The sequence below is a fragment of the Anabrus simplex genome, chromosome 1 (genome assembly GCF_040414725.1).
Source record: "Anabrus simplex isolate iqAnaSimp1 chromosome 1, ASM4041472v1, whole genome shotgun sequence".
Classification (NCBI taxonomy): domain Eukaryota; kingdom Metazoa; phylum Arthropoda; class Insecta; order Orthoptera; family Tettigoniidae; genus Anabrus; species Anabrus simplex.
This window is the reverse complement of record NC_090265.1, coordinates 842,120,764-842,242,659: the sequence shown is the minus strand read 5'-3', so window position 1 is coordinate 842,242,659 and position 121,896 is coordinate 842,120,764. Positions and strand designations below refer to the sequence as shown.

Genomic DNA, 121,896 nt, shown 5'->3' with positions numbered 1-121,896 from the left:
TTAACCGGGCAAGCTGGCCGGGCGGTAAGGGGCGCGCAGCTATGAGCTCGCATCCGGGAGTAGCCCTGTTTTCTGTGATTTCCCATTTTCACATCAGGCAAATGCTGCTGGGGCTGTACCTTAATTAAGGCCACGGCTGTTTCCTTCCCACTCCTAGGCCTTTCCTATCCCATCGTCGACATAAAAATTATCTGTGTCAATACGACGTAAAGAAAATTCTAAAAAGAAGTATTTCTTTAAAATAATTTGGTCTCCAGCTGCATTTTTTTAAAGCAGTGAATATACATTTATGTAAGATGTGTGTGAAATTGTGCTTAATTGGGTGTTTTGGAACTGGAAAATGTTTATGATACAGACATGGTGCGAAATCGCGAGGGAGAAGGAAGGGCCCCTCCCCCACACGGACGATTTTATCTCAAAGGTTCCTCTCCACTAAAATTGTCTTAAGAAAGGGACAGTCGGAATAACTTTCCAATGTTTATCATTCTTGTTATCATCATCATCATCATCATCATCATCATCATCATCATCATCATCATCAGCATCTGTTTACCCTCCAGGTTCGGTTTTTCCCGCGGACTTAGCGAGGGATCCCACCTCTACCGCCGCTAGGGCAGTGTCCTGGAGCTTCAGACTCTTGGTCGGGGGATACAACTGGGGAGTATGACCAGGACCTCGCCCAGGCGGCCTCACCTCCAATGCTGAACAGGGGCCTTGTGGAGAGATGGGAAGATTGGAAGGGATAGGCAAGGAAGAGGGAAGGAAGCGGCCGTGGCCTTAAGTTAGGTACCATCCCGGCATTCGCCTGGAGGAGAAGTGGGAAACCACGGAAAACCACTTCGAGGATGGCTGAGGTGGGAATCGAACCCACCTCTACTCAGTTGACCTCCCGAGGCTGAGTGGACCCCGTTCCAGCCCTCGTACTACTTTTCAGATTTCGTGGCAGAGCCGGGAATCGAACCCGAACCTCCAGGGGTGGCAGCTAATCACGCTAACCACTACACCACAGAGGCGGACTCATTCTTGTTATAACAATAGAATTCAAACAAAAAGATTTAAAATTTACATTTTTCTGGGGGAAATGGGGGTGGGGGTGCGTGTAATTTACTTATAGGGGAATTATATATCCCTCCCCCGACGGATACTGCCCAAAATGAACACTAGTAGTTGAGCCCTATGATCTTTCTTCCCCCTTCCCCCATTTCTTTGTGATTTCGCTCCCTGGGTATAGACCAACTAGTGGTTGCTGCAGAAGATGTCTTGCGCTCTTCTTCCTACCCATGCTACCTTATCCAGCCCTGAGTCTAACCAAACCAACCGAAATAGAGTTGCGTAGTTGTGAGCTTTCAATCGGGAGATAGCGGTTTCGAACCCCACCGTCGGCAGTCCTGTAGATGGTTTTCCGCGATTTCCCATTTTCACACCAGTTTAAGGCCATGGTCGCTTCCTTCCCACTCCTAGCCTTTTCTTATCTGGTGGTCGCTATACGACCTATCTGTGTCGGTGCGACGTAGAAAACCTTATGTAATACTAATAGTGTGCGTTTTATTCCCTTTTTTTAATACCGGGCGAGTTGGCCGTGTGGTTAGGGGCGCGCGGCTGTGAGCTTGCATCCGCGAGATAGTGGGTTCGAATCCCACTGTCGACAACCCTGAAGGTGGTTTTCCGTGGTTTCCCATTTTCATACCAGGCAAATGCTGGGGCTGTACCTTAATTAAGGCCACGGCCACTTCCTTCCAACTCCTAGGCTTTTCCTATCCCATCGTTGCCATAAGATCTATTCGTGTGGTGCGACGTAAAGCCACTAGCAAAAAATTCCTTGTTTAATAATGTGCTTTGTACATGTATGTTATAGTGTAATATTTATATCGAAATTGTGTGTTTGGCAGCCTGAAAAGCTTTTAAGTTTACATTTAAGAATGGTTCCATTGACCATCGTTCTTTAGAACAACGACATGATGAATATTTGCATTAGGTGAGATGGTGTTGGATAATCATGTTAATGAATGGAGTTTCAGGTAATTGTGAATAATTTATCGTAATAGAGCGCGATATCGATAGAAATGAGTGGGAGGGTGAAATGTGTGCGCATGCGTTAGCGCGATCGACCCTTGGTAGCTGTGCCCGGCCGTCTCTTCACAACGCCTACAGGTGGAGCAGCCCAGGTAAGACCTTATGGAGCTCAGTTTGTGAGAAGTGTAACTGACTAGCGGTGAGTGCCTTGGGGTGGTTGGTGTCCCGCACATCCTCACATAGAGGTAACAATTATGCAAGCATTTCTTTAAAAACTTTGTCTGCAGCTGTATTTGATTTACAATGAATATACATTTATGTAAGGTGTGTAAAAATTGTGCTTAGTTGGGCGTTTTGGAACTGTAAAAGTTTATGGTATAGACCAACTAGTGGATGCTGTAGAAGATGTCTTGCACCCTTCTTCCTGCCCTTGCTACCTTATGCAGCCCTGAGTCTAACCAAACCAACCGAAATGGAGTTGCGTAGTTGTGAGCTTGCATTCGGGAGATAGTAGGTTCGAACCCCAGTGTCGGCAGCCGTGAAGATGGTTTTCCGTGATTTCCTATTTTCACATCAGTCTAAGGCCATGGTCGCTATACGACCTATCTGTGTCGGTGCGACGTAAAAAGAATCTTATGGCTCTTTAGACCTGATGTGCCTTGGCCTACCAAGCGATCGCTGCTCAGCCAGAAGGCGTGCAGATCTCGAGGTGACGCGTTGTCAGTGCGACGATTCCTTTCGATCGTTACTGTTCACTTTACCGAGCAAGTGGCTGTGCGGTTTGGGTCACGTAGCCATCAGCTTGCATTCGGGAGATAGTAGGTTCGAACCCCACTGTCGGCAGCCCTGAAGATGATTTTCCGTGGTTTCCCATGTTTACACCAGGCAAATGCTAGGGCTGTACCTTCATTAAGGCCATGGTCGTTTCCTTACCAATCCTAGACCTTTCCTATCCCATCGTCGCCGTAAGACCTATCTGTGGCGGTGCTCCGTAAAACAAATTGATATAACTATTGACTTTCCAGACCGGGGCCGCTATGTCACTATCAGACAGCTCCTCTGTTGTTCTCACCCAGGGTGAGTGGATCTCAAACGAGCTCTGAAATCTTGGTTTTTTAAAAACCTAAGCCTGGGTTTCAGGGCGGGGGACAGACTACGGGGCCCTCTGTTATCCAGTCCTGGACGTTTTCAAATTTCGTCTTCCCTCTCCCCCCATGAAAGCAATCCTGAGATAGAGTTTACTTGACATAGGGTGGTGATTCCTCTCTATTTCTCCACCGCCAAACAGAACGTGGTCACCTGCCCATGCACCGATCACACCAAATGTTGTTAAACTTACGATGTTGCATACATTCTTGTGTTTCAACACGGCTACGTCATAAGCCGCTGGCATCTTTCAAAGACAGCGTATTCTGCGACCTAACTGAGTTTAGTCTTCCTCTGTTTATTTGCTTCAAGTTTCTTCTTTCTTTCTTAATCATTTTACCCTTCAGGGTTGGTTCTTCCCTCGGATTCAGCGAGGGATCCCACCTCTACCGCCTCAAGGGCAATTTCCTTGAGGCAGACGTTGTTACTTTTTCTCCTACAAATAGAGATGCCTCCAACCCAATCATCAAGTGCCTTCCTTATGATACGCTCACCATAGACGTTGTAAAATTGAGTGGACAAGATGCAGCTTTTGTATTCTAATATAATAATGATAATAATAATAATAATAATAATAATAATAATAATAATAATAATAATAATAATAATAATAATAATAATAATAATAATAATAATAATAATAATAATAATAATAATAATAATTTTACGTGAAGATATCACTCCTTTAGTATGTGCAACCCGCAAAGTACAGACTTTTAGTGATTTGATTTGATGATTACTCGAATTCGATTGAACTTAGAAAGTTATCAATACCTGATGATTCACCTGCAAGTAATTCGGAAGTGTGTTAAAAATAATGAAGTCAATGGGTCGAGTAGAATGGCGGGACGTATATTATTATTATTATTATTATTATTATTATTATTATTATTATTATTATTATTATTATTATTATTATTATTATTATTATTATTATTATTATTATTATTATTTGAGGCCTACGTGGAGAAGGTCCTGGATTTGATTACCGGTCGGAGATTTTAATTGCGGCTGTTCAATTCCTCTGACTCGTGGACTGAGTGTTTGTGTTTGTCCCAACATTTTCCTCCTCATATTCATACAACACAACGCATCACACCACCAGCCACCACAGAAACACGCAATAGTGATTACACGCCTCTACGTAGGGTGGCGTCAGGAAGGGCATCCGACCGTAAAATAAGGTTAAATTCACATGTGCGACATAGTTCGCACCCACTATCCGATCCGTATTTGGGAAAAGCGAGTGGAAATTATTATTATTATTATTATTATCTATATATTAAAAAGATTACCAATACAGCTTTGTCCAATCCGTCCCGCCATTCTACTCGACCCACTGGCTTAATTATTTTTAATACTCTTCCGAATCACCTGCAGGTGAATCGTCAGGTATTGACAGCATTGTAAATTCAGTCGAATTTGAGTAATCATAAAATCAAATCACTAGAAGTCTGTACTTAGCGGGTTGCACACAGTTGAGGAGTAATATTTTCACGTAAAGATATCAGCGAAACTAAACGATTAACAAATGAGAGGCGTCTATACACAAACGTGCAATTTCAACCAAACTTAGTACACATATAACTTACTATCTGAAAAAGAAACTCTCGAGGTTAGATACCCCTAGCCCCCCAACGGTTGGGGTTTGGTCGGGAGTGACACGAAAAAAATCATCAAAAACGATCAATATTAGTGTCGAATCCATACTTGTCGGGGTTACTGAGATGAATAGTGACACTCCGGATGCCATTTAAGTCTCCATCGGTATGGGGTGGGTGCTAAAAGGAATGAAATAGAAATGTCCAACGTGACCGAGGTCATGGATGTACCGTATGTGTGTATGTTTCAGCATAGAGTAGCTCTCAAACCAAATTTTGTACACATGTGACTTACTATCTGGAGAAAAATACGTGGGGACACGGCACCGCTAGCACCCCTACGGTTGGGTGTTGGGTGGGAATAATATGAAAAATCATCAAAAACGTCCAATATTAATCTCGAATCCTTACTTTTTGGGGTCGCTCAGATGAATTGTGACACTCTGGATGCCGTTGAAGTCCAAGTTCAGCCTCCATCGGCATGGGGGTCAGAAGGGTTGAAAATGACAGAGATTAGTTTTGAATCTACAGTTCTCGGGTTCGCCAGGCTAATTGATGACAGTGCCAATGGGCGGTTGGAATCGTGTACATCATATCCATAGCGCGACGCGTAAATACATACAGTTATCATTTTTCATTATTTGTCTGAAAGGATCATATACTTTCCCGACAATATGGCCTGCAGCAAGGAAATACTTCCACGTGAAACAAAATTCTTCTTCTATCTCTCTTCGCACACCTGTGGGATCGCGGGTGCAAACTGTGTCACACATGTGGATTTGGCCCTGTTTACGGCCGGATACCCTTCCTGACGCCAACCTTATATGGCAGAATGTAATCTCTATTGCGTGTTTCTATGGTTGGTAGTGGAGTGTGTTGTCCGAATATGAAGAGAAAAGTGTAGGAACAAACACAAATATCCAGGCCCCGAGCCAGAAGAATTAATCAGACACGATTAAAAAATCCCAGACCTGGCCTGAAATCGAACCTGGGACCCTCTGAACCGAAGGTCTCAACGCTGACCATTCAGCCAATGAGGCGGACACGTGAATTTTTTTTTGTAAAACTAAGACTTTAAATTAAACACAAAATTAACTCTAAAAGTACAAAAGAGTTCGTGAAATGTTAATCAACGTCACAGTAAAGAAATATGCAGAAAATCACTTGACTCATAATTAAGAGATAACACAAATCCTAAAAATAAACATTCGAGAAAGTATTCGAGCAACACGTGGAGCAATTTCATATCGTGATATATTATTTGACCTATTTATAACGAACACTACGGAGCAGCACGGCTCTTTTAGTTATTAGAGCACTGCGCGGATATATACAAAATATTATCCGTATCCGCTCCGCACCTGCACTTCCTTTATCCGCACCCGCATCCGCGAATAGTTATCCGCGGGTACTGTAAATATTTAAATGCAGTATATTACACCCAAGGTATTGAAACGGATAGATGTGTTAACATAATACATTAGGCTGACACCTGGAACCAGACACCCCACAGTCACAGCTTTATGAGGGATTTTCTCTTGCGCCGATTTTCCGATCACTAGAAGTTTTAGTTTTTCGGTTCCCGTAATATTAGCTCCCAGCATCTCCGTAACCCTTTCTTTACTTGTTAGCTGTTCCTCACAAACCACAAACGTCGCATTGCAACAGTTAATGTTGCACAAAATTCGAGTTACAGAGTAATTTTTGCTTCATGGGAGGAAATGTTTCTTCGAGAAATCGAGAAATTCGTCTAACCGAATTTCGAGTAACAGAGAAATAAGTACACGTGAAGACCACGACAAACGGCGTGGGAAATTTCAATTACTTCGAGGTAAGGAAAATTCGAGTAATGGGAGTTCGAGATATCGAAGTTAGTCTGTATTTTCAAAGTCGCTGTATTTCTGAATACAGAATTGAATATGACGTGTAGGATTAAATTGTCCAATTTTCAAACATGTTGAGTACAAACATTTTGAGTTTTGTGTTAAATAGGCCCATAGTATTAATGTGTAAAAATTCAGTGCTGACAAAAATTAATTGTAAAGTGGTGTCATTGTGACTGAATTTGTTTATTTTGTGATAATAATATGTCAAGTTCAAATACGTGGGTGAATGGATCCCACTAATCGGAATGGATAAAGAGGCAGACAAGGCAAACGCCAGAAAATTAGATCTGGCCTACAAGCTAACATAGAACAGGTATAACAAACGGGCAATATCCTACAAGGCCAAAATCCGATATTGCAACTCAGTAATAAAACCGGAAGAATTATACGCTTCATAGTGCCTGATTTTAAATAAGAAAGGGGAGCTAAAAGAACTCGAGAAGAAGGAAAGGAAGATTTTGAGGAAATTTTTTCTGGGACTGCAGGAGATTACTGGAGAAACGAGGGAGCTCTACAAGTAGACTGAAAAGATCACGGACACAATATGGAAACGAAGGCTGACATTCTAGGGATACTAAATAAGAATGGATGACATATGGCTGATCAAGAAGATCTTCAAATACATATTGGGGAGTTTAGAAGAGGTCAAGAGGGATGCAAGATAATTTGCAAGTTCATTACAGGTGTTCTACAATAGAAGAGAGTTCAGAAGAAGAGTCGACAGTTAAAATCATTTGAAGAGAAACCACTAAAACGGAGGTCCGAACGGATCATTTCCAATGAGGACAGAAAGATGAGGAGCGAAAGAATGAAGAGGTTTATGGGAAGAGAAGAGAAGAGAAGAGAAGAGAAGAGAAGAGAAGAGAAGAGAAGAGAATCCAACAATCCTTAAGGGAATTCATGACTAAAATGTTGCGTTTTGACAAAAAAAAAATCGATTTTTCAATTTTAAACTTAAAAATCCCTAAATTACTCCTCTTTCAAATCCCGTTATCAGTTTTCCCTAACGGCATTTTTAAAGCTCTAATTGCCTGATTTAAAGGATAGCGGTTCGGCGTACAAAGAGAAAACCCTACACGCCCTTTTCTTTCACGTTGTCAGACAATATTGGCTTCAAGTTCTTTCGGACTACCATTTCAATAATTCCGCTGGAATACATTTACCTTGTAGTAGACCTGGGCTGTGCATAAGAGAAGACAAAAGTCTGGTTGGTGGTGGTGGAGGGCGGTAACTTGCAGTTCAGAGCAGTTTCTTAAAACTTTCAATTGAATTTTTCTAGTTTAAAACTTTTTCAGCTCTTTGATGTGTACAAAATGCAAGTTGCTTTTATGTCGCACCGACACAGATAGGTCTTATAGCGACGATGGGACAGGAAAGGGCTAGGAGTGGGAAGGAAGCGGCCGTGGCCTTAAGTAAGGTACAGCCCCATCATTTGCCTGGTGTGAAAGTGGGAAACCACGGAAAGCCACTTTCGGGGATGCCGACGGTGGGATTAGTACCCACTATCTCCCGAATGCAAGCTCATAGCTGCGCGACTCTAACCGCACGGCCAACTCGCTCAGTGATTTCATTACATTAATTTAATTTCACTTCCTATCTGATCTGTCCGATGCATACAATGCTATCTAGTGAATGCTTTGCTTAACGCTCTCTACCAGATTATATTTATGTACATGTCCCTGAAAACCAGGCATTTTCTGCGATATTTAAATTTATTTTAAGTTTCTTTTACAATTGGCTTTACGTCGCACCGACATAGCTAGGTATTATGGAGACGATGCGGTAGGAAAGGTATGGGAGTGGGAAGAAAGCAACCGTGGCCTTAATTAAGGTACAGCCCCAGCATTTGCCTAATGTGAAAATGGGAAACCACGTAAAACCATCTTCAGGGCTATCGACAGTGGGTTCGAACCCACTATCTCCCGGATGCAAGTTCACAGCTACGCGGCTCTAACCATACGGCCGACTCGCCCCGTATTTTATGTTTTAATTATGCTACAAACTTTATTGAAACTTATAACATATTGAAGGTCTATTCTTTTTCTATCATACGCAAACAGAACTATTTCCAATAAATCTCAAATCTTAGTAGGTATTTTTCAACCCCGTAAATGTCATAGAAAGTCAAATAAAGGATCACTGTTCATAATATTGTATTGTTTCACTTATTATCAATATGAATTTGATTCAAAGAATGTTTTACACTATTATTATTAGTTTTATGCGCATCATTACACGGAATGCCAACGGCCGTAGCCGTGTTGAAACACCAGATCACATGAAATCACCGAAGTTAAGCAACATTGGGCGTGGTCAAGATTTGGATGGGTTGCCACGCGCTGTTGGTCGGGGGTAAGGGAATGGAGGAGCGGAAAGAACTGGCCACCCTACCTCACGTAAACTCCGGCTCAGGCACACCTCTGCGGAGGTTTGGACCTGTCTTCGGGCAGAATACACCCTTACCTTACCTTACACGGAATCATATTGTTTCTTCGCGTGAAATAAGTTGAGGCATGGATCCATACACAGCACAACACCACACTGTTCACTCTGGTAGCCTGTCTCCTCACGGAAAGCTTTCCAACTTGATTTCTAAAATGCCGTCTTGTTAGTATTCCTATTCCAGTTGATACGATTGTCTTAGGAACAGCATCTTTAACAAGCTGTGCTGCAATCTGAGTGATGACATTGTTTTCGTGATAGTTATCTTCTTCCTGTGCCCTGAATTGTGCAGCCAAAATGCACTGGGCATAGCAAGAAGCATCGAGCATGTATCGGGGAACACGTAACAAGGATCGGCAAAAGAAGTCCTCAGACCACTAACTAGTTTGGACGACAATATGCGTAAGTCTAGAGTTGATTGGAGTGATCAGGCATTCAGTGTAACCCGTTTGAACACTGAATTGTGAAATAGTGGAGGAAATTGTGCCGTTTTGTAAATCTCAGTATTTTGTCATGCCGACCTTATAGTATAGCATTTTTCAAGTACATACCTTCAAATATAGCACAATCTAATTCCTCATATTCCAAATCATCCAGATCGTCATCTATATTAGCTATACAATCCTCAGCATCACACCGCGGTTAACTTTGGCGGGACTCGATTTCCAATGAAGTTCGCGCGCTGAAGTGGCGCGGTAACACTGCCATGAGAAATGTTTAGCCTTGAAAATATGTCAAGTAGAGTGTCATTTCTTGCTCAGTATTGTTACTAACAGTACGAGGCATAAACTCCCGATGTCCAGAACCGTACAAATACCGCTTAGCAAAGTAATATTCGTTTACATGAGCGACGCCGTAGAAACGATGGGGTTGGCGATTTCCGGGAAAATGCCGCCTGTAAAATCTACGGGCTTCGTAGCGAGAGTGTTAAAACGGTAAGGAAGGAATACTGTGGATGTATTTCCCGCACACTTAGACTGGCCGGGCGGTCAGTCAGTCTGCCAGCCACTGCTCGCGTGGAGCAGCGCGAAGTAACATCACTGATCAAGGGGCAAGCATCACAATGAAAAGGGAATGTAAAACAAGGGCATATAGTCCATGGGAGGAAATATGGCCTGCCTGTTATTGTTGTGTAATGTCGTTATCACACAGCAAAGAGAACAATGCATTTGCAATATGCTGGGCATCATATTGATTAAATTAGTGTATAGATAGTCCACTCGTTATTTATGACTAAAAATGAAAGCTGACATGATAGGGACAAAAAAAATATGTGTTTTCCGACTGACCATACATTTTCAGACTAATATTCGCAAAGATGAAATAAAATCAATTACAGAATCCTGATTTCTTTGTTATTTCCCAGATAATGACTAGAGGGACGCCCGTCAGCTTATTGCTGGCGCTCTTGGTGGCAGCTGTTTCCAGCCTGCCAACGACACTGCTAGAGGACGCTAAACAAGCGGAACAAGTACGCGCCAAAGGTAAGTCAATAGCCCCCCTTCTGACACCCCGATCATAACCGAACCTCACAGTCCAAGATAGTGGTTCTACTTCGACCAAGGTGAGTGGATAACAAGGAAATATATAATTCGCCCTGTCATTCATGTTGGCATTTGAGTTAATACGGGTGTGCGTGCTTAGTGTTCACTCCGCAAAATTATAATTATCAGCATTCTTAATGCATCCATCTGTAACGAGAACGTGCAGTGAGTAGCGAAGTTTAAATATCTTGGATCTACAATTGAGGCACTGAGGTAAAAAACGGGACATGTCACTGATTAGTAGTTTTGAGATATATCAGTTGTTGTATATAGTTCTGAATAATATTCTTACACTGTATAGTTACTCATACATGCTCATTGGGAAGATTAAAGTCATATGCCAGAATATGTAATCATATAATAAAGACACATACTAGGAAACTGATACAGAAAATGGCTGACATGGCCCGTTTTAAATTTAAACAACACTTATTTTACCAAAAGTAAAGTGTAACTCAAAAATTAGTTCAATTTTATAGCAACATATGTTTTCAATCATTTAAGGTTTTTTTTCTTGCTAGTTGCTTTACGTCGCACCGACACAGATAGGTCTTATGGCGACGATGGGACAGGAAAGGGCTAGGAGTAGGAAGGAAGCGGCCGTGGCCTTAATTAAGTTACAGCACCAGCATTTGCCTGGTGTGAAAATGGGAAACCACGGAAAACCATTTTTAGGGCTGCCGACAGTGGGGCTCGAACCTACTATCTCCCGAATACTGGATACTGGCCGCACTTAAGCGACTGCAGCTATCGAGCTCGGTATTTAAGGATGTTAATACACATTACAAATAAAGTGGATAAACATGCATCATATGACAAAATATTCATATCAAGAAAGGCTCTGGAAATATAAGTCAATAACATATTAGTATTTTGGCTTGTAAGATGCAAGGAATATTACAAAAGGATTTTCTTACTAAACAACCCAGATTGTTTAGTCAGACAACTATGTTCATATTTTATTTGAACGACAGATTTCAGTCCTGATCACTGTCCCAAAGTTCAATTTTGCACGACATAAAGGTGTCAACACTGATTTAGACAAGGAAAGAGTTACTGAACAAGTCCTATTTTAACATCAACAGATTCCAAAATGATTACTAGTCACTTTTTTTTATTTTAGTGTATCAAATGCTGATGCTGGTCATACTATCAAATAAGTGAACGCGAGCATTTATGTAGCTTTGGCGAAGTTGTGAACGACGCCGCTGCGATCTCCGAATGGAAGAGCACCTGAAATAGAAGATCTGTTGCACCATCACTCATCCTGTTAAACTCTGAGGTACCAAGGGCTGGCCATCTACGAAGGTGATATAACGTAGATTAAATGCCATCGAAAGAAAAATGCTGAGATGCCTCGCTGGAGTGGATCGTACTTCCAATGTGGGCATAAAACGATTTGGTGATGCGATGCAGAAGAAACTGCTCGAAAGCTGACTGCCATGGTTTGGAGATGCGTTGCGAGTGGAAAGATATAAAATTGCAAAAGTGGCCGACACCCTAGAAGTCGTCAGAAAGAGACCCAATGGATGATCTAACTAACTATGAACTGATACCTACATAACGATATCAAGTTAGTCTACTACGGACATGACCCCCTTGGCTGAATAAAGCGGATGCTGCGGAAGCACACAGCAATCCCTGACATTGGGCGAGACAAATACTGATTATTATTTATTTAACCTATGGCTTTAGTGCCAGGAATGTCCGAGTACATGTTCGGCTCACCTAGTACATGTATTTCTATTTGACACACATGGGTGACCTGCGCGTCTAGATCGATGGTGATGGAGCGGGTAAAATCCGTTGTTGGAACATAGCCTGATCCTGTCAAATAACACTGAGGTTTAACGTCTCCATTCGATGGACGAATCAATATCAACAACGTCATCTGGCGTCATTGCATATGAAGACTCCGGAGAGATTTGGAACTGAATCCTAGCTTTTGTCACGCAATCTAGAGATTAGAAATTGTTTACCACCATCTCTTCTGCCCTGTCGGCCAATATTCTGATGGTGGAATTTTTTACCAACAATGGGACTCGAACCGGCTAGCCACGATGTCAGACCATAAAGACTTGACGCCTTAACGATTATGGCCACCAGGTGGGTACAAATACTGATGAAGTAGATGACGATATCGAGACGTGTATTTTATCGCGTTGTTGTAATCCGTTGGAAGTACCAGTTTAATAAAATCAGAATAAATAAATAAATAAATAAATAAATAAATAAATAAATAAATAAATAAATAAATAAATAAATAAATAAATAAATAAATAAATAAATAAATAAATAAATACATCTTTCTTTCAGTGCTCAGTCTGCAGTCCTCTGTGAATTAACTAAGTATTCTGCAATCATGTATTTGCAACTAGTTCTGTGGCCTCGGTTTTCCTCACATCGTTCAAACCCGAGTTTAACTACTGTCGCGTTGGTTTTCCTTTGTTTCTCTTTCCCTTCATGACCGAGATCGTCTTCTCGCAGGTAACATAACTTCCTCCATTAGCTTCATATGACATTACCACCGAAGCCGGAAAATAAATAAATAAATAAATAAATAAATAAATAAATAAATAAATAAATAAATAAATAAATAAATAAATAAATAAATAAATAAATAATTTTCAAAAGGGATTTGTAAGGACTGGCCTCAAGGTATGTAAGAATCTTTTCGTCTTACGACGACGACGGGATGAGAACGGGTTAGAGCCTCAAGCATTTTCCGTGTGTGAACATGGGAAAGCACGGAAAACCATTTTCAGGGCTCCCGACAGTGGATTTCGAGCCCATCATCTCCCGAATCCAAGCTGACATCTACGTGACTCAAACCGCGTAGCCACTTACTCGGTGGAAGAGGTATGAGCGAGTATATTAAGCTCTGTTCATTTAGTAATTTCAAAGCAGGTGCATGTATCTAAGAATACCTCCTACCAAACATACACTTTAAGTATTATAATATATTCTTTCATAATTTCTTTTTTACCTGTGTAATGTTCCTAAGCCGGCCCAGCGGTGTAGCGGTAGCGTGCACTGCGTCTTACCCGGAGGCCCCCGGTTCGATTTCCGGCCACGTCACGGAAGTTTACCTGGATCTGAGGGCTGGATCCAGGTCCACTCCACCTACGCGATTACAATTGAGGGGCCTTCTGACGGTGAAATGACAGCCCCGGTCTAGAAAGCCAAGAATAAGGGCCGAGAGGATTCGTCGTGCCGACCACACGATAACTCGTGATCTGCAGACCTTCGGGCTGAGCAGCGGTCGCTTAGTAGGCCATGGCCCTTCAGGGCTGTTACGCCATAGAGTTTGGTTTGATCTGGTTGGTAATATTTTTAAGACTAAATACTTAATGGCGTGTGGCCTCCAGAGAGGCCTGACGCCTGGCGACCTACGGGTCTGTGAGGATGGGGCCCTTCCTAAGATGAACGTTAATGCTGAAGACGTCACAACGACCCAGGCCCCGAGCCATAGCAATTAACTAATGAAAATTAAAATCCTCGACCCGACCTGGAATTGAACCCGGGACTCCTTGGACCCCTGAAGACTGATATTTGGTTGCTAGCTATTCTATGAATTCAATATGAGAGCGTGGAACAGCAAGGGAACGCCTTCTTTAAACACTCAACAATTTGCTATGTATTATGAATTCGACGGTAGCCTAGAGTAGATTATTTTTATTAGTGGTTTAACGTCGCGCTAACACATCGAAGGATGGTAAAGGGCTGGGACTGGGAAGGTAGTGGCCGTAGCCTTAATCATGGTACAACTCCAGCAGTTGTTTGGTGTGAAAGTGGGAAACCACGGAAAACCATCTTCAGGGCTGCCGACGATGGGATTCGAACCCACCATCTCCCTAATGCAAGCTCACAGCAACGCGCGATCCTAACTGCTCGGTAGAGTACATTCAAGGAAGGATTTGGCCATCCAGAAAAGGAAAGTCATCTCCGTACAAGCCCTGCGAAGGGTGGAAGGTAAAGGCTTCCACTATTCGTAACCTCGGCACTTGATGGGATAGAGTGGTTAGCTCTACGCCGGGCAGCCACAACCCCCATGAATTAACTTGGCACTCATTTTTGGCGTAGGCTGAGTGAACCTGAAGGCCAAGTTCACTTCCGGAAGTGGAAATCTCGTTTCTTACATTTTCGACTTTCTTGCGGGGAATCGAACCCACGTCATTCCGTATGACCCGCGCACGCCTTTACCGCCTCGGCCAGGCGTTCCCTTTTGGTCACCCTTCTCTCATAAATCGTTGTCTGGGCAGCTTGTTTGACGGATGTACACTACTAGACGGCCGAGGCTCCACCTTATCATGTTCTTATTATCGACCACATCTGTCAGAGCTTACTGCAACAGGTGAGCCCACCCGCCATCGATCATGCCCACCATATGTTGTCATGACGACAGGGCGAGCCCACAGGTCTACAATATGATCCTAGGGGGTGCAGTAGGTCTGCAAAACTTTACTAACTGTGTGGCTAGGGGCGCGCAGCTATGAGCTTTCATTCGGGAGATAGTGGGTTCGAACCCCAGGGTCGGCAGCCCTGAATATGATTTTCCGTGGTTTACCATTTCCACACCAGGCAAATTTTGGGGCTGTACCTTAATTAAGGCCACGGTCGCTTCCTTCTGACTCCTACCCCTTTCCTGTCCCATCGTCACCGTAAGACCTATATGTTTCGTTGCGACGTAAAGCCAATTTAACAACAACAAAAATGTATTTACTTTAATGACGAACTGCCTGTTATTCAGAGTAAAAGAGCACCGATCACTTATATCTGTTTTTCGGCTTTGTTGTGAATTTAATGATGTTGGTAATGTCGGGCACGGTAATGTCCACCTCCGTAGTGGATAGTGCTACTAGCTATTGTCCTCAATGGCCCTGGTTGAATTAATGGAACTGACAGCTATTTAATACTGGTACAGGGCTGCTATTTAGTTAAAGAGGTGCATGAAACTTACTTCCATTTGGAGTGTACCTGAGAAGAACTGCCCTACCTCAAGGACTATGAGGACAAGTGTTCATTTGACGTTTAGAGTAAAGAGACCAATTTGGAAACCAATGGTGTAGGATTAGATAGATAGATCGTTTATTTTAACTGGAAAAGTTATGGATACTTATCCTTGTCTTAGACTGAAGCAGAGAATACATAAATAATGTAAAATAAGAATATTAAAATATTAATGAAATAGGCTAAAATAAGTTACTGTACTAGTCCTTTTTAATTTTGTGTGGCTATTTCTAGCCGAGTGCAGCCCTTGTAAGGCAGACCCTCCGATGAGGGTGGGCGGCTTCTGCCATGTGTAGGTAACTGCGTGTTATTGTGGTGAAGGATAGTGTTATGTGTGGTGTGTAAGTTGCAGGGATATTGGGGACAGCACAAACAAACACCCAGCCCACGGGCCGTTGGAATTAACCAATGAAGGTTAAAATCCCCGACCCGGCCGGGAATCGAACCCGGGACCATCTGAATCAAAGGCCAGTACGCTGACCATTCAGCCAACGAGTCGGACACTATACTAGTAACATACACAATACATCCTTCGCCGAGCGAATGGGTGAGTGGTTTGGGTCACGAAGTTGCCAGCTTGCATTTTGGAGATAGTGGATTCGAACCCAACTGTCGGGAGCCCTGAAGATGGTTTCCCATTTTCACACCAAGAAAGTGCTGGAGTCATTTCCTTCCCGCTCGTAGTCATTTCCTATCCCATCATCACCGTAAAACCTATCTGTGTTGGTGCGACGTAAAGCAAATTGTAGTAAATACATCTTTATAGATAGTAATGAACGTGGTATCCTCGGATTATTGCGCTGGTGTTTCATCGTATTTATTGCGCACAAATAAATTAAAATAGCACACTGCTTGTTTGTCATTACGTCATTGTGCTGTAGGTCGACCGTAAGCGAAGTTCTTTGACAATTACCGTGAGGCCGGAGCAAGTGACCAAGCATTAGTTCCCTTTAACTACACAAGTACATTAATAAGCTTTGTGTTGTGACCTCTATTCAGCAAGTTTGTGGGAATGTTCATTATCCTTGCTGGCGTGTAGGTAGCAAGTAAAGTAACAGACTAGCAGTGTTAGATGGGTTGCATATCTCCAAGAACTGTAAGGGGCTGTCCAGATTTTAAAAAAATCTCAAAGACCAGCAGGCCTAGCAAACTCCAAGTTTGTATTCAGACAGAGTACAATACAACTTGCTAATTGAAAATTCTGCAGGGGTCTCAAAGAGACCGGCCGAGTTGCCTGAGCGGTTCAATTCACGTAGCTGTAAGCTTGCATTCGTGAGATGGTGGGTTTGAACTCCATCGTCGGCAAGCTGAAGGGAGTTTTCCATGGTTTCCCGTTTTCAAACAAGGCTATACCGTAATTAATATAATCGATATTACCTTTCCATCCTTGCGTTACAGAAAACCTTCGATGTGTTAGTGCGACGTTGAACTAATAGCTAAAATGGATCTATTCGGAAAAAAATAAAAATAACAATAGAACGAAATTACAAATAAAAGGTTAGCTACATCTAAAAGTACTTTTTATTGAGCGTGTGGCCGCATGCGTATCCCTCATTACAACTGCCCTAACTACGGAGACATTGTAGCCAGAGCAGTCATCATTACCTCTCTCCACGGATGTCCAGTAGAGAGATGATCCACCTCCCTCCCCACCGCGGATATCCATCAGCGGGGCCGCGTATCGTATCAATCGCAACCTACTGCAATACTCTCTCGAGTAGGTCAGGTCCCATTACCTCGAGAGCACGTACGCTCACACCTCTCTCCTTCCCCTCCCACGGTTAGCCAGTAGTGGGAAAATACTCCTTTACCTGCACTTAGTTGAGTGAACACTCTTATATCATGCCATCATAAACTCATGTTCATTTAAAAGACAGAACGCCTTGAAAGACTTGAGATACGAAGTTCATATTCACAGGACATGTTCGTTAGTATGTTCTGCAGAAACGATTAGCATTTCAGTCACCTAGGTTCAGCATGTGTCCTGTTGCCTAATAGGCCCTGGGTCCTCCATGGGCACTGATAACTTGTTTTATGCGTGATGGCATCGACGCGTATAAGGCGCGAATAGCGTCCTGGATTATAGCCATCCATGTTGCATTCACCTGGTTCCACATTTCATCTTTGGTGGTTGGCACTAGGCCAGAGAGTCGTACCCGTACTTCCACCATATCCCATATCCCACACATTTTCGATTGGTGACAAGTCCGGTGATCGGGCGGACCAGGGCATCCTGTGACAACAAAAAGGCACGTGTTAGTGCAACAGATCCATTTTAGCTATTAGTTCAACGTCGCAACATGTGGTCGCGCATTGTCCTGCTGAAATATGGCGTCTGGGGTGTCGTGTAGAAAGGGTTTAGCTATGGGTCGCAGGATGTTATTCACATAGGTCAAACTCGTCACAGTGCCCTGGACACACACCAAATATGATTTGTGGTTGTACCCAATAGCACCCCACACCATAAAGCCTTGAGTTGTCGCTGTATGTCTTGTGCGAATGGAATCAATGTAATGCCTCTCCCCACTGTCTGCGGCGAACCAAAATGCGGCCATCATTTTCAAACAAACAGAACCTGGATTCGTCCAAAAACACTATGTGCTGCCATTCCTATCCCCAGTGACGTCGTTCCATACACCATTGCAGTCTAGCATGTTTACGCAGATTAGTCAAAGGTAGGCGGAGAAGTGGATGACGCGCTGGTAACCCAGACCGTAATAACGGCGACGGACTGTCACTCCTGATAGTGTACGATGTGTTACACTATTTCACTGTTGCACCAGAGCCAAGGAGGACGCAGATCCGTCCAGCAGTGCCATTCGGATGAGGTGTCGATCTTCTCGGGAGGTGGTCTGGGTGGTTCAACCAGACTCATCTCGTCGTATTCTATGGACTTCTGTGAACCATTCTGAACACTCCCGTTGCACTGCCGACATACTTCGTCCCACATGAGCAGCGATTTTCCGGATGGATGCATCACGTTCTCTCATGCCAACAATGCGCCCTCTCTCAAACTCACTCATTTGACAGTACGGTTCTCGCGTTCGTCTACGAGGCATCATGCACGTCTGCTCAAGTCATACTGATCCATTACCTTCAGTTTATAACGACAATGGGAGCTGCAGGCACATTTTACCAGTCGGTGCTGGTGCGCCGATATATCGATGTGGACCTTGAACTTGAGGGCCGACATGGTTCAACTGCTAATAATTTTTTCAGAACATAATGCACATATCCTGTGAATATGATCTACCTTTCTCTAGTCTATCAAGGTGTTCTGGTTTTTATGAACATGAGTGTATATGTCTTGCTTACATAACTGAGTCACACACTACCCAGTTCTAGATCTCTACTCAATTGTCAAGATAATTTTAACTTTACCTGTCTGGCAAATTTTGGTCAACCTTATTTCTCTTCGGTCTCCTAGAGTAGGATCACAGCTGCATTGCTTCTATTTAGACATTTGTGCCAGGTTTCTCTCTTTCTTCCCTCTTAACCGACCTCCCACGGTATACTCATGTTCTGCTCTTCTGCGTCTCTATATTATCTGAAGGTTTTCAACGACTCTTGTTCTTATGCAAGGGTTGGGGAGTTTTCCAACTTCCTGTTTCTTTCCAGTCTCCTACCTTTCTTTTTTCTGATACTCCTAATCGTCAAGCGAGTGTATATCTACCACTAGAACGAACGATTGATAATATCGTACCTTTACTCCTTAAAATAACAATGCCAACATCACTTACCACTCAGAGTCTCATATTCTGATTAATGTTTGCGAAGACGTGAAATCGAACTGGGTCTAGATTTGCGTCCACTTAGTACCAAGGCATTTCTGTCATCTCTTCCTCTAATTTTCCTTTGCCTGTTGGCAGTGGTTTCCTTGTGTGTTGATACGGACATGCGATTAATATTGTTTTCCAGAGTGTTTTGGGACATGAGTTGTGGGCCTTCCTCTCCGCCCATGCCCATTATGTCTAGTGCGTTATTTTCGTTGAAGGGATCTTGGGACATATTTTCCTAATTTCCAGCTTTCCACAAATCAACCTGAGAAGTTAAGAATGTTAAGAAGAATAACAATAGTAGCCTAAGGTATGTTAATTTCCGGAGTATTGTATGAATAATGTTTGACTTACGACATCTTGAATAAATTTGAAAATGTCAAATACAGTATAAAAATTCATGTATGTGGTTCACAACTTCGAAATTAATACCTATCTACAATATAGGAAAAAAATAAAAACTGTTTTTACTTCTCTATCATTTACTGAGTTTACACTGATTTCAACTTTTGTTGATAATTCAATGGTATTTTCACGATATTTCGAGTTATTTTTCTGTATAAAACAAGGGCACTATTGAAGAAAATAAAAGCTATACAATGGTTTGATCATAAAGTAACTTCACAGTAGTTTTTATGAGAACTGGGCAATATTTGCACCACAAGGAACGTTGTATCCTAACAACAAAATCAAAATATGAAGTGAGAAAATTAAATTAGTCTTGCCGGTCTGAGTGACTCAGACGGTTAAGGCACCGGCTTTCTGAGCCTAAACTGGCAGGTTCGTACCTAGCTCAGTCTGGTGGTATTTTACGGTACTCAAATACGTCAGCCCCGTGTCGGTAGATTTACTGGTACGTACAAGAACTTCTGCTGGACGAAACCGCACGTTATTTATTATTCTTGAGTCAGTAAAAATTTTCTCTTAGCCCTATAGTGCATTCATTTTGTCGTGGGATTTAAAAAAATATGAAGAGGGGAAAATATGAATAAAATCAAGGAAACTATAGAAAATTTCTTGACAGATTTTTTCTTGATATTATCATCCTTTACTAAAATGTGCCAAATCGCTGCACTGTGCATTGAGCTACATTAAAATGATTACATATGCTGTTTTAAATTAGAAATAATGATGTACGAATGACTTTGGTTAAATAATTGTAGCTTACAACCTGGTATTCTGTTTCTAGAACAAGTATGCATTATCCTGACAGATGCGACATAACGAGGATGGAGGGATAAAAGTTGACGAAATAAATCTGAAGGTATTGGTTTATAGGAACGTTTCTTGTCAATCGAATTACTATGTTGCCAATGGCAGTTAATATCTTTTTTCAATCTTTCTACATAGTGTGATGTGGAATATGGAGAAGTGACATATCTTGCATCTGTGTGCAATAAGGCCACCTCATCACATTCTCCACCATGTGATGCCATCTGTAGTATTTTCCAAGCAGTTATTTGAATTCAAATTGGGTGTGGCTAAAAGGCTACACTATGCAATGTAGGATTAAAATTCACATGTACTGTACGTCTTACCTTTCTTCTCCCTCCCACTTTCTTCCCTTTGTTCTTTGAAGATCTTCAGTTTTCTTCTGAGCAGAGCCAGACATCGACTGGCATATTTTCTCTTTTGGTTCCTTCGTGTAGCCAATTTGAAAGGTTTTGGTGAAATTTCATTTCTTAGAGACACATTCAGTTTCTGTGTTGCACTACATCGCATGATAAGTTCTTCAGTGTCCAAAAGAAACAGCTATACTCATTATTTTAAGTGATGCGAAGACCTCTTCTGGACATATTCTCCGTATTGACGCATTCAGAGTTTCAGTGGCATTTTGTGGAGATCTTCAGCAACACATAGAAAAAGTTCCGTTCAGGCAGTTCTTGTCCTCGTACCACTTTCCAGATTTCGTTGCAGAGCCAAGAATCGAACCCGGACATCCAGAGATGGTAGATAATCACACTAACCACTACAACATACATAAATTAAATACTTTATAATCAACTTCTTTTCGAACTTAACTGAATGCATTTCTTTGTAAGATGGCAGAGGTCTCGATCGTGGACAGAGGAAAGGCTACACTATGCATTGTAGGGTTAAAATTCACCTGTACTGTAGGTCTTACCTTTCTGCTCCTTCCCGCGTTCTTCCCTTTGTTTTTGGAGATCTTCAATTTTCTTTTGGGCAGAGGTAGACATCGACTGGCATATTTTCTCTTTTGGTAACTTCGTGTAGCCAACCGGATGTTTGCTATGAGTATACAATAAAATTATATAAGAAAGAGTTTGGTATTACATATAAGGGTAATTAAGAAACGAGCTGGAGGCTATAAAATGGAAACCTGTAGCGTTATTTCAAAAGTATTGCCCAGCACTATTCAAGCACTTGTCTCACTGCGACACAAGGCGGTGAATGGCGTCTCGTAAAATTCCTGGCGCTGCGTTGTGAACCAGTTCCAAACGTACTGCTTGACGTCGGTGTCCGAGGTAAATTGCCTACCTCTCAGAGTCTTCTTTAGTTCACAGTGGATATTTTGGGTGTTGGTGGCCCTGCATGCTTCCAATAGTTTCTTTGTCGTTTTGACTCGGGTTCGAAGTGATGACACCAAGCCTCGTCTCCATCAACCACTCGTGACAGGAACTCAATCCCTTCTTTCGCATAGTACAGCAGATGTTCAAGAGAGAGGTCCATTCGACGTGCCTCCTGTGCTGTTTGAATAGTATGAGGCACCCATTGGGCGCACGTTTAGCAAGTTTTCAAGGTGTCCTTAATGATGGCGTGAACACTTTCGACGCCCACTCCGACCACTGCGGCAATAGTTGCTACCGCAACTCGTCCGTATTACATAATGTGGGCATCTACTTGCTGGACAATGGCAACGGTAATGCGATGTGGCGTTCCGGACCGTGCAACATGTATCGCTTGTGCCATGTCTTGACCCTTGCAAAGGACATGCAGTGCTCTCCGTACATTTGTGTTCCTCTTCGATCAATTTTCGCTCCCCTCACTCCTTCTGCTGCCAGGAAACGCTCTACACCCCTTCGCTCTTCCTTCGAAGCTTCCATTTCACTGTTTTCAGCACGACTGGGTGCAGTGGCCGATCAACGCGTACGCGTGCTTACTCTGTCGTCACGTGGTGTGCACCCATGTACCTCCACCGATGAGTGTAGGACCTCAGCGCTCTTATAGGGACCGCACCTTCTTCCGCAGGCGATTGCATTACGATCCTTTCGGCGGTTTTCATTTTATAGCATCCAGCTCATTTAATTTCGAATGGTCCTCATATAAAGTCTTCGTGCGTAAGGCAAGGGGAGGGAACTTCAGCTTTTAATTCAAATATAGAACGGCTAGGATAAAGGGAGGATTATTGGAGAGAGTTCGACTTTGAGCTGAGAGCAGGCGTGCATGGCGCAGGGTGTATTATTGTGCTCCTCTAAACTTTGCCATGCGGTGAGATTTTGATATTCCTCGCCTTGCGCCGTGTCAATGACAGCTTCTGTGGACTAGGGGAGATATTCCTTGAGTCAAACCGCACCAGTGGAAACTCTGCAGTTACCAATGATAACGTAAGAATGCTGGATGGCAGTTTCTTGTCAAGTCCGCGTGGGGTGTCGCACTGGGTTGCCATATTTTGTCGTATCGTTATTACTAGGGAGCAGATTTGTAAGCAGTAATACGTTAGATTTCAACGAGTAGGAAGCTTCTTGAAGGTAGTACAACGTTCCTGTTTAAAGAGTTGCATAAACACTAGGGGAACCCTAATATTTATGCAACTATTCCTACTGAATTTACGTGCGGGCTAGAGAATGCCTTCGACTCGTTGAATTATAATCTATTAATGCATGGAAATACGCTCCCTACATATTTCACAGGTCCTACACAAGTAATTTGAGTACTAAGGAACTCACATTTTGCAAAGTGAAAACTCAATTGAGCAAACCATAAAATAAATATGATGTGAGCAGTGAACTTAAAAGAAATAAACACTGCGCTGTAGAAAGAAAAGTGGCAACTACGCTTCCTCATCTTCCCATCCCACTCACTTCTATGCAGCCGCTTGTGAGGCCGGTTGTTTACCTAAGGAGAAGCACAATAAGACTTCCTTCTATTTATCCTGATACATGAAGAAAGACCGATCCGAGATATAAGCTGGTATTATATTCCTCCCTGAATTTCATATCTAAAATTCGGGTGCGTGATATACGTGGTGGTGGGATGTACTCAAGTACGGTAATAATAATAATAATAATAATAATAATAATAATAATAATAATAATAATAATAATAATAATAATAATAATAATAATAATAATAATAATAACGAAAAATACACAGCCTATTTCCTGTCATTTGACCGGGTCAGGAATGGAATGAATGAAGCCCTCATCTAGCAGCGAGGATAGGAATTGTGCCGGCTGGCGAAGCCTGTCGCACTCCTCTGGGAAAATGATTAATGACTGACAGATGAAATGAAATGATACTGGAGAGTGGTGCTGAAATGAAAGATGACAGGGAAAACCAGAGTACGCGGAGAGAAACCTGTCCCGTCTCCGCTTTGTTCAGCACAAATTTTACATGGAGTGACCGAGATTTGAACCACGGAACCCAGCGGTAAGAGTCCAGCGCGCTGCCATCTGAGTCATGGAGGCTTCAGTAATAATAATAATAATAATAATAATAATAATAATAATAATAATAATAAGAAGAAGAAGAAGAAGAAGAAGAAGAAGAAGAAGCTCGAACTGAGAAAGATGCCCTCTTGTCACGCATGAATAATTTGGAAATGGCATACCATCTAACTAAGGGTATATACAACAAAAGATCAATAATCTTGAATGGTAAGTTCAGACAGTACTATACAGTCATTCGTCCGGAGGTCCTCTGTGCAGCGGAGTACCTTGCAATGAACAAAAAAGGCCTTATTGAGAAACTTGATATCAAAGAAATATTTTGTGGAAAATCTTGGGTCCCATCAAAGAAAAAGGTGAAAATAGAAGAGAACCACGAGCTTTATTTCCACGTGGAAAAGATAACCGATACGATGTGGAAGAGAAGGATTGCTTTCTCTGAGCCCTGCAGAGTCAACAAAGCGGATCTTCTCCTACTTCCAACATCAGAAGACAAAAGAGGGTTGGTTGACTGAGGTAGAAAAAGATCTACACGAGGTGACCATCACACATGATGATATGCATGAGCGCAACCCGCTTAGGAAGACACCACAAGAGTTTCCAAGAAAAGCCGAATCTGAAAGCAGGGAGGCATGGATCTAACAAAGAAAGGAACAACACCGGAAATGTTAAAGCCCGAGGAAGGAGACAGTTGAAATTACATGGTCCTTAGTTGGCCGAAACGGCATGAATGAATGAATGAATAATAAGCTCGAAATCCAGGAGAGGAATATAATGAGTTAGATATTAGGACCAGTGAAGAAAGGTAACGAATACAAACGGCGACCCAATCAAGAGCTCTACAAAAACTGCGAAAAAAATCACGGACGTGGCCAGGAAGAGACGCCTAGCATCTTATAGACACGTCTACAGGATGCATCATGTCAGTTGACCAACCAGTTTCTCGCTTACTTTTGAACGGGGAAGACCATGGTTGATGGAAGTAAGCAAAGATTTGCAGAAACTGGGAGGAACAGAAAGATACTAACAAGACCGGACTTCTTTTTTTTTTTTTTTTTTTTTTTTTGTAAGTCGCTTTACGTCGGACCGACGCAGATAGGTCTTATGGCGACGATCTGATAGGAAAGGGCCATGGCTTTATTTAAGGCACAGCTCCAGCATATGCCTGGTGTAAAAATGGGAAACCACGGAAACCCGTCTTCAGCGCTGTCGGACATCTCTCAGGAGGATGCTTAAACAAATCAATTTCCAGGACAAACAACCAAGAAAGAAGACAGGTACCCTCTGGACAAAGGAAAGGAAGGGACAACACAGACAGATGATGCGCAGTTACTGGGCAAACATCAAAATTAGCCCCAAATGCAACAGTTGAATATCGTGGTCCTTAATCGGGTTTCGGCTTGCTGAGCTGGTATTGAGGTCTAATTTCCTGGATATAGACCCTTTCTGACTGTACCATGTTCCGTCATCACATTACCTTGTGTGCTATATCGGTAGTCTGTCTGCATGCGCATTTCATGTAATCAGCGAGATGCATTGTTCTGTACTAAAATAGCTTTGCGGATCAATGCAGCAGGGAGAAAAATAAACTAGGTGGGTGGATGATATAAATACTCAGCTCCATTTGCGGATCAATGGTAGAGAACCGGGTTCAATGCTGGGTGAGGTAATCGGATTTTTGAATAACTGACGAAAGTCCATTCGAGAGCTCACGTTGTACGATGTTGGCATTTAAGAGATGCCCACCTCCGTAGAGTAACGGTTAGCGCTATTAGCTGCCATCCTCGGGGGGCCGGGATCGACTCCCGGTACTACCAGAGATTCAAAAATATCGGCAGGAGGACTGGTATGTGGCTGAAATAGTACATGAAGCTCACCTGCGTTGGGGGTGCTCCTGAAAAGAGCTGCACCACATTTGTATGAGGGCACGAGTTTTATTTAAGAGATCCCTTATGACATATCCGATAAAATTAATTAAAACTCAGTGATTGTCCGCCCAACAGAAATTTGGTTTACACTGCGATCTGGTAATATAAAACGGTACGTCGAAATTGACGCAGAGAAATCCTAAATGGCATCATATTAAAATACCTGCATACGGTAGCTCAGACCTAATAATAATAATAATAATAATAATAATAATAATAATAATAATAATAATAATAATAATAATAATAATAATAATAATATATTACATAACGGTTAGCGCTATTAACTGCCGTCCTAGGGGGCCGGGATCGACTCCCAGTACTACAGAGATTCAAAAATATCGGCAGGAGGACTGGTATGTAAAGTAAAGCAAAAGCAAAGTCACCTCCGTACAGGCCATGAAGGCCCTTGGAGGAGTGGAAGGTAAAGGCTTCCGCTATCCGTAATCTCGGCACGTGATGGGGCAGAGTGGTTAGCTCTACGCCCGGCCGCCTTTGCCCCCAGGAATTAACCTGGTACTCATTTTTGGTGTAGGCTGAGTGAACCTCAGGGCCATATGCACCTCCGGAAGTGGAAATCTCGTTTCTTAAATTTTACGACTTCCTGGCGGAGATTCGAACCCACGTCCTTATTATTATTATTATTATTATTATTATTATTATTATTATTATTATTATTATTATTATTATTAGGCTGCTTGACGGAATTTTCAGCGTATTGGCCTTCGGTTTAGACGGTATCGGGTTCGATTTTCGGCCGAAGTGGGGATTTTAACTGGATCTGGTTAATTCCTATGGCTCGGGGGATTTGGTCAAAAAACTTAAAGTCGATATTAACTACTGTACCGTACTTCTCTATTTCTATGAATTCAGTTTTAAATTTACGCAAGTGGTGGTGGTAAAATGAAATGAAATAGCGTATGGCTTTTAGTGCTGGGAGTGTCCGAGGACAAGTTCGGCTCGCCAGGTGCAGGTCTTTTGATTTGACTCCCGTAGGCGACCTGCGCGTCGTGATGAGGATCAAATGATGATGAAGACGACACATACACCCAGTCCCCGTGCCAGAGGAAATAACCAATTATGGTTAAAATTCTAGGCCCTGCCTGGAATCGAACCCGGGACCCCTGTAACGAAAGGCCAGCATGCTAACCATTTAACCATAGAGCCGGACAGTGGTGGTGGTGATTATCGGTTTAAGAAGAAGTAGAACAAGGCAACCATTCTCTATTAACACTAAAGAGACGGGAAACAACTGAAGGGCTCCGACACTTCGGAAGATGAAAGTATCGGCCGTAGAAAGGCAAAGTCCAGGAAGGGAGTGATAATGGAAGACTTCCTCGGCCTGGCGAACCTAATACCGTCGGTGTCAGAAAAGAAGAAGAGTTGATCAAGGGAGGTCGAATAGGATAATGAAAGTGACGAGCCTGGCACAAGTAGGTGGAAGACATGCCAGAACTCAGCTAAGGATCCCATGGTCGCCAACCCCCGCTCCAAAGTTAAAAGCCCTTGGGGTCCATTTTAGTCGCCTCTTACGACAGACAGGGATGTTATTCTACTGTCACCACACACAGCGTGATATAAAATTATACATTAGTTACAAGGGCAATAGAAGGAGTTTTTTCCACATAATATTCGAAAAGACTCAACACGGTATTACAAGATTGCAATGCCATTGAAAGGCACATATTAATGTTGAAAACATGTCTTAGCAGATAAAGTAGGGGACCCCTTACTACGAAAAGCGTAAAATTAAGCAGTTTCCTCAACTGTGCCGAAAGTTGAAGGGCTAAAGGGCCGGGAAAGGTTTCAAATTGTGTCTTCGGTAGCTCGGTCAAACTAAGAAACAAATTTCGAAAATCACTTCCGGCCTAAATGCAGTTCCGGAAAACAGCCTAAAATCGCTTCTTTCTTTAATTGTTTTCTTTTTGATTCAAAAATTAACTTATTCATATAATCCATTCTGTAATGGTTCAATACCTTCAGCGTTGTTTTTTGAATTTTTGAGAAATATCCACACCGAATTTAGTTAAAAGGGCTTAAGTGAAACTCTGCATTGACTCACATTAGCGCTCGTAGCGGTAGAACAAGGCAAACTGCTAATCTAATCGATCTGTTAACGATGATAAAGAAAAGTATTGTAATTTTTAGGAATAAATAAATAATATATTGTCATACTTTATTATATTTTATTTACCTAAAATTCGTAGCTCATATCCCTGGGATGTTTTCAACCTTGACTTGCTTGCCTGGAGGGCTAGGACTATGTACTTTTTGATGGTGTCCTCCTGTGTCCCGTCATCGTCCTGCAGAATTGAGTCTTGCGATTGGTTTCCCCTCGTGATGTCTTCTCTACTTGGTTCGGTCTTGAGACTGCGTGTTTTGGGTAACGTAACTGTCAGTTTGCATTCGGGAATAGTGGGTTCGAATCTAACTGTCGGCAGCCCTCAACACGGTTTTCCGCGTTTTCCCATTTTCATACCAGGTAAATGCTCGTGCTGTACCTTCATTATGACCACGGCCGCTTCCTTCCCACTCCTAGGCCTCTTCTATCCCATCGTCGCCATAAGACCTGTCCGTGTCGGTGCGACGTGGGGCATTTGGAACATTCCATGTTAGAGAGAGTTTCATGTCGTGTGCTGGTACGTTCTTTTCCTATGTGTTGCCCATGATACATGTACTATGTAGAGTTGTAGAAAATGAGTTTTAACAAGGAAATGAAGCGTTTTTGGACTCATGTCTATACAGGGTGGTCGGAAACAACGTGAACCGGATATATGAGCGGCGGAGGGTTGGTCATACTGATAAATAGTTGAAGTTGGTCAATCAGATCGCTTCGAGGCGGCGTTTCTGGATCTACACTTGCCTTATGACGGGCTTGAGAGCGCCAATAGAAGAAATAAACTTCTCCAGGGGAGGGACTTGAACAAGGACCTGCCTGCTGATAGGTTCGCCCCATAGCGAGCACACAACGGAGGCGCTGACTGAAACCCAAGGCTTGTTAGTGTTTTATGCTCATTTCTTGGCCTGGCTCTCAAGCTCGACCAAGGCACGTACAGATTTAGCAACACCGCCCCGTACAGCGAAGCGATCTGATTGGCTATCTTCAGCAGCTGATAAAATGACAACGGCGCGAGATATCAAAGCTTTTTTCAAATTACTTATCAGTATGACCAACGCTGTAATGCTCACATACTCGGTTCACGTTGTTTCTGACCACTCTGTATAACATATTTTCATCTTCTACGTGTGAAGAATGTGTCCTGAAAGTTTGTTCGTACCTTATTGTTACACCCTGTATATAAAACTAAAGACAATAACAACTAAAATAACAACAATATTTAACATTATTATTTCAGCTATTTCTTGTCCGACTCGTTGGCTGAATGGTCAGCGTACTGGCTTTCGGTTCAGAGGGTCCCGGGTTCGATTCCCGACCGAGTCGGGGATTTTAATCGTTTCTGATTAATTATTCTGGCTCGAAGACTGGGTGTCTGTGTCCGTCCCAACACTCTCCTCATCATATTCAGACAACACACTACATCACCAACCACCACAGAAACACGCAATAGTGATTACATCCCTCCATATAGGGTTGGCATCAGGAAGGGTATCCGGCCCTAAAACAGGGCCAAATCCACATGTGCGACTCAGTTCGCACTCGCGTCGCCACAGATGTGGGAAAAAGCAGTAGCAAAGGAATAAGAAGAAGAAGAAGAAGATTATTCCAGCTCTTTTGTCTGAACTAACGTTCAACCAAGCGTAAAACTTTTCCACATTCTCACTGATTGATTCTCTTTGAGGCGAAGCCACTTCTTAAACTGATGCTCTAGAACTGGAATAGTGAGAATAAGGTCAATCAATTTTGTTGCTTTTGGGAAAGTTTTTTCAAGCCCAGTGGTTAAGAGATATTGACATGACATAAATTCTCAGAATTTTACTGGGTTAGACTTCATGAAGGGGACCCATTGTGGGCGAGAGAGATAGAATACACTCACACAATTCCCAGCCTGTCGTGAGAGGTGACTAAAAGGGGATCCCAGGGGTTCTCAACTTGAGAGCTTAGGACCTCAAGGATAATCTGGCACTGCTTCCTCTTTCTTGTGCCAGTCTCCTCCTCCTGTCTGACCTCCCTTGGTCAACTCTTGTTCTCTTCCAAACATGACGGTATTAGATTTGCGAATACTAGACCGTGTTTCATTTTCACGTTTCGTGATCTTTCTCTTTATTTATCTTTCTTCATTATTGGAAGGGGTGGAATTCTTCCATTTTCCTCTGATTAGTAAAAATGTAAATTCGTATTCCGATGCAGTGCTGCTTTTTTCAGGCCCCCTCCTTATGGAAGCGAGCTGCATGCGTCATTTTTAGTCTTACTTTTCTGGCAGAGCCGGGAATCGAAACCGAGGATGGAGGTGGACCTCTGATTAGTGTTTTTTGCTATTTGTTTTACGTCGCACCGACACAGATAGGTCTAATGGCGACGATGGGATAGGAAAGGCCTAGGAGTGGGAAGGAAGCGGCCGTGGCCTTAAATAAGGTACAGCCTGGTGTGAAAATGGGAAATCACGGAAAACCATCTTCAGGGCTACCAACAGTGCGGTTCGAACCCACTGTTTCCCGGATCTGATTAGTGTTAATAGAGAATGATTGCGGAGTTGTACTTCCTCTTAGAAGAATAATCGCCACCACTACCTGCGTTGGTTCAACACTGAATTCAGAGAAATAGGGAAGTACGATACAGTAGTTAATTTCGACTTCATGAAAAAAGTTTTAAGATTTATGCTGTCAGATTTTCTACCACAGTTTTTCTAAAAGACACTGTTTGAGAATTTCTCTGAAAAGACTGTTTAACTTATCGAAATATAACTCACGAAGAATCTCCAACTTGCTACAAGGCAGAATTTTTTTTTCTCGAGACCTGTAGGTACAGAGTATTTTTCCATGTGCTGTCGACAATGTGAACTATTAACGAAAGAAAAGGTCGACTCTTTGTCACTTTTGAAGCAATCCTTGTTGCTGAATACAGAAGAGAAGGAAGGGAGAGAGAGACAAAAATAAACGCATCCAATTTGCCCAAATTTATCCTCTTGAATTCCAACTTTATCTTCAAATTGTGATATTTCGTACTTTTAAAAACACCACTCAAACTTATTCGTCTACTCATGTCATTCTACGCCATCACTCCACCGGTGGCTACTTGTCGTGTAGGTGTGTGCAAGCTACAGTATTGACTACCCACACAATACACCTCGAAGAACTTCCGAGTAGAAGAGAAATCAATAGACTATGGTTGAGTTGTTCTTGGAAGCGTTCTTCTATCTAAGCGATTAAAAGGCGTGGCCAGACTGGTAGTGTGGGATGAAAGGTGAAATGACCTTGCATGTAATTGCGGGTGGGGGAGGGGTGTCTCGGTCTTCTCCTGACCCAGAATCAATCAATCAATCAATCAATCAATCAATCAATCAATCAATCAATCAATCAATCAATCAATCAATCAATCAATCAATCAATCAATCAATCAATCAATCAATCAATCAATCAATCAATCAATCAATCAATCAATCAATCAATCAATCAATCAATCAATCAATCAATCAATCAATCAATCAGTGATATGTATTTAGAACAGTCGCCCAGATGGCCGATTCCCTATTTGTTATTTACCTAGTCTTTTCTTAAATAATTGCAAGGAATTTGGAAATTTATTGAACATCTCCCTTGGTAAATTATTCCAATCCCTAACTCCTTTCCCCCCCCCCCTCCATCCCTAGGGATGTCTTACCCCACAGTATTTCCCTCCAGATATAAAGTAATATGTGTAGCAAGTTTGATGGAAATTGCAGGTTAACTATAGTCGCCTGCCATTCTTAATCGTTTAGCTTCGCCGATATTGGGATTACTGAACGTTGACTGAACTTAGAGACCTATGACTCACCGACAGGAAATGCTGGAGAGAATAAAACAGGATGAAGCAAATCGGTCCAGTAGAATGGTCGGACGAGCTGGAAATGACTGTTTTTAGTAATTTCGTTATATATATATATCGATATCATGTATTACGAAGCTGGTCACAGTACTGCATTTCAGATTTAAATACATGGCACTGGGTATACCTGTCTTTACCCCATGTAGATGGTGCGGTAGAATACATGCAAGGTATCCCCTCTGTCATAAGAGGCCGCTGAGGGGCCCAACCACTGCCAACGGTGAGGTTCGAAACGACTATCTCCCGAAAGCAAGCTCAGAGCGACGTGACCTGAACCGCGTGGCTAAGTCACTCGGTCTGTCTAGGGTCGTCTACCAAGTGGTAATGAGAGTGGAGATCTCAAATAATGGCTTTTAAGTAGGTAGAAAATAAAGCTTACGGCCTCTTATGTCTTGTGCTACACTTCTTAACGGAGACATTACTCACATTTCATTAGGCCAATATAGGTATAGTTCAGGTAAGGTAAGGTAAGGTAAGGTAAGGTTAGGTAAGGTAAGGGTTATTCTGCCCGAAGGCAGGTCCGAACCTCCGCAGAGGTGTGCCTGAGCCGGAGTTTACGTATGGCAGGGTGGCCAGTTCCTTTCCGCTCCTCCATTCCCTTACCCCCCACCAACAGCGCGTGGCAACCCATACAAATCTTGACCACGCCCAATGTTGCTTAACTTCGGAGATCTCACGGGATCCGGTGTTTCAACACGGCTACGGCCATTGGCTATAGTTCAGGGGAAGATGAAAAAATAAATGAGATATTTCCGTTAATATTAAGCAGTTTCTTTACAATGACATTTATAAGGTTCATTGCTTTTTTTTGAGAGTAAGTACAACTAGGTAACCATATTGTATTAAAAATTCTTCTTCTACCGCTTTTCCCACATCTGTGGAGTCGCACGTGCGAACTGTGTCACATACATGTGGGTCTGGATCTGTTTTACGCCTGGATGCTCTTCTTGAGGAGGGATGTAATCACTATTGCGTGTTTCTGTGGTGGTTGTTAATGTGGTGTGTTGTCTGAATATGAAGAGGGGAGTGTTTGGACAAACTCGAATACCCAGCCCCTGAGCCAGAAGAATTAATCAGACATGATTAAAATTCTGACCCGGCTATGAGTCGAATCCGGGACTATCTGAACCGAAGGCCTCAACGCTGATCATTCATCCAAGGAGTCGGAACATCCCATATTAACTCTAATCAGAGGGAAAATTGGAAGATGTACGGCACTTCGAAAAATGAAGGTATCGGGAAAAGAGAGGCAAAGGCGAAAAGGGGTATAAAAATGAAAGACTCCCTAGGGGTCGAAAACCTTATACCGTCGGGGTCGGTAAAGAACAAGAGATTTTTGGCGCAAAGATGTATAATCCACTGAGACGAATCGAACGACACCTCACACAACGTGGTATCACGCCGAAGTCCAGAGCTAAACTAATTGCTAGCCGTTTTTATTTTATTTTAGTAAGGGTTCCCTAAGCCGCACTCACCGCATGGCGATCATATTAAGCTACATTGCCACCAACGTGCTGTTATATCTAAGAAGATAAAGGGACAGCTGAGAAGATTGGAAAGAAGTGATTCTGTAGGAGGTATCTGACTGTCCCCATCCTCTGCATGCTACCAGCTGACGAGGTATCATAGCGGTGTGATCGGGTGGTAAGAGTCAGGGAAAAACACAAAGACAGAAATAGAAAGGCGCCTACATGTAATACCTGGCAAATTGTAGATAGCACATGCAAGGATGTAGGCTGGAGTAATCCAAGTAATATTGTTAGTTAGGATCGGTCATTATGCACAAGTCAATAACCTATTCCAAGCCAGTCGAGTTATTCGGGGGCTCAGTCCTTCTGACACTGCTGTGGCTAGCTCGCGTCTTGCCGGTTACCATTCTACGCCGCGAGAAATTCTAGGATCTGATGCACAGCCTCCGCCTTTGCTGGCAGGACCTAGTGTTTACAGTGCACTATGTCTTCTGGTATAGGCTAGAGCAATTTTGTTACTTTCATAGATCTGTCACTGTCTTATCCTTGGCTTTGACAATATGAAAGTGAGTGAGGTATGCCAATCTTTATGCAGCCAGTCCCTGCTATGAATGGTGTGAAAATGTTGCTCATAGGGTCAGTTGGTGTATGCATTTCAGTGGGCTTGGCAGACTGATATGTAATAGCAACTCTGGCTTGGTGAGGAAAGCAACGGGAAACTACCTCACTCCTCATTTCCCTAGTACGCCTCTTCAGTGATGGCTAGGCCATCTATGACAGCTGATGGCAGAGCTGTTGAGAATCCCACCAACGGCATCGCTGACGGACTGAACATACATACATGCACAGCCTGGTCCCCATGGGTCCGTGATAGGTAGTCTCCAATCCCGGAGATTTCGGGCGTGTACCTCAAGGCGGTTGGATTATTGCATCACCCGATGAAGCCATACCGATGGCAGACTTCTTCTTCAAGTGCCATATCCGGTCGCCCAGACGTTGGCGATCATCCTGGGGAAAGCAGCCATTTCTTTAGCTAACTTGAAGAGTTGTTCCGTGTTTTTGAAGCAAGTCCAGTATTTGATGTTTTGGAGCCATGACATTGGTGGTCTACCAGTTCCTCGCTTGCCTTCTATCTTTCCTTGTGATATGAGGTGTTGAAGCACTTCCTACCTCGTAGAACATGACGTAAATAGGCTGTTTTCCTGGCTTTGATGCCGTTTGCCAGCTCACGCTCAGCTCTAGCTCTGCCTATCACTTCATTATTGGTTACACACTCTGTCAAGGGTATTCTGAGCATTCTCCTATGTAACCACATTTCAATTTTACAATTTGATTTACGTCGCACCGACACAGATACATCTTATGGCGACGGTAGAAGAGGAAACGGATAGGAGTGGAAAGGAAGCGACCGTGGTCTTGCTTAAGGTACACCCCCCAGTATATTCCTGGTGTGAAAATGGGAAACGACGTAAAACCATCTTCAGGGCTGCTGACAGTGGGGTTCGAACCCAGTATCTCCCGAATTCAAGCTGAGAGCTACATGACTCAAATAACGCGGCCACTTGCTCGATCCTACCACATTTCAAAGGCCTCCAATCTGTTCATGCATGAAGACTCTTGTTGCTAAATACATTGAACATTGTTGTCGCACGTGTCGTCTAGATGTTACTTTGGTGTCATTGTAATGTTCCCCTATCCAGGCACATTTCAGAAACTATACATGCTTTGATAATTCCTTCGCTTGAAGAGAACTGATCACCCATCCAGTGGAATTACATTATTTGTATCTCTATTGACAGGTGCCACTTCATCCGTGTATCGGCCGCCAGGTGGCAAGACAGTCGCCCAGTACGAGAAAGGGTACCGGTATGGCACTGGCAAGGCGGCACTAGGGAAACATGTGGAGAACGCTCTGCTCAAGTCCGAGTTGTATGGAGAGCCAAGTAAGTAGAATGTTTTGTTTAAATACTGAGTGTCTGTAGTGTGTCTGTAAGCTAGTGAATTCCTCCGAATGACAGGGATGTCGAAAATAATAGAAGCCGAGAAATTTGATGGAGTGGAAATAGATTGCTTAGCGTTCGCTGATGATATAGCCCTGATGACAGAAAATTTCAAAAGTGAAACAGAACAGATCAATGCCTTGAAGGAAGTAGCAAAACAAACAGGTTTACAAATTTCCTTTCAAAAGACAGAAGTAACGTCAAACATCAGTGATAATACGGCACAACTAAACAACAAATATGGAACGATAAATCGTGTTAATAAATTTAAATAACTTGGGGAATGGATCCAGCAAAATGGACTTGACAAAGAGGCCATACCAGCAAGAATCAAGAAAATGGAAGTCATTTTCCAAACCACCCGCAACACATACAACAAAAAGTGCTTTTCTCTGAACACAAAAATTCGTCACTACAACACTGTCATCAAACCAGTATCGCTGTATGCATCTGAATGCCCTATCTGTCCAAGAAATACTTGCTTGCGGATTTAGAGAGGAAAGAAGAAGTTATAAATGGTACATAGACTTATGAAATTACCATTTAATGTTTTTATAGCAACGCTCAGAAATTTACCTTTTGTTTATAACTATTATTTAAGTTAAATTTCACAATTAATTATATGCAATTAGGAACCTTAATACTCTGTAGTTTGTACAATGTAGCACATATCAGATGGTTTGACATAACAGCAGGCTTCATAGCCTGAGCCAAGCCATATAAAATATGTCAATAAATAAATAAATAAATAAATAAATAAATAAATAAATAAATAAATAAATAAATAAATAAATAAATAAATACGACATTTGAATGAACAGGTTCTTAGGAGTAATCGAATTAACAACAATTTGTCCCGTTGTAAATAAAATGATTGATAAATGAATTGACTGAAATTGACTGTTTGAGGAAGTGTGTTAGCTCAGTGACGTAATCGCTGCCTGCTCAGCAAAACGAACTGGGTTCGATTGCCGGTCGTTGCACATTGGTGTTATTCGAAGTCCACGTAAAATACGATGTCTCGTGGCTTGTAATAGCAAGAATGAAAGTCGTGTAATACTGGAAACTAGGCTTTTTGACTCTTTTTGTTTTGCTAGTAGCTTTACGTCGCACGGACACAGACAGGTCTTATGGCGACTTGACTCGTTGAAATGGAGCCTTTAACCACTCTTCTCCCAGTTTCGGAATAGGTGAAATTGTATTTAAACTTAAAAACAGCTCTTACTGCAGAATATCATTTCAAGATTATCTTGTCATTATGGCAAAACTTTACAAAATATTACATAATATTACAATTTTAAAAAAACAATGTGTTTTTACTTTTGCGAATTTCTGCCTTTCGTTTCCCAAACATAAACTGCTTTATAAAATATACATCAAATTTAAAACAAATAGGTATCAGAGAATCGAAGATGCTGTTAAACAAATTCATATAAACATTAAAAAATAAATTATAAAAAACCTGTCGAAAATAAACTCTATAAACTTATACACCCACTGGAAAGTCCGGATCCATGGATAAATGGTCAGCGTGCTGGCCTTTGGCCACAGGTGTCCCGGATTCGATTCCCGGCAGGGTCGGAAATCTTGATTGGTTAATTTCGCCGGCATGGGGACTGGGTGTATGTGTCGTCTTCATCATCATTTCATCCTCATCATGACGCGCAGGTCGTCTACGGGAGTCAAATCAAAAGACCTGCATCTGGCGAGCCGAACTTGTCCTCGGTAAGCGTAACACAAATTGTAAAATTACCTGTATCTTGGCCCAAGCACTTCTGTGTGAAAACGGTAGATAGTATTACTGAGAAAATAAAATGATCGAACAGCTACAAATGCTGGCCCATCCAAAACAATAAAACAAGGCACACACTTCTGTAAAAAGAATCATAAAATTTATAAACAAATATGTTTTTAACTTGTAGAAATAAACAAAATTATACCCTAATTTTATTCAACCATACCAAAGGTAGGGAACCAATTATTGCACACGAAAAATATAAATTTAATCTACATTTGTTGTATAACAGAAAAAAGGAACTAAATATGAATACCACTGTACAAATACCTTCAGTATCAGAACGTTAGCTTAAAATACACTATAACTCCACAATAACATTCACGGGGAACTTTGAAACTATATACGCACTAAAAACTTCAAAAAAACCTCCATCGAAATGAAACCATCAGTATGTTTCTGATCGAAATATTAACACGTATAGTTATACAAATCAATAAATACTGCAAACATTTTCTATAAAAGTAACAAAAAATATAGCACACACACACATGTAATAGAAATTTACGAAAACGATCGAAACGCACTACTTCTTAAACTTCTTAAAAACTTTGAAAATGGGGCCCTACCTGAGATGAAGTATAAGGCTGAATACGGCACAAATACTCAGTCCCCGAGCCACAGGGATTAACTACATAATGGAAGTTAAAATCCTCGACCCGATCGGGAATCGAACCCAGGACCCTTGGACGAAAGGCCAGCATGCTAACCATATCCGTGGACCCGGGTGATATAAAATTGAAGTAGGTATATTGCCTGATTGTCAAGTGGTAATACTGGGGCTTAGTTCCATTGTGTGGCCAGAAGACGGCATTTACTTTAAAAAAAAAGGAACTTTATTTTACAGATGTTATTAAGACAGTTAAGGAACTTATTTACTTTCAACATTTGGGGATAAGTTTGAAGAAAGGTGTATTTCAATTTTTAGTAAGAGTTCATCTATTCGCTTATTTAATCGATTATCCATCCGACACATTAAAACCGAAAAAATATTCATGAAGCATCCGATTATTCTATGCAATATAACTGAATGGTATTTGAAACTAATTCGATTATTTAATCGATTATTTAAATAATCGGATGGAGGTTATTCGATTATTAAAAGTATTCGATTATCCCACCACTACTTCAGGCCGGTTGACAGCAACGTGCTATTGACGACAGGGGCGGCCGTACCTTATGTGCTGAAGTGCTGCAGCACGTTGCCTATTGGGAAAATAAATTGGTTTAAAAACATTATCTACAATCAAATACAGTGCATTGAAAAAGACGTCAGCCAAAGAATAGGGAATTATTCAACTCCCCTCACAACCAGGTAACTACTGGTGCGCTCCACGCCGGGTGCTGTGCGATTACAGATCAGCGAGCTTTTAGCCAGAAACCAGGAACTCTGGCTTTTGCGCATGCGTGCCTAACTTTTCCGATACAAAGAGAATATGTTCCGATAGGCTGTGGAAACAACAGCCAAGTCATCACTTCACAGCGATTCTTCGTTCGACCACAGAGAGGCAGCACTTGCACTAGTCACACTTGCATTACGACCTATATGAGAACGTGGCAGCTGGCACTCTCTTGACCCAGCGGTAGTAATTAAGAGGGGATCGCTCAAAGCAAACGGGAAAACGAAATACTATAGAGCTGTTCGCGCCAGGTCTTTTAATACCAAAGAGGATAGAATACTACCAACTTGCTTATTCCATAGCCACATTTGTAAATCGATGATGAACTATAAAAATTGTACTTTTTATGTTGTCAAAATAAGGACATGATATTCTGATTTTCTTTAATTAAAAATGTCTAGTTTATAAATGACACTATAAAAACGTAACATATAATTTTTCATTACGACGTTGCTGGTTTTATTTCAATGATGTTGGTAACATTGGGAATTTCTGTTTTTGCGCGCTCACACCAAGTGTTTGAGATCGTGAATATTTTGCCATTGCAGGGGTTATTGTGTGTTTAATTATATAGTATTATAGTTTTTTAATGAGGAATGTGTATATGTGTTGGGGTTGCTTGCGTGTTTGTTCAGTGTGGAAAACTCAGTGGAGAGCCTCTTGAAAACCACATACAGGTATGTTTCTAAATGTTTTTTGGAGTCGTCTGAATACTCCAAGCCCCTTTCTACACCTGTGGTGGTGTGGAGTGGAATGGAGTGGAAGGCGGTGAATGGTGTTATAGCGGCCTAAGCAGAGGGAACAATGGAAGGGGTCCGACATTTCGGAAAATGAAGGTATCGGCCAAAGAAAGACAAGGGCCAATAAGGACGTGAAAATAAAATATTCCCTAGGCCTCGTAACTTATTTCTGTCGAGGTTGGAAGAGAACAAGAGTTGACCAAGGGATAAATAGAACAGGGTGAGCATCACCTTTTCCACAGGCGGTTGGCTCTTCCTGGGACGAGGGGACGATGGTTGACACCACTGCATCGTGGACGCTTTCGATTCCGATTCCTAATGCGCTGCAGGAACATGTTGCCTTCCATGTTGAAACGCACCAGGTGCTGCAGGCAAACAGTCATCCATGTGCTTTTTCTTCGGCATTCAACGCCCGGGATATCCACTGGCTGCAGACCTTCCGGTAGCCTAACTCCTGCCGGATAATGTGTTGCACCCTACCGAAGCTTATGTCGAGATCCACTGTTAGTGCACGAATGATTATGCGCCGGTCCGCTCTAATCGCCTCATCCACCGCTTGCTTGTTGTTGTCCGTAATTGATGAGGCTGGCCTCGCAGATCGACCGGCGTCTTCTTTCAAAACACGATCTGCACGGATCTTGATGTACCATTCCAGAACGGTGGTTTTCGACAGAAATGCTTCCCCATACACAGTCATCATTCTTCGATGGATGTCTACCGATGTTTGTCCTTCGGTAGCCAAGAACAGAATAACAACACGTTGGTCCTGTTTGGACGCATTTTGTAATAACGTCGCCATAGTTCACGTGACCGCATTTAAAACATGCGCTTCGGCACGACACGACTGTTACACTAATCCCTTTCCCTATATGTCCGTGCTTATATACCAGCATCGTAGTCGCACTACATTGCGTGTCCGTTGCAGCAACGCCCTCAAATGGATTTTTTTTTTTTTGGATCACGGCTTATAATATCATATGCACTTTCCATCTTGCATCTCCATTCTTCTATAACATATTTTTCTAAGCCATTTTCTGCATCATCTCTCCCAGATATTTGAATTTCTTCTCTTTCTCGATTTCTTCTTCTTCTTATTTCGTTATGCCCATTCATAGAGCGCGTTGGAACTTGTTCATTGGCTTGATGACTTTCGCCTTCCTGTCCTTCCAAAATCTCTTTATGTAATCACTGTGTTGTCTGTTCAGTTCTTCTAAAATCAGTTTGTACCAGTCCTGCTGACAGTTTTCACCATGAATGTGCTTATTCACTGAGGTCCTGAAGTCTTCGCGATTTCTCATGATGTCTTCCCCGATGTTCAATTCATTCGGGTCCCCTCTTGTTTCCTCCAGCCAGTTTATTCTCCTGTTTTGAGAATTTATTAAATTGAATAATCTTGTCCTCCTCTGTTGTGTAGTGGTTAGTGTAATTGGTTGCCACCCCAGCAGGCCCGAGTTCGATTCCCATCTCTGCCACGAAATTTGAAAAGTGGTACGAGGGCTGGAACTGGGTTCACTCAGCCTCGGGAGGTTATGTCAGTAGAGGTGGGCTCGATTCCCACCTCAGCCATCCTAGAAGTGGTTTTCCATGGTTTCCCACTTCTCCTCCAGGCAAACGCCGGGATGGTACCTAACTTAAGGCCATGGCCGTTTCCTTACCTCTTCCTTGTCTATCCCTTCCAATCTTCACATGCCCCATGATACCCTTGTTCAGCATAGCAGGTGAGCCCGCCTGGGTGAAATACTGGTCATTCTCCCCAGTTGTATCCCCTGACACAATGTCTCGCGCTCCAAGACACTGTCTTTGAGGCGATAGAGGTGGGATCCCTCGCTGAGTCCGAGGGAAAAACCAACCCAGGAGAGTAAACAGATTAACAAAGAAGAAAAGAATAATCTTCTTGTCAGTCAATTATTATCCATCGTGATTAATGTGTCACAAAAATTTCAAACGTCTGCTCCGTACAGTATTGACGAAACTATCTGTGTGATTATAGAGGTCTGCAGTTCACCTTTTGATTCAAATTCCATTTTCTTTTGTGGGGCCGAAAATATTCCTGAGAAATTTATGTTCTTTCTTTCATCTTTCTCCGTTAGGGTCTTCTAAGGACCACGCGACAATTTCATTGCTTCATCCTTTGTTGTTCCTTCTTCTTCCTCCAATTATTATTATTATTGTTACGGGGTTACCCGTGAAGCAGAAAGAGGTTAAAGAAAGTGCTGGGGTGAATGGGTCTAACTACAATGTCAAAATTAATTAAAAGCTTAAACTGAAGGTTATATTTTCAGAACTCAAAATTTAATAATTTTTACAGGCACAAGTAGCAAAAATTAAACAAGATTGGGAAAAAATCCAAGATTCAGAACCTTAACACTTTGGGCTTTAAGCCCCTTAGCTTTACATTTCCTGAGCTACAAGCTCAAATTTACAAGGAGCACAAATTTACACAAGGGCAGAAATCCTCCTAATTCATGGAGCACTTGCTCCCAAAACACAATGTCTAGCCTTCCAGAGGCACTCGTTACAATCACAAAATTGAAAAAGAGCTAACAGGATCTCAGTTTCTTCTAGCCTATTTAAGGCAATATCAGAAAATTTCCATCACTCGCCATCAAGGCACAACTTACAAATTGAAATGTAATGTTATACTGGGGTATCTAGTACCCAACCTACAGGGCCTTTGCGGAAAAGAACAGGTTAAGTAAATGGCCCGAAACACAAATTGAATGGAGGCGTGCAGTGCTCCAAGATAATGAAAACTTAAAAACCTAAAGGGCACTAGGCCGGTGAAACAGGGGCTATTCCCAAACTACTGAGGTGACTCGTATAGGAAGTAATTTACCACATTACAGAATAAAAAACTGTTGTAAACGTAGTCACCTCAAACCAGGATGAAGGGGAGACCAAGAGGGTAATTCACTCTCTACCCCCGATTTACAGTTAAAGAGTTTATGACGTTTTTACATTAGACGAAGGAAGATTTACATTTTAGAAACGTTGGTTACATAGTTAAAGATTCGGACCTTTCCCTCGGGTTAAACTGCGCAGGTAGCAAGAAAGAAAGATGTCATGTGGCTATTACCTTGTAGATGTACTGCTGACCGATGAAAGAGGCCCCCCGCCTCCTACTTTGACACACACACTCAATAAGATGACGATCAAGAGACGTTCAAAGCCGCACTTTATAAACTCTCAGGGAAGGTTCGAGATGTTTCACGAATAAACCAGCCACACCCTCACAATGCTATTGGTCAATTTAAAAGTTACTCTCAAAATCGAAGAAGAAGAAGAAGAAGAAGACTGTGATAGGTTGAAAATTAATTACAGAAATTTGGGATTGGCGAGATTCAAAACTTTCGGAAATACAAAGGAAATATTACCAACCCAAAAATAAATGGACATCAATCAGAAAAACTTATGAATACAAAACTCCCGGTACAATTATTATTATTATTATTATTATTATTATTATTATTATTATTATTATTATTATTATTATTATAACTTCTTATACCTCGCACCAGGGTGCATGAACATAGTTTTTAGTGGTGTCCTCTGTGGAAGAATGTCCAAACTTCTTGATGAATGTCAAACAAAACAAGTGGAAATTCACTCAGGTTAGGAAACAGTACAATAACAAAATTACTCAATATTATGATTAAGGTTCCAAGTTGGTGTCGTTTCAGTTTCACTGTTTTACCAATAGAGGAGTTCATTTAGGCGCTAGATATGAATGCGCGGTGTTGAGGTGTACCTCCCGGTACAATTATTATTATTATTATTATTATTATTATTATTATTATTATTATTATTATTATTATTATTATTATTATTAAGCCTTCTTCTCCGTGTTCAGAGGAATATTGTGTTTTAGACTGAAGGTAAGTAGCCTCCTACCTGTGTATAGCCCACTGATATTTTCTGTATCGTTGTTGTTGTAGGCTCCATGAACCAGTACCGTTACTATGGGGGAGCAAGTCGTCAAGAGAGGATCTACTCTCCTCCGACTAAGAGGAGGTGAGTTATTCAGATGACAACCCTCGAATCTTATCACCGGACCTAGAATACTTTAAACTAATGTTCACAATATGGTCAGAGTTAAACCTGTGGATACTTGGCAATTACTGCATCAATCGGTCTATGGCAGGAGAGACATGTACTAATGATGAATACTGTAGGATGCCTAATCGCTGGTTTACAAAGAAGCTTTACACGTGCTAGATTTTGGATGTGAAACAAATAGCAGCCATTTTACTACACACGTTCTGTAACAGGGTTCATTTATAATAAGCCAAAGACGCAGGAAATAAAGTTTAATAACACGCTAATTTATACACGTACAGACCGAAAAGTTACAGTACCGAGCTCGATAGCTGCAGTCGCTAAAGTGCGGCCAGCATCCAGTATTCGGGATGTATTGGGTTCGAAATTCACTGTTGACAGGCCTGAAATGGTTTTCCATGGTTTCCCATTTTTACACTAGTAAATGCTGGGACTGTACCTTAATCAAGGCCACGGCAGCTTTCTTCCCACTCGTGGCCCTTTCCTACCCCATCGTCGTCGTAAGACTTTCCCGTGTCGGTGCGACGTAAAGCAACTTTAAAAAAATAGTTAAAAGACTTGTATGTGGTATGTGCCTTGAACTATCCACCATCTCCTGATTGCAACTCTGTTCGGCAAAGTATGTGTATAGAAGGCAGGCGGCGATTTCAAAGCCCGTGCGCAAGCCGTCTGCATGCTTTGGTTGCATTCCGACAATATAGAATGTTATTAGATTTAGATTAAATTAATTAAATTAGATTAAAATTAGGATGCTCTAAAAATGTGTTGCTATAGGAAATTACTGCGAATGCCATGGACAGCACACCTTACTAATGAATCGATCCTGCAACTGCTCGGCATCAGAACAACACTGCTGACTCTTATCAACCAGAAACAACTCAGATATTTTGGTCATATTGCCAGGAGACGGGAGGCAATGGAAATACTTATCATAGAGGGAAAAGTCGACGGCCGAACATCTAGAGGACGTACACTCTTACGATGGATGGATCAGATCAAGAGCTTGACCAGGATGAGCTTACAGCAAGCAAGTCACTATGCTCTAAACAGAGACTCGTGGAGGCAGATCACCAAAATGCTTGTCGCGTGATGCCACTACACCCTTACGAAGGGTTGGACTCAAAGAGAGATTAAAATTATGTCTGTATATTCGTTGTTGCTGAACACACCAGCCGTTGTCGATATGTTGACAGCAACCGTCTACTATTGAGCGTTCGAAAACGAAAGAGGGCGCATTAGACGGGTAGCGCTGAGGAACATGCAGCGAGCAGCCGTCCGGTTGTTATCTCTTCGTATTCTGACGTAACCTGCCTGCAGGCAGTAATGCCGCTCCAGAATCAGTTGAAGACCTATAAATTGCTTAAAATGACCTAAAATATCCAGAAAAAGACCTAAAAACTGGCAAAAAGGACGTAAAATGCGATTTAAATTCATTTTTAGTTTTAATTACATATTTAATAAAGGAATGTAATGTTTTAAAATGTAAAATTCTGGTGGTATGCAACATACCGTGCAGAAATATATGTGTGAAATACTTCATCTTTCAGACATTATATTTTTATCTTAGATGTGAAGCTTCCACGGTGTGAAATTTCTGCCTGGGAGACTGATTACCTCGGATCGAGTAGGGGTATTTCAGTCGCCTTGACAAAGAATACTGCAATGTATTCGAAACGTCGGCAAACTGTTCGTGATGTGCAGACAACTACAACACGGTTCAACCCGAAAATTAAATTAAATAATTCTTCACACCGTGGAAGTTTCACTTCTAAGATACGAAACCTTTACGGGGAGGATATTCTCAAAGCTACTAGGCAGTTCGACAACCTTCGAAAGTAAATGAGTAACTACCTGGCTTGACTCACCTTTCTGAAACGCTGCAGGGACAACAGCATTATACCAGCATGTGTGAGACTGAAATATCACACCAAAAACCGACGGACAGACCGTATTCTTCACGAAACCAGCATAAAACTCCTCAGAGAACGGATCAGTGACACAAGACAGACTCTGGACTACCTCAACAATAAATTATTTCACCTCCACCTGCAACTTGCCAGCACTTTGTCTCTCAATGACTGGACCACGTTAGACACCATTAGCAACACACAATCCCAGCGTACACTGGAACTAGCCACTGCCAAACAAAACAAGAAATTCAACCGCCTCCTACAAAAACAGAAACCGAAACCACCTGCTCCAGTGAAGAAGAATGTAATAGTTAACCTCACAGACAAGCCACTCAATGAACCTACTACCTCGGTCTTGAGAAAAGGACTCAACTACGCAGTAACTCCGAATAGTATACCGGTGGAAGAAATAATTAGCAAAGTTGAAAATGCAAACCGACACCTTCCTACCGAATCTGCATAGGAAATCAGACAGGATATATCATGTCTACTGAGAACCGCAAAGCCGCCGCCATCCAATTTGACTAAAGAAGAAATTCATGCCCTAAAACACTACGTCAAGATACGGAAACAATTATCCTACCCGCAGATAAAGGCAACGCTACGGTGATAATGACACGCACCGACTACACTCGGAAAATAGAACAATTACTCACCGATTCTACATACAGAAAAATAAGAAACCCTACCAACCGCATTAAGAACAAACTCCACATACTAGTAAAAATTCCAGTATCCCAGCCGAAATACAGAAGAAGCTGATATCCTCGGACCCGATACCTCCTAAATTGTATGGCCTTCCTAGAATCCATAAAGAAGGCATACCTCTGCGACCTATCGTGAGCGCTATAGGATCTCCCACGCACGATATCACCCGTTACCTAGCTGGACTACTTCAGCCACATACAGGACACACTGAAACCTACGTGAAGGACTCCCGACATTTCATCCAGCTCCTTAAGGACCAATCAATAGAAAGTACGGACTTATTAGTAAGTTTTGACGTCACGTCACTTTTCACCAAGGTGCCGCTAACAGAAGTATTTCCGCTATTAGATCAGAAACTTCCAGGAGACCTGTCAACACTAGCTAAAGAATGCCTTAACGCCACTTATTTCTATTTCAACGGGGAGTTCTACGAACAGACAGAAGGGGCCGCGATGGGGTCGCCACTCTCTCCAATAATAGCAAACATGTATATGGAACACTTCGAACAGAAAGCCTTAGCTACATCTACCCTGAAACCGAAATGTTTTCTCCATTTTGTGGACGACACATTCGTAATCTGGCCGCACGGGAGCAATAACCTACAGCTATTTCTGGACCATCTCAACTCTATACACGTAAATATTCAGTTCACCATGGAAATAGAAGTAGACGGAAAACTACCGTTCCTGGATGTCCTAGTAAAACGCAACTCCAATGAAATGAAATGGCGTATGGCTTTTAGTGCCGGGAGTGTCCGAGGACATGTTCGGCTCGCCAGATGCAGGTCTTTTGATTTGACACCCGTAGGTGACCTGCGCGTCGTGATGAGGATGAAATGATGATGAAGACGACACATACACTCAGCCCCCGTGCCAGCGAAATTAACCACTTAAGGTTAAAATTCCCGACCCTGCCGGGAATCGAACCCGGGACTCCTGTGACCAAAGGCCAGCACGCTAACCATGTAGCCATGGAGCCGGACGCAACTCCAATGGGACTCTGAGTCACGCAGTATACAAGAAACCCATTCACACAGACAGGTACCTACACGCCTCGTCTCATTATCACCCATCACAAAAGCAGGCTATCCTAAGATCACTGGTGAACAGGGCCATAGCGATATCTGACGCAGAGAACGTCGAGGAAGAGAAAGAACACCGCACGAGAACCCTCAGGCAAAATGGCTACTCGCTCAAAAACATCCGACGAGTCCTTAAAAAATCAGAAGAGAACAAAGAAAAGGCCGCCGTAGGAGAAAACAACGGGAAAGAAGAACTGACCCGCCCGAAAACAGCGATACTGCCATACATTAAAAATACTACAGACATAATCGGCAAGATACTGGACAAATACGACATAAAAACTATCTATAAACCTCACTGGAAGCTAGAATTACAGGCTAGTGGAGTATATCACATTGAATGTAGCTGCGGAGCCTGTTATATTGGTGAAACAAAACGTCTGATCTCCACCCGCCTAAAAGAACATATCCGTCACACCAAGAACCAAAACACACATATTTCAGCGGTAGCCAAGCATTCCTACGAAACAAGGCACGGCATATCATTTGACAAGACCAAGATCCTACCAGCTATCCCTTGAAATCCGGAAAGGAAAATCCGCGAGGCTATCGAAATCAAGAAACATCCGAACAACATAAATTTAGAAGAAGGATATAAAATCAGTAATTCTTGGATGCCTAGCATTCATAGTTTAAAACATACAGACCACAACATAAACACACGGGCCGGAACCCCATTATATGACAGCGCGGGCAAGCCCCCACTACCTGGCTGTGACACATACCTTCCAGAATACTCACGAGACAGCCAGGGCTTAGGTCAGCCAGAAAGGCTAGGATATAAAAGGCCAAGGTCAGGGCCACTCTAGTAGTGTAAATTTCTGCCTGGGAGACTGATTACCTCGGATCGAGTAGGAGTATTTCAGTCGCCTTGACAAAGAATACTGCAATGTATTCGAAACGTCGGCAAACTGTACGTGATGTGCAGACAACTACAACACGGTTCAACCGGGAAATTAAATTAAATAAATTATATTTTTAGTTTGAGATAATTTAAAAACGCATTCCGTGTTTGTTAAAAATGTGTTTGCAGACTTTTGAATGACGTGTTTTTTTCCACCTAGAGTGAATTTAGCCGCAATGGCCATCCTGGAGAAAAGAACTGACATTATATAACTGGAATCATATTTGACTTAACCACACTAGGGTTACAAAAATTGGGATTTGGAAACCTTACATCAGTTGGCTTTGCAGTGTATCACAATAGTCCTCTCCAGGTTCTTAGGTGTGAAGGATCGTCAGTTTTCAGACAGCACGTTGCGAAACATCGTGAAACTTCTCTCCACATCAACGGATGTTAAGGGTTCATACTTGAAGGAAGTGAGATCTTCCTCTTCAGAAACACTCACATCAAAATATTTTGTTCCAATACTTCACTTACCTTGCACATAATTTGATACCCCTCGTTTTTCAAGCGTTGGTTTAATTTTTCGTTTCACTTAATTTTCGTGATATTTTCTCTTTTACAGCATAAAAGATGTTTAAGAGGTGACGGATGAACTAATGATGATTCGAATTGAGAATGGGCAGTGAAAATGTAGTCGAACGAAGGTGGAATTGCAAAAAAGAAGCCGTTAAGACTTTCTTCCTCTTCTTTATCTGTTTACCCTCCAGGATTGGTTTTCCACTCGGACACAGCGAGGGATCCCACCTCTACCGCTTCAAGGAAAGTGTCCTGGAGCGTCAGACTCTGGGTCGGAGGATACGACTGGGGAGAATGACCAGTACCTCGCCCAGCCGGCCTCACCTGCTATGCTGAACAGGGGCCTTGTGGGAGAATGGGGAGATTGGAAGGGATAGACAAGGGAGAGGGAAGGAAGCGGCCGTGGACTAAAGTTAGGTACCATCCAGGCATTTGCCTGGAGGAGAAGTGGGAAACCACTTCCAGGATCGGTGAGGTGGGAATCGAACCCACCTCCACTCAGTTGACCACCCGAGGCTGAGTGGACCCCGTTCCAGTCCTCACACAATTTTTCAAATTTCGTGGCAGAACCAGGAATCGGACCCGGGTCTCCGGGGGTGGCAGCTAATCACACTAACCACTACACCACAGAGGTCGATAGCGGTAACATATATACCTATTTCTAGCCTTGTAATACCACACATGTAGTAAATCTGCGAAGAAGTGGCTGCCAAAGTATTACATATTTTGCCATCTACCTTGGTCATAATTAAATTATGACCCTAATAATGTATCTAAACCTTCTCTGTTTAGTTCTCAATTCGCTATTTTCGAAGAGATTTCTGGCCTTCTAACTCTGATGTTGGATGCAACTGAACTAATCATTTGAAGTTTAGATAGTGCAGCTTTATGATTTTCTTCAGCTTTATGTAAACCCTTTGCTAGCCAAATGTATTTTTTCTTAAAAACCTGTCTTACATCCAATACATTTGTTTCCATCGCTTTTGAAATTTGTATTTGATAACACTCACTGTCAATTTAAGGTACTGCAAAACATCTGAAGAGCAGTCCTGAATCTTTGATAATAAATAGTACCTTAATTAAGGTAGGGCACGTGTACGTGAATTATTTTTAAAAATTGAATTTTTGATTTTCATGTATTATTATTCTTTGGAGTTCTCTCTTTCAGAATATATATAGTTTACATATGTTAGCAAGCATATTTTGTCCTAAATGTTGTTTTCAAAAATTGTCTGCGCTAATTAGCCAAGCCCCTTTAAATGTCAAACATTTGAAAATGTCATAACATTTCCAGCAGTAAAGATATCAGAAAGCGGTAAGTAATATTTTATCAATTGAATGCCCTGCGTAAGAATTGATTGCTCTCAGAGCTGCCAGCCGCAACGTGCTAGGTTTTAAACAGAAGCTAGTAGCGTGCATGCCAATCTCTATTTCTAAACATCCAGCATTTGCCTGGTGTGAAAATGGGGAAACCACAGAAAACCTCCTTCAGGGCTTATTAAAACTGTACTGTGGCTTAGCTATAAGGAGAAACCAGGGTAATTTGGAAGCTATGAGAAAATCTGTATGGGCTAGTTTACTTCACAAAGCATCAACTGATGACACCCAAAACACGTGTTATGTCCTCCAGGTACAGACTTCTGGTGCGAGTACCAGATAGCAAAGACAGGGGGTGAAGATTTTTGTCAAACATTAATTACCTTATGCTGTTATTGAAGCCATAAAACCTATTTATATACATCTTAGTGCCAAAAATCTCTTGGAAAAATGTTTACATGGACGAACACAGAGCTGTAATGAGAGTTTCAATCATTGCATTTGGGAACTGTGCCAAAAAGCTTATTTGTAGGTCTTCCTACCCTAAAAATGGGTGTATTGGATGCAGTTATCTGCTTCAATGCAGGTGCTGCATCCATATGTAAAGTACTGGAGTTTTTAGGGATCTCTCCAGGGGAAAATATGGCCTCAGCATTAGCTGCAATTGATCGTCTTAGGGTAACTGACGCTGAGAGGGCTGTATTTGAAAGCTGTAAAGAAGCCAAAACAAAGAGGAGGAGTAGGAAAATACAACAGGATGTTGAGAGTGTCCTAAATCATGAGGAATATGGAGCTGGAATGGATCAAAACTGTACGGGTTGGTCACAAACTTAATTTTTTTCTTTGAATGGCTCTCCTGAAAAATTGTAGTTTTTAAGAATATTTATTTTACTATCTCAGTAATCGTTAATGATAGACCACTGGAATTTGGCACACAGTTTCAGTGTACTGTTGTCTGAAAAGTAGACTACAATCATGAATGTAGCTCTTTATATATGAAAAACAGACCATAAAATATTCAACAAAATTTATGAAAATTTTAATAACAATTTTAGAAATTTTCCCACATAAGAACTATTTTACCAAATATCATGATTGTAGTCTACTTTGAAGCTACGTGCTGTGGGTAGCATCTGTAAAAATATCATTCATATCACACAAGTAGTTTCCGAGTTTACCCTTCCGACAGCTTGGAGTGGTTTTGCAGCCTTAAAAAAATCACAAGAAATAAATTCTCATAAAAAATTAACAATGAACTTGCACCGACAATTAATGTTATAACAATAATATGCAATGTTCATTCATTGCATATAATAATATTTGTCCACCTAGAGTAAGTGTATCTGGTCAAATTATGATGGCAAATATAGTGATTTTGCACTATTTTACTGTGGTCTTCACAGACACGTGCCCTAAAGGTATAGTCCCAACATTTTGCGTGGTGTGAAAAAGGGAAATCACAGAAAACCATCTTCTAGCCTGATGACATGATGACAGTGGAGTGGAGATAAGAAAACTTCCCTAATTGGCAGCAATATTTCATGATTCCTCAATTTTATGGATCAGAAACACACGGAACGTTTGGAAGTAGCGCCTGACAGAAATAGTTAATTATCGAATGTAACTAGTAACTAGTGTACGCATGTGCAGCAAACTTTCAGTAATGATAGTTGTATGTTATCAAAGTCTACACCGCCTGTATATTTCAAGTTTTTGGCAATACTCTCTACTGGCCCCCTACTTGCAGAATGAAGGAAAGTTATTATGGCCTTTCTCGAAAGGAACTTAAAATTTGTCGGGCATACTTATTTGGTCGATATTGTTCGATTATTAAACTAGGAAGATTTTCACTAACTCCCCGAACAATTGATTAATAACTCTTACTTTTCATCGTCTTTTGTCCGGTTTCCCTGTCGATTAACAAGCAAAAATATGTCTGAATAACTTGCTATCTCCCAAATGCAAGTTGATGTCTACGTGACACAAACCACGAAGCCACTCGCTCAGTGAATTAAATTTACAATGACCGGGTGAGTTGGCCGTGTGGTTAGGAGCGCGCAGCTGTGAGCTCGCATCCGGGAGATAGTGAGTTCGAACCCCACTGTCGGCAGCCCTGAAGATGTTTTCCGTGGTTTCCCATTTTCACACCAGGCAAATGCTGGGGCTGTACCTTAATTAGGCCCACGGCCGGTTCCTTCCCATTCCTAGGCCTTTCCTGTCCCATCGTCGCTTTAAGACCTATCTGTGTCGGTGCGACGCTAATAGCAGAAAAAAATTACAATGAGGAGCTGTTCCAATAAACATAATTATATAAAATGGAAATTGAGATTTTATTTAAAAACAGGGAACTTTTGAACTATAACATACCTTATGGCTGGACAGCGGACTTTAAGGCAGTAATAGGTTAGAATGCAAACTAGGTTATTAGAAAGTGTACCCTGGCCTGTTCTCCCGCTATGTAGCGAGGTAGCGAGAGTAACATAAATTTTAGGGGTTCTGATGGACCGTAATCCTAATTTTTATACAAGACTCATAGCAGAACCGTTGTGCAGGATACACTATACTTGTTACATGCTTCAAGAGGTTTACATTCTAACCTATTGGTGCTTAGAAATGCGAACTGTATTCAGTTTAAAATTTCTTATATTTACTACATACTGCGTATTAATTGATGCAGAATAACTTTTGGTGCAAAGTAATAATTCCTTTAAATTTATAGTGTACGATGTGTGTTTTAGTTTCAGGCCGCTGAATGCTCGTGCTGGGAGCCCTCGTCTGAAGCGTGAGCTGCAACTGGAACCTGAGGAAATGTTGGCGCTACTGGCTCTGTGGCAGCAGCAGAACGGGAATACTCCATACAGGTGCCTGTTCACCCTCTTTCCGATGCAGGGAGTTCTTAATCCTGGTTCAGATGTGTACTCACAACGAAGTCTCGCCCACTTTAACATATAGTATACAAGATGTGTCCCGAAAGTGCCGGGCGAGTTGGCCGTAAGGTTAGGAGCGCGCAGCTGTGAGCTTGAATCCCGGATATAGTGGGTTCGAACCCCACTGTCAGCAGCCCTGAAGATGGTTTTCCGTGGTTTCCCATTTTCACACCAGGCAAATGATGGGTCTGTACCTTAATTAAGGCCATTGCCGCTTCCTTCCCTTTCCTATCCCATCGTCGCCATAAGACCTATGTGTGTCGGTACGACGTTAAGCAAATAGAGTAGCTCAGACGGTAGAGCGCTGGCCTTCTGACCTGAACTTGGCAGGTTCTATCCTGACTCAGTCCGGTGGTATTTGGAGATTTCAGTAGTTTTCCTGGCACGTAAAAGAACTCTTGGGGGACTAAATTTCGGCACCTCGGCGTCTCCAAAAACGTTCAAAGAAGTAGTTAGTGAGACGTAAAAAGAGTTCTTCATATGTCAGTTTGAATGATGGGACTGAAATAAGCCGCTTTCTTGCTTTTAGTGAGGGCGAGTACTTCCCTTGATTTCCCAGCACCATAATAATAGTCGTATGGCCTCAGCTACCGTGTGCAGACATTTTAATTTGATGCCATCTGGCTGTCTGCTCGTCAATTTCGACGTTTCGTTTTACTCTAGGTCTACTAGATGGCAGAGTAAAGCGGATCTCTCTTGAGCGTCATGACTGTGGATCAGTGGTAGAGTGTCAGCCTCCGAATCTCAAGAGTGCGGGTTCACACCCGGCAGAGGTAGTCGGATTTTTATAGGGTGGTTACAGAAAAGTCCATTTTACACCCCGTGTCGTACGATGTCGCTATGTAAGAGAGCTTTGGTGATACATTTGGTGTTTACCCAGTACGATGAAGTTTCTACCTTCTTGTTGGTAACGTCGTTCACACGTGGGATCTTCAACTTTCTGCAGTGCATCCACATTTTAAAAGCTCAGGGATGGTTCAATGGACGAAGCATTTATTGCACATACTTCGACACCATAAAACTGCACCGATAAGATAATGTTTCGGCTAAGGAAAGAGGATAGCCTAAATGGGGAGAAAATGAAATACGCCAGGTGATTTAATGGTGTATAGCCTCCGGAGAGGCCTGGTGCATGTCTTTTTCTAGTAGACGATGTAGTAAACGACCAGCATGTCTTTGACGATGGGGCCCTACATGAGATGATTTTTAATGTTGGAGGCATCACAAACACCCAGCTCCTGGCCTAGACAACTTAACCAGTTAAGGTTAAAACCCCCTACTCAGCCAGGAATCGAACCCGGGACCTCCCGGGCCAAAGGTCAGCTTGCTAACCATTTAGCCATGGAGCCGGAAAATATGCCAGTGGCGGTAGTGGTACAACGGGCAACCATTCTCGGGTTCGATTCCCGGTAAGTTCGGGGATTTTTTACTTGGCTCTGGCGGCTGGTTCCAGGTCCATTCAGCTTACGTGATTGCATTTGAGGAGCCATCTGATGGTGAGTCTAGAAAGCCTATCACACGACACCTTGTAATCTGCAGGCCTTCGGGCTCAGCAGCGGTCGCTTGGTAGGCCGTGGCTCTTGCGCCATGAGGTTTGCTTTCATTGGTGTGGAAAAGGGAAGCTGTAAGAAAGGTGTGCAGTACAAATAAGTGGGAGCGATGACAAACTTATTTGAGTCCTCAACATGTATATTGCATTGTTTTCAAAGTGCATGCGGAACAGATATACGAATGTATTAGTCCATATCGTTGTTTTACAGGATTCAACCGAACCACTGGAACAGCTACAGGGCAGGGGCAGAGGATATGGACATGGATGTAGACAACGAGGGACCCAGCGATGAAGATCAGGAAGAAGGTCAGTTACTGATGAGTTGAATTACGTTCTGCGAGTGTCTGACAGAACAGTACATTCAGATGTGTTTCTGATTATACACCTCATTGTAATAACTAGGGAAAGGAATTTTAGGTACCAACAGGTTAGCATGCAAACGTGTTTGAACAAGGTGCAAGTATCATCTAGCCTCTCTACAATTATGTAGGTGAGTTGCATATATTTGAGGGGTTCTGATAGTTCAGATCGCTAATACATGTTTTCGTAGCGCATTACCGAGACACAGGAGCGCAGAGAAGCGGTGGCAGCGAGCACAGTGCTCGCAATAGCGAGCGGACGTAGTCGTCTCAAAGGAGCGGCATGATAGGCCAGTAAAAATCGACACAAAAAATCGCTAAATTCGCAAAACATGATGTATCTCTGATTTTTAGTATGTTGTTTGGACCCATTAGGACTATGTATACCCAAGTTTGCAACTCTCAAAAAGTTGTGGAAAAATTTTTACACGCGAAAAACCGCGAAATTTTTGGACTTGTTTCAGATTCTGCTCTATATCTCCTAATACATGCATTTTTCGTCGAAATCTACTCTGGACGTTTTTAAGAACATTAAATTTGTGACAAATTAATCCCAATCGGAGATCTGTAGGTCAACTGGTTACCGAATTAAGGCACTTTGAAAATAGGCCAGTTTTCAAAAATTGTAAATTTTAGTTTTAGACCTTTTTTGGACCGAATTTGCGTCGAAACCATTGATCCTACGAGTAGAACTTGCAGAATATAATTTGTAGGCAATTTAATTAGCTTTAAAGTAAGCACAGAGCGGGGTCTATGAGCCTTGTAATTCTCTCAAAATCTCAATGGAATCAATATAAGGTAAAATCGCATTTTTCCAGAAATGCGCCTAATCACTTTTTTATTGCATGAAGTGAGATTTGAACATGCAAAACGTGTTATGATCATATAGGAGGTATGTAAGTTGAATAATTGTACATGAAAGAAAGGGACGTTGTTCAAAACTGTCCCGGTACTGAATTGACTGGTGTGGAAGTACTATTAGGTGGCTTCCACCTATTGATGTCATATATGGGAGCAATTTGCAATATCATGGTGGGGAGCTTCCTCAAACAGCTCCTTGCCACGATATATGCTCAAAACAGTATCTAAAAAGTGATGAATTGGCACTCTGAAAGACCAGATGGACCCAACAGAATATCAATTGTTCACGAAAGGATGTTTCACCATCCGCAGATCCGACAAATTCTGGTCAGGTCTGTGGACTGACTTGACAATTGAACAGGTATTCATGCGTGCAATGAAGAGTCGGGGTGGCCTAAGCCATGGCAGAGGTATCTCTAGAAGTGTGCTCTCTCGTTGGACGGGCGGGATGGTATATATGCTGAATATATGTGAAGAGGTAGAAGGGTATTGGAATATTTCTTCCACAACAAGTGAACAGCGTGTCGATATGTGACCTACGCAAATTGCACGAGATACCTCTGAAGTGAAAAAACTGAAAGCCTGGTTTTCAATAACCATCCACCGTTCCCATTGATAGGTAAACTCGTATCCATTAGCAGTGGCACTGTAGGTGGCCCCCACATAAATTGTCACAATGCCCGAGAAGAAGGGCTGAAAGGGGTGAACCGAAATATTGGAAAAACTGTTGGGAATGTTAGCGTCTCTAGGAAAGAATAAGTCCTCTCTTTGACAACATTTATAATCCCTATCAAGATCCACAAGAAGGGAGTCGATGTCGAGCCACTCACCATCTTCCAGCGCATGTGTATCATGCAACAGTCAGACCTACAGCTGAAGGCCCACTTCACATACGAGCTCGCTCCATATCCAATGGCCCTATTTTCCGACGAAGGGATGAGTAAAGGCACAAACTCAGCTTTTTACGCTGCCTTCACTCAAGCCACAGAGAACGTCAGTGTGTAGGCAAAAACATTTACTGTCATCGATGGAGGATACCTTGTCCAGAAAGTCGTGTGGCATCGGAATGATTCGGTACGGGCTATCACAGCAAGCTACATACGCGACATATTTAACCACTTTGGGAGAAATGTGTGTGTAGTCTTCCTGAAAATGGCACCCAAAAGAGCACCAAATTTGCAGAGCGATCACGACGGTATTCTGCAGGATCAGCGGAAACTGTGTTTGACGCATCGACCATCATCATAGTCCCCCAAGAGTACATGCTCTCGAATGATGAAAACAATGTTCGTCTCATTGAGCATCTCTGTTCTGCTTTCGCTCTCGAGGGAACTGAGACAAAAATATCAAAAGAAGACGCAGACCGCGATATCGTCGTGACTGCGCTGCAAAAAGGTACCTCCCATGACCACATCTTCATCTTTGGAGAGGATGTGGATTTGTTCGTGCTCCTCTGCGGTCTAGGATCTACTAAGAAAACGTATACGACAGACACCCTCAACGATGTACGCTTCCGTACTTTTGTGAAGACAGCAGCCAACGCAAAAGCGAATCTGGCCCGTTTGCCCCAACCACAGAGGCTGCGTCGTATCACCACTACCGCACATACCACCAGGTGAAAAAGTGGTTGGGGGGGGGGGGGATGAGGCCACCGACTGGGGTTGGGAATTGACCTCGGCTGGACTCATCCCCAAGAGCAGTCGGCAAGCTCCTGCCCTCGCAGATCTCCTGAAACTCCTCTCTTGCAAATACAAGAAGGGGGCAGAGGTGGCTGCACTTGCCTGAAAGCAGGGCTCAGATGTTCTGTGATGTGTACTACCTGCTCTGTGGAAACGTGCCATAACGCTGCTCTTATCATCATTGAAGAGGACGACGATGACGATGACGATGACGAGCCTCAAGACAACCCTGACGATCCACCAATACTGGAGTACCTACCTATAAGGGACGAAGACCTACCTATTGAAGACAGCAACGAAAGTGACGGTCCAAGGCCATCAAAAACAAGGTGACGAGTTTGACTATGTGTCTAATCTGACTGATTGATTGATTGATTGATTAAGTTACTGTACTATTGATTACTTATATTTATATTAAAATACATTTCACCGTTTTTAAATGATTACATGCCTTATTTTTCTTTACCAAAAATAAAGGATAGGAAAGGTTATGGAACATTTCTGGAAAAACGCAATCTTACCTTATATGGGTTTTTTGAGATTTTGAGTGAACTAGGAGGCTTAAAGATCCCGCTCTGCGCTTAATTTAAAGCTAATTAAATTGCCTACACATTATATTCTATACGTTCTACTCGTAGGATCAATGGTTTCGACGCAATTTCGGTCCAAAAAAGGTCTAGAACTAAAATTTGCAATTTTTGGAAAAAACTGGCCTATGCTCAATGTGCCGTAATTCGGTAACGAATTGATCTACATAGCTCCTGTTAGACTTAATTTGTTACAAATTTAATGCTCTTAAGAAACGTATAGAGTAGCGTTCGACGAAAAATGCATGGATTAGTATGTATAGGGAAGAATCTGAAACAAGTCCAAAAATTTCGCGGTTTTTCGTGTGTAAATATGTTTCCACAACTTTTTGGGAGTTGCAAACTTGGATATACATAGTGCTAATGGGTCCAAGCAACATACAAAAAATCAGAGATACATCATGTTTTGTTAATTTATTGTCGATTTTGACCGGCCTATTCGCCTTCGCCGATTTTTCTTATTAGTTACCAAACTTCTACTACACCACTTGTGAACGAGTTGTTGCACGGGACGTTTTGATTGTACTGTACAACCGGGAAAATGTCTACGAAATATTTGAAGGCACCTTTTAACTGATTCCTTATTATGCAAAAAGCACTCACCAAAAATATTCTTTGCGCTATAGTGTACTTAACCATCGCGATAATAACTTAGCAACACACCATAAAAGTCCAACAGTTACCAGCGAACTGCTGTGTCAACTGTTAAAGACTTATCACACCAAGCTTGACACAGACCATACGGTGCTGTCTTGGTGATTCCCGCGGCCTGTGAGCAGAAGGGCTGTTTTAAATTGTACTCCCTATATTTATGCAAATCTCACTGCAGAACCGTGGTGCGGGATAGTATACACTTGCGCTTAGGTTAAATACGTTTGCATTCTATCCTATTAGTGCCTAAAACTCATTTCCCTTGTAATAACATATAGGAGACTCACTGACTCTACCTTTCAGGGGAGTGGATGGAAGGTCCGGTCTACCCGTCTACTCGCTACTCCGTGGACCGCCGGGCGCTGTATCCGAGGATGGTTCGCAAGCGACAGGTAGGTAATTTCAGACTTCTGGACAAAACATCTTCAATATTCCATTGCAAATGTGCATTTGACCACAAATGTAAGGAATATGAGGCTGTTAGAATAGTCCAGCTTTGGCAGTATATTTTCCATGTAACGGTGAGAGTATCTAACACCCGCAATACTCGGACCGGAGAATTCCCGACATTTACTCGTGAGGATAGACCAGTGTTGCCAATTCATAATAGTATTCAGTCGCTAAGTTCATCAAAATAGTCGCTAGAAATGTAGCTAAATTTAAGTATCCTATAATTTTTTACACTACATAATAAATCCCAAATTTTAACTTACCCATTCTACGTCTAAAAATGTTTAGACTTCTTATTTTACATGTATAAATGTCACTTATAATTTCCGAAATGACATGAAATGGCGTATGGTTTTAAGTGCTGGGATTGTCCAAGGAGAAGTTCGGATCGCCAGATGCAGGTCGTTTCATTTGACACCCTTAAGCGACCTGCACGTCGTGATGAGAATGAAATAATGATGAAGACGACACATACACCCAGCCCCCGTGCCAGGGGAATTAACCAATTATCTTTCAAATTCACGACACTGTCGGAAATCGAACCCGGGATCCCTGTGACCAAAGGCCAACACGCTGACCATTTATCCATGGAACCGGACATAATTTCCGAAATCCACCACTGATATAACTGACACGGGTTTCGCGGTAACGACAGCAATATCTCACATATCCTTTATACATGAATACATCACTATTGCAATTCTAAAATAGGTTACAGTCGATCTGAACAGTAGTAGAGACCGAACAAGTTGGCCGTGCGGTTAGGTTCGCAGATCTCTGAGCTTGCAATCAAGAGATTGTGGGTTCGATCCACACTGTCGGCAGCCCTCAAGATGGTTTCCCGTGGTTTCCTATTTTCCCGCCAGGTAAATGCTTGGATTATATCTTAATTAAGGCCACGGTCTCTTCCTTCCCATTCCTAGCCCTTTTCTATTCCATAGTCGCCATAAGACCTATCAGTGTCGGTGCGACGTGAAGAAAATTGTAATAAATAAATAAATAAATAAATAAATAAATAAATAAATAAATAAATAAATAAATAAATAAATAAATAAATAAATAAATAAATAAATAAATAAATAAATAAATAAAAACTTTGTGTACAATGAAGTCATGATTTTGAATAAGTCAACTTGGCATGTAGATTTACTCACAGCTTGAACCTATTGACATCTTCAATGCACATATTCAGTGATGTTTCACATGTTTCAGGAGCGTCCTGGTGGTATCCACTATTTGGCGCACGTCATGGGGCCTCCCCACCACGATGTCCCGTTGCCGGTTTATCATCGAGTATTACTTTGAGGTACGTATCACTCAGAAAATATGTTTTCTATTTGTCTAAACTAAATAATAATTCAGAATTTCAAAATATTGCAAAGACCATAGCCTCTGACGATGGCGGTTATCCGTTTTCTAAACCTAAACCCACGGTAGAAAGGTAGTGTGCCTGTCTCTTACCCTGAGGCCCCGGGTTCGATCCTCGGCCAGTTCATGGACTGGATCTGAGAGCTGGTTCGATGTTCAATCAGCCTATGTGATCATAACTGAGGAGCTATCTGACAGTGAGATAGCTTCCCTGGTCTAGAAAGCCAATTATAATGGCCGAGAGGATTCATCGTGCCAACCACACGGCACCTCGTAATCTGCATGCCTTCAAACTGAGCAGCGGTCGCTTGGTAGGCCATAGCCCTTCCTGGGTGTTGCGCCAAAGGATGGCGGGATGTAAACTGGAGGCTTAAATAACTTGTGCGAACACATCTTTCCAAACATACAGCATTTTGCGGACTCGCTATTTTTTACGGAGAAATACTACTACAGTCAATAAATACGTAAACACGTGGACTGGCGCCTATAGCGTAGGCAACACGGCGCACACTCATTTACTGCAGTCAGTAACCTCTTGGACTGCCGTTTACAGTGTGATCATCTCAAAATTTCACTAGCGGATTTGCCTAATTTTTGTCAGAACTTGAAATTTTCCGGTTGCTTAAACTACAACATTCTCAAGTTTCGCCGCTGACATTCACCTGCCCTTCACAACAGAGACCATTGTTCTCTTTACACGGTGTCCGGACATTTGCGGTCATCACAAAATCACGGACATTTGCGGTCACTGAGATAAACTTGTGCCCACTCACAGAAATTCCCCAGTTGTCGCAGGACATTTACGGTCACTGCAGCAGGGAGTGGGCCTCATTAGCTTAATCTCGGAGTATCTCCACTAACCTGCCTGAACTCCTGTTCGTTCCTTGCAGCTCAACATTTTTCTCTCGCGGGCATTATCTATAGACACCTTCAGACACAAACACAATTCTATATCGAAACTTCCTGGTGTAAGTATTTACTGTTGTGTGCTGTAATGGATTTGACAGTTATTAATAAGGCAAATAGTTATATGTACAGAAAGTATAGGGAAAGTCAACATGAAATCGTCACCTGGGTGTGTCAGAAGGAGAAGAACAAGTCATGTCATGTTTTTGATAACATACAATTGTGTAGATGATAAATAAATATATTCTATCCTATTTCCTATCCGGCCTCTCTTGGTCAATTCTTGTTCTCTTCCAACCCCTACGGTACGATGTTTGCCAAGCCCAGGCAGTTTTACATTTTCACGTCCTTCGTGGCCTTTTCCTTCTTTTTTCTCTAAACGAGAGTCTTTCGAGTTTTTTCTGGTTAGTTTAAAGGGAGGATGGTGGCACCGTTCTACTTTCTCACAAAAACAGTAATCACCACCATCACGATATAAGAATTCACGCAGATATACACGCTCGTATATTTGATATTTAAACTCAAATACACCACAAAGTGATTTTTTATATATATAAATATTAGAGGCTGATTAAAAAAATAAGTTTTCTATTTATTTATCGTGGAATAATTAAAGATAGGCCAAGGTAAAAGACACTGTTTTATTCCACACCGGACCTTCGTTTTTAGGGAAACAAAAGTTAATCCATCGTTAATTAATTAAATTAATATATTTCTGGTAGTCTAACGTCACGCTAACATATTTGTCGGAGAAAATGGGATGGGAAAGAATTAGAAATGCCGGACTCAGTGCCTCTCGCGGTTGAGGCGCTGGCCTTCTGGTCCCAACCTGGTAGGTTCGATCTGACCAACCGACGCTCCCAAGTTGTGAGCCGCCAGGGCCCCATTTAGTCGCCTCTTACGACAGGCATGGGATACCGTGGATGTATTCTTCGCCTTCGTCCCCACCCACAGGGAGTCACAACCTCCAAACTCGAGTACATACAATAATTTAGTCGACAGTAAATTATATGTTTTAAAATGCTGATTCCCATCACACTTTGTCCAGGCTTTGGACTGGTATTATGATTGTATTAAACTCATTTTGGCGTGTTTAAAATCAGAAATGGAAGAAGAAAGGGCTAGGAATGGGAAGGAAGCGGCCGTGGCCTTAATTAAGGTACAGCCCCAGCATTTGCCTGGTGTGAAAATGCCAAACCTCGGGAAACCATCTTCAGGGTTGCCGACAGTGGAGTTCGAACCCACTATCTCCCAAATACTAGATACTGGCCATACCTAAGCGACAGCTACCGAGCTCAGTTCAAAGAGAAAAATGGAAGGGATCCGACACTTCGAAAAGTGAATATATCGTCCAAAGAAAGGTGAGGGCAACTAAGGGCGTGAAAATGAAAGACTCTTTAGGCCTCGAATGCTCTAAGAGCGTTGGTATCGGAAAATAACATGAGTTGATCAAGTGAGGAGCCTGGCACAAGTAAGTGGAAGTAATGTCAGGATTCAGCTAAGGGCTCCGTGGTCACCAAACCGACGCTCCCAAGTTGAAAGACCCTGGTGCCCCTTTTAGTCGCCTCTTAAGACAGACAGGGGATATCGTGAGTGTTATTCTATCGTCCCACCCACAGGGGGAGGATAGAGAACGCACGTAGTTATGAGGGTATTAAGGGTTGTAGTAAGGTTGTAAAGGAGAGGGCATATAAGTCTCTGGTAACACCCCAACTAGAGTCGGGTTCCAGTGTATGGGACCCTCTCCAGGATTACTTGATTCGAGAACTGGGAAAAATCCAGAGACAAGCAGCTCGATTCTTTCTGGGTAATTTCCAAAAAAACTGTAGCGTTACAAAAATGTTATAAAGTTTAGGCTGGGGAAACTTAGGAGAAAGGAGACGAGCTGCTTGACTAAATGGAATGTTCCGAGCTGTCAGTGGAGAGATGGCGTGGAATGACATTAGTAGGCGGATAAGTTTGAGTGATGTTTTTAAAACTAGGAAAGGTCACAATAGGAATATAAAGTTGGAATTTAAGGGGACAAATTGGGGCAAATATTCGTTTATTGGAAGAGGAGTTGGGGAGTGGAATAATTTACCAAGGGAGATGTTCAATAAATTTCAATATTCCTTGCAATTATTTAAGAGACGAGTAGGTAAACAGCAAATGGGCACCTGGGCGACTGCCCTAAATGCAGATCAGTGGTGACTGATTGATTGATTGATTGATTGATTGATTGATTGATTGATTGATTGATTGATGAATGAATTAATTGATTGATAGAGAATTGATTGATTGATGGATTGATTGATTGATTGATTGATTGATCGATTGATTGATTGATTGACTGATTGATTGATTGATTGATTGATTGATTGATTGATTGATTGATTGATTGATTGATTGATTGATTGATTGATTGATTGATTGATTGATTGATTGATTGATTGATTGATTGATTGATTGATTGACGTTATCTCTAAGTCATAGAGTCTAGGATACCTCCACATGCATAACCTTGCTTCTAACGCAGAGACACTGACCCGGATTACAACGGTTAGTTGCTCAAAATGGCAAACACTCTTGACATTACGATGCTTCAATAAATTTTAACTTTTGACAGACGCGTTTTATTTTTGTACGAGAATTGAACAATTGTTCGCCACTTACTATCAACAAGTGCTGACCATTGATTCCTTATCTTCTGTTTCAGCTCGTGGTGACGTCTTCAGCCGACAGAGGACGGAAAGGAACAGTACAATCAAGTAATTTTAATTTATATTTATCAAAAAATGTATTTCCAAAAATAAACGATATCAAAATCTGATTATATTCTGAATGTGATTTAGAAGTCCCCTTACTCTAATCGCCACAGAAGACTGCACATTGACAGAATTGTTAAAAAATTCAGCGAATTTTTATAATAACCCTTTAGGAGGCTTCCCTGCAGCTTAACACTAGCGTGGTGGTGGTGATTATTGTTTTAAAAGGAAGTAGAACTGGCTAACCATCCTCTATTAACACTCATCAGAGAGAAAAAATAGAAGGGATCCGATACTTCGAAGAATGAAGGTACCGTCCAAAGGAAAGACAAGGGTCACCAAGGGCGTGAAAATGAAAGACTCCTTGGGCCTCGCAACCTGGTATCATCGGGATCGGAAAAGGACAAGATTTGACCGAGGGATGTCGGGTAGGATAGATGAAAGTGAGGACCCTGGCACAAGTAAGTGGAATCAAAACCAGGACTCAGTTCACGGCCCCGTGGTCACCAACCCTGGGCCCCTTTTAGTTGCCTCTTAAGACAAGCAAGGGATACCGCCCGACACCAGAAGGACCGGTGGTATTTTCATTCCATTTTCTAGGGTTTAGAGTCTAATAAATTGAGGTACAATGTCTAAAGAGGCCGCTAGTATATCAGTTATGAAATTTTAAAACGTCACCATATTGAATTATGGAGTGCCTGGCCGAGGCGGTAAAGGCGTGCTTGGTTCAGCCGAAAGGACGTGGTTACGATTCGCCATCAGGAAGTCGACAAATTTATGAAACGAGATTTCCACTTCCGGAGATGCACATGGTCCTAAGGTTCACTCCGCCTGCAGCGAAAATGAGTACCAGGTTAAATACTGGGGACAAAGGCGGCCGGGAGTAGAACTAACCACTCTACCCCATCAAGTGTCCAGGTTACCTCTCCAAGGGCTTTCAAGGCCTGTATAGAGATGTCTTTCCTTCAATTTCCAGATTCAGTAATAAGAAGAATAAGCCTATCCTTTTTGTAATCGAAGCTTGGGTGGTTGACTCCACGCCTAGTAGCAAGAACTTCCTGTGGAATTTGAGTTGAGCTTGCTATGGAAAGATGAAACTCCTGTTGTCCTGCTTGAACTATACCTTTCTCATAATTTTCACCATCATCTGACTCAGGCGATTCGTTTAGATGGATTGCGGAAGGTGCATATTCAACATTATCTACGTCAGTCATTTCATCAAAGTCAATATCTTCACCTTTATACCTGTCATATCTGTCCGTCTGTTAGATCATCAGCCCAGAGGATGGTTGGATCCTTAAATACCATTACGAAAGATTATGTGGTTGGCCGACCCCGTGGTGTAGGGGTAGCGTGCCTGCCTCTTACCCGGAGGCCCCGGGCTCGATTCCCGGCCAGGTCAGGGATTTTCACCTGGCTCTGACGGCTTGTTCGAGGTCCACTCAGCCTACGTGATTAGAATTGAGGAGCTATCTGACGGTGAGATAGTGGCCCCGGTCTAGAAAACCAAGAATAACGGCCGAGAGCATTCGTCCTGGTGACCAACGACATCTCCTAATCTCAAGCCTTCGGGCTGAGCAGCGGTCGCTTGGTAGGTCATGGCCCTTCGGGGCTGTTGCTCCATGGGTTTTGGTTTCGTTTAAAGCTTATGCTGTTACGGGGAAGCTGCAGAAACTGACGGCAGCTTCAAAATGAGGCGTACTATAGATCATTTCATGTTTAAAAAAATAGTATTGCGCTTATAGTTACAGGGTCGCCATATCGAACGGCTCTGATCAACAGCATCACAGGAAAACGGTGACACGTAAATTTGTGATATTCAGTATTGATGTTTTTTTTTTTTTTTTTTGCTATTTACTTTACGTCGCACCGATACAGATAGGTCCTACGGCGACGATGGGACAGGAAAGGTCTAGGAATGTGAAGGAAGCGGCCGTGGCCTTAATTAAGGTACAGCCTGGTGCGAAAATGAGAAACCAGGGAAAACCATCTTCAGGGCTTCCGACAGTGGGATTCGAACCCACTATATCCCGGAAGCGAGCTCACAGTATTGAGGTTTAAGATAGAATGGGAGAAGAAGCTAAGGTGAAAATTACTTTTATATACTGAACCCTTTAGGTCCATATAGAGGGATACCTACCTTTCTTACCTATCAGCAAAGTTCATGAGATCTGTCTCTTGGGTCGTATCGGGTTCTTCGTCAATTGCTGAGGTAAAGGTAGGGTTCAGTAATTCTAATCTATCTACTGGAATGAAAGGTCTGTTTAAAAGATTCCTATTTATTCAGGAAAATTCTGAAGCAATCTGATATGTCAACGGTATCATAGAAGTCAATTGTGTCCACTGGACACCACAATCATTTTTACATAAACGTCAGAACACTGGTGTGAGACTTTAACGTAACTGCCTGACGGGCATTCTTACTAGAAACCATTGTCTCAGTTATTAATCATTTAAGAAAGGAAAGTCTGGAAATCCTTAAATTCGGCTTCCATGTGAGACCACATGTACCATCATAGTGATTCGTTACGGTCCAGCCCTCGTAACACGAACTCTGGACTCTGGGTATAATTAAGGCCGTCCAATCGGTGTGTGCCACACAGTGGTTCTACGGCATGGACCCTTAATTGAATCGATGTGACCTGCGTCTATGTCATGGACCGACATCTAATCTTCTAAGTTACTTTAAAGTCATTGTGGATGATGACCGCAAGGAAATGATGCTACAATGGCATATGGCCCTAATCTAAGTCACTGAGGTTGATGACCCCGTGACCATCCAAGTTTCTAGGCTGAAGGCTAAACACAATTAAGTTACATCGGTTGATGACCAAAGTTTCCACTTTACTATCCCCAGCACATTCACTGCTCAATCAATCAAAGTTCAATAATTACAACAATAGCAATGCTCACAAACTTTGTGGCAGTAAAATCCATTTCCTTCGGATATGTCCCCTTAATCGTTACTTTATTTTTTAATATTCCCCAGAAAACAAACTAAAATTTCCAGAATGCATCTCCAAGTTATTCGCTTGATTAAAGTTATTTCAAAATGCGGTTTCACTGAATTTAGTAATTAAATAAATTTAAATGATTTGACGAAATGTTAACGAACAACAAATTTTATCTCCGCGGACTCTGGTTTCTTCACAAATTCCTACGCAGCTGTGATGTGAATTCAATCTAGTGATATTTATCTGGCTGGAAAAGAATTGTTACATAATTTATGTCCAGTTATATATCTTGTCTCCTGATCTCAGACTTTTAAAATCTAATCTAGCCCTAACCGTTATTAACACTTGGATATCCTAATAATCTACGTACAAACCAAACAACTCGCCATATAATTACGATGTCATATCTCGTCATACCATTTATGAATTTTGCGCACCCCTCACAGACAAACCGATCATCACAGCCATCGCTCTATATTTTGGACAACCCTGAATTTGGTTATTCTGTTCCTTATACTCAAAGTTCGTGATTTCAAATGTCCATTACGTCCCCAATTAAACAAATTTTACAGTATTTCACAATACTCAGATCATTACCGGCTATGAATTTCAACTAAATCCAGCATTTAACGTTTTCCCCGGCCGAGAATACAGTACAATCTCAATTCCACGCCTGTCCCGTTATCACAGCTGAGGCCTCTCGTCCCCAAGTTCGCTTGGCAGTTACATGAAACACCTGGTTTATTCACAGTTGACTGGCTTCTCAAAATGCTCTCTTTAAACTCTGCCGACAAAATTAAACAAATACGATATTCTAACCAACAAAATGCACAGATTATGCTTCAAGATGCCCACACTAATTATACGCGTCGCCAATTAATACCGCTATGGATTTCTATGAATTTCTTTCCATTCCCAACATTATAAAATATACCTCGGGCTATCGTGTCCCGGCTTCAATGACAGGACTCTAACCTGATTCGCACATCTCATCTCAACTCATATAAAACATTCCTCGGGCCTCCATGTCCCGGCTTCAATGACAGGTCCAACCTGATTCACAAATCTCATATCAACAAAACTAACCTCTGTTTCCCAGCTCCACAATTATCATCGACAAAGAACTGGAATAAAATCCTCACTAGAAATCTCGACGTCTAATATCGCACAATGCATTAATCATGAATAACTTCGCATAAATGATATCGTATTTTATAACTTGATTTTTACGAACAAAATGACTGAAACATTCTACTAGATCTTTTTATTGTCAGTCAGACACAGTTTAAAATGGGCCTAGAAAAACGTTTCTCTCCGTGACCAAATTCATCACCCTAGGTTCTCACCCGACAGCGTGCTTCCACTCGATTGAAAATGAGTGACCATGGATTATTAGTATTAACGTCAAATTGCAGACAGAAAAAATTTACGTCGAATGAACATCTTAATTTGACATCACAAAATATAGGCAGTACACTCACACGGATGACGATCTACATTGAACGTGATATCACTTCGAAACCCTATTCAATAACTTTTTACACCATTATACGGCACTCGCAAGACTTCAAAAATTTATCCAAATGGAAAATGAAACAAATGACTCTTTTAGTCGTATTCTCACATTTACAAAACTTAGTAGGGGTGACCACTGCGTCGTATATCCCCATTCAAATACACTTTTAGAGATCATGAGACAAGATATAAGAGGTAGTAAGATGGAAAGTCACTTACCTCATGTAGTCACACCATTGTTCGTCATAGGGCTCACCTGCGACCCTGGCATTTTATTTAGCCATTTTTACATTCATGGCTGTACATATCATTATGTTTCTTCAGGTTTCCTGGAATAAAGCATGAAAAAAAAGAAAATACCCTTCACTTGTTTGCTGAGCGCACACGATGGACTATAATTATTTCCGCACACGAATTACTTAATCACATTAGAATTTATTCAGTACTTTGACCGTCCTATCTGGTACAATTATTTCACTCAAGAAAACTATCTTCTCATGGAGACAAAACCTAGCCACAATGGCTGAAATCTGCAGTTGAACTCAGTCTACTTTCGTTGGTTGGAATTCGCAGAGCAGCTCAACAATTTTTCGTCCGCTTTGTATCACAAATGCCGGAGAAGGAGACTTCGTCATGGCGTCCCTTCATATTTATAGCAGTTACCCCCTCTCTTCGGATATCTCCCTTTGCCGCCAAGAAAATTTCTATAAATTTTCTGACTTAACTAAACTGTAATTTCAAGAGTTTTGAAAGTGACTACATACTTGCTACATTTCTGGCGGTAGTGTTCATGGACATTTACAATTTTTACGGGTTCGATTTGTGAGATGATTGACCCCCTTTGATAGGCACTATATTTTTTTGACTTGGCTTGGGTCACGCCATGTACACGCGCTTTGAAATAGTTCATAAAAATGACTTGAGATTTTTCCGCTTTCGACACGTGTGGCTGACGTCACGTATCCCAGAGCGTGGGACCGAAGGTAATCACCCCCTCGTCACGTGTCAAATCCATGCTATCAAGAATCCAACTTTTAAATGATTGTTAATTTATGCATAATGTTCTTAGGGCACAAAGGTCATGGGTTCAATACTCAAAGGGACTGGGAGTTTGGAGGGGGCTCATTTTGGTATTCACAGTAAATGAAATGACGTATGGCTTTTAGTGCCGGGAGTATCCAAGGACAAGTTCGGCTCACCAGATGCAGGTCTTTTGATTTGACTCCCGTGGGCTACCTGCGCGCCGTGATGAGGATAAAATGATGAAGATGGCACATACACCCAGCTCTCGTGCCAGTGAAATTAACCAATTATGGTTAAAATTCCAGACCCTGCCGGGAATCGAACCCGGGACCCCTGTGACCAAAGGCCAGCACGATAACCATTTAGCCATGGAGCCGTGAAACGAAAAGGTGGCGGCACATACATTGGTGAAACTCAGTATTTAAGTTAAAGACAATAGCTGAAAATTATATTAATGAACTCGTGGTTGGGGGGTAGAGGAGCTCATTATGATGTTCACGTGATAACGGGAAAACAGTGGCACATAAACTTGTTTTGTACGTTCAAGATAAAAGGGGGAAAAATAAACTACAAGTTAAGCAGAGTTTACTTGTATTTCTTCCTCAGCCCCGTCCATACTGTAATAAATGATAAAGAAATAAATCACACAGGTAAGCTAATTACGCACATAGCACTCAACAGAAGACAAGTACGCACTGATATAATGGCTAAAAAACATATGTATCACGTAAAAGAACGACTTCTCCACAACAGTAATAAGCTGCCAGGACTCTAGAGTACCAGATTACGCGATTAGATATACCAGAGCGACACAGAAGGAAAATGAAGAAAGGCAGCAAAGCGATGGCTGTTCTCGTCATTGTGCTTCCTCCGCGGGAATGTGTTTCTGAAATAGAAAAGCTTCAGACATTATTTTAATAACGCACGAGAAAAAATGCCTCATTTCTCTTTTCTTCGTAATACAATATAAATGACAACATAATATTCGTTAATCACGAGGAATTATGAGTATCTAAGAGGGGGCAGGTCCATAACAGTAATACTGTTTTCATAACATGGGATGATCTATAGGCAAGATGAGCTGTGAGGTAGTTTGCCATTGCTTTCCTCACTGGGCCAGAAAGTACTATTGCAGCACGACTGATCCTATGAGTACAGCGCTGCGCGGATATTTAAAACATTATCCGCAACTGCACTTCCTTCATCCGCTCCCGCATCCGCGACCATTCGCGGGTATTGTAAATATTGAACTATATTAAACAGAAGGTATTGAAATAGATAGATCTGATAACATAATACAACAGACCTGATACCTGGCACCAGAACCCTATAGTCACAGGTTTATGAGGGATTTCCTCTCGCGACAGGTACTGACGTATTGAACGGTTCCCTTTCGGAACCTTTGTTCCTTCCTTGCAGTAATTGTGTGGTGGTGGTGGTGATTATTGTTTTAAGAGGAAGTGCAGCTAGGCAACGGTCGTCTATATAACACTAATCAGAGGGAAAAAGGAAGGGATCAGACACTTAGAAAAATGCAGGTATCGGCCAAAGGAAGACAACGGCCACGAAGGGCGTGAAAATGAAAGACTCTCTAGGCCTCGAGTGCTCTAATAACGTCGGGGTCGAAAAGAATAAGAATTAACCAAGGGAGGTCGGATAGCATAGACAAAGTGAGGAGCCTGACATAAGTAAGTGGAGGTAATGCCAGGGCTCAGTTGAGGGCCCCGTGGTCACTAAACCACGCTCCCAAATTGAGAGCCCCAGACAGGGAATACCGTGGGTGACATTCTACATTGCAGTAATTGCGGGCAGGAGCCAATTAGGCTTAGGTTGGATTTTCGACTTTATGGTCTCAAGAATATTTATATATCAACATTCTCCCACATCAATTTCAAGGGTCAGCTAACACAAACAAAAGTCAGAGCATACATGAGTGAAAATCAATAAACTGAAAAATTATCAACAAAATTATCCACACTGCCATACAGTTTGCATTCGCCAAGACACTAACTTTGCGGATATCCGCGGATATCTGCATCCGTGCAGGGCTCCACCTACGAGCAACACCTTTCGTAACAATCAAATGCACTGGTCTTTTTAGTTTTTAATTTTTTTACAAGTTGCTTTATGTCGCACCGACACAGATAGGTCTTATGGCAACGACGGGATAGCAAAGGGTAGGAGTGGGATGGAAGCGACCATGGCCTCTACTAAGGTACAGACGCAGCATTTGCCTGGTGTGAAAATGGGAAATCACGGAAAACCATATTCAGAGCTGCTGACAGTGGGGTCCGAACCCACTATCTCCCGAGCGAGCCGAGCGCCCCTAACCGCACGGTATATGAACTGATTTATAACCAAGAACGTTTGCTCTGCTTTTAACGAGGGCTCTTTACCAAATTGTCGAGATGGCATTGTAGGTCATTTATAACTTTCTGTTGATCGGAAATAATTTTGTCGTGAAAGCTGACTCCCAAATATCGAATATTTTCGTCCGGTTCAAGGTGTCGAATAGTAAAAATGCTCTCTTCAGTTACCAAAGGGCAGTAAGAAAGCCTTCCCTTTACAAAATTTGTGGCCACTGATTTTGATGGATTTAGATGAAGCCCAATTTCTCTAAGTGCCTCGTTGGCCATGCCAGTTAGTACGGCGGCGTGTTCTTGGCTATTTGCTATTATAACGGTGTCATCTGCAAACCGTTCTGATGTCCTGGAACAAAGTGATGACCATACTCAGAGGAGACCGGCCCTTTCGAAAGTTTATCCAATATGAAGTCCGTAGCTAAGTTGTATAGAGCTGGTGAAAGTAGCGCACCTTTCATAACTCCTCTTCTAAGTCGGATCGATGCAGACCGTTCCCCATTTGTTTCTCTAACAGTCGAGTTACCTGTTTGCAACTGAACTATTATTTGCTTTTGTTCGGATGGTAATTCTACATGGTTTCATGTTTTCTCAATATGGAGATGGCCTAACATATCAAACACCTTAGTGATGTCGAGAAATACTATGGTCACATAATATTTTCTTAATTTTGCAGATCCTCGTACAGTATACTGGCCAGAATTGTTACATTCGTATATGTTCTAGGACAAAAAGAGAAACCTCACTGATTTCCGTGGAAACTGACGTAGCGCCGCAATCTTAAGTCAAGTATTCTCTCAAAAATTATTCTTACAAGGGAACATCGGCAATGGGTAAGTCGCCGATCGTGAAGAAACTTGGAAAACACATGGAGGTACACGTAAGAACGATGTCGGGTGCCAACATTCATTAGGGCGTTAACTACGGGGCCTAAAAGTTGCGACATTTCAAATTCCGCGCGATCAGCGATGAATACCTCCTGGCCAATGCTAAGCTGGCACACTGCGTACCTGTAGACACGCCTCTGCACCTCCTCCCCTCCACGCTCCATTTGGTTCGCCATCGCACGTTTCCCTTCTCCCCGCGCTTGCAGGCTAATGAATGTTGGCACCCAAAATTGATGCCGACATCATTTTTTCGTGTACCTCAATGTGTTTTCCAAGTTTCATCGCGATCGGCGACTAACCCATTGTCGAGTTTTCTTGTTAGTATCGAACAAATTGTTATTGGTATCCAGTTTCCAATGTCTGTTTCATCGCTACCTTTATGGATCAATATGGTTCTAGCCTTACGAAGGCATGGAGGAACATAACTTGTTAACGACATACGAGATTGACGAAACTCTTTCACTTTTTTTTTTTTTTGCTAGGGGCTTTACGTCGCACCGACACAGATAGGTCTTATGGCGACGACGGGATGGGAAAGGCCTAGGAGTTGGAAGGAAGCGGCCGTGGCCTTAATTAAGGTACAGCCCCAGCATTTGCCTGGTGTGAAAATGGGAAACCACGGAAAACCATCTTCAGGGCTGCCGATAGTGGGATTCGAACCTACTATCTCCCGGATGCAAGTTCACAGCCGCGCGCCCTTACGCGCACGGCCAACTCGCCCGGTCCTTTCACTTTTAACTGCTCTAATTGGTACTCGATGATGACCTGGTGCTGTATCAGTCTTAATTGATTTCATTGCTAGTATAACATCCTCTTGGTTGACAGAAGCGTCGCAATGATCATGATCATGCTGCTAGTAATGTGCTCGTTATAATCTCTTCCGATATTGGTGTGCCCTGAGAAAACCTTGCCGAAAATGCGCCATGTAATATGCCTCTCGTTATTTTATACTGTTTATTGTACCTATATTGTAAAACAGTACGTACAGTTTTCCGTCTCTGGTTATAAAAGTCAAATTGTACTTTCCGATACTCATACTTTTCACGCCTTTTTTCCTGAAGCCTTTTGGATGATCTAGTAGAATTGCTGGAATGTTTGTAGTTTCTGTTGTTTTACGAAATTAATCCTGCTTTTCGAGGTTGGTAAAATGGATGTTTAGACTCCGGTAAAAGTGTGATAGATTGTGCTAGAAAATCGGTAAAAGCTTCTACCTTCTGACCAAATACGTCCATTTCAAGATTCTCCACAAATGTATTCTGCCGTTTCTCCAACTCCGTATTAAGAGTAGTAATTTGGTTGAAGTCACTTTGAATCTTAATTGGCAAATCATCTTTAGGTTCACTATCATCATTTAACGGTGAAGCTAGAAGGGAGTGTATGTTAGATGTCATATGCAGGGCACGTTCTCCCTATATTGAGATGGGTGAGCCTTACTAATGTGGATGTTAACTGATCGGAATTGTTTACCACAAATAGGGCACGGAGTGGTGGATTTTCACTTTGAGCTGGTGTTACATCTTGGGATGTTGCTTGAGAATTCTGAAGTGGCACACAATCTTTTACGCAAATATCGCTTGCCATAGTTACGTCCAAATAACATCAAAGACTGTTAATAACAGTGGGAGGACGATATCTATTTGACTCGCACTAAAGTTGCGACAGTAACATCTACAGATCCACGAGATATTAAATAGTAAAGAGTCTGCATCGCATCGGCTGTGTTGAATAGGCGTACTTATGGTGAAGAATTTAAGTACCGACGTCGGCAAATATATAGACAAACGTAACCTCCCTGGCAACCAACACATTCGACATAAGAATACTAACTAAAATAAAAAAGGGGGCGAAGAAAAAAAATATTTTCTGTGCTGATTTTATCTTATCTTGAGTGTTGCTTCCGTTCTAGCCGTTACGGAAGACAAAAGCGAAAAAAGTAAGTGGAATGGCAGTAATCTTTGCGGACTAATACTTAGTTCAATGTTCTAATACACTGAATGGCCTTTCATCCGATTATCTCCTGTTACAGTCATGAAAAAATGTGTTTCCTTTCGTTAGAGTGTGTTACTAGAAAGCCTTATACGTGGTGCTAGAAAGTCTTGTCGCACTTGTAGCATGAGATGGGAATTTCTCTTCTGCTTTCATTTCATATTGTTTCCTTGGACACGTCCATCCGAGCACCATGGATCTAGAGAATTACCTCGAGGGTCGTCACACTCCGTGCGAATTCGACAACATTGTTACATTTATCCGTTGCGTTGATGTGGACCCGCATTAACTCTTTCATGTATTGTAATTTTACAGCTTGAATAATCCATTTCTCTAGTGGTTGCACTTCATTAGTTAAGTTGGGAGGCATAACTTTTACTGCGATATTTCATAGATTTAGGTCCACATGGATTGTAGCATTATGAAAAAGCAACATTATCTTACGCGTAACCTTCTTCATTCTTAGACTGATTTCTCTTAACCAGTCACCGAAAATATCACTTGTCATCGAAATTTTTCTGTTGTGACGCCGAATTACAGGAATACTGTCTTAACATGCTCTTGGGCAGACAGCATTTCCAATGACAATGTTAAATGTGCTTGCACTAAACCCTTACAAAACAATGAAACAATATACAGTTTTGAACCTGTCCAAACTGTCATTTAAGGGCTGTCCAATATCCAGAGTTGAAGGGTGCCCAATTCCCAACATATAAAAGTATAGGGAATTAAAAGGTGCATTGTACATGTCCAGTTAAAAGGGATGTCCAGGCTATAGGGGTGTCCAAAGTGAGACGTTTCACTGTATCTTTGCGGACGAGGCATGGATTTACTCGTCTTTGACGATATGTGTAAATTACGCCTTCAAGAAAGGGGATAATATTTACAGTATCTCTTAGTGACTGTCGTGGTGATACATAAATTACGCTTTGTTCAGTATTATTACAGCACGAGTTCTTCTTCTTCTTTTGTTTATCTGTTTACCCTCTAGGGTCGGTTTTTCCCTCAGACTCAGAGAAGGATCCCACCTCTACCGCCTCAAGGGCAGTGTCCTGGAGCTGCAGACTCTGGGTCGGGGGATACAACTGGGGAGGATGACCAGTACCTCGCCCAGGTGCCTCACCTACTATGCTGAACAGGGGCCTTGCGGGGGATGGGAAGTTTGGAAGGGATAGACAAAGAAGAGGGAAGGAAGCGTCCGTGGCCTTAAGTTAGGTACCACCCCGGCATTTGCCTGGAAGAGAAATGGGAAACCACGTAAAACCACTTCCAGGATGGCTGAGGTGGGAATCAAACCCACCTCTACTCATTTGACCTCCCGAGGCTGAGTGGACCCCGTTCCAGCCCTCGTACCACTTTTCAAATTTCGTGGCAGAGCCGGGAATCGAACCCGATCCTCGGGTGGTGGCAGCTAATCACACTAAGCACTACACCACAGAGGCGGACACAAGCACGAGTTCAAACTACCAATATTAGTAACGCTCTCTCTAGTGTGGAGGAATTTCTCTGATGCACTGTATTTACATTCGTTTAAGGCTTAGGAATGAATTTGAAACTTTCTGATATTTCATAAACAATCCGGCTCCATGGCTAAATGGTTAGCATGCTGGCCTTTCGTTACAGGGGTCCCGGGTTCGATTCCAGGCAGGGTCTGGAATTTTAACCATTATTGGTTATTTCCGCTGGCACGGGGGCTGGGTGTATGTGTCGTCATCATCATCATTTCATCCTCATCACGACGCGCAGGTCACCTACGGGAGACAAATAAAAAGACCTGAATCTGGTGAGCCGAACTGGTCTTCGGACACTCCCGGCACTAAAAACCATACGCCATTTCATTTACTTCATAAACATAATAAAAGTAATCGAATTACTTGTAGAGATAACATTCTTAGTAATTTTTATTTGTAATCGTTACATTTTTACAAAATGTAATTCTTACCGTTAACTTACTTTCTTGAAGTAAAATACAGGAGGAACCGGTTGTTACGACAGCGCTTTTAACGACCTATTGGATATAATGGTGAAAGCTAACGGTCCCATCTAAATCCCATATAAACACTGTATTTAACCTTTTCCATCCCATGCCCGAGTTAACTCGGATGTCAACATTTCTCCCGCTGTCCCAAACACGAGTTAATTCGGATTTAAAGCAATGCGCTCTTGTTCACTTCCGAGTTCAGTCCAACGCTGTTGACATGCTTTGTTCAGACGACGGACGATTCATACATCGCCTTACCGTTTTTGGTCGATAATTATGTGCCTTGTGTTTTTCTTTCACAGCTGTCTTCTGAAATGGGTGCACGGGAGTGTAAAGAAAGCATAATGAAAGATTAAATTTTAAACATTTTAGGCAATGATGATGAGTCTGATTTTTTTATGAATAGAGTGGAGATACGTTTCAGTAAAACAAGCTGTCGACACATATCACGCTAAGTTCTTTCAAGTTTTGGGAAAAGTGTTAGGAGAAATCTATTGCTAATATTGTCATTCCATGACTTTTCAGTAGCTGCGTAGGTAGGTAAGGGTTATTCTGCCCGAAGGCAGGTCCGAACCTCCGCAGAGGCGTTCCTGAGCCGGAGTTTACGTGCGGTAGGGTGGCCAGTTCCTTTCCGCTCCTCCATTCCCTTACCCCCCACCGACAGCGCGTGGCAACCCATCCAACTCCTGACCACGCCCAATGTTGCTTAACTTCGGAGATCTCACGGGATCCGGTGTTTCAACACGGCTAAGGCCGTTGGCTGGTAGCTGTGTAAATACAAAGTATTCATGGCCTTTTACAACCACTGTCGAAACGTCCATAAAAATCTGGTATGGGACATGCATAATGCTGAAAGAAACTTGGGAGCGAAAAGGTAAAGAAAAAAAAACGCTGAGTAGGACATCGCTTATTACAAAATAATATCGTGTAAAACGGCGTATTTTTTTAAATACATTTTCGGAGAAATGTATCGACTATAACGTCCAATGTTGATTTTTGTTTGTTAGCCCTTTGGGGTTTGCTGACAACAATGTAAAGCTTATTTTCAAACTCTTGTTTTCAGTAGATTGTACATTTCAAATTGGTTTATCTGAGGCAAGGCAAGCATTGCTGTGAACCTGTTGCAAATCAATGGGAAAGTGTTTAATATTGAAGGAAAGTCAGGAATAATATGGCAGTTAGGAAATGGGGAGACAAATGTCAGCATCGCGAAGGAATTGAATGATCACACTCAACTATTTATAAAATATGTAAGGACAAAGAAAACATATTTATTAGCCAAGACCGTGTGCGAGATTATTGGTCAATATGCAGTGTTGCTACTTCTTTCCTCACTTGTATTTTGTTGACATAGTACTGTATTGCTGTACGTACGTGTACATATTAGAGCAGAGGCAGCCAAACAACACTCCGGGCGCGCTTGTACTCCGGCTGCACGCCGGTGTGCTTTTGGCGCAGACGACCTTGCAGTGATGGTGGGGAAGACTACACGTCTGTCTCTTAGCTCGTATTCTTCAAGTGCCGGTACGCGGAGAACGACGCGAACAAAATGTACATGTTTTGGACAACCAACACATTGGAAGAACAGTTGTTTGTTTACATTACGTCTGGTGCGAAGGCGATCCCAACTTGACTCGGTCCAACGCGCTGGCAGTCAGGACAGGCAGCCCCACCACGAAAAGCAGAAACCAGCTTGCCGGAGTGCGGCGCAGCGCAGCTGGCACGCCGAGCGTGCAAAGGCTGGATGCCCCTGTATTAGAGGAAGGAAAAACCACTCCACAAATACTGCATTCCAAATACAGTACTCATTCCACTTATGTCCTTTGAAGGTTTAACTTTATTCCGTTAATTAATCATATAAGTGTGCAGCCTAAAAATGACAGATTTGACATTTTTAGAAAGGAAAAACGATCGGTTTGTGCGACTATCGCCTATAACGACCATTAATTGACGATACTTTCGGAGTAAAACCGATTTCGACTCTAGTAATCGTTACATTCTAGTAATTGCGCAGCCGTGAGCTTGCATTCGGGGGATAGTAGGCTCGAGCCCCACTGTCGGCAGCCCTGTTGGTGGTTTTCCGTTTTTCCCCATTTTAATACCAGGAAAATGCTGGGGCTGTACCACGGCCGATTCCTTCCCACTCCTAGCCCTTTCCTATCCCATCGTCGCCATAAGACTTATCTGTGTCGGTACGGCATGAAGCAAGTTGAAGAAAAAAATCAGTAATTGATATTTATCGCACGGAAGCAGAAACTAGGAAGAAATGGTGCTGAAGACAACTTTTTCTGTTCTACTGCAGCAGAACCAGTAGCTTCGCCAGTGCTGGATGAGACACCTTCTTACTTTTCCAGTACTAGCAAAGACATCGTACTTATCCGAACGATGTTCTTAAAATAGCACACAGATATTCCTTCAAGTGCCCAATAAATGCAAAGATGTACTTCTCCCCCAAAGGCTTAACGATGAAAATTCTAAGAACCGAACCAGTTAATTTATTCATAAATTAAACGACAAATTATTTTAATGCTAAAGTCACTAAAATAAATATGATGGAAAAGGACATGTCGAAAGTTCCCAGGTACCATGTTTCTCACACCTAGTGACGATAGCGACTCAATGCCTCTATGACAAAAAAGCACTGAAAGAAGTGGACCCTATGTATTTTCCTTGCATACCTTTGAATTTTCCCACCCACGTCCGAAAATAAAAGAAAATGTGTGATTTCTTTACGACTAGTGTTCTCTACAGCAATTGAAGAGCTTGGCGCAAGAACTAGATAGCTCCACATTTTGGTCAATTTCGGTTTTTTTTTTTTTTTTTAGTAAGCTCTCACTGATTATGGCAGAATGTGAAACTGAAAGGACACTTCTGGAATTTTGTAAAATCATACACATAATGACAATAAGGAGAGAAAGGCTTCCTAACAGAAAAGTGAGAGGAATGGTGTGGTGGCTAATGGGAATATATAAAACTAATGGTCAGAGAGAGAGAGAGAGAGAGAGAGAGGGGGGGGGGGGGAATAACGAAAATCAGTGTCTACCATGTGGAGAAGAAATGGAAGAAGTGCATCTATCAAGAGTGACAAGTGCCGGTGCAAGAACTGTACTGCTCCATTGATTTGGTGCGTAGGAGTGTAAAAGGAGCTTTCGGGCTTGTTTTAACTGTTTCTGCCGGCGCATGAATTCAGACAACTCCTGGAGCTGTCTGTTTCTTGCAGCGGCTATAGTTCAATGTTCGACCACTACGACCGGACCTTTGGTGTAATCGCGAAGGAAATACGAAAGCGAGAGGGAACATATTTGCCACAAGATTACTGTGCCCGGGTGCAGAATGCGAGTCGCAAATTCATTGTTCATGATATAACACGAACTATATTTTTGGGCTACATACCTCACTTCAAAACCTTCTTCAAACAATGGTCAGTCCTGGTTGAGGTGGAACGTTGACAGTGTCATGATTACATACATTGGATACAACAGCAATGGAATGCCGTTCAGTACCTATATAAATGGTCCGTTATTGGACATTATAAATTTTACAGCTAACTCATTCCTCGTTGCCAGCGTTTCGCCCTCGTGTGCTAGGCTGCGCTCATCAGTTGTTACTTAGCACACCTACCAGGATGCTGGCTACTGCATACCGTGGAGGCCACTGCGTGGGCTGCTTGGAGCCACCGGCAGAGCGAATGCACTACGAGAGACTTTGTCTCTTTACCGAAAATTGATGCCTGCTTGGCATCCTATGGGAGTCAACATCTATATCATGTTGTTCAGTGTCAGTGCGAGTACCATGGTAAGGGATGCTTTTGTTTTAGGGAAAGCAGGAGCTACTCTTTCCTTACCAGACGCATCAAGTGTTCTACATAGCAGTATCTTAAAAGTCAATGAAAATAAGGCAAAGGATGCTCGAAATATGTTTATGCTTCTCCATTCAGATAGTTTCAGCTGGGAGTGACTATTCACCCGGTGATGATGTTGCTGCTGAATAGTGATGAACTTCCTGTGAACCTTAAATAAATCTCGTCGCATTGTAACGCTATTTACTCTTACGGTAAGTCTGCTGTATAATAAAGTATCTTACATTGATAACTAAGGTAAATAGTACTTGTTATTGCATTCTCCGTAGTAAACATAGTTTACCGGATCATGATACAAGACAGCTCCAGTGATTGTGTGGATATACTGAGAGGAGTCCAGTAACACAACCCGTATCATTTCCACTTCAATGGGTATGTTACTAGTGCTTCTAGTTCGTGTACGTAGATAATTCTTACTTTTTCAACACATTATTATTTTATGAAGTTTTTGTGTCTCCTGAAAATGTTTATATTTTGGAGCTGTCTCAATTGTAATTGAAATTTTAATTGCAATTTTAATGACTACTTGTTGAAAAAGTAATTTGTAATTGAAGACTTCCCCGAAGAAAAGAATGTAACCAACAAATAAATAATTTTCCAGGAGAGAGGAAAATTCGTTTCGGGGCTTATTTCACGGTATACACTAATCGAACCAACTGCATAAGCAAGTGTACAAAATCCATTAAAACAAATATCCTATTTTACTGTTATGACTAAAGGTTTTTAAAAATAACGTAGGAATTGGAAGAGACACAATAGAAAAAGGACGTAATTTTTCCCCCACATAGAAATTTTTAATTATAGAGTATTTCTTTATAACTGAAGGGAAATCCTGTACATGAGTTAAGTTTTTGATAGCTTAACAAAATTTATATTTTTATTCCGTATACTGAAGCTATCAAGGTTCCGAAAGTTCAGTATCGCGCTGCGTGGTATTCAATCAAAATAAAGAGAAGTCCAGTTGATGTTAGTTGGTTTTAATATTATTAACAGCCGTCCAATTAATACAGTGTCTGAACTACATATCGGTTGATATGTTAGAGTCCAGTATCTCTGATGGAGAGACGTGAAGCCTAGAGATGTTGAGTGAACGAATCGTGGTTGGCGACTAGTTAATTATAGCTTGATTGCGCTATCTTATATACTATATTCATCTCTGGATTTACGTGTCAACATCTTACAAAATATGTTATGACAAAGGTGACGTACATTGTCTATTTACTGGGAGGTTACAATAATAAGTTACTCATGAGTTGCGCTCAAGGATACATTGTGACACAGTTAGGAAATATACTGTAATATGTTAGGGTTAGTTGTTATTGAAACTAGCCTGTCTTATTGTCTTATTGATCATCTATATAAGCCTTGTTATGAACCAACAGGGAGTGAAGTAATTACAATGTACTTCTTAATATAATAAAATAAGAAGTTCTGCTTAGAACTCAAATGGATGGACCGTTGCGGTCCTGCCTTCGACTACTGGGGTTGGTATACATAACTCATGCACTTGGAACACAAATGGTAGCAAATAATGTTTGTGTGATAACAAAACTAACATGAAAGGGAATCTACTGGGGTAAAGAGATTCAATATAAAGATTAGGAATTCGGTAAGAAAGTAATGGTTAGAATGAAAGATATTGAGAAAAAGACGATTGCGGCAGAATGTGGAACTAAAACGACACTGCTGGAATTTTGTAAAATTATACACAATATGGCAATAGGGAGAGAAAGCCTTCCTAACAGAGAAGTGAGATGAATGGTGTGGTAGCTAATGGGAATTTATAAAAATAAGGGTCAGAGAGAGAGAAAGAGAGAGAGAGAGAGAGAGAAATAACGAAAATCATTGTCTACAATGTGGAGAAGAAATGGAAGAAGCTCATCTATTAGGAGAAGCACTGAAAGTAAAATATCTGGGAAGTGAATAAAAAACAAAAATAGAAAGAGAGACAAGTGTATATAATTGCTAAAATATTGTAGACTAGCTGTAGTACCCGGCGTTGCACGGATAGTTTCTGAATATTTACCTTTAAGATTTGCATTACCAGTTAGTTATGTGTGATGTGAATTTTTATAGAATTCCTTTTTGACTTGCAGACTGATATGTTAGGAATTATGATCTATTATGTAACTTTAGAATTATTTAGATGTGTTAGATTTCAAGTTTTAGATTATATAATATTCGAGTAAAACTTCGTCCTTATGGAAGCTCGAATCGACTGGGAAGTATTTGATCCTGTCAAAAATTAATAAGTGATAACTATATGTATTTAGCCGTCGCACTATACTGTAGATACGATATACAGGATTTCAACTGTCAATGAGACTGTACCCCTCTCGCCCCCCCACCATTAAGAGATAAAAAAATCTGGATTGTCACCATTCATCTCAGTGACCCAGAAAACTGTAGATTCGATACAGTTTTCGATTATTTTTATATCTCACTCCCCCCCTCACCCACACCCCAAAGGGGGCTGAACATGAATTCTAAAAAATTCGGAGTGTCACTAATCATTTCAGCGACCACGAAAACTATGGATTGGATAATATCCTAGATTAGTTTTATACCGCCCCCTCGCTCCCTGCCCATAAGGGTGCTAGGGGTGTCTTACCGTCACGCGGTTTGTCTCCTGATACTAATTGATAAGTGTACCAAGTTTGGTGAAATTGCTCCAGTGGTTTAGGAGGAGATGTTTCATTTACACACCCACACACACACCCACGCACACACATACATCAGTTTTTATATATAGTAAGAAGAAGAAAATATTTTTATATGCAGTTTTTCGATTAATTTTATATCTCACCCCCGTCGCTCCCCACTTGGACTTGCAAAAAATCTGGAGTATTACTATTCATCTCAAATACCCTGAAATGTATGGATTCGAAACTGTTTTTAATTATTTCTATATCTCACCCCCCCCTTTGCTCCCCACCTAAAAGGGGGCTGGACTTGGACTTTAAAACTTATAGAGTATTACTTTTCAACTCAGCGACCCCGAAAACTATGAATTTGATACTATTCTCGATTATTATTATAACTACCCCCTGACCCCCTCCCTCAAGGGCGCTAGGGATTTTTTCCCCCCACAGTGATCGTCTCCTGATGGTAAGTAATACGTGTACCAAGTTTGGTTGAAATTGCTCCAGTGGTTTAGGAAGAGATGTGTCATTTACACACACACACTTCCATTTTTATATATAGTAAGATTTTTATACTCGTACTTCACCCCCTTTCCATCCTCGCCCAAAGGAGTCCTATGAGTGCCTTACACAACAGTATATTTTTTTTTCCAGATATTAAGTCTTATTTGTACCAATTTTGGTTGGCAGCTATGCCCAAACGTAAATACATAATCTCACTGCTCTAGAATCCTGGAGCTGACGTTGCCATGGTTACGGCAGTTCATTTATTTATCCAATTCCTAGAGCAGGGGTAGTGTGGTGCCAATATCTCCGTAACGGTTGGTTTTAGGGCCTTAAAACATGGTTTTCTGGCCCTACCGAGTTTTGTTCTTTGCGCTAAGAGGATTAAATTGAGCTTTGTCTCGTCCTTATACGATAAATTCGATATTTTGCCTATATTAGCCTATTATTTTTATATTTCTCCCCCGTGCCCCCCACATCGAATTGTTTTGAAAATAAAATACAGCCCATGTTACTCACTGGCAATGTATCTTTCTATAGGTGAAGAAATTCTTAAAATCGGTTTAGTAGTTTTTGAGCCTATTCGTTACAAACAAACAAATTTTTCCTCTTTATAATATTAAAGTATAGATTACACCGGGAAGAATAGAAATATATTTTTGTATTTTAAAAAGTATGTGGAAACAGGAAATTTAAAACAACAAAACAAATACAAACAAGAGTAATGAAAGATAAGAATAATGAATATAATTACTAGTAGGTTAATAATAATTTCAAATGTAGTAATATAAAAATTGTTGTATTACCGTGTCATTATCTTCTATTCATGATTCAGCCGTTAAGTAAGGCTTGTTGTTAATGGTAGGATACTAAAAAAACTTGTTACACAAAAGCATTAAATAAGTGAAAGAAAGATACATGTTGTCCTAGATGTGACGATTTATAGCAACAACGTATTGGTTGATTAAGATTCTTTGACAAGACGTTCAAGGAGAAAAGAGCTGGGACCAATTGGAGGTTAGTGGATGTAATAATAAGAAGAAAAAAGGTTAATCAAAACAGTATATTGTTTCTACAAAGGAAATCAATTTTAAATTTTACAACTCAAAATTTTGTAACCTGACACACAAAAGAAAACACTCATCGTGAATGACGTACATTAGAATAGAATCCCTAGACCATTTACATGTTATAATATGTGACTAATCAAATGAACATGGTAACCTATAAGCCTCGGAGAATATGGACACAGATTTCCAAAAAGGTAAACAAAGGGAGAAGAAAGGCACGGGAAGGACCAAGGACGGGGATCACAATAATGGGAGTCGCCTGAGTATAAACATTGCCAAATGCAGGAACAGTTTTATGTGATAAGTTGTACCGTCCAGGCCACAAGTTCAATCACTCACCAACTCTTGAAATTGCATATTACTCGATGTTCATTTATTAAGGAAAAATATCACTCATATCAGGCTTAAAAGAAAACCGGCCACAGCAATGAAGATAACTCCAAAATCCATAGGAGAAGAATAATAGTGGTAATTATAAAATAAATACTCTGTTGCTCACCCAATACAGCAAATAAAAGAAGTGGAGCTTCCCAGCAAATACTGGGAAGTCCTCAGATGACCCTCCAACCACACTCGGAATCAGTGCTGGACTGAAAACCGAGTATGTGGGGGAAGCCTTTATACCGCTGCAGAAAGTTCCGGAAAAAAGTACACAAAACGTCGAGAAATATCGGACACTGACGTAGCGGATGACGTAACCCAGAGGAGACTCAGTGTGTAGTCAGCAGTTCACCAGGACGGATGCACGGCGAGGCAGCAGAGAAAGTCCAAGGCCGGTTAGATGAATGAAGTATCGGCGAGTATATGAACATAGATGGAGTTCCAGATGACGGTAGCAGAAAATAGGTGAGTGATCGTTACATAGACAATATAGCATTGTTAATGTCTAGTTCAAAATACATTATATTTTATGTAGTAATAGTCAAATAATTATAAGAGGGAAATGTAATGCATGTATCAAACTTTAATGAATTGCAATAAAAGAGTGCTCTCTCCATTGTTTCAGGCGATCCGGAACTAGGGGATTGGAGTACTCTATTATATTCAATTCTTTTCTAATAGAGCTAACAATAATAACAATAAAACTGTTAAGAAAATATTATGATAGAAAATATTTCAAAATATACATTGAATTTCATTTATGTTCTTTATTTAAATGATCTATTACAGTGGTGATCAAGCAACACAAATACTCTCCACATATTTATTGATTTTCCATCCTTATTCCACGGAGGATAAAGTTCTGCTGGTTGTAAACCAGCCTGAAATTCAGATTTAAGGTATTGTACACATACTGGGTAATTTAGGGCAACTATTACATAATTTGTTTTCACAAACAGATGTATAGATGGAATTGTTGGATGAGAACCTCCAGAAGTCACTTACCAGGCTTGAAGTCTCGTCCTTCCTACTTTCATTGCTTCACCGGCTGAACTCATAAAGCATACGGGCAATGGGATGTTCGAAAAAGAATATAGGCACTACATACAATATAGCGAAAGTATGATTCTCTATAATGTGAGAGGAATACACTTAATATTATTAAATGAGAAGAATCTTCATTGAAATATTATTTGCTAAACATTTTATTATACTGATAAAATCACACGATATGGTGCCATACTACAACACATGAACAAGAAACAGTCAAGAATAATGCAAAATATATATATATCGTATGCTTTCATGTCCTTGTAGTTTATTCATAGTTGTAGTTGGTCCTCGGTATACCTCAAATCATTTGGTTAATTATCATGGTTGTCGAAAGTATACATTCCCATAAGTACATTTCCCTTAAAACACGAGATTATATCGCCGTATATCAAACACATGGTCCATTTGACCACGACAATTATATATTTACACTGAACACATACGTGGATCCTGGGTTTACCTAACAAATTATATTCAAAGAAAAATCAGCCAACGCTGGAATCGATCCCATCACCATAGAACACTTTGGGGAACAATAAAACACATAAAACCGTTACATAAAAAATATCAAACATATATCACACAATACATCTCAAAGATTATGGCTTAACCAAGCCATAGTATCTGGTTAAATTCTTCGCTCCAACATAGGTCGAACTCAAGCACTCCAGCTTCCAAGGTAAAAAATTTAAAACTCCAATCACGAGCTAATTCAATGCATAAACATGGGAAGGGATCTATCCTTCGCAAAATCAGAAAATTATCCGCATTACTCGTAACGTATCATTAGAATGGAATTGAGACTGCTCTGGCGAATGAAAAGGATCTCGCCTGTAAACCTTAAGCTTTGCTGGAAACTACGGAATCTTCCTCTACCCTAAGGCTTCGGCCACAGTGCAGGCGGCGAGCGGAGCGTTGCGTTGTGTGGCGGCAAAGATGAGACTCAAACCTGCGTTAGCAAATGCATGTGGCCATAGTGCCAGCGGCGCGTCATTTTGGAGGGGAAGTTGGCTCAAGGACAACGCTGCCTGCCGCCAGCCGCTCACTCCTGTTTGAGATTTCAGCTGCGCCGCTCGCAATGACTGTTCGTGAGTTAACAGGAGAGGAGATGAAAGTGTTAATTTCTGAAGTTCAAACCTGAACTTTCCTATGGAACGACAGAGAGAACAACTTCGAAAACCTAACAGCGACAAGGGAAGCCTGGAAAGAGATTGGAACGATCTTAAATGTACGAGATAAAGTCAGTTAAAAATCAATCACGGTTATGGACATAAATAATATTGCCTTTAACGCATCATATTATTATTAGTATTATTATTATTATTATTATTATTATTATTATTATTATTATTATTATTATTATTATTATTATTATTATTTTACGTCCTATTGTTATTGCTTAATTAATATTATTATCCTTTGTGATATATTGCCAATATGAAAACTTGTGTTCGTCATTACATCTGACTTTTATAGGTCTCTGAAAGTTGGTGAATTGCTTCTGCAGTCGCGCTTTACGTTTTAGAAAGAAGTCAAAAGTTTGAATGGACATAGAAGTATATTTGAAAAATCTTAGCAGGAAATCAATTCAGTTCTCAATATAAATGATAAAATTCCGAATGCATTTCACGTTATTTATTTACCTACTGGATGATTACGAAATTCTCTCTTAGTCCTGAGTCGAATTCTTCAGTTTAGATTAAAAACATTCTAAAAGCAGAGACAAACGAGAAACCTTTGAAACTGCCATTATCTAATCACCTCGTGCAGGGGAGACACCGCGCCGCTTACTGACTCTCGCTAGATGTCCACACAGGCGCTCTCTCCTCCCCACTCTTCAACTTTTCGACAGCGGCAACGCTCCGCTCGCCGCCTGCACTGTAGCCGAAGCCTAAGTCGCACGTAGTAAAACTGTCAATCATGACAACAGCTGTGTATCCAACTCCGTGGCTACAAAAACACATTGAACTCATCGTTTCTTTCTTTCTTTCTTTCTTTCTTTCTTTCTTTCTTTCTTTCTTTCTTTCTTTTATATATCATCTCGGCTTGTTCTCAAGTACGCATTCATTTGAGAGCCGTTACTTCTTATTATTCATTATTAGGCTATATATTCAGCCCAATTCAATATATCACAAGAGCCATAATTATTATTATCCTTTATCATTCCAACAACATAGCATGTTACAGCTTCACCCGTCCATATCATACCACCGCATCTCAAATCCGTTCCATTAATTTACAGAGAAGACTCCATTCTTACAGGTTATTTAATTCTTCTCGCATATCTATATAATCCACATAATACCTCGGTTTGGGACATCTTCAATGATCATCTATTATCATTCGGGATTTATAAATACCTGAATCACCTGGAAGCAAACATATAGTTTATATTCAAACTACTATGAAAATCTTTACCAGATAGTAACATTACGAAGAAATTATAAGTTTAGCTAAATCGCTATTCTTCCCAAATATGTGCTTCATATACACTAAGAATTTATGGGATCTACATAATAATTCATGCAAATAAGCCTGCTAAATATCAAAGATTATTCTTAAATCACTTGAAAACCCTAATTAAAATAATAAATAGTATTTTCCCAGTCACACGCGTATAGTGTTCCCTACATTTAATATTGTTAATCATACATTTTAATATTTACAAAATAAAAATTGCTACTGGCATGCAAATCTCGCTGTTTAATATATTCAAATGGATTGAAATTATCGGATGCTGGGTATGGTTTGCCGTCATCTCGAGGTACACCTTGGATTTTTACACCGTCATGATGAGCGGTCTTCTTTTTGATAGTCCTTGGTTCCTCTCCGTGCTACCACGATCCATGTCTCGAACTGTGGTCTTCTTAGTTGAGTATCTGGACGCTCCCTGTAGAAATGACTGCAGGCACTTAGGCGTGATTCTTGTAAGCTCCTGATCTCGGGGTTCGACGACCACTCACGAACATACAGATACATGGTAAATCAGTTATTAAACACGGTTTATGTACTTTTAAAGGGATCTACTTGTGATAAGATCCACTCTTAACTTTAAATAGATTAATGCAAATAGTGGCAAGTTTGTAGAAATCACTGTTCATTTCCCCATTAATCACACAGTTTATCACCACGAGTGTCCATGGAGTATGCAAACGCTAATTTTATCAGGAATAGTTCTTTAATTTTACTGAACGTCACTCACTCGTAAAATGCTTTGGATCGGTTATTGCTAATTACTGAACGTAATTAACTGTCTCACTTCCTCTAAACAACCTGTCGCGTTTGCCCTTTCACTGATGATTGCACCATGAGCTGCAACTGACTGTTGTTCTTATTTTAAATGTAAAATGTTGAGATAAGACTTATATTCATCAATACTGTACATTAACTTGTACCACACGGCTTATTTCGCGATATTTTACATCGCACTGATGTGTTTTTCTTCTATGACACAACACTTCATAAACTGATATCCAAGTCCACTCCTAACGTGTTAGTACTGCAGCTACACAAATGACAATGGGATACTGTATCTAGGTCCTGGCTCTACTTATAGCCTCCGGACAAAATGATCAGGGGGGAGGTAAATTATGCCCCTTCTGAAATTGAATCGGAATCTTTCAGCGACGTGAAAACACTCAAATTATAGCTTGTGACCTCTACTTTCTACTGATCGCATATAAAACTAAAGCGATCAGTGGGTCATTCACAATCTCAGAAGCGTCTAGAAAATCACGCGTCATGGTTCATCACGCAAGATCTCCCACTTTTTTCCACACGTTGTCAGATTTCAGCAGTCATCTTTACTTTGCGTACCACTGTATGACAGGCGTCATTACCGATCCACTATTCAAGTATTGCATTTATATGCATCAACAATTAGCATTAAATACATCGGTTCGAATGAGACCTGACTCATAAATTTCCAAAAATTAGATGGTGTTCTTCTTCTTCCTCTTTCTAGTAAATTATGGTGAAGTGGCACCAGTGAATGCGGTGTTGAATTAGTAGAGGACATTTATTTCTCAGGGGTTAACACACCCTAACTCAGCCCACTCTCCGACAACCTACATTTCCACGCGTAGCGTCAACTTCCCTTCTCGCTACCTCGAAAAGAGAGCGCGATTTCAAGGTTCAGCAGTACTACGCTACCCTTTTCTCATTACAGCGCAGAAAACTGCTCCCTTCGGGCTGGGATATCGCAAATCACATCCCGGTTCGGCATGTAGACTGCTAATTACTACTTTGTATGTCACAGAATGTTGCGGAAAACGGCATATATAATTGACTAGACCGCCTAACATGCCTATGGCATGGTGATGAACGGTTACAGTATGACATCACAGCACACCACAGCGAAATCTCACTTTTCAAAAATTTGTTGGTTACCGGTACATTCTTACATCTTCATTTTCAGACGGGATAGAATTACAGGTCGAGGGATTTTGGAAAAGGTTGGGTCCAAAAGCCCTACGGTAAAGAATTGAAGTCCACCATAAAAGAAAGTGTAGGATTTTAGAACGAAAGGATTTGATATGTTGGAACCATAGATTTAACAATTCTTTGACATTTATTAAACTTATTAGCAATACAACTGGAACCATTAAATTAAACGCATTCGTTCCGTTTTGAGCCAAATGCCACCAATTAACGAACAAAAATTAGTTAATTAAGGTCGGTGCCTGACATTGGAAACAACAACGCTGTGAATTAACTTCGAACAGACCAAAGTTAGGGCCATAAGGACTACAATAGAAGCCAGGAGCTTGACTACAAAACCTGGATTTGTAATTTCAGTTACATTTTGAAACCCTGACCAGAGGATATAATTACAAGTGGCAATATTAGTTGAAACATTAAAAAAAAATGAATACTCCAATGTAGTAGGCACGGCCACTTATACCTTGAATAACTATGAAAACGAACGGCAAAGTGCCAAATCAAAGATTGCAGAACTATCAATTAAAAACTTCCTATAACCATCAAGGTTAATATATGAGGGCTATTTTTTCAACCTCCGATAGTTTGCGAACTAAAAACGTCAGCGAGAATCCGATGAAGCGTTGAGCAGATGTGTTGCGCAGTGTTTCTAGTATGCCTGTCGACCAGGTCACTTCGCACTTGTCAGTTCTAAGTACGTAATTATGCCAAGGACAATAGAGTCTCCGGCCAAATGTGAAGAGCGTGCTTTTATTCGATTTCTTCGTGCTGAGGGGTGCAAAGCAATTTACTCGAGTCGCCTGATTCACTCGGTGAACAAGATCATCGATGGACATTAGCTTTCTTCCCTGACCGCCTTCATCATGAACCACACCTCGTAATCTGCTTGTCTTGTTTTCATCTTCTTCAGATAAATAATTTTATGCGATGTCTTACGTTTGTCTGTCATGGCTGCTTGGCATCATAAATGCTGTGCCCGATGTGTAATTTATCCCTATTTAGACAGATGGCAGCTCATGCTATGAGGATCGCGAAAGCATTTCTTTTTATCTTATCCGCATGTTGTATGATCTTTGAGGGTCTGACGTTGAGAAAGGATAATAAGATGGAGGTGGGGTTTTGTTATGTGGCTTTCGTCTCTTACTGAAGGTATTATAAACGTTTTAAAAGTTATCCCGTACGACTATCATAGTTTGGAGTCCTAACTATAATCACTTCCTCTCGAGATAATGTTCGTTCCTATCATTCACTGTTTGATATGTTTGTTCCTATCATTCCCGGTTTGCCATAGGTAGTAAGCCTCTTTACAAGGAGGTCTCTCGTTTTGTGTGTTATTCCTTTTATTATCTTGTTGCAGACTTATTTTCTGTTACCACTCTTCCTTTATACACTGACTGACAGTGACAATGCAACACCAAGGAGGAGTGGTTCGAAAGGGATGAAAGTTGGGGAAAAAACAGAGACGGCACGGACGAATAATTGATGTTTATTTCAAACCGATATGCAGGTTACACAATGCGCACGGCATCGACTCAGTAGGATGTAGGACCACCGCGAAAGGCGATGCACGCAGAAACACGTCGAGGTACAGAGTCAATAAGAGTGCGGATGGTGTCCTGAGGGATGGTTCTCCATTCTCTGTCAACCATTTGCCACAGTTGGTCGTCCGTACGAGGCTGAGGCAGAGTTTGCAAACGGCGTCCAATGAGATCCCACACGTGTTCGATTGGTGAGAGATCCGGAGAGTACGCTGGCCACGGAAGCATCTGTACACCTCGTAGAGCCTGTTGGGAGATGCGAGCAGTGTGTGGGCGGGCATTATCCTGCTGAAACAGAGCATTGGGCAGCCCCTGAAGGTACGGGAGTGCCACCGGCCGCAGCACATGCTGCACGTAGCGGTGGGCATTTAACGTGCCTTGAATACGCACTAGAGGTGACGTGGAATCATACGCAATAGCGCCCCAAACCATGATGCCGCGTTGTCTAGCGGTAGGGCGCTCCACAGTTACTGCCGGATTTGACCTTTCTCCACGCCGACGCCACACTCGTCTGCGGTGACTATCACTGACAGAACAGAAGCGTGACTCATCGGAGAACACGACGTTCCGCCATTCCCTCATCCAAGTCGCTCTAGCCCGGCACCATGCCAGGCGTGCACGTCTATGCTGTGGAGTCAATGGTAGTCTTCTGAGCGGACGCCGGGAGTGGAGGCCTCCTTCAACCAATCGATGGGAAATTGTTCTGGTCGATATTGGAACAGCCAGGGTGTCTTGCACATGCTGAAGAATGGCGGTTGACGTGGCGTGCGGGGCTGTCACCGCTTGGCGGCGGATGCGCCGATCCTCGCGTGCTGACGTCACTCGGGCTGCGCCTGGACCCCTCGCACGTGCCACATGTTCCTGCACCAACCATCTTCGCCACAGGCGCTGCACCGTGGACACATCCCTATGGGTATCGGCTGCGATTTGACGAAGCGACCAACCTGCCCTTCTAAGCCCGATCACCATACCCCTCGTAAAGTCGTCTGTCTGCTGGAAATGCCTCCGTTGATGGCGGCCTGGCATTCTTAGCTATACACGTGTCCTGTGGCACACGACAACACGTTCTACAATGACTGTCGGCTGAGAAATCACGGTACGAAGTGGGCCATTCGCCAACGCCGTGTCCCATTTATCGTTCGCTACGTGCGCAGCACAGCGGCGCATTTCTCATCATGAGCATACCTCAGTGACGTCAGTCTACCCTGCAATTGGCATAAAGTTCTGACCACTCCTTCTTGGTGTTGCATTTGCTCTGTCAGTCAGTGTATGTCTGCTTATGTGTGCTCGTTTCGGCTAAGAGCGAAAGGTGGCATCGGCTCGATTGTTCATATGCGTGATTTTTTGCTTGTTGTATTTGGTTGGAGACCTTTAATTCTTTATCTTCGTCGTCTTGGCTCGAGTTCGTGCTCTACATTGTGTTCTGTCGCTGATACTGTATAATTCATGTTCGTCTTTCTGCACGATATGAATACGGGTTATGCAGCGAGCAAGGCGTTTACGTTTTGTGACTGAACTAGGTGTGCCATGCCTGTTTTGAGGCAGTCTAGGTTTCTGATCTGTGCTTTCAGATCGAACTTATGAGCCGTTGACAAAAGCATTTTATGCTGCACTATTCTTGCGTCGTGTGCCGTGCCACTGTAATAATGTACTTTATATTTCGTATGCCAGTCTATATGTGTGTGCGGGAGTATGGTGTGGTTACCGTGCCTATGCTACTTTTATTGTCATTGTTCCTATTGTTCCCATTTTGTCTTACCTTAATTTCTGGCCTTCCTGGTTGATTTCTCTGTTTATTTTCATTTTAACCTCATTTTACGCCTTTCTGCCACGTGCTTATTTATTTATTGTTACTATGGCAACCCTTTTCTTTACTCCCTTGTGTTCCATGATTATTCTTTTCAGGCGGTCTTGATTTCGCTGGCATCTTTGATTTTATGGGGGATTTAATCTCTGTGGGGATTGCCATATAAACAAGGTGAAAGTACTGATTCTGATTATGTACCACAGGATGATTATATTTCCTATTTCGAGAAAGAATATTTTGGAATCTCATCTTAAGCGCTGTGTTCACTGTGTGGTGAGAGATATGTTACTAAACAGACTCTTCTACCGTGCTTTCTTGAAGTTTACAAAAGAAATATGTGATTGTGTAACACTCCCTTTGAACTGACCGTTGTCGTACATCGTGTACGTAACTGACTTCCCATATCCTTATTTATTTGTACTTTTCTGCCAGTATTGGACTGATTTCTTCCTTGCATATATTGATAAATGTGTTGTATTTAAATTAACCATAGAGCTGTATTATTTTATTATTATTTTTGGACGTGCTCTTTTACTCTTTTTATAGTTCAAGAAGCACGGATTCAGCTCCTGTCGATTTTCTTAGCCAGTTTCGACTGATCCAGTGAAAATTGGTAGTAGTAAGTATGTTGGTTGAATCATGAACGTCTGTAGGTCATGCTATAACGTTCCTACACCATTGCCGCACTTCGCTGTCACTCATGAAAATTTCACCTACAGATTAGTCATTATTAGGTGAATTTCGGCTGCATTGCAGTCCTCAGCGTGAAGAAATCGAATTAAAGCACGCACTTCACATTTGACGGGAGACTCTACTGTCCAAGGCATGTTTACGTAATCACTACGCGCTCAGAACTGGCAAGTGTGTCGTGATGTGGTCGACAGGCATACTAGAGGTACTTGCAACACATTTGCACAACACTTCGTCGTGGTTTTAATTTCGCGACCCTTCGGATGTTGAAAAAAGTAGCCCTCGTAATTTTCACATAATTTGTGTTTGCTTGATTAAAACATTAACAAACATTTGTCAAACCCATCTAGCAGATGTTGAAGTGCAACGTGCTCCTTTTTCCACGTAAGTTGTTAATCAACGTCCTTGGTGACAGCGGGTAGGTTAGCCTTGACTTGTACAAAATGGTACGGTCAACGTGCATCTAGCGAAGAATAGAGTTCAGGTACTGCTGGTCAAAGTCCATTCCTTCTACGAAATAAGTTGTCCGCAAAGAGCCTCGTAAAGAAACAGGCAGCCAAGACAGCCGGCCAGCCGGACCGCCAGCCATTTTAGAGAGCTCCGTAGATCTGATGTAAACAAGTACTAGGTGAGTCAGGAACAGATCTGATAGGAACCGGGCGAGACCAGTCCAGTTCAGATTCAGATGTGTTGAAACGAGACGCAATCCCTATTTATTGGAGAAAAGTGCGTGAGAGAACACCTAAAAAAGTAGGGTTTGGAAGAAACCAAACTAAAATTATCTAATAAAAGAGAATAACTTAGGTTAAACATTCTAATGTAAGTCTTGAAAAAAATTCGATTTAGATATTTAATTAATAATTGACGAAAAATCGTAATTAATATTAAATAATATAGTCAATAAAAGTTGAGGAAAAAGAAATGTAGTTGCGGAAAAATATGTTACGTTATCCTAACCAGTAAGAAATGAAGTTGCTGTTGACGAAAGTGTATGACGTAGGGAGAGGCCTCCAAAGCAGAGGGAAGACATGTTTAGCAAGCAGCCAGCGCTGCAGTACAATTTAAACCGCGGGGCAAGCAGTGTCCTCAAGTTGAACTCCTAAACGGGTGATTAAAGAAAGAGTCCAAACAAGGAACATGTTAGTAATTTAAGTTTACTATAGTAGGTGACGTAAAGTAAGTATCAATAAACTAAAGTAATTAGGCTAATGAATTAATTACAATACTCAACTACAAGGATCTTCGTGTAAACACGAACACTAGATGTGTATGTAATTGAGTAAAATATATCCCAGATATCTGTAATTCAGTACAATTACTTTTCCTTGTATTCTTCTTATCACTGTTCATAAATCATGCACTCACTTTGAATAAAATAGAATCTGTTTAATTCAATAAAGTATGGATGTAAGCTATTCAATCAACAACATTTAAAAATCCTTAAAGTTACAATACTATACAGTAAAATATACTACTCTACAATTATATATAATTCTATCGAAGTGTTCCTGAAACTTACAAAAGTCAGTTCCTTAATAAGTGCCTGTCACAAGGTAGGATATATATATATGTATTCCCTACGTGAGTTATTTCAACACCAATAGGTGTACAGCAATTATGTGTTCATTAGCCTTATCGATTGTTGTGCTGGAATGACCTCGATGCTATATGAGAATGGCCATCCTCGATAGTTCAATCCTCCGGTAGCTGTTCGAGACTGATCATCATCTTCGATCTCCATAGTCCAATCCTCCAATAGCTGTTCGAGACAGATCTTCATCTTCTATCTCCATAGTTGAATCCTCCGATAGGTGTTCGAGACTGGTCTTTACCTTCCATCTCCATATCCCAGCCCTCCAATTGCTGTTCAAAATTGATCTTCTCGGAAATTTATTGTCCAATCCTCCGATAGTTGTTCAACATTGATGTTTATCTGCTACCTCTATAGCCCAATACTCCAATTGCTGTTCAAAATTGATCTTCTTGGAACTTGATTGTCGGAAGTTGAAGGGTTAACCAGCATGAAGTAATCGGTCAAAAATCTATTTGACGACGGGAATAAGGAGGTGGATTCCTGTCCCTAGCTACAATGATGCGCCCTCGGAATCGAAAATCTTCTCTGAGTAGTGAATAGTAGAGCAGAGCCAGAACGATGGTCACAAGAAGCTGGGCAACCCTCAGGTGACGGGCGGCTGCAACGAACCTCTTAAATTGGTTACCTTGGTCGAAATCCGTACTGTGAACACAGAAATATCATAATTTGGAGTGTGGATGTAAGAATATGCATCATCAGACCATTGGACTGAGACCCTGAATGATTGGTTGAGGTCTAAGTGGATGGAATCTATCAAGCTACGGTGGAATTCCATTGCTGTTTCAGTCCTTCCAAAAGGAAAGGCAAGACGGCAGGCACTGCGGTAAGTGGTAGGTTTGCAAAATAGGTGGGGGCGGCAAATTTTAGCCGATACGATTATTAATCTGAATAAAGTGACATAGACACTTAGTGACTTTATTTTCATATTTAAAAGTTATAAAGAAAGCAACAAATGTCTCACAGAGGTTGGATTAGAACAACTAAAACACCTTTCTGAAAAACATGCTCACTTACTTTCGGCTTCCAAATCAGAGTACAACTTAGAAACCGTGAATTGAAGAGATGGTGTAAATTACCTCACAAATGAAAAGGTGTGGCGCTGTTTTAACAGTATAAATCCGCAAATAACTGAGTCAGACATCATACTGGCGCGAGGGAATAAAAATTACTGCTAATGAGTGCACTGTTTGATCTATTCACGGCAGGTCTCAGAACAGAATCCTCCGTGGGTATTGCCGAAGGGAAAGAAAGAAAACCTTCTTTATGTTTTGGGATCTTGCCCTCATGGAGAGTTGCTGCGGGACGCCAGGCATAAAGAAAGATTCTCTCCTTGATAGCAATTTCCCTCAGCAATACAAGTTTTAGGGTCGCCGAAGAGGTATCCGGACATGCCGATAACAGTAGCAGCAGAGGAATTGATATCATAGCCTATAAGGAATCAGCGGGTGTGGGATATGCCGGCTGGGGACAACAAAAGTGGCTTGAAAAATATTAACAATAGGACTGACGCGGGATTTATCCTTGTTAACGAACATCACAGAGGAAACTTGTGAAAATTTGGATTTTTTTTTTTTTTTGCTAGGGGCTTTACGTCGCACCGACACAGATAGGTCTTATGGCGACCATGGGATGGGAAAGGCCTAGGAGTTGGAAGGAAGCGGCCGTGGCCTTAATTAAGGTACAGCCCCAGCATTTGCCTGGTGTGAAAATGGGAAACCACGGAAAACCATCTTCAGGGCTGCCGATAGTGGGATTCGAACCTACTATCTCCCGGATGCAAGCACACAGCCGCGCGCCTCTACGCGCACGGCCAACTCGCCCGGTAATTTGGATTTTTAATTCCACCTTTACAATACTGTAATTGTCTTTATTAAGACTACATTAAATTACACTCGTGAAACATGTTTCGTCTCCTTATGGGACATCTTCAGTCACAATACAAATACAAAACATAAAACATTAAAAATAAGGCGAGGACACGTTGAAATAAGTAAATGAAAAGTCTTTGTATCCTGTGCCGCGGCGTGATGGCGTCTTGTCAATCTTCAATGTTAAAATGGTGTGGCGTTAACATGATATGAAGCATGAAGTCCAATTAAAATCATAGGTTAAAATTGTCGTTTAAAACAACGAATTGTCGATTATAAAACAACGTAAGTGGCTGTGCGAATAATATTATGCGCATATTGTACATAAAACAGTGTTGTGGTGATGCCACGTTAAAATAGCTTTCTTGATTAGGAGGTGGAGTTATACTATTGATGCAAGTTGAACCTGATTGTGTGTTGACAATAGGGGCCAAAAGAAAAAGAAAAAAGAAAAATGTGAATGAACTGAAGAATACATTCAATTAAAATGTGAACTAATTGCCCATCCAGCCACTCACCTCCTTGCTCGTCCTACGTCGACCGCTCCACCTCAAGTGCTAAAGCTAACTGAGTGACGTCCTCGAAGGTCGTTGAGGACTGACTATGAGGGAAGGTTGAGGGGAGTTTCATGTAAGGCGAGAGCATGAGGTAAAGTATTACTCACGCGCCTTCGTAAAAATAATTTATTGATTAACTCCTCGAAAAGTATATTGATATCCTCCGATATCTCATTAAGATTATAAATCGGGTTGCATTTTGATCAATATTTATAAAAAATGTTTTCTAAAATATAAATATAAATTTCATTTCTTGCCTAAATGGAGAATTTGAAAAGGTCTTGTTGTATGCCCGTGAAGATGCTGGAAATGGTTTCATCCGATGAAATGAAAAACTTCAAATCCAAAAGTCCTGACTCCACTTCACTCAGAAACCACCGGCAGAACTCAACATGCGAAGGTTCGTCTGGAGCTTTAACGCATGCACAACAGTACATTTGTAAGGGTACAGATGCAGGTCCTTTCTGATAATGTTTCGACACGACGCTCTCTTAATTCCTACTTGCACAGATAAACAGCGTTGTGATTTCGTCGGCCTTCGTTCCAGGCTTGCCTTCACTCGTGCTATGTTTCCTGGTGTTCGAAGTGTTCTCGGATGGTTACAGTTTGTATTCGCTAGAGAGCCCGTTTCAAACCACTTTGCCACTAAGTTTTGCATTGAAGACTTTGCTGGAGGTTTTGCCAAAAACACTTCCAGTCAAACTCTTGAGCAAACAGTTACGCACAGGTCTTCCGCGAATCGTGCTCCGCATAACTCTCGACAACGAACACGCGCTGTTTTATCATCAGCACCATTTTGTGTTGCATTCAGCTGGTCACTAAACACGTCTACTCCTTTCACTCACTCACACGTAGTGACATAGCGACCAGTGTTGCCAACTTATATTTTCAAGATCCGCTAAATACTACTAAAAATCCGCTAAAATTCCGCCAAGAAATCCGATCTCAAATAATAATAATAATAATAATAATAATAATAATAATAATAATAATAATAATAATAATAATAATAATAATGTGAGGACAATTCTCGGGCCCCGTAAAACAGAAGATGTATATAGACTGAGGTCACGTAAAATGACAGAAGAGCTTTCCAACATTGCAGCAGACGTCCGCAAAAGACGTCTGAAATTTTATGGGCACGTCCGCAGACTGCCGGCAAGTAAACTGACACCAAGATTCTCACCTACGTAGAACATCTAAAAAGTATTCCATGGGTACTGGAAGTGAAGAAGGACCTGGAAAAAGCCCAGATGAACTCAAATGACACCGCGGACAGAAAACTCCATAGGAAAAAAATTAATGGATGGAAAGTGCAACCAGAGAGCGAAGCGAAAAAGAAAGCAAAGAACGAAAAAGCATCCACGGAGAAAGGATGAGAGCTATTTGGCAACTCAGAAAACAGAATCGTTAGAGCTTTGAGTGATCCATTGGGTCCATATCCACATAATATTAATAATAATAATAATAATAATAATAATAATAATAATAATAATAGTAGTAGTAGTAGTAGTAGTAGTAGTAAATGTCTGTACTCACCTGATCTGTGAGTTCCACTGGGATTAACCCCCTGCCTGCGAGCCGGCGAGCTAAAACTTGTAGGCGTTCTACTGCCGGGTGCAAACTAGGTAAATCCCATACCTCAAGGGCCACACACAGAACAGGCCAGTTCATTGAACAGTCTTCCTTCATAGCATAAATATAAATGCTACCTCTCAGAGTTTCATTATCAGTCGTCATTCGTCAACTAAGAGATAAGTAACCTTTCCTCACTCATTACAAATATATGATTCCACGATCTCATGTACACATTTTTAAAAAAAGGAAAATGGATAAAACGCTAAATTCCGCTATAATACATCTAGAATTCCGCCAAAAAGTCCGCTGTCCGCTAAATGGCATATTTCTCCGCCGACAGTTTTCTAATTCCGCCAAATTTAGCGGAAAATCCGCTAAGTTGGCAACACTGATAGCGACCTACTCGGGCCAGAGCTTGCGCACACGCAGACGTGTGACAGCAGCTGATTGGTGCATCGAAATCACGGTTTCCAGAATTTCCTGTGGAGTTCAGTTCATTAACAGGTGGTCAATTCCGCATCAGTCTTATAAATATTCTCCAGACCAGTTTTATTTCCTCACCCTGTACAACAGGCTTCACAGTTCGTTTTGAAATCTCCACAGACCAGCCAGAGGACGATGATAGGGAAATAAGCTGCTCTATGGAGATACCATAATTTATTATACAGATATTTTTGGATTGAAGGACATTGAAGAGACAGGATTAATAGTGGGAGCTCGAGGGTCTATTCCTTGATTCATTGTAAATTTATGAACGCAGTTTAATTTAGACGTTCCAGTAATGCAGACTATTTCTTTATTAGCCTTGCGAGGTTCTAGCTCATTGTTCAGAAAACACTGCTACATGCTATCATTCTTTTAATCTAACGACATTAAAGGAATAATATATATTTACTTATTTGATCCGTTTACCCTCCAGGGTTGGTTTTACCCTCGGACTCAGTGAGGGACCCTACCTCGACCGCCTGAAGGGCAGTGTCCTGAAACGCGAGACATTTGGTCGGGGATACAACTGGGGAGGAGGACCAGTACCTCACCCCGGCACTCTCACCTGCTATGTTGAACAGGGGCCTTGTGAGGGATCGAAAGATTGGAAGGTATAGACAAGGAAAACGGAAGGAATTGGACATGGCCTTAAGTTAGGTACCATCCCGACATTTGCCTAGAGGAGAAGTGGGCAACCACGGGAAACCACATCGATTATGGCTGAGGTGGGAATCAAACACCCCTCTACTCAGTTGACCTACCGAGGCTGAGTGGACCCCGTTCCAACCCTCGTACCACTTTTCAAATTTCGTGGTAGAGCCGGGAATCGAACCCGAGCCTCCAGTGTTGGCAGCTAATCGCACTAACCACTACACCACAGAGGTGGACGTAAGAATACTGTGATCAACAAAATTATTATTGTAAGCTAAAATTATACATTTCATTGTATCGTTATACTTCGTCCATTGTGGCACACTTTCACTGTGGGAAGTTTTGTTAATAAATAAAATGTTCTGTATTTGTTTGCCCAACCCTTGTCCCGTTTTTATACAGGGTGGCATGTAAGGTGAGATCAATCCGCCGTGGCGGGATTTTATGACTGGATGCCCTTCCTGACGTCAACCTCGTCAGAGGAGTTAATAAGATAAAATGAAGGACGTGATGTATAAGAGTAGGAAGGGAGAGGGTGAAACCCGGTGCAGGCACATAGCCTGCTCCTGTCGAAAAGCAACAAGGGGCCTGCTCATTACTTTATTTGTATTTAATTTTTGTGATTATGAACTGTATTTTAGTATGGTTGTCTTAACGTCCTCATCCGACGGACGAATGACCATCACTATGCCCTCATTCCGTATGAGCACTGCGAAAAGGCTTGGATTTTAATCCAGGCTTTTGGCACGTAATCGAGTGATTATAAATTGTATACCACCAACTCCCCTACCCTACCGGCCAACATTCTGATGGTGAAATTTTTTCGACGAACGGGACTCGAACCGGTTAACCACGGTGTCTAGACTTCAACGCCTTAACGATCATGGCCACCAGGCGGGCCTAAAAGGTTCTGTTTAATATTAAATATTATTGTCGGCCCGCGGTCTAGGCGTAGGGCTCCCGGTTCAATCCCCGGCTAGGTCATGGATTTTTAACGCCAATTGAGGGCTGGTTCGAGGTCCAATCCATTTCCGCGAGGACAGTTGAGGAGCTATCTGACGGTGAGATAGCAGCCCCGGTCTAGGAAGCCAAAAATAATGGCCGAGAGGATTCGTTGCGCTAACCATGCGTTACCTACCAATCTGAGCAGGAGTCACTTGTTAGGCCAAGGTCGAGCATAACTGGTATATGTTTTGCTTGTTTGTTTTAAATTTTACTTGTAGAGTGTGTTTTATTATGAAATTGTTATTTCTTTCTTTTTGGAGGGTGCACGCCAGATTATCGAAAAAGTCAGAAAATTCAACATTGCGATGTTTCTATGCTGCATCGACTTTAAGAAAGCCTTCGGGAAAGTGAGATGGATTGCTTTCTGGGATATACTGCGGAACATGGGAACTCCAGAACACCTCATAAATCAAGTCAAGGCACTTTACTGTAACAACATATCACATGTTCGCGTCAACGATTCTCTCTCAGGACTATTCAAAACCGAAGCTTGCGTCAGACAAGGGTGCATCCTGTAGCCTCTGCTCTATAGCATCTACTCAGAGCATATTATGAGGAAGTTGCTGGAAGACTGGGAAGGAGGCATTCGAGTAGGAGGAAAGACGATCAGCAATTTGAAATGCACAGACAATACCCTCATCATAAGAACGAGGGAGTGGGAGATGGAGATTTTCGTGGACCGGCCCACAAGAGCCAGTGGGGAATATGCAATGGAAATCAAGGTTGCCAAGGAAATGGTCATGAGCGTGGGCCAGGCAAACAACAACTTTGTCACATCTGAGACAAACAGGAGGCTTTGAGGTGGTGAGCAGATTCGTTTATCTTGGCCCCCTGATAACGAGCTCTGGGGGCTGCTCGGATGTGGTCTGGAGACGTCCTGGAATGGCCCGCATTTTGGCGGCGAAGATGACCAACATCTGGAAAGACAGAGCCATCTCTAACAACACTAAACTAAGACTGGTAAAAGCTCTGATTTCCCCCATCGCCACACACGGAGATGATACCGGTATAATTCATAAAGCCAACAGGAGGAAGATTGAACCGATGGAAATGTGGGTGTAACGCCGAATTCTAAGAGTATCGTTATGTTGTGGGGTAAATAAATAAGACCAAACCTGGTAGCGTCCTATTTCTAAAACGTATTAACTAAGCACTAAAACTACACATTTACACACGCACGATTGCCGAGCTCACAACTTACATATACTTACAATGTTCGCGCTCTTTCTCTTAGTTTCTCATGTTTTACCTACAATGACGCACACACAGAACCATCGATCACTTACACTTCACTCACTCAACTGCTTAGTCACATTCGTTAACGTGTCACGATCCGAAGTCCACACGTCTGTCTCGCAGCTCGGGATAGTATCCACTGTCCACTCAGTCCGTCGAACTGCACTCTCAGCCCCATGTCGGCACCCAGTGTTGTCCTCCACATTGCACAGGACAGAACACGTCCGCCTCCAGCAGCTGGTCCAAAACACTCACACGCACGACAACAGACACACACGGAAACGAGTCCTCGGCCCCAACAGACAGATATTCCACAAACCAACACCTCATCCCAGGCTGTCACTTAACACATTAGCTGCCTCTGTGGATCAGTGGTAGAGTGTCGGCCTCCGGATCCCAAGATAGCGGGGTCAAACCCGGAAGAGGTAGTCGGATTCTTGAAGGGCGGAAAAAAGTCCATTCGACACTCCATGTCGTACGATGTCGGCATGTAAAAGATCTCTAGTGACACATTTGGTATTTACCCGACAAAATTACTCACTACACCAGCTGAGCTACACCAACTAACTCAACCTTGTAAGTCACGCCTGGCTTAAATACCTGGGCCCATGCCATCTGGATGCTTGCAGAAGGGACTCGCCTCCCAGAGTCTTCCCGAAGGCCAGTATTTTCCGCGCGCCATGCAGATCCCTCCATAACGCCGGAGGCCTCTAATAAGCAAGCAAGATGAACCAAATAGCAGCGGCGGGGGCGCTGACCAATCCGCGAGCGACTGTCCTCCGCCTGGTGATGGGAATAGGGTGAGAGTGGGCCATCCTTGGTGATGAGCGTGCGATTGGAGTTGGCTAGCTTCCGCTACTTCCTGTGGTTGTACATTGGCATGGCAGATGCAGCGGTTCACCATACCACAGTATCGTGGACCGAGTACCGGATGAACGCTTCTGTCCTAGAAGAGCTCAAGAACAAGCACAGGCTCATTAGCCAGGCCTATCTGAGATACGTTGGCCACATATCAAGGAGGATTGGAGCTATGGAAAAGCCGATCATGAAGGGCAAAGTACAAGGAACAAAGACCCAAGGAAGAACTTCAGCAAGGTGGATTGACCAGATGAATGAGTTGGTTGAAAGGTCTCTACATCAAGCGACGCATCTAGCGCAGGATGTAAGAGGATGGTGAAAACTTTGTAACGACACATACAATGCCACAATACCTGTGAAGGGTATATGGACAGGAGAGAGAGAGATATGCTATCATAGTGTGTATGGGCGTTTACATTTTAAATCTGCCAATTAATGGAACCCTCGCACAGTTCTTATCCAAGGCTAGAGCTCCTTAGCATTTCGGAAACAGTGATATGTGTGAACTGTTCATGTACCTCTGTGTGAAGGTGTATCGTAAGTAGACGAATGGCATCGTTGGAAATAACCTTCGTGGAAACTGTAGAGCTCCGCATGCCACTGATATCCGAGGTGAACGTCGACTATAACGGTGCGAGAGGAACAGTCGAAATGAATTGTACCCTCCTATATTTTTCTTCTTATTCTTCAATCTTCCTTGAGAAGGAGAAGAAGAGGAAGAAAAATAGGAGGAGGATGAGGAGGAAGGAGAATATCAAGACTTTCGTGTATCTTTTCCTCTTCTTGTTCTTCAATCTTAAGTACAAGAAGAAGACTACGAGTTCTCCGTTTTCTACCTATTCTTCTTCTTATATTATTGGTCTTCCTCTTCATTATTACCAATGCCAAGTAATAACATTATCATAATTGCTACGCATCCTGGTCTACGGGAAAGAGGGAGGAGGAGGAGGAGGAGGACGAAGCGGTAGAAGAAGAAGAATTACGACTTTCCCCGTTTTATACATATTCTTCTTCTTATTATTCCTCTTTATCATCATCGTCATTGTTACGCACTCTGGCGAACACAAAAGGAGGACAATAAGAGGAAGAATTTTAAGACCCTCCTGTAACTTTTTCTCTTCTTGTCCTTCAATCCCCCGTAAGAAGAAGAAAATAAGATGAAGAATTTACGATTTTCCCCGTTTTTTATCTACTTTTCTTCTTATTATTCTTCGTATTATTATTCGTTATTATTACCCATAATGAGCAATATTCTTATCATTGCTGCACACTCTCATGTACAGTAAAGGGGTAGGAAGAAGAAGAAGGAGGATAATTTCATGACCCTCCTCTATCTTTTTCTCTTCATGTTCTTGAATCTTTCTTAAGAAGAAAAGAAAAAATACGATTTTTCCCCTTTTCTACCAGTTCGTCTTATTATTACTAGTACTGAGCAATATTATTATTATTATTATGCACTCTGGTGCACGGAAAAGGAGAAGGAAAAGAAGAAGAGGAGGTGCAAAGAGAATTTCAAGACCCTCCAGTACCCTTTTCTCTTCTTGTTCTTTTATCTTCCTTGAGAAGAAGTAGAAGAAGAAGAAAAGGAGGAGGAAGGAGAATTTCAAGACCTTCCTGTATCTTTCTTTTCGTTCTTCAATCTTCCTTAAGAAGAAGAATTACGATTTTCTCCGATTTCTACCTGTTCTTCTTCCTCTTTGTTATCAATACTGAACAATATTATCATCAGTGTTATGCATTCTGGTGAACAAAGAAGAAGAAGAACAAGAATAATAACAGGAATTTCAAGCCCCTCCCGTATCTTTTTATTCTTCTACGAAAACAGTTCTGCGAATGAGGCTCCGAAGTAGAAGGAGGGTGACTGCAGCCATGCTAATACATCGACAAAAACGACTAAAATTTTCTCGGCAGTATCGTGACTGGACCGCTACTGATTGGCCACACATTTTCAGCTGCATTGAACGGATGGAAACGTCGGAGAACCAACACCCTGCAACTATTGCTGGACGAACACACGGTGGTCGGGGCAATGTTATGATCTGGGGAATGTTCTTGTGGTACTCTCTTGGTCCCATCATCCGCGCGGAAGGCACTCCTGATTGAATTGGTTATGAATCCATCCTCGGCGATCACGGCCACCCATACATGGTAATTTTCTTTCCTGAGGAGGATGGGATCTTCCATCACGATGACGAAGTGTCCGCACGTGGCTCGAAAAACACGATCAAGATTTCAAAGTTCTTCCCTGACCCGCAAACAGCCCCGATCTCAATCCATCTGGGGGACTAGTGTTGGCTACTGACTGTATGATTCGAAGAAGTGCAGGGCATCGATTCATTCAACTGTCCGAGTGAATCGAATCGCAGCAACGGCGAGCTCACGACAGACGATTCAGCAGACTCGCACTCGCCGATCAGTGAGACTCAGCACACACACGGTTTATTATCGGAACTTCCGCTGCGTGTGAGACATAAAGAGCTATGGTTCACTGAAAGAATTGCACCAAAGAAAATGCTTATGCGCATAGCTTCATCCATCGAAATTATTCCTAACTTAGCCTTTTTCTCCCTTCTGCTATTGTTCCCACCTGTCTGCACCATGAAGCATTCTTACCACTTCCACCCAAGATTTCACACCTGTCCAACAAAGTTTATCTGAAAGCCGATAGATGTAAAGATAACGTAATCAAAAACTCAATTCTTTTTTACTGAAAGTTCTGGACTGAGAATGCGATTTTACTGCGTTTATATCCCATACTACCATCCTGTAAGCTTACACATCCTAAATATCTGAAACGATCCACTTGTTCTAGTTCTTTCTTTCGTACCTGACATATTTTTCCTTCAGTCTTTAAAATGTTCCTTTTTAAACCATACTCGGCGCACTTTTTTTACGGGGTCCAAGTTATTAGGCTGCAGTATTTTTTCACAGTCAGCCATTTATTCCAAGTCATCTTCTTTGGACGCCGCCTCCCTACGAAAGTTGGTGATCCAATTAATTATAATTACTCGGTAAAAGAAGGCGGTTCGAAACATTTCAATGGATGTTCGTGCATACCAGCGGCACAAGTCTTCAAGCTAGGCATTTCGCCATACCCCCACAAAAAACGTCCTCGATGATGAGTTGGAAAAGTTCATATCGTTCACCTCTCATGATGTGCCCGATGTACCTGAACTTTTGCTCCTTGATGGTTGTTAGAAACTGTTTTTCATTATGAAACAAGTTGAAGACTTTGTCGTTGGTCTTACTTTCTACCCAGGATAGTCGACACATTCTTCTGTACACGTATATTTCGAAAGCTTCAATCCGCCTCTCCAGCAAAGGGCTGACGAACATCCGAACTCGCAGCTGAAGGTTGAGTTCTCTACTGCTGAACACATTTTTTACTTGCCCGATCCTAGATTAGATTTCATTCTTGGGATCGCAATGCTTATTCAAATCTCCGGCACAGGCCAAACAGATTACTGCAATTCCACTCGACTGAATCCCTCCCTGTCGTGTTATTCCTTTCAGTAACTAACAATGGCATGTGGACTCCCGAGAGGCCTGCTGCCGGTATATTGGGTTTAAGCCCATGGATGACCTGCACGTCCTACACACGAGCGTTTTTCGGTTGTTGTTGTCGACCGCAAAAAGTGGTTCATATGTGGTCGGTTTTCACCGCTTTGCCGTTACCATGTACTGCAATGGGAAGAATACTTCCCCTTTTAAGACTAACGATTTCTCGACCACATGCGAACAACTGGCGCCAACTATAGCCTTTTCATACGGGTAACATGTCAGCGACATCGTGACGACAAGTTCTCGCTGGTGGCCTTCCTCATCAGTGTATCTGTCCTTGAAATAACTGATGAATTTTCCCGTAGTAGCCCAATGAAAGAATTTCTAGACATTCTGGAGAAATGGAAAAACTTATGCTGATGATTGCAAAGAATGAAACTACCCAAATTGTAGCCGGATTTCTACACTTGGATGTAACGATATTCTCCGCGTTTTTCTTTTTCTACGTCGTCGCATGAGCAGAAGTAGTACAGCCTCCTCTTCAGAATTCGTAATGTGAATGACCGAAGTTCCACTTGCCGAACGAAATTACTCCATATGCGGTGAAGCTGGCCGGCTGAGCCAGTGTCAAAATGTGGTCATACTGAGCTACAGAAGTGGTCGCGACGCGACAAAGAAGCGACAAAGTAGTCGACAACGATAGGAAAACGCTCGTGTGTAAGGGCCTTATGAGTATGGTGCCTTACCTAGGATAAAAATGTAGCACTGAACACTGCACATATATCAGGAGCGATTACAAAGTTTCCGTTCGACGGCCGTACAGTCCTGAATCGGGATGCCAATCAGGCATTGCGGTACTCATTCCTCCGACGCACCAGGATCAAGATCCCCGTGTGGTAAAACACCGCGTCCTGCTGCTTGAAGAAGTCCGTAATCGCCTGCTGCTCGTACTCGTCCGACAGGAAGCGTAGACCCTTCAAGGCCTTTTTGAGGGGACCGAAGGCGTAATAATGGCATGGGAGAGATCAAGAATATAGGGCGGTAGTTGGCCCACCATTCCACAACGGTGGTTTTCGACAGACATGCTGCCCCATACACATTCTCTGATGTTTGTCCACCGCTGTTTGTCCTTCGGTAGCCAAGAAGGGAATAACGGCACGTTGGTCCTGTTTGGACGCATTCGGTCAGAACGTTGCCATAGTTCACAAGGCCGCTTTCAACGCACGCACCTCGGCACGATACGACTGCCACACTAATTCCTTTGCCCACATGTCCGTGGTTATATGCCCGCATCGGAGTCGCGCTACGTTGCATGTTAGCTACAGCAACGCCCTCAAACGGAAACTTTTTGATTACACCTTATACACAGTCTCCGTATCAGAGGGATTAACCAATAAACGTTAAAATCCCCGACCCAATCAGGAAGTGAACCCAGGACCCTTTGGATAACCAGTCAGTCATGGAGGCGGACACCTTCCAGTAAATGATTAATGGATACTATGAACAACACAGGTAAATGATTACAGCCCTCTCTGACTAAATACTGTACATGAACACTAGGCACTAAGAACAAATTTTAAGAGGAAAGTACATACCCGGGGAAAGAAAAAATCATTGCTTGCGCCTCTGCAGAGACGATGCTCACTGAAGCGCAGGTGAAGGCAGTCAGTCCTAAGTACAAGTGATAGGGCGTGTACCTTGCCCTAAGTTGGGCCCTCTGCCAAAGATACTTGTCCTTTAGGCAGATGTATACCACCATGCCGACAAATATCTGCACAAGGAATACACATCATGAGTCTTCCTTCAGGGGAGTTATAACGCTAAAAATACATTTAAAAACGTTGATATTTACATGAGATATTCCAAATTTTTATTTTTTAAGTCAGTTTACCCTCCAGGTTGGTCAGTGGCGGTGGGCTCTCAAGAGCACGTGAACACCCGGTTCTAATACATACAATTTTTAATTTTAAAATAAATGACGATTCTTTCCAGGATACTGCAGACGCTGCGCATCAGCCATTATTATTATTATTATTATTATTATTATTATTATTATTATTATTATTATTATTATTATTAAAATACATTACTGTTGGGAAATATCCCGGTGGCAATGGTCACTTACAGTTGTGTGATAATAAAGTGAAGTTAAAACATAATTACCCAACAACAACAACAACAACAACAACAACAACAACATATACAACACTATAACAACAAAAGTACAACGAGCATTTCCATGGAAAATATATTACATGAAATAATACTAGTTTAACGTTCTAAATCTAGCATCATCATACACATATTCACACACAAATTAAGTATTTCCAGTGCCTAACACTAGGGCTTACAATACTTCAGGCTGAGCTTACTACTTGTTTAGCATTACAAATGATAATAAAGTAAAGTTAAAACTAACGAAATTCGAAATATTTAAAGATACTTACGTACCTAACTGATCGCAATATTGTGTCAAGGCAGATTATCATACTGTAAACTACTAGTAGTACTGCTGGTTCACACGAGCGCTAGCCTTCAGACAACTCGGAGACCTGTATTGTGCTGCCATCTTGCAGCATGTACTGAACTAAACTTGCACTTAATTGTCTTCTGGATAACGACAATCCGGTGATCGTCATCTGTTATCTTAAAAAGGATTGTACAAGAAGAAAGCTCCTGCAGTTGCTGGTGGATCTTTGGTTGATTTTCTGAGCAGAAGAAAGAAGATGTACCCCTTTGATCCTGGGTGATTCTATCTCCGTGTGACGATAGCCACAAAATCTTTTTCTTCGATTTGTTTTGTCATCTTTCTTGGGAAAATGTGAGTAGCAATTTCAATGTTCTCGAGCCGGAGGTGCATGGATATGGGAAGCACTAACTGTAATTGAACTGAACTGTGTCGTTCGGTATATCTTCACCTAAATCCCCTTGCGTATTATTTAATCTTCACAGTGAGTGAGAATTTCTGTTACCAAAAGTGACTGTATTTCAAGTTGTCTTGGTTATGAATTGGTTACCAATATTTCGTGGGGCTTTAATGTAATTATTCAGTGAATCATTTTGGTTTGTTAATCACTATGCAAACGTTTCCTTTAAACAAAATAATGCTTTGAAAGGTGCTGTAATAGCGAGGATGTCTCTTTAGCTACGATACTTAGTAATGTGTGTCGTAATATTTTCTGTGTTTACTTTGGGTTTATTCAACTGGAAATTTGTTTAACTAGCTGAATTATCTTGTAAAGGCAGGTGAAAACTTGAGTGGAAAATTGTTTCTTTAATGACTAATTCTAATTCTTCGAAGATAATCTTTTGGGTGGGTAGATATACTTTTTCTTTCTTTGCTCATGTGACCCATTACATTGGGGGGGGGGGGTGCATTTTGTGCTTTGTTTTGACATTTGACGTCTGATGCTCTGTTTATGGTTGACATCTGACGTGCGTTAATTGAATGATGATTGTTTTGTTCTTGGTACTGAATGTGGGACTGAATACGTGCTTACGTATCTCTGCGCTTTTCGTGTTCTAAAGTATTAATATTTTAATCTGAGAAATAATTTTTTCTGGTGACCTTTCGTTATATATTTATCATTCAAGTTTTATTTGATTTTCCGTTCCTGATTTGTTCTTAGTGGAGCTTGTGATCTGTGACTGATTTTTCAGTGATTACTGTTGAATTACATTGGAAGCAGTCGTTAAGAAACATTTTTCTGCTCCACTATCAGATTGTAGGTTTAAACCAAGATCTTGGAGTTAGAATTTTCAATAAGTGCTACGATTCTTCATTTTATTTAAAAACAATTAGTAACCGATTTTGAGAATCGAATTGTGAAAGCAGTTTTCACATTATTTTAAACTAGAACAATTTAAATATCCCATTTTCCTTAATTTAATTTAATCCTTCCTGTGTTTTAATCGTTTGGGACTTATTTGTTTTCAGTTATTCATTTTCTTAGTTGTTCATTGAAGTTCTTGTCGCCTTAAATCTGTGATTATTATTTTAGTCAGTGGTAACTTATTTATTCTTTAATCCGCCAAACCTCTGTGGGCTCAGGTAGTTTCTTCATCTTAGCACGTCCTGCTTTTAGGATCATTCTGGTAAGTGTGCTATGTTTATTTAATTTCCTTCTTTTACCAATCCCTCCGTTACACTAACAGCTGTTCGTTTCGACTGACAATGCAGGGAGTACACTGGAGATTGTGCTACGATCCTGATGACTATACGCATGCGCATGCAGATGACGTAATGGTTTATATACAGATGTTTCCATAATCGAGGAGCACGGTAAGGAATGTGCCTTTCCTTTCTGCAACCATCCTCAAACCAGGGACAGTATAATATTAGACCACTTCCCCCGTTACTGTTCGCTGCAGCCTCCCAGGAGTTACTATTGCATCACATTGCCGCAGGATTTCACTTTAATTCTGAACAGGTGTTTATTTTACGCTGTGGGTGGAGAATCGTTTCAAGTGAAATTAATTTGAATACCGGTAAATGTGTACTGATGCGCTTTATTTTTATGCTTATCATCCGTAGGTGAACTTTGTGCTATGGAAAACTAATAGTGCTCGCATACCTTTTTACTTTAACCGAGCTGAGTAGCTTCGGCTAGCAGTGGCCACGGCTTTACAGTGGCTTTTCAGATCTGGATTCGGGAGGCGGTGGGCTAGTCCCACCCTTGGCTGGCCTAAGAAGAGTTTTCCGAGGTTTTTCATCCTTCTCACTAAGACAAAGGCTGCGGCAAGTTCTGTTATAGGTCACGGCCACTCTCCTCTCACCTTCTCAGCATCTAAAATCACCGCACAATATCTCCTGACCTGAGAGAGGGCGTTAACTTTTAGGAGGCCCGCCGTGCCCCATCAGGATACGGAATGGAAAAGTTTTAGTAGTGTGCCATTTCACTGTTCCCAACAAGATCTAATTGGAGCGAAAATGAAGTTCAAGTCATCAGAACGTCGATAATAAAGCGTCAGAATACTACTATGAGCCGAAGGAGTAATGTTTTCGTCAAGCGCTCGACGAGAAAAGAGCATAGAAGGCGGTGGTAAATAAAGACGTGAGAAGATTGTTAAGAGTTATTATTAAAACTTAACATTCGATTCGCACAGAAGGAGAACACCACGGACGTACTCAAGAGGAAGGAAAACATCGTTTTAACAAAATACTGGTCATAAAATAGAGAGAAACCTTTGTCCACAAACTGTTTTACGAAAATATAAGCGTTCGAGAATATTTCACTCCATGAAATTAAATTGTACTTTTGGAATATAAAGACTTCCGGATTGCTACGTCACGATATCTGCCTAAGACGACGTATTAACCGATACAATCAATTTCGGGAGACTACATAGCTGTAATATCGACAGGGAGAGAGAGAGAGAGGTGAAGAATATATATACACATATATTTCCATAATTAAATTGAAATATTCATTTTTACGCATTGGAAATTTTAGAATACTTCCAAGGTCAATTTTCTAAAGAGGAATATTCCTATACCATATTCAGATGGTAGAAAAGCATATCCATAAGATGACGACATTAACCAAACTGACGTCTTGTTTTGTTCTGATTGCTCGAAAGACCAGCAGCAACATGCACTAAGAAAATGAAGGCGAAGCTACGTAGGTTATGGCGACACGGGATGACGTTTCCAGTCCATGAGGACCGATAACCAGCCGAGACAGTCCCAGATGTTCCCAAAGAGATGAGGGAAATGCCGTGAACTGTGCCCGCATGACCATCAACCCGGACATGAAATGACAACGGGGGAATCAGAGCAAGGACAAGTTTCTTTAAGTCAATGCTCTAAATGGAAATTTATTTATTTTTCAAAGTGCTATTCTAATTAATGTCAGTGAGATGGTAGCATATGGGAAGACGAATATCATTGTTAGGTTAAAGGTCGATAGGTATTAATCGGACCTAAACGTCAATTCCATGTATAGGATATAGTCAACCAGTGATAATAAGGTATCCCGTTCGTAATGCTATCAATGTAATATGAAAGGAGGTTACATTTTTATCTCTTGGTGAATTTTATACGATGTTGCGATAAACACTAGGCTTATATGAGAATTTATGACATCAAATAATAGTGGAAATGAGATTGTATGTATGATATGCTTACTAAATAGAAGGATATGGTAATATTTTATGGAATTATTAAAAGATTGAGACTATGACGGAGTAGTCAGGTAAACGGTCAATGATGACAGTTAGATATACGTGGAGTTGGAACGAATTAATGCGTTTACTATGATGTGAAGTGTTATATGAGGTGAATAATGTGAAGTGATGGTTTTATATGTGAATAATGATATGAGGTTATGATGATTAATGTTGGTGATGATTATTACTCACCGTAAGTGAGGTCATTGTTTATTTTAATGAGGATAGTATTTCAAGTTACGCATTTTTGAGATGATGAATGAACATAATTTGTCTTCAATCGACCGTTGATCCTTGAATAAGCAATATATGTAGTGTAGGATACGATCTCAGTGACGTCCGTATGTTGATATTTTAATTGTAAATCATCAAATAGTTTATGATGAGGAAGATGATATGAAATTAACCTACAACCATGTGTTTCTTCTGATCGTAAGAATTTTCTCACATATTAGGGAAGCTTTGAAGGTTATTCCAATGCATTATCCGATATCACTGGTGACTTATCTTCATAACTAAGGGTTGTTGGTAGTAAGTAGAGTCTTCTCACAAGCTAGACCACCCAATTACGGTATGATTAGATTGAGTGATGGTCTGATACACTTGATAGCACAATTTTATGACATAAATATGCACTTGAATTAATTAATGCTCTCAAATAAGAGAACAATTTGTGTAATTTCTAGGTATGATGTTTGATCATAATATTTTAAAGAATATAATGACTTAAAGGGGTTATCTTTGTCTCTGTAAGAAGAGTATCAAGAAATTTGAGAACGTGATTGAAAAATGTGATACATATTAACTGTTTTAAATATTTCTGAAGACATTTCCTCATGTCAGTCTGGTTGTGTATTTGAGCACAAATAGTTTGAATCAAGCAAAGTTACTTTATTGCAAGGAATTAATGGATATTAGATAAAAGCAAGTAGGATTTTCGGAATGATTTCAAAAGAATTTTTATATTGAAAGTTGTGATCCTAATTTAATTTATTTGTAGCCACGTATGGAAGCTGCGTCCAACATTTAAAGACTCTCAATCTACGATAGTGTATACACTGACTGACAGTGACAATGCAACACCAAGGAGGAGTGGTTCGAAAGGGATGAAAGTTGGGGAAAAACAGAGACGGCACGGACGAATAATTGATGTTTATTTCAAACCGATATGGAGGTTACACAATGCGCACGGCAACGACTCAGTAGGATGTAGGACCACCGCGAGCGGCGATGCACGCAGAAACACGTCGAGGTACAGAGTCAATAAGAGTGCGGATGGTGTCCTGAGGGATGGTTCTCCATTCTCTGTCAACCATTTGCCACAGTTGGTCGTCCGTACGAGGCTGGGGCAGAGTTTGCAAACGGCGTCCAATGAGATCCCACACGTGTTCGATTGGTGAGAGATCCGGAGAGTACGCTGGCCATGGAAGCATCTGTACACCTCGTAGAGCCTGTTGGGAGATGCGAGCAGTGTGTGGGCGGGCATTATCCTGCTGAAACAGAGCATTGGGCAGCCCCTGAAGGTACGGGAGTGCCACCGGCCGCAGCACATGCTGCACGTAGCGGTGGGCATTTAACGTGCCTTGAATACGCACTAGAGGTGACGTGGAATCATACGCAATAGCGCCCCAAACCATGATGCCGCGTTGTCTAGCGGTAGGGCGCTCCACAGTTACTGCCGGATTTGACCTTTCTCCACGCCGACGCCACACTCGTCTGCGGTGACTATCACTGACAGAACAGAAGCGTGACTCATCGGAGAACACGACGTTCCGCCATTCCCTGATCCAAGTCGCTCTAGCCCGGCACCATGCCAGGCGTGCACGTCTATGCTGTGGAGTCAATGGTAGTCTTCTGAGCGGACGCCGGGAGTGCAGGCCTCCTTCAACCAATCGACGGGAAATTGTTCTGGTCGATATTGGAACAGCCAGGGTGTCTTGCACATGCTGAAGAATGGCGGTTGACGTGGCGTGCGGGGCTGCCACCGCTTGGCGGCGGATGCGCCGATCCTCGCGTGCTGACGTCACTCGGGCTGCGCCTGGACCCCTCGCACGTGCCACATGTCCCTGCGCCAACCATCTTCGCCACAGGCGCTGCACCGTGGACACATCCTTATGGGTATCGGCTGCGATTTGACGAAGCGACCAACCTGCCCTTCTCAGCCCGATCACCATACCCCTCGTAAAGTCGTCTGTCTGCTGGAAATGCCTCCTTTGACGGCGGCCTGGCATTCTTAGCTATACACGTGTCCTGTGGCACACGACCAACACGTTCTACAATGACTGTCGGCTGAGAAATCACGGTACGAAGTGGGCCATTCGCCAACGCCGTGTCCCATTTATCGTTCGCTACGTGCGCAGCACAGCGGCGCATTTCACATCATGAGCATACCTCAGTGACGTCAGTCTACCCTGCAATTGGCATAAAGTTCTGACCACTCCTTCTTGGTGTTGCATTTGCTCTGTCAGTCAGTGTATATTGTGATTCGATATAATTTTCATTCTTTCAATTAGATGCATGTAATGTCTTTTACAACCTAGTGTTTATTTTCAGTCCGATAGTTTTCAATCTAATGTTTTTTAATTAATGTCTTTTAATGTAATGTTTTCATTTTAATTATTCCAATTTGAGTTTTTGTATTCAATTTAATATTTCAAACTTAAAATTTCAAGATAACTTCAAGATATCTCAGTGCTTCTTACTTACCATTTCAAAGAGGAATTCGTGACAATTTTTTGCGTCAGACCTTTCTTGATTTTCAATAAATAATGCATAGTAAAACTTAGCCATTCTTTTAATGACTTCTATAATAGATTTTTAGATGTAAGTGATAACCACTTGATAATTTCGTAAGCCGAAGATGGAGACTAACTAGAAATACGGGTAGCAGACGTCCACTGCGTAAGTTAGGAATTTCCACTAGCATAAATCGGTGATCTTTCCTCTAATGCGGAACCCATAGCCTATAAACTTTGAATGGCGAGAAATGTGATTATATTCGAGCTAGCCTGGATCTCATTGCGACTCGACATGGACGCGGGAACGGCGGAGTAGTAATAGTAAGAATAGCAGCAGTAATTTTAGTTTTGTTGTACTGTCATAGATTAGTCTCGAAAAATGCATCCTCGATTATAGGGGTTCTACCATATTATGAATGGAGTAGATACCGTACAAGGAACTTTTAGTGAGACTTTGGGTGACGAAGCTATCAGCATGCATTTGGGAAATAGTAGGTTCGAACACCACTGTCAGCAGTCCTAAATATAGTTTTCAGTGCTTTTTGATATTTACACCAGTCAAATGCTGGGGGCCGTACCTTAGCGTAGCTGTAGAGTAATAAAATCATAATGTAAAGTGGCATTGTGTGTTGACACTGCAACACCAAGCGAATTGGCTAAACGGTTAGGGCATGTGTTAATAGTAAGAAGGAGAGGGAATAACCTATGTCGTCAGTAGATTTATGTGATTCGTCAGCCATTTACATGGTCAACATGACAGTATGCAATTAAATGTTTGTAGTGTTCAATTCTATAAGATTAAAATGTTAGAATAAAAAGTTCAGTGTTCTAAACACCTGTGTCGACTAAAAAGGGTGCCGCTTGAGTAGCCGTCCCTAAAATCATTTTATAAACAAGGTAAGTTGACGATATACATTTCCGATCCCTCTCACAGCTGACGTAAAATCATTTTATCTGCATGGCGGTAGCGGTTATTGATTTAGGAGGAAGTACACCAATCACACTTCTATTCCTCTCCCTTGTAAACAAAGTTCGAATCCCATGATTTTTTGTTCTAACTATGGTGTCTGCGAGAAGAGAACAGGGTTTGAATCCATGATTTTTTTATTCTGTTACGGTAACTAAATCATGAACGAAATCTATACATATTTTTTCTCTGTTGCATGTGTCAGTGTTCAAATCCCGCAAAATCCATCTCCTTAACACAATATACGTAGAATGAAGATTTTCCATGGTACCCCTGCTAAGTAGTAAAATCATTTTATTTCCACAGTGGCAGTGATTAAGAGGAAGTACAAGTGTACGTCGGATGGAGACATACAACATTTGCATGTTCTACAATAAATTCCATACTTTGTGTGTGTGTGCGCGCTGAATCACAATAGGAAATGAATAATGATTATTCAGTTCTTTACTGTAAGATAACAACTGTCCTCTGTAACAGGATTCAACATGTTTTGTCTTGTCGAATGGGGACATAGAGCATTTGCTTGTCAAATCTATATTTTTGCGTGTGCACCGATTTAACTTAAAGAAGTGCATTCTGTTTTAAACAAACAGATAAATGTTCGAATCCCATAATGAATGTACGAGTACTTTTAAGAGTTCCAATCCTATTCTTTACTGTAAGATAACAACAGTCCTCTGTAACAGGATCCTGTCATCGTGTTTTGTCTTGACGGATGGAGACATACAGCATTTGCTTATCTTACATTCAATTCTCTATTTTTGTATGGTGATTGCAATCGAAAAATGGAAAAGTATTACCTTCTCCTTACCTCACCCTCCTCCCACCGCTCCTTCCTCCATCGAAAAGGGTAAAAACTTTTGCGACGAGAACAAGAGAACGACGCTATACCATGCTTTCCAGTTTAATGACGTAAGTATATCTGCACTAATGTTTTTGTGATGTGACGTTCAATTATATTGTCGCAGTAAGGCATCTGTCCGTAGGAGGAGGGATGAGCCAACCTCAGTAATAACTGTAAGGAGGAGGAGGAGGAGCCCCTTTGCCAGGCAAATGAGGAGGAGCCCTTTTGCCCTTTTGCCATACGGTTGAGGAGGAGGAGCCCTTTTTGCCAGGCAAATAAGGAGAAGCCCTTTTGCCATACGGATGAGGAGGAGGAGGAACCATTTAGCCAGGCAAATAAGGAGAAATCCTTTTGCCCTTTTGGCATACAGATGAGGAGGAGCCCATTTGCCAGTCAAATAAGGAGGAGCCATTTTGCCCTTTTGCCATACAGATAAGGAGGAGGAGTCCTCTTGCCAGGTAAATGAGGAGAAGCACTTTTGCTCTTTTGCTATACAAATGAGGAGGAGAAGCCCTTTTGCCCTTTTGCCATACGGATGAGGAGGAGGAGGAGGAGCCATTTTTCCAGGCAAATAAGGAGAAACACTTTTGCCCTTTTGCCATACAGATGAACAGGAGGAGCCATTTTGCCAGGCAAATATGGAGGGGCCCTTTTTCCCTTTTGCCATACAGATAAGGAGTAGAAGCCCTTTTGCCAGGTAAATGAGGAGGAGCCCTTTCGCCAGGCAAAAAAGGAGGAACCCTTTTTCCCTTTTGCCAAACGGATTAACGGGAAGGAACTATGTCATGAAGGGCAGCTTGCTTAATGCTCTCTCCAAAAGGGACCATGTCTAGAAGGGCAGCTAACTATGTCGGGAAGGGGGCCATGTCGTAAATGGCAGCTAGCTTTAAAACTATGTTGGGAAGGGTCTTGTCGAGAAGGGCAGCTCGGGAAGGGTCATGACGTGAAGGGCAGCCGGCATGAAAACTATGTCGGGGAAGGATCGTGTCGAGAAGGGCAGCTTGCATGAAAACTATGTCGGGAAGTGTCTTGTCAGAAGGGCAGCTTCCATAAAACTATGACGGGAAGGAATAAGTTGAGAAGGGCAGCGTGCCTGTGGTTATGTCCCCTGTCTTTAGGATCGTTCAAAAAATTCCGCAGAGTGGCTAAGTCCCTTCAAGAGCATTTAAATTCCCTACTCGCTACATAGTTAAGATGGTAGCAGTGAGGTATGGCGCTGTCAAGATGACAGCAGTGAGTTCATTTGTTTAATTCCACGCCCACGTGTTTACAGATGGTAGCTGTCATCTTAACAGCTGTCAGAAAGGACATGGATTTTGAATTCTGCGCCCCTAGGTGGCAGCAGTGAGGTTTGGGTCTGTTAAATGGCAGCAGTGAGGTTAGCCATGTTCACTTGTTTAATCTCCTCAGCTAAACAAGTGCATGTGGTTAGGACTTGACAGCTGTCAAAAAGCACATGGGTTTTAAATTCCGCGCCCCTATGTCGTTATAATAGTAGCACTGAGATTAGGGCCTGTTAGGATGGCAGCAGTGAGGTTAGCCATGTTCACTTGTTTAAAATCCATGCCCACGTGGTTTAGACCTGTCATCTTGAGAGCCGTCAAAAGCACGTGGATTTTAAATTGCCTGCCACCACATGCATAAGGTGGCAACTATGAGGTTAGGGTCTGTTAAGATGGCAGCACTGAGGTTAGCGATGCTCTGTTGTCTATGAAAGTAACGTTAGTGTCGGTCAAGATGTCAGTTGTCAAAAAAGTACGTGGATTTTGAATTGCCCGCCACTATGTGCATAAGGTGGCAACAATTAGATTTAGCCCCGTCAAGATGGCAAGAGTGAGGTTAGTGATGTTCCGTTGTCCTCAAGAGTGAGGTTAGGGTCCGTCAAGATGACAGCTGTCACCTTGACAGCTGTCTAAAAAGCACGTGGCCAAGCACGTTGCTTTGTTTACAAACAAGAGCACGTGGTTGTGACGTCAAGGTCACGAAGTCATGACGTCATGAGGTCAATGACCTTGGCTGGTGTCAATGACTTCATGGGAAAATGCTGATGCAGCTCCCATTGCATCTGAAATGTCACAGCTCCTCTATTGCAAGTCATGTCCACTTGTGCAAAAAATGCTTGCAAATTCTGCTCGTCATATGTTGGCAGCACCATGTCATCCGCGTAACGGATATTTTTCAGAATCTTCCCGTTGCTACTGATGCCTAGGGTAGATGGATCTTCCAGAGCATCAGCGAAAATATATTTTTGAGTAAAATTTCCTGGTTAATAATAATAATAATAATAATAATAATAATAATAATAATAATAATAATAATAATAATAGGAAATTACCCTGCCCACAAAAGAACCAATCCCAACGGCAAAAGACTGGTGTCCATTTGCGAAAATCACAACCTGCAGGTCATGTCGACCCACTTTCGCCATCTGCCCAGAAAGCAAATGACTTGGCGTACTCCCGTCCAAGCTCTCGGAGAGTTCCAAATTGATCATGTTGCATTCTAAAGGAGAAACAGCCCTGAGATTATGAATGTCAAGGTAAAGAAAGGCATCAATGTGGCCTCAGATCATTATATATCTCTTATCAAATTCAAACCAATTCCCGCAAACTCAAGGAAGACAACCAAACAGATCACACAATTCGACAATGATAAACTTCGGCAAAGGTTCGAGGAGTTCCAGGAGAAGGCTAGACCAAATGACTGTGACTTTAACAACGCCAAAAGTCTCCTTGTTGAGGCTGCCAAAGACGTTGCAGAAATCAAGAGAAGCAAAAAGCATGCCTGGTGGAATGGTACCTGCGAATCAGTCCTCCAAGAAAGACTCAATGCGTGGAAACAGTGCTACTCTACGAAATCAGAAAATGATTGGGAAACCTACAAAACCCAACGTGCCCAAGCAGCTAGGGTGTTCATAACTGAGAAACGTAAATACGAAAAATCTCTCATTGAAACGATAGAACAAAACTTTAGGAATAATGAAAGCAGAGAGTACTACAGAGCCTTCAAACGCAAACTCACTGGCTATAAACCACCATCTCTATGCTTTGAGCGAAAGGACGGCACACTGGCGACGTCAGATGAAGAAAATTGCAGCATTCTGGCAGATTACTTCAATAATTTACTTAATTGCTCTAAACCGCAAAGCGCCATTGAGACCAAGGAACCCTTACTCAGGTACCCAGATTCCAGACCACCCGACAGAGATGAAATCA

General features: G+C 41.8%; 1 protein-coding gene across 1 annotated transcript; it reads left to right on the top strand.

Annotated features, from left to right (window-relative positions):
• The first annotated feature begins 2,116 nt into the window (after window positions 1-2,116).
• On the top strand, window positions 2,117-64,008 carry LOC136874096 (uncharacterized). The gene is made up of 9 exons (XM_068227699.1): window positions 2,117-2,165; window positions 10,455-10,572; window positions 35,226-35,369; window positions 43,297-43,372; window positions 52,595-52,717; window positions 54,544-54,641; window positions 58,776-58,864; window positions 60,135-60,228; window positions 63,892-64,008. Exons 2-8 carry the CDS (start codon window positions 10,458-10,460, stop codon window positions 60,225-60,227), a joined length of 738 nt encoding a protein of 245 aa, XP_068083800.1. The 5' UTR covers window positions 2,117-2,165; window positions 10,455-10,457; the 3' UTR covers window position 60,228; window positions 63,892-64,008.
• Window positions 64,009-121,896: the final 57,888 nt, after the last annotated feature.

Coding starts and splice junctions, on each gene's coding strand:
- LOC136874096 (XM_068227699.1), top strand. CDS start 10,458: ATGACTAGAGGGACGCCCGTCAGCTTATTGCTGGCGCTCTTGGTGGCA. Junction 35,370..43,296: donor CGAGTTGTATGGAGAGCCAA/GTAAGTAGAATG, acceptor TTGTTGTTGTAG/GCTCCATGAACCAGTACCGT. Junction 54,642..58,775: donor CGATGAAGATCAGGAAGAAG/GTCAGTTACTGA, acceptor TCTACCTTTCAG/GGGAGTGGATGGAAGGTCCG.